Source organism: Lactuca serriola, chromosome 5 (assembly GCF_051521515.1).
Source record: "Lactuca serriola cultivar US96UC23 chromosome 5, Lser_US96UC23_V15, whole genome shotgun sequence".
Taxonomy (NCBI): Eukaryota; Viridiplantae; Streptophyta; class Magnoliopsida; order Asterales; family Asteraceae; genus Lactuca; species Lactuca serriola.
Window position 1 is genome coordinate 233479257 of NC_136412.1, and position 144179 is coordinate 233623435.

Genomic DNA, 144179 nt, shown 5'->3' on the forward strand with positions numbered 1-144179 from the left:
AAATTTAAACTATAAAACCTAAAGGACAAAATATGAAACTTTTCAAAGCACAAGGATCAAATAACAAATAATCTAAATTAACATTTAATTACATAATTATCCATATTTGATTTATTTAATGATTTCTTGCAAAACAATTTATCAATTTAATCAAAATAATTTAAACAATTATCACATAAGGAAACAATTATCTTATTAATTGATAAATATCTTCAATTAGATCAAAAATATAGTCAAATATATCATATAATCGGATTAATATTGATCTAACATGATAAGGTAACTATCCATAAGCAAAAACAGCAAGAAATCGCGAAGATATCCCCATCTGACGAGTTGACTCGTCGAGTCAGGCTTGGACTCGTCGAGTCTGCATGGACTCGGCGAGTCCAGCCTCCAGAAACCCAAAAAACGAATTTTCCAGTTATACAATGCATCAATACAATTGAAACCAAGCTAGTCTCTGATACCACTGATGGGTTTTGGTCATAAGACATCCTATGTGCTCATACAAACCCTAATGCTTGGATCTAGGTTTCTCTATTGTACATGCTTTGAATCCAAGACTATAAACCCTAATTCTAGCATATGGAAATCGATATTAACATATAATTAGGTTTATGATATTACCTTGATTGTTATGTAGTAATAACAATCCCAATTCCTCCTTGAATTGACTTTGGAAGGCTTAGAGTCACAAGTGTCACTCCTCTAATGGCTCACAAACACCATAAGCAAGAGGATGAAGAGGAGAGAGGATGGAGGCTGCCAAAATCGTGTTCTAACCCTAGAAAAGAAGTTCCCCACGTTTTTGAGCCTTAAGGGTTCTATATATAGTGAGGCTATTAGGGTTATCTAACAAGGAAACCCTAATTTGGTTGCTTAAGCCCTAAGCAACCCATAGACTCCTTTAATCAAGCCCTTGGACGATTTCCTTATGGGCTTCCCATAAGAATTCGTCCACCTCTTGACTTAAGACAATCCATGGCCCAAACTGCAATTATCTTATAATTACAATTCCGGTCCCTTAAGTTTAATTAATCTCTTTTAGTCACAAAACTAATTACCAATTAATTATTGACTAATATTAATTAAACAATATGATTTCTCCTTTAATATATTATTCCCATAATATATTAATAAATCATATTTAATCCTTTCTCTCCATAATTCATCCTATCAAGTTGCTTTGGTGAAGGCAACCCAAAAGGACCATGCATCATCGGGTCAAGTACATACCAAAATAGTTATGGACTTAGACACTAATCCAACATTAGAGACATCCGCCCATATCGTGAATATTGTTCCAATAAAGAAGGTTGTCAAAACACCTCATGAGATGTGGATAAGGAAAGCTCCCTCACTCGCACATATCAAGGTCTGGGGTTGTGAAGTGCTCGTAAGATGAGAGATTCATGATAAACTTAAACCCAGAGCCAAGAAGTGTTATTTTATTGGCTACCCACAGAAGTCCTTTGGATACTTATTCTACATACCTAGTGAGAACATGGTCTTTGTAGGAGCTATTCCAAATAACGAAACCCTAGGGGTTGTGACTTCCCTGCTACGCGTACGAGTCCTGTACTTCCAGCAGTACATGCCGATACTACCTTCCGCACATACCCATATTTGTCTCAGAAGATCATCACAACGACCCTAATAGCACACACTATGATATGCATACATCCTATTCTCACTTCCTAGAGAAAGGCTAGATATTCCTTAACCGGACCACTGCTTACATATAACCCCTCCATGGGACTTCCAACAAAACTGTATCATGAGCACTACATACTCCTTAGGCTATCCTAGAATCCACATCTCAACCTACCATCAACTGCTAAACAACCCCCCATTAGTGCCAGTTAACTAATGTATGAATACAATCACATTCAACATAACTTAAATAATCTTAGATTAAAAGATTCAACCCTACAACAGTTGGACTCAAACTAGATCTGTGTAGTAGGGCCGAATACTTTACCCTAAAATTATTTAACCCATGCAACATGTGACTTAATGTATTCAATTAATAGTTATTTCACACCCGAAAGATTCATACAACAATCAACAAGAAAACTCTATTAGAAATAAGGCATCATGTATCAGGCATTTCTATCATGCAATTCATGTAGATCCCTATCCTACAACTAGCATGTTGTTCTAACATAACATAACATCAAATAACCGTATGGGTAACTTGGGGTACACTTTATTGCTCCGGCTGATCGTACACATCGCATCCTTCCTTGTTTACTTTTGAAAACAATTTTTGAAAAATATTTTAAAAACTTTTGCAGTTCCCTAGTTTGAGTCTGGATTCACACGAATGCTCATCCAATTCTCTCAAACCAAGGCTCTAATACCAAATTGTAGCACTCTAAAAATCACAATAAATTTAAATTTTTTAAAACCAACCATGAATCAATATTGTTTACAAAAAAGAGTCATTGTTTCAAAAGCATTATTTCAAATCAGAGTTTTCCCAAGACCCGAAGACATAAAAACTAGAAGTTGTGTACGATCACGCCTTTGCCTTCCCACGATCCTCAGAAATACCTGAAACCACAAACAGAAACTGTAAGCCAAAACTTAGTGAGTTCCCCCAAAGTACTAGCAGACCACAACAAACAAGCATACAGTATAAACAACCACCCTGACTGGACTGCCTCGTAGGGCCTACAACCTATCTGGACCGCTCTACGAGCCTTCAACATGACTGGACCACCTCGCAATGCCTACAGCCTATCTGCACCGCTCCACGGGCCTCCGACCTGACTGGACTGCCTCTTAGGGCCTACAGCCTATCTGGTCCTCCCCGAGTGTCGTGACCAATAACACAAAACATGACCGCCTCAACCCAACTCAACGTGTCAACATATGCAACGAACAAATATAAACATAGAGCCAACAAATAACAGTTACCACTATCATATCACTATCCTGATCATGATAAATAATCTAGTTGGCCAGCCTTAGTGTCTTCGACCCATGGGTACAGTGAGGAAAACTCATCTCACAGTCTAAATGCAGTCTAAATAACTCCCAGCTCCGACAACTGGCTCAACCCAAATCCTAAATGTCAAAACATTTCTCATTCTAAATTAATAACATTTCCTAAAATACCCTTGGTCAAAACTGGTCGAAATCAACAAGTCAACCGAGTCAACCCAGCCGAGTCAACTTAGGGCTCGTATGTGGGGCTTACTCCGGAGGTACGCATGGCGTACTCGGGCTTTGACCGGAGTCGGGAGGTTGACCACGTACGCGCGGCGTACACTAGGCTACGCACGACATACACACAAAATTTCCTTTCCTCAATAAGAGCTTAATGCATTAAGCTCTCATGTCTAAATTCCATATCCAAGACCAAAATACCACTAAGAGTCATAAAGCATCCAACTTTATGACTTTGCATGCCCATTAAGTGCTTAATACATAAAATCCCAACTTCTTAACACCTTAAGACCTTGTAGAGCATGCATGGGGAAAAACTAAGCATCAAGGCCACATTTTTATGACTCAAGACCCCTCATTAGGTCTGAAAGGACGACTTATTCAATTAAGCGCAAGCCATGCTCAAGAATCACCATTTTTGGGACCAAAAATGCCTTAAATGAAGAAATTGCTAGATCTACAAGATAAGATGATCAATTTATGAGCTTTTTACCTCCTGTAGGTTGCTAGCAAGGAGAGAATATCAGATCTAAGTTGCTTCCAAGCTCTAAAGTCCTTGTACCCACTTCTTCTTCTTCTTCTTCAACAACACCACCAAAAGCACATAAATGAGCTCAAAAATGCACTCTTCTCACTTAGGGTTTGCTAGAGTGACATTTTATTAGATGGAGGCTGATGAGGGAATGAGAAATGAGGTGATAATGATGCTTATATATGGACCAAACCCTAAAATTTAGGGTTTGGGGTTTCTTTACGTACGCCTTGCGTACACGGTGTACACTTAGCGTACTAAGGTCCGCTCTAGTATGCTTTGCGTATACAACGTACGACCAGCGTACTAGGCCTTTGGCCAAAATCACCAAAATGTCACTATGGGCCATCCTTGAAACTTTCTCAAGCCCAAGGGTCAAAATGCAATATTCTTTCATACATAGGGCTAAAATTGATATTACCTCAACGTCAGGATGTTACATGGAATGATCCTGTTTTCTCTTCTTAGTTTGAGTTTCCCTAGTTTCGCTGCTTGACCTAGTCCATAATATATATATATATATATATATATATATATATATATATATATATATATATATATATATATATATATAAACAGTTTAATAAATAACAGTATTTTTTTACATATCACGTTCATTTTGTCACGTGTTATTTTATCGTTATTTTAAATTAATTTTTTTACATGTCATTTTATGTTTTTTTTTATTTTATTAAAGTACATATAGTATCTAAATGTAATAAATGTAATAATTATTTCTTTTGTTCATTTATTTACATTATTTCTTTATATTTAAAAAAAATCACTTCAATTTCAATAATTATATATTTTTCTCAGTTTTTTATAAATACAAGCCCTTAAATCTTTAAATCTTTATATTTAATATTTTTTAATAAACTCCCTTAGAATTAGTATATATATTATAGATATGGTTAGTGTAGTTAATTTTCCTTTTAATTATTCAAAAGTACATAAGTGAGAGAAAATAAAAGGGAATATGACTTATTAAGGTAATTAACTTTTCGGTATGTTCAGATCTGGGTAACTATCTTTTTTTTTGTACATATCTAGGTAACAAACTTGTTGGAAGTGTTCACATATGACCATTATGACCTGCTATGGCAGGTTAAATCCTAGATGTGAACGCTTTCAACAAGTTTGTTACCTAGATGTGTACAAAAAAATAGTTACCAAAATATGAACAAAACGAAAAGTACAAATTAAATTACACGAATGGTCCCTATGGTTTGGGGGAATTTGTGTTTTTGGTCGCTAACTTATTTTTTTAACTTAGTCCCTACTGTTTATTTTTGTTGCGCGTTTGGTCCATGTCTTACCTAAAAAGACTATTGTGCCCTTATTAATTTATTTTTTAATTAATTTTCTTATTTCTATATTTATTTTTTACATATTTAAAAAAATTAATAGACCACACATATTTGTATCTCCTCGGATGATTGCTGTTTATTTTTAATTAACTAATTTTTTTAACTCGGATGATCCCTACTGTTTATTTTTATTACGTGTTTGGTCTCTATCTTACCTAAAAATACTATTTTTCCCTTATTAATTTTTTTTAATTAATTTTCTTATTTATGTATTTATTTTTTATAAAAAAAATTAATATACCCCACATATATGTATCTCCTCACCGTAAACTTGAAACTACATTTGAGAAATCTAATTTGGGTCTTACTGGTCACCATCTCATCCCCCATCCTCCCTATCTTCTATTTCTTTTCCATCTTTAGTAACATCGACGTCTTCACCATCCTTCTTTTTTTGGTACGTCAACTCTGGCGAACTAACACCATAACCTACTGTCTCTTCATCTTTAGTGGGTTGTGGTATTGATTCGACGGAGTTGAAGGACCGAAAAAAGAAGTGATGATGAAGACGTCGATATCACTAAAGATGAAAAATAAATAGAAAGTTGAGAAGGATGAAAGATGGGATGGTGAGGAGATCCAGATATGTAGGGTCTACTAATTTTTCTTAAATATATAAAGCATAAGTACATAAACAAGAAAATTAATTAAAAAAATTAATAAGGGCACAATAATCTTTTTAGGTAAGACAGAGACCAAGTTCGTAACAAAATTAAACAGTAGGGACCATCCGAGTTAAAAAATTAAATTAATTAAAAAATAAACAGTATGGATCATCCGAGGAGATACAAATATGTGTGGTTTATTAATTTTTTTAAATATGTAAAAAATAAATACATAAATAAGAAAATTAATTAAAAAATAAATTAATAAGGGCACAATACTCTTTTTATGTAAGACAGGTAGACCTAAAAATGGGGTGGGTTTGGAGCGAATCGACCTTGATCTCTAAACCCTTTTAACAAATTTCAAAATCCGATCAAAACCCGCTCCGTAACCCATAGGGTTTTGAATAATCAAATCCATACCTTTATCCACCGAATCAACGGATATCCAAACCCGAACCTTAACCCATAGGCTTTTTCAATTATCAAACCCATTTTAATTAATTCATAAAATAATATTTCTTAAATAAAACAAATGTTGATTTAGAAAACACATTACGTACTCGAGGACTTCCGATTGGAATTAAAATTCACTATTGTAGTAACTTATGATTCATTTTTTACTGTCAATTGTAGTGATAGAAAATAGCAATGATAAACTTTTTTTTTTTTCAGTTGATGAATGAATTTATTGATTTATGAATGAAATATGATGATTGCTTGATGAAATATAAATAAAATGACATTATAATTCTTAGTAGAAGTCTGAAAGTCTAGAAGTCGACTCCTTGATTCTTATGTATAAACAGTTTGGGCTTTGGCATTTTCTCTTTGGAGTTTTGATTGGAATTAAAATTAAACTTTAAGCAATATAAAATATAAACCAATAATTCAAAAATTATATGGGGCGGATTATAAATGGAGCGGATCAGTGATGATCCATACCCGACCCTTTTAATAAAAGGGTTAGCTGGTTGGGTCGTTAACGGGTAAACAAAACAAAAATATGCTCCAAACCAATATAATTCTTAAGGGTTTGGATCGAATCATGGTCAAAACCCGCTCCATTGCCAGGCCTAAAGACAGGGACCAAACGCGCAACAAAAATAAACAGTCGGGACCATCCAAGTTAAAAAAAAGTTAGGGACCAAAAACACAAATTCCCCCAAACCATAGGGACCATTCATGTAATTTAATTTTTAGTTTTCGTTTTGTTAATATTTGGATAACTATTTTTTTTGTACATCTAGGTAACCAACTTGTTGAAAGCGTTCACATCTAGGATTTAGTATGATATAATAGGTCATAATAACCATATGTGAACGATTCTAACAAGTTTGTTAATATATATGTAAAAAAAAAATAATAATAACCATACTGAAAAGTTAATTATAAGTCATATTCCCGAAAATAAAACCAAATGCCAAAAGAGTTTTGAGTTTCAGCCAAATATGTGATGCGACTCTTTCGGATTCCTGTGGAGAGTATGAAGGTATGATTACCATTCTTTATCCGTTCACTTTGATTTATTTTCATCAAAGCATTCTCCTTTAGCATGGCTTGTCTCCGATTTCCAGTAATCCCTTTAAATCATACTTCTCCTGTCAGCAAATCCCCCAGACCACAAACCCATTTGATAAAGCCTCAAGATAACGAAAAACATCATCAAATTCTTTACAATTCTTACTTTAAACACATTTCATCTGTTTGTAAAGAGGGGAAACTACAAGACGCTGTCAACATTCTTTTTGAATTGGAATCTCAGGACTTCGAAATTGGAGCAAATGTTTATGGCGATTTACTTCAAGGGTGTGTTTACGAGAGGAATCTCTCTCTGGGTAAGCAAATTCACTCAAGAGTCATTAAAAAAGGCGAATCCTTGGTTAAAAATGAGTACATTGAAACAAAATTGGTTGTTTTCTATGCGAAATGTGATTGTTTGGATGTTGCTTCAAGTCTATTCCGTAGATTAGACCAGAAAAACGTGTTCTCTTGGGCTGCCATCGTCGGACTATATTGTAGAATGGGTTATCTTCAAAATACGTTGTTGGGATTTTGTGCAATGATAGAAAACGGGTTTGAGGCTGACAATTTTGTTGTTCCGAATGTGTTAAAAGCTTGTGGTGGTCTTTCGTTCATAGAGTTTGGGAAAGGTGTTCATGGGCACGTTGTGAAAAAGGGATTTGAAGGATGTGTTTTTGTAGCCAGCAGTCTTGTAGACATGTATGGCAAGTGTGGGGCTCTTGAAGATGCACGAAAGGTGTTCGACAATATGCCCGAAAGAAACGTAGTCACTTGGAACTCAATGATGGTGGCTTATGCTCAAAACGGGATGCACGAGGAAGCAATCCGTGTCTTCCATGACATGAGAACAGAAGGGATTCAACCCACTGTGGTCACCATGGTAACCTTTCTTTCAGCTTCAGCTAATTTGTATGCTCTTGAAGAAGGTAAACAAGGTCACGCCATTGCAATTTCAACAGGTTTAGACTCAGGTAACATCATGGGTACTTCTTTAATCAATCTCTATTCCAAATCTGGTTTAATCGAGGATGCCGAGAAAATCTTTAACAAGATCCTTAACAAAGATACAGTAGCATGGAATTTGATGATATCTTGTTATCTACACAACAACCAAATCCAAAAAACTATAAATTTATGCCACAAGATGTTATCACAACGATTAAAATTCGATTCTGTCACAATGACATCAATCACAACAAGTGCAGGAAATACCCAGAATTTAAAACTTGGAAAATCAGCACATTGTCAAATTATAAGAACCCACCTCATGTCTGACGTGGCAGTTTCAAGCAGCCTTGTGGACATGTATGCAAAATGTAACAAAATTCATGATGCAAGAACGGTTTTTTCCTTAACGGGTACTAAAGATCTTGTGTTATGGAACACATTATTGGCTGCTTATGCTGAAATCGGTTCAAGTGGTGAAGCATTAAATTTATTCTATAAAATGCAACTAGAAGGAGTGCCACCAAATACCGAATCTTGGAATTCGATAATTCTCGCGTTCTTGAAAAATGGTCAAGTCAAAGAAGCCATGGATTCTTTTTCGGAAATGAAATCCTCGGGGCTCGAGGGTAGTTTAGTCACTTACACTATTTTGATCTTCGGGTTAGTCCAAAACGGATTTGTTGATGAATCAATCTCAATATTTCAAGAAATGCAAGAAAACGGGATCAAACCGAATAATATAAGCATTGTTGGTGTACTTTCGGCTTGTAAAACTCGTGCTTCTTTGCAACTCGGAAGAGCAATACACGGATATGTATTACGTCATGAGATGGGTATAAACGTAATTTTGGCGACTTCATTGGTCGATATGTATGCAAAATGTGGGAGTATAGATTATGCAAGAAAAGTTTTTGATATGATCGTTGTCAAGGGTTTACCGTTGTATAACGCGATGATTTCTGGTTACGCATTACACGGTTGTGCCGCGGAAGTGATCACGGTATTCCGGGAGTTGCAAAATGACGGTTTTGACCCTGATGAGATAACGTTCACGAGTGTTTTGTCGGTATGTCGACATTGTGGGCTTGTGAAGGAAGGTTTGGGGATTTTTGTTGATATGATTAGAAAGTATGGTGTGAAGCCGAGTATGGAGCATTTCAGTTGTGTGGCGAGTCTTCTTTCTAAATGTGGAAACGATGAAGTTTTTCAGTTTGTTGAATGTATGCGATTTGAGCCCGATTCGCATATTTTGGGATCGTTGCTCGAGTCTTGCAGAGGGACCGGGACTGATGATACTGGGACTGAGACTGATATTGATAGTGTAAAGTATTTAATGGAGAATTTGATGAAGATTGACCCGGGGAATTCGGGGAATTATGTGGCGGTTTCGAATGCGTATGCGGGAAAGGGAATGTGGAATGAAGTGTCGGAATTGAGGAATTTGATGAGAGAGAAAGGAATTAAGAAGAGTCCGGGGTGTAGTTGGATTCAAATCGGGAAAGAAGTTCATGTTTTTGTGGCTAATGATCGATCGCATTCACGAACGGATGAGATATATTCGACTTTGGCGTTACTAAGAAAGGAAATGCTAGTGAATAGGGATCCATGATTGGTGGAAATGGAATTTGTATCAAGTTCATGGTTTCTATAATTAGAAGCAAAATGCGAGGTGAAGGTGAGGATGTTTTTTAACATGAGAAGATTTGTACAGTTTGGTTTTATGTGTAAAGAGCTTTTTGAAGCATTATACTACGAGGTGCATAGATATTCCAAGCATTATATAATGAAACAAAAGATTGTAAATTTTGTTTCACCCAAAAAATGGAAAAGACTTGCTTTCATCTCTAATTTATATTTTATACAAAAGACAAATACCCTTGTTTTCGTTATTGCAAAGGGTCTTAAAAGATTGTTTCCAGTTCGGTTCAGCATATTCCTATCTTGTGTAATAGAGTTTGACAACCTTATGAGCAGATTGATCCATTGTGATTTGTAACACCGGACAAATAACAACTATACTAAATTTTTTGTAAAAAAATATGTACTTCATACAAGTCATTATCGTTTACATCAAAACATAATTATATACGATCGGATTAGCGTTGGGTTTACAATTTAGAAAACATTCCGAAGGTTAATTATCAAAAGAAACACATTATGGCTACTCCATTAAGCTTTTTCTCTTATCCATAATGCGTGTACATATAATCATAAGACAATTAACAAAGGTAAGCTTAAGGCTTAGTGCATAACTTCTTCCTATGCCTTTAATATATTATATCACATGTTCGTCTTTTGTATCAAACAACTCATATACCCCTCATGGGTATGATACATATTTCTCATATATTATTCATGACTCCATTTAGTAACACTATCTCATATCAAGAATTAGTTATCTCATTTAATCTCATCTTATATATCATCAATATTACATCAAGATCATCTCAATGAAATTCTCATACATAACACCACCCAATCACCTTTCATGGGTTTACTAGTATCGACTTACATTCTCTATCAATCATTCTCTTTCAGAAATCATATATATTTTAAACATGACATTGCAATTATAAATTCTTGAAATCTAATTAAGAAAACCAATAATCACGAAATCAATATATGAGGAAATCAAAGTTTACTCACCTTGTCTCTTATGGTTTATTTGGATGATATCCCAACCTTAGAACTTCTTTGCTCGACATTTCCTCTTGATTTCCTAATCACAATTATCACATAAATATCATTAACAAGATCAATTACATATTTCAACTCATAAACATAAATTCTCATTTGTGAAACCATATCATTTATTCACCATGAACAAAATCTATAAGTATATCAATCAATAAATACTCATACCATGTTTAATTTACATGCTATATTATGACATACATCAAAAACTAACATTTAAAGACTTAATTCATTAATAAGTCATATTTCTTTACTCATGAACCCTAATCCTCATGAATCAAATTTAACATAAAAGGTTCAATAACATGGTATTAAACTGGAATTAAGCCATAATATATCATATAACATCATAGTTTTATCAATTGAATCAAACCCTTCATCTAGGGTTTCAACCAATCTTTCAAACTTTGCCATAAATTCTTAACAATAGTGTTATAAATGATTATCCATACCTTGATTTAGCAAATGGAACTCTATGTCTTTAATCTCTTCAAATCAGACTTAGGAGGGTTAACTAGGTGTAAATCACACCTTAGTATGTGTTTTTAGAGATTTGAAATCGAAACACTCTGTTTAAGGACGTAACTCATTTTAACGTCCAATGCGTCATCATGTCATGACGCTTTATCAGTCACGTCGTGAGCATCATTCGTGACATTTCTTTTATACAACAAAACGAAATCCGCCGCTAATAATATAAGGTAACATACTTTTTCATGTTGTGACTTATCTCCTCTCACATCGTGACACTCCCAAAGTAGAATGCCCTCACTATTCATTTCCATAACTCATTTTACCATTCTCTCTTACACCGTGACATCTTCTTGTCACGTCGTGTGAATCATTCATCATGTTTTTCTTATTCAGATGCATTACACAACATTCATACTAATCATAATGTTATAATGTCTAAACTTTCATACATTAATACTCAATTTTAAACAATTATATCTCTACTTAAACATAATCATAGATTAAGTCAAAATGCACAAAAAACATGTATTACATGATTCTAGAAGTTTATTCTAAGTTTTGACAAACTTATTTGAGTTTTGTAAAGACTAATGCTTAGAGCACCCGTTTTAGCGACTTTACTTGATTGAACCAAGTACTAGCGACATGCCCAGTCAAAATCAACGTAGATGTGTTATTTTGTGTTTCTGAAAACTTTTCATCGGGTTATATTATATTGTAAGAAAGATGGTTTATAGGAAACTTAAATTCAATTTCAAGTTTTCTGCAATTTTTAGCTTTATTAGTAGCCGAGTCACATAAATTAACAAATCCATCTAAAATTTTCAGTATAAGATGAAGCATTTGAAAATTAATTCTTACTTATCAAATTGATCATTTTATATAAAATTGCTGGCATGAAATCAAATATAGAATAAATAAATGTTTGAGAGTACACGATTTACAAAAGATTCAACACCTTTATAGTTTTCTCTGTTATCGCTTACTTCAATTAATTTTATCAAAACTTTTTTTATTTGAAAAAAACTTGAGTTTTATATAGTTTTAGCACTTTCGTTATAACTGTTCCAATGAATTGCACATAAATCCATCAATATATTATTTCACATGTCCAAAGAAAGTATTTGCTTTGTGACGAGAATGTACCATATATATCCGACAAAACTAATTAAGACATTAATAACAACCACATGGCATAAATAGATCTAGTCATCTAGAGATTATACTAAGTATATGTTTTTCACATCTTAAAGATTCCAATTCAAATTAGATCCATTGTCATACACATCTTCTCGTATACAATTAATTTATAAGTCAAAAGTTTCCAAAAGATTTAATAACATATTGCAAAATACCTAAACCATACGCATCTTCTACAAATAGAAAGCCTTTATAAAATGCCTTAATTGTGTCTCTTGATATCCTGGGCCTGGCGGGGTGGCGCTTAGCCCATGGTTTGGGCCGGCCTTGTGCCCTTTTTTTTTTAATTAATAATAAAATAATATATTTGATTTCTTCAACTATGCTCTACGTCAGAAGTCACAACCATATGCGACAACGAAAATTTGCATACGCAATGTTTGATTAAACAAATCAAAAAGCATGATACGGGATATTATAACTAAAGTTTAAAATGATCAATAAAGAAAGCCATGTAGTGGAGCCACGTGGCATGTTATGAAAAAGGAAGATTTTATGATTTAGTTCAACGAATGTTGACGTTAGCAGCATCGCTTTGCCTTTTAATGTGGGACTCTTTCTTCCCTTTTGGCTGGCAACACTCGACAACAAGAGGATGATCCTTTTGCCATTTGCAACATTACATATAAATAAGATAATACTAGATTACCTTCAAAACAAATGAACTTTTTTGTATTTATTTTGAAATGAAATGAAAATAAATTAGCTTCTTATCTAGCTTTATTTATTATTCATTTAGTGGTTATTCAAGATCTATTGGTTTTATATATTTGGATCATATGTTTTTTTGTCTTTTTATTATAGTGTATCTTCTCATTAACTCTCATTACTTTATGATGTCACGTAAAACGTCTTCTCAACATAAACGCGGTGAAAATATTTCCTTTTAAAAGACGGGTGTATTCCGTTTGACTAGGAAGTTTACATTTGTTTTCAAATATAGGTTATCTTTAAATCCTTATATATAATGATGACATTTTTTTATTATCAAAGTGTTTGTCAAATAATAACAGTAAATCCATTAAGTAAACAACAAATAAAATATTTTTCTTATAAATGACATCTACACTAAACTAAGGTGCTTTTGTTTTTTTGAAAAAAAAAAAAAACTTTTCAGACCTCTTATTGTTGCACGGTACAGCACATACGTATCATTTTTCATCTCGCAACTATTTGTTTTTCAGAAGTCTTCGGATTAAAAAACCTATGTATGTGTTCTTCTTGGCGCAGCATTTGTTTTGTCTCTTCCTACCTCTTCCAACCTCTTCTTCTTTTTTTCTTGCTAAAATATTGATTATATATTGCTGAAATCTTATTTCACATTTTTTTTCGTTTTTTTTTTGTTTATTCTTGTTGAATTTTTTTATATTGAATAATAATAATTTGTTGATGAAATATCATTATTTTATGCTAAAATATATTTATTTTTTTGTTAAAATATTATTATTTTTTGCTGAAATATCATAAATTATTGCCGAAATGTCATACATTATTAAATTTTCGGATTATAAAATTAGTTTATTTTAATTTTTTTAATATCTGCAGCAGCATGCAGATGTTAAAAAAACAAGCACGCTTCTTATTACAGTCTGCAGCCGTTTAGTCCACCTCTTCTACTGCAGAGGGTTGCAGAGGTGACTTTATGGATATTTGCTTAAAAAAACAAACATCACCTAAATGTTTGGGAAACCAAGTTCAAAAAAAGAAAAGTAACTTTACGCAAAGAACATCCTTAATAGTTTGGGTTTTGGTATCACTACACGCACAAATTTAAGACTCATTATGAATCATGTTCTTGTAAAAAAAAACTTTTAAACTCTTTATTGAAACTTTACAGATAAGGTCGGTCGTTGCACCCTTTACCGCACATTGCGGTAGCTGATTTGGCACCGTAGTTTGCGGTTAACACAACTCCAATCTTCCCCCCCCCCCCTACCGCACTTGAGATCGTTACCGTAGGAGGTGATCTTACCGCGTGTGATTTCGACCATTTGAACATTTCACCGTTGACATCAGTCATTTTTTCAACTTTTTTTAAGATATATCAACAATAAATTAAAATCATCTCGCTCACATATATCACACACAACACTCTCAATTCCACTAGTTTTCAAACCTATTTCTTCCAAAAAATGAATCCAAACAATCTTCAATTTACCGTTCGAGGCAAATTGCATCCAAATGTTTGACCGTTGAATACGTCGGTATACTGACCCTAACTTAATCCATCCATGATTTCGCCCCAACCACAACCCCGTCCCCAACAAGTTTACTATTACCCCAAGCAACCTCTAAGTCTAACCATGTTTCAAAAAAAAATCCTGATTCCCAAATATATCTCGGATGTTGAATTTGTTCGGGAAACACAACCCGATCCTAAATCGGTAATCGAACCCGAACCGGTAACCAAAAACTAATCGATGTTGTTTGCGAAACACAACTCGAACCATCCAACCGCAAAAAAAACATAGGAAAGGGAGAGCATCGGTTTTGGTAAAAGAGAAGGCCCCGATTCAACAATGACAACCGGATGAAGAGATGACATTAGCCGAGTCATGAGTCGACATTTCTAAGGATACACAAACCGGAAATCCACAAAAAAAATACGAGCACTTTTGGCGACGCATTATGGAGCAATTTCTTAGTGTCATGGATCGTGGAGAATACCGTACAAAACAACAACGGTGTATCAAGTTTTGAGAGATGAAAAAGTCGGGTTACTAAATTCAATGACATTTACAAGAACTTGCTTACTCAACAAAAAAGAATGGAAAACGATCAACAAATTTTTGAGGCGACACTTAAAATATATTTTGTTGATATTAAAAAGTCTTTCAATTTTGTTGATGTTTGGAGATTTTTATCCACTTCCCCGAAGTGGATAAAAGAGTACGGGGAAGAAGAAGAAGGTGGTGAGAAAAGAACAAAAGTTTCGAAGACAAGTTACACTACTTATTCGGATGCATATTTTGGGGTTGATTTGAATAGTGTGGATGAGCTCGAACTTGAAGAAGTACTTCGACCGATGTGGCGAGTTAGAGCGAAAAAGAAAGGGTCTTCATCAAATACATCGGGTATTGGAAGTGGGTATTGGAAGTGGCTCTGACTTTAAAAGGTGGCATCTAGTTTTGAAGCTCATAATTTGAATTTCGAGCGTCGCTTGAATTTTGAGAAAGAAATGATGGAAGAGATGTAACATCCGGAATTTCAGGTATTATATTTATTCATTTTATTTTGAGTTTTGTGAAAGAACTCGGCGAGTTGGTGCGAAGACTCGCCGAGTAGAGACGCGATTTCTCACCCGGATTAATGACCGGACTCGACGAGTCACATTGGTGGACTCAGCGAGTCTGCGCTGTTTAATGAAACCCTAATTTCTCGGGTTTGGGGCCTATTTAAAGGGCCTTATGGTCGTCATTTGTGCTCACCAGTCCCCAGAGTGAAACCTTAGTGAGCTTGAGCGTTTGGAGTGAGATAAGGAGCCATTGTTGACCTTGGAGGTGTTATCTAGCAAGGGAAAGGAAGAAATAGCCAAGGGGAAACAAGAGGATCAACTTCCTGAAGATCTGAGGTCCAGAACATCACGTTTGAGGTACTATTTTTCGAACCATTCTCTGTTATGGTGATGTTCATGTTGATTTAGGGCTTATTGAGCCCTTTTGTGGCTAGATCTAGTGCTTCCTTGGTCCCTTAAGCGAGTTAGGTTCTGGATCTGGACCCTTGGAGGTCCAGAGTGTCCCTTTGTCCAAGCTTTTTATGAATCCATGGAGGTTTGGATTGGGGTCTTTGTGCTTGAGGTCAAAACACCATTTATGAGTCATTAGGTGTGTTATGAGCGCCAAGACATGAACTTTACGTGATGAATAAGCTTAGAAGGACTGGATCTATGAGTTAGTGAAGCAGATCTGACTTCAGAAGGTCGTTTGGGGTTGTGCATGGAATGCACTCGCCGAGTCCATTTCCAGACTCGACGAGTTTGTGCGAGTTGTTCAGTGATTTCGAACCATGGTTTGAGTAACCGAGTCGGGTGAGTAACTCGGTGAGTCGGAAGGGACTCAGAGGAATCGGGTCCCCGTAGAGACTCGACGAGTCCACGCCAGACTCGGCGAGTTGAGTTGACCGTTGACCAGAGTTGACCAGTGTTGACTTGATAGGGTTAGTCAACCTTAGTTGGGAAAGTGTTAATTAGAGATGTATTGTGTTATAGGAGGACTATAGCTCGGGAGATCGAGCACTAGTAATTTCAGGGATTTGCGAGTTATCGAGATACGCGAGGTGAGTCTTCTCACTATACTTTACCTTGAGTAGGTAATCAAAGTTATGTGACAGAGTATTTGTATGCTATATGTATGTTATGTGTTGTACTGCATTATTTCTATGTGATTTATGGTGTGCATGTTTATAGAGTTGGAATCGGAAAGTTCACAGAGTAGGGTCCACGGACCCACAGAGTTATAGCCTCGAGTGGCTAATATGTGCTATGTGTGGTATTTTGAGGAACTCACTAAGCTTTGTGCTTACAGTGTTTGGTGTTATTTGTTTCAGGTACTAGTGATGACCGCGGGAAGGCGCCGGCCTGATCAATACACACACGGGATTTTTATGTTATGAGATCTTGGGATTTTTATATGTTATGGATTTCAGTTTCAAACACTGATGTTTTTATGAATACTAAATGAATTATGCTTTTATAAAATGCGAAAAATTATTTTGAAATTTATGGTGTTACAAGTTGGTATCAGAGCCTTGGTTTGAGGGATTCGAGTACACCTTCGGGCGTATTTGAACTCAAACTGAGGATTTGAGAAATATTTTCAAAAAGAGTAAAAGATTTTTGGAAAACGCAGAGCAGAGTCGTGTGTACGATCAGTCCGCGCCCGAACGGTGATTTCCCAAGATACCCTCATATTATGTGTTACGATATTGATATGATGTATTCCCATGCTAGAGTAGGCTAGGTACTCCTATTAGGACTAGAGTGGCCTGATTTGTGATGCCTTAGCCTAGGGAGAGGTGAGCTGCTATGAGATGCTTGAGAGTGAGTAGGTAGCAGCGAGGAGCTTATGAGAGATCTGTTAGAGAGTGGATTATGCATAATAGAGTACTTGGAACTTGGGATCCGGAGAGGAGGACTTGGGGTGTATTTTGACACGGTGCGGACAGTAGTATTGGGCCCGTACTACTGAAAGCACCGGGGCGGTGTACAACCCAAGTAAGGTTCTTTGGAATGCCAAGGATCAAGGAGGGATGAGTTGTCGAGTGTGAGTATGCTCAAATGGATTCTAATTTATCATATGTTGTATTTCAGAGGTAGATCATGGTGAGGACACGTCTTATGCCTGAGAGCAGTGGGGCCAGTGATGAGGAGATCCGCCGGATAATCCATGAGGAGGTGGCTGCGGCCATCAGGGCAGAGATACCAGAGATGTTCGGGTCTATTAAGACCACGTTGATTGAGACTTTCGACGAGCGTTATGCTGCTCTTTCTGAGGCTGTTGTTGCAGCGGCCACCGCAGCTATTGCTGCCGCGAGGCCGCAGGGTGGTGATGCGTTGCTGTTCTGAGAGTTCAGCAACACAAAACCGTCGGAGTTTGACGGGACCCAGGACTCGGTGGCGGCTATGAGATGGATTTCAGACATAGAGGGGTGTTTCTTTACTTGCTCGTCTCCTGAGCATTTGAGAGTCCGGTTTGCGCTGAACCAGCTGCGCTTGGGATCGAAGGACTGGTGGAAGTTTGTGACGACGCACTTTACGCCTACTGAGCTTGCGGCAGTGACCTGGGAGAGGTTCACTACCATGTTCCGAGATGAGTACGTTCCCCAGGTGGAGAGGGAGCGTTTGGCCCAGAAGTTTCTGACCCTCAAGCAGGGTACTGAGTTTGTTACGGTGATTACCAGGATGTTCCACAAGAGGGCGATGTTCTGCCCTGAGCACGTGTCCACTGAGCAGGCACGTATGAGCCGATATTTGAGTATCTTGAGGAGATACATTCGGGAGTTCGTGGCGAACTCCTCGTACCGGACATTTGCCGAGCTTCAGGAAAATGCCTGGAAGAGGGAGATTGAGCTAGAGACTCAGGCTAGGGAGGAGCCGGAGTCTCACGGGAGGGATCGGTGACCGACACAGTCCTAGCCGGCAGCCAAGCGGGCCAAGCCCGCTGATCCCAAATTAGGGAGCCAGAAGGGCCGCACTTGTGGAAAGTGCGGCAAGGTTCATGATGGAGTTTGTAGAGCTGGATCTTGCTACAAGTGTGGCAAGGAGGGGCATATGGTCAAGGACTGCCCCAAGGGGTTTGCAGTGTGTTTTCACTGCAACCAGACCGGACACCAGAAGGCAGAGTGTCCGCAGTTGCGGGGATCAGCTCAGGGAGCACCTCAGGGATCTGCCCTTGCCGCCATCAGAGCTACCGAGAGTCGTCCAGTGAAGGACGAGATGCCGATGGCACGAGGGAGAGCCTTTCAGTTGACCGCGGAGGAGGTCCGCGCAACGCCCGATGTCGTGGCTGGTATGTATTCTTTCGTGTATTTATTTTGATGTTGAGATATTATGCTTATATTATGTTATGCGTAGGTACTTTTCTTGTGAATTATGTACCTGCCTTGGTGTTATTTGACTCGGGTGCGAGTCGGTCTTTTGTATCTTTGGCTTTTATTCAGCATATCAGTATTAGTCGTGAGACGTTGAGTCGGCCTCTGAGAGTTTCCATAGCTGACGAGAGAGTGATATATGTGTTGGATTAGTGTCTAAGTCCATAACTATTTTGGTATGTATTTGACCCGATGATGCATGGTCCTTTTGGGTTGCCTTCACCAAAGCAACTTCATAGAATGAATTATGGAGAGAAAGGATTAAATATGATTTATTAATATATTATGAGAATAATATATTAAAGGAGAAATCATATTGTTTAATTAATATTAGTCAATAATTAATTGGTAATTAGTTTTGTGACTAAAAGAGATTAATTAAACTTAAGGGATTGGAATTGTAATTATAAGATAATTGCAATTTGGGCCATGGATTGCCTTTTATTATAAGGTGGACAAATTCTATGGGGGAAGCCTATATGAAATCATCCAAGGCCTTAAGAAAAGGGCTCCATGGGTTGCTTAGGGCTTAAGCATCCAAATTAGGGTTTCCATGTTAGATAACCCTGATTGCCTCACTATATAAAGATCCCTTAAGGACCAAAAACGTGGACAAGCAACCTTCTAGGGTTTCACACGTTTTTAGGCAACCTCCATCCTCTCTCCTCTTCATCCTCTTGCTTATAGTGTTTGTGAACCATTAGAGGAGTGACACTTGTGACTCTAAGCCTTCCAAAGTCAATACAAGGAGATTTGGGATTGTTATTGCTACATAACAATCAAGGTAATATTATAAACCTATTCTTATATTAATATGATTACTTGTATGCTAGAATTAGGGTTTATAGTCTTGGATAACTTGCATGTACAATAGAGAAACCTAGATCCAAGCATTAGGGTTTGTATGAGCACATATGATGTCTTATGACCAAAACCCATCAATATGCCATGGAGGTGATCCGTGGGTGCGTATTCGAGATTTTCAGTGTTGAGTTCCCGATTGATTTGGTTCCTACTGCGATGAGTGATGTCTGTGTCATTGTGGGCATGGACTGATTGAGCAGATTCGGTGCGGTTATCGACTGCGAGCGACAACTGGTGACCATACGAGACCCCAGTGGGGGAGTTCTTACGGTGTACGGTGAGGGTACACGTTCTGGGTCAGCATTTTGTTCGGCCGCTAGGGCGAGGCAGTGTCTACAGCAGGGTTGTAAGGGCTTTGTGGCGTATGTGATGGATACGCGGGTTGATTCAGAGAGGCCGAGGTCAGTTGAGGAGGTTCCGATAGTGCGTGAGTTCCCGGATGTATTTCTAGAGGAGTTGCCGGGTGTGCCTCCCGTAAGGCAGGTGGAGTTCAATATCGATTTGGTTCTGGGGGCCGCGCCTATTGCCAAGGTGCCTTATCGCCTTGCACCTCTAGAGATGCAAGAGTTATCCTCGCAGCTTCAGGAGCTGCTGGGAAAGGGATTTATTCGGCCGAGCAGCTCGCCGTGGGGAGCGCCTATCCTTTTTGTCAAGAAGAAGGATGGTTCACATCGGATGTGTATTGATTACCGGGAGTTGAACAAGCTGACGGTCAAGAACCGTTACCCGTTGCCGAGGATCGACGATTTGTTCGATCAGTTGCAGGGAGCATCTTGGTTCTCGAAGATCGATTTGAGGTCTGGATATCATCAGGTGAGGGTGCGAGATGAGGACATCCAGAAGACAGCGTTCAGGACGCGATATGGGCATTACGAGTTTGTGGTGATGCCTTTCGGGCTCACTAATGCCCCGACAGTGTTCATGGATCTCATGAACCGAGTGTGCAGGCCAATGTTGGATCGGTCGGTGATTGTATTCATCGACGACATTTTGGTATATTCGAGATCTAGAGAGCAGCATGAGGAGCATCTGAGGGAGATCCTCGGAGTTCTAAGATCGGAGAGGCTTTATACCAAATTCTCCAAGTGTGATTTCTGGTTGCGAGAGGTCCAGTTCCTAGGGCATCTCGTTAACCAGAAAGGGATATTGGTCGACCCGGCCAAAGTTGAGGCAGTGATGAGTTGGGAGGTGCCGAGGTCACCCTCCGAGATCAGGAGTTTCTTAGGGTTGGCAGGTTATTATCGGAGATTTATCAGGGATTTCTCTAAGATCGCAGTGCCACTCACCAGGTTGACCCGGAATGGTGTCGCTTTTTCATGGGGCCCCGAGCAGCAGGCCTCCTTTGAGACGCTTCGCCAAAGGTTATGCGAAGCCCCGGTGTTAGCCCTCCCGGAGGGGATTGAAGACTTTGTGGTATACTATGATGCATCGATCTTGGGGTTGGGAGCGGTGCTGATGCAGAGAGGGCATGTGATAGCATACGCATCGAGGCAGCTGAAGCCTCATGAGACGAGGTATCCCACCCATGATCTAGAGTTGGGGCCAGTGGTGTTCGCCCTCAAATTTTGGCATCACTATCTGTATGGGGTTCGGTGTACGATATACACGGACCATAAGAGCCTGAAGTATTTGATGGATCAGCCTAACCTAAATATGCGGCAGAGGAGGTGGTTGGATGTGGTCAAGGATTATGATTGTGAGATCCTGTACCATCCGGGCAAGGCTAATGTGGTGTGACAACCGTCAAATTCTGGTCAATTCAAAGTCAAATAAAGTCAACAAGTCAAACCGGTCAACTTAACTAACCCTTATGTGCTAGGGCTTACGTTCTGTATTTACTAAACAACTCGCTAGAATGAGAGATCATAAATCGAAAAGTACGTACATTTGGATCTCCTTAACCTAAAACTGTGGTGAGTAACGAGCCAAACCGATAAAACAATGTTGCATACTCATCGGGAGTGTGTAAGATCCTTAAACAAGGCTTAACGGGGTTTACGGACCTTGCATTGCGAAGCCAGACACTAAAAAAGGTCACAAATGAAACCTCTCTCAATCGTTTTCACTCTATCTCTCTCTCTCTATTTGAAATCTCTCCAAGAATGTCAAATCTCTCCCAAATCTCTCTAAGTATGTGAAATCTCTCCCAAATATCTCTTTGTATGAGAAATCTCTCCAAGAATGTGAAATATCTCCCAAATCTCTCTAAGTATGTTAAATCTCTCCCATATCTCTCTTTGTATGAGAAATTCCTCCAAGTATGTGAAATCTCTCCCAAATCTCTCTAAGTATGCCAAATCTCTCCAAGTATGACAAATCTCTCCCAAATCTCTCTCAACTTTCTATAATCACTCGGGGCATCCCGACCCTCGAATTTGGCGAAAACAGCCCAAAAACGAAAGTCTACGCGAAAAACGGACTTAAGGAGCCGAAACTCCTCTTAGGAACCGAAACCTCTCTTAGGGGCCGAAAGTCCTCTTAAGGGACCGAACCCTTCTGAGCCGAAGGCTGCTAAACCGAACCCGAAAGGTCCTATCGGGCCCGAACCTCGCCTACACATCCGAACCCGAACCTTCGGTCCATTTCAGATCCTGATGCCTTGACCGAGCCCTCGCTTCTGAGCCTTTGACCGAGCCTTCGCCTTCGCTTCACACTTCTGGTTCGCCCATCTCGCCTCCGGCTCGGCATCATTAGGGACCGAACCTCGGCCTAGGACCGAGAGGTCTCGCTAGAAGTCCTTTTTCTCCCGGTTTTCGACTACGACTTCATTTTAACTTCGTTTTTCATCATTTTAACGCGGGATTTTCACCCAAAACTTTATTTTAACATATAAGGATTCATAATTATTAAATTATCACATTTTTAAGGATAAAACCTTATCCAAAAGAGTGGATGATGTACAATAGGTGGAGTGTTGGCTTTCCTTTATTTTATGACACAAGCAACCTCTCATACCCACTCCATGTCACTATTCCCCATCAGCCCTTACCTAGTCACTTCATTGTACTTTTCCCATCTTTTTCCAACCACACAATTGGTCAAAGGCTAGAAAAGTCTCCTCTCTCCTCACTTCTCTCATTTTCTCTCTTTTCACCAAAAAGATCAAACTCTTTTCTCTCTCACTTCCTCTCTCTAGAATTCGAGATTCAAGGGCTGATCTTGGGTTTTCCTCCACATTTGGTAAGAAAAATCCATTCTCCTTATGATTATTTCACTTCTTTCTACTCAAATCATGGATATCTTACACAAACTCCATCATAATTGTGTTAGATCTTCGAATCTTCAAGTGATTCTTCAAGTGTTCTTGGGTTGAACACTTCTCTTCTTCAACACTCATCTTCTGAAATCACTCAAGGTGAGTTCATACCCCTACATTTTAATGTTTTCTCAAGTTTTTAGGGGGGGGGGGGGGGGGAATACAAGTTAAAACACCAAGAACATAACTAAACTTTTCTAACAGCCTTCATCAGAAAAGTTCAACTCCATTCACGGACTGTTTTGGACAACTTAAACATTTTAGTTTTCAAAACTGTTTTAGGTGCTAGTAGTTCCACTTCTTAGCTTCAAAATGACTACTTGCAAATCTCCATATGATTTTTCTACAATTTATGGTGATTTTTACAAAACTGACTATCATTTCAAACATCAATCCGGACCAGTCTGTGATTATGGACTTTTTCACACAAGTAAGAGGTCATTAAAATTTATAATAAAAATTATGAACAAACTAGACTCATTTTCCAAACTCTCAGAATTTACGGATCCTGATTTGCACCTTTAGTTATTTTTCTATGAATTTTCTAAAAACAGAATAGAAATGGCAATACTAGAAAAATGTTTTCAATTTCATATACACCTTGTAACTTGTTGAGCAAGGTGTGTACCTTCATGTGATGATATGTTATTACCATATATGTCATCTTGTCTTATTATATAGACATACATCAGAAAACAATTGGATTCTTACCTCCATAAGTCTGGTAAATATATAAATGATATTACAAGGTTATATCCATTAAAATACAAACATTGGTAAACTATGACAAGTAAGGCTTATGCTCACTACCCAAATAAATATTTGATAAACTATAATAGGTATAGTTTAGGGTTCTTTTACATAACAAACACATTATTAAAGGTGTTACACATACAAAAAAGTTATTACCACTATGAATAATTATGATAAACTATAATAAGTATAGTTAAGCCATTATACCCCCACAAACGAACACGCTAGTTATAATCGGTATAGTTATGGCATTTATATAATACAAACAAAGTGATAAACTATAATAGGTATAGTTTATGTTTCATCTACACTACGAACTTAATTACAAGAAAGGGATTCACTATCACAACCACTTTTGATAAGCTATAATATGCATAGTTCATGTTCACTACCACTATCACTATTTGATGAACTATGATATGTATAGGTTATATTCACCATCACCACCACTTTTGATAAGCTATAATATGCATATTTCATGTTCACTACCACTATCATTATTTGATGAACTATGATATGTATAGGTTATATTCACCATCACCACCACTTTTGGTAAACTATAATATGCATAGTTCATGTTCACTAGTCACTATCACTATCCGATGAACTATGATATGTATAGTTTATGTCCACAATCACTATTACTATTTCGTACACTACACTAGGGTTTGGTTCCGGTTTTTGGATTTAAGTCCACATTCCATTTTCGCATTATTAGACTTCAACTATAATCGTTGAGCATATATGCTTGAGTCATATAAGAATTTAGTCTTGATTGGCTTAGCATTGGTGGTGCCCGCCTCATCTCCTGTTCCTCGTTGGGTTGTGGACCTAGGGCAGACCCACTATATTCAACGTTTTATCTAACCTAAATCTTATATAACTTATATACGCTGGACGATTTTAGGGGAAATCTACGGGTCATTCTAGGGTTCATTAACGCATCATATAGAAATATTCTGTTCATACTTAACTAAGAAAATATTGGATTTTCTGGAAATCAAACTCTATTGATTTTACAAGGAAAATGGTTTCTACTTCAAACAAAACTCTTATGAACTCACCAACTTAATTGTTGACACTTTTTCAAAACTACTTGTATTCTCAGGAAATCAGTGAAACAGGAAAACTTCAGCGCTTTGAGGATGAGACGTTAAACCGTCAACAATTTATTTTTGTCATCATAATGTAATTGATTTTGAAACATGTAAACATATACTTTGGTGTAACCTTTTTCGATTATATTTATGATGGTTGTATCTACTTTGAGCACTATTATACACGTTGTTGTGATACTGTACATGAAGTCCTCCACCCCCGGACGTTTTCGCCATCCTTGGTTTGGGGGTGTGACATGTGGTAGCCGACGCCCTGAGTCGCAGGGCGGAGAGCGCCCCATTGCGAGATGTATGTTTGCGGTTGACCGTGATGGCTCCGGTGTTGGATGCCATTCGTGGAGCACAGGCTGAGGCCGTGAGATCAGAGAACCAGAAGAGAGAGCGAGTTGTTGGATTGGTATCGGAGTCCGTTACCGATGGTCGGGGGCTTATGACATTTCAGGGGCGTATATGGGTACCGTTTGTGGGAGGGACGCGTACCATTTTGATGGAAGAGGCTCATCGGTCAAAATTCTCGATCCATCCTGGGGCCACTAAGATGTATTTAGATCTGAGGAGAGAGTATTGGTGGCCCTGTATGAAGCGGGATGTTGCGTGGTTTGTGGAGAGGTGCATAACCTACCGTAGGGTTAAGGCTGAGCACTAGAGACCGCATGGTAAGTTGCAGCCGTTAGAGGTTCCCGAATGGAAGTGGGAACAGATTACTATGGATTTTATCACCAAATTGCCAAGGACTGCTAGGGGAGTCGATGCAATTTGGGTGATTGTGGACAGGTTGACAAAGAGCGCCCACTTCCTTGCTATCAATGAGAGTTCTTCCGCAGAGAAATTAGCAGAGATGTATGTGAGGGAAGTGGTATCTCGGCATGGAGTGCCGATCTCGATTGTTTCAGATCGGGATGTGCATTTTACTTCCAGATTCTGGAAGAAGTTTCACGAGGAGTTGGGTACTAGGCTGCATTTTAGTACCGCATATCACCTCGAGACTGACGGACAGAGTGAGCGGACGATTCAGACGCTCGAGGACATGCTCCAGGCATGTGTGTTGGACTTCGGGGGGAGTTGGGACACGTATTTGTTGGATTAGTGTCTAAGTCCATAACTATTTTGGTATGTACTTGACCCGATGGTGCATGGTCCTTTTGGGTTGCCTTCACCAAAGCAACTTGATTGGAGAAATAAATAGAGAGAGTAGTTATTATGATTTATTAATATGTTATAAGAATAATATATTAAAAGAGAAATCATATTTGTTTAATTAATATTGGTCAATAATTAATTAAGAATTAATTTTGTGATCAAGTGTAATTAATTAAACTAGAGGGGTTGAATTGTAATTATGTGATAGTTACAAAATAAGGTAAGGATTATCTTATATATATGGTGAACGAATTTGAGGTGTAAATCCCTTAGAATTCAACTAGGATAAGGATTTCTAGGACTTATCTTATGGTTGCTTGGTGGACAAGCAACTAGATAAGGATAAGGACTAAAACCCTAATCTTTACACCTATATAAACCCCCTAAGTCACATGAATTCGTCTAACCCTTCCCAAGAGGTCCTAAGGACGAATTCTAACCTCCCTCCTCTCTCTTTATACCTTCTCCACTTGCTTATGGTGTTTGTAAGCCATTAGAGGAGTGACACTTGTGACTCTCAGCTTTCCAAGGTCAATTCAAGGAGGAATTGGATTGCTATTGCTATATAACAATCAAGGTATGTTCTTAAACCTATTTACATGTGAATTCTGATTTCCATATGCTAGAATTAGGGTTCAAAGTCTTGGATTCAAAGTATGTACAATAGAGAAACCTAGATCCGAGCTTTAGGGTTTGTATGAGCACATAGGATGTCTTATGACCAAAACCCATCAGTATTTGCCCTTGGTAGAGTTTTCCTACAACAACAGCCATCATTCGAGCATTGGTATGCCGCCCTTTGAGCTGTTGTATGGGAGGAGGTGTCGGACCCCCATTTGCTGGGGAGAGGTCGGGCAGCGTGTTATGGGTAGCACAGAGATTGTGCTTCAGACGACAGAGCAGATACAACGGGTCAGACAGAGATTGTTGACCGCTCAGAGCCGCCAGAAGAGTTATGCGGATAGACGTCGATCCGAGCTCGAGTTCCAGGTCGATGATTATGTTCTCCTGAAGGTATCTCCTTGGAAAAGAGTGATCCGATTCAGGAAGAGGGGCAAGCTAGGGCCTCGGTATATTGGGCCATTCAGAGTGGTCGCGAGGGTGGGCAGGGTAGCATATCGTTTGGAGCTACCTGCGGAATTGGAGCGGATTCATAATACCTTCCATGTGTCTGATACCAATCTGTCACACCCCAAAACCAAGAACGGCGGAAACGTTCTGGGGCGGAGGACGTCATGTACAGTATCACAACAATGAAAAGTAGTAAACAAGCAACAACATCATCCATTGCATTAATAATATAATTATTATACAAGTGTTTTGTCAAATTTTGATAAACACTAAAGCATAAATCAAAATGAAAGATGAGTCTTGAACAAGCTCCATCTTCCTTTCTCCTTGCATCGGTACCTGTCTATGATGACTTGAGGATACAAGTAATTTTGAAAGCGAGTATCAGCTTTGAAGTTGGTGAGATCATAAGTATTTTAGTGTCTTAATTTGTATGTCAGAATTTGTAAGTAAATGAATTGTAAGTATTGTAAATGTATATGAACTGTAAGTATAAAAATGTTTGTAAAACAATTGTAAACGTTTGAAAAACTCTAGAAATCCCTATGATTCCTACTATTATATAAGGGTGTCTTCTACCAAGACCTAACTGTTCTCAATGTAGTCTTCTACCAAGACTTAACTGTTCTAAATGTTCGTGTCATGTAAAAGTGTGTAATTTTCCCAAGTGTAACTATTATTAACAAAATATAGTTTTTACATTTATAGTTTAAGTGAAAAGATCACTAAATATGTGTACAGGGAAAATTAATGTAGTACTAAAACGTAGCGCTATAAGAACTACTGCTATACTAATTACCTTAAACCGGATTTATATTAAGGCATCATGTGATTAATTGTACCATACTATTGACTAGTAACAACGACATAAGAATGGTCGTAATAACGGAATGACGTTTGGCACCCACAGACCTGCAAGTCCGGCTGTAGCTAGTAGCAAGGTGTAGGATAGTCAATCCAGTATAGATCTATACGCAAACTCACGCTCTCCCTTCAAGAGACTCTGGCTACAACTCGGGTCATGTCATTTAAGGCATGCTCCAATACAGTGGATCACAATTTTATTAACGTATTAATGTAAGTGTAATGTACGGAAATGTTCTACGTGTGCTAGCTGTAATGTGTGTTCTGTCTCTATCTAGCAAGTATAGTAATGTACTGTAATGTTCTAAAAAGTATTGACTCATGAATGAACTGACTCATTGTATGATATTACGTCCTAGTAATAGTTCTAGTATCTTCCTAAACTACCCATATGGTAGTTTACTAGTAATCTAACTGGTATGTATGAACATGGATGTATACCCTTGCTACCCAAGGGCATGGGATGAACTGGAAGACCTTTTATGACTATATGTGTACACATGATATATAACTAATATTTAAATGACCTTCGGACGAGTACCCGATATCCTATCAGACCACATCCAAATCGAGGAAAAGGAAACTAGGTGGATAGCCTTCCTAAGTCTTTTAAACATTACTTATATAACTATACATATAGAGGCATGCAATTTATAATATAAAAGCATAGAATAAGATTTTTAAAACCTTTGAACATAAATATTTTCTAAGAAAAGATCGACTTGATGTCGATCTATAAAATGGTTTCGAAGGCATGGGTTTGATAAAACAGTTTAGTATAAAGAACATTTGTTTGAAACACAATTGTAAATAAGTTTGAAATGTAATATACAGAATAAAATGTACAGTGTAATAAGGAGTTTAAAACATATAAAATGTTTATAAAAATCATTTGAAGGAAACTGTTTGGTAAAACGGCTAATGTGTAGTAAATCATTTGAATGCTGCATATTAATCACATGTGATTGATATAATAACTAGCATAATTCTACTTATTAATCACATGTGATTGATATAATAACTAGCATAAATCTACTTGTATCCCCCCCATAAAACATTTAAAAATAGTTTAAAACATTATTTAAGGGGTATGAACTCACCTGCAGTAAGTGACTGGAATTGAACGGACTGTTATCGTAAGGAAGGATCGAACAAGTGCTTGGTGTCGAGTGAAGACTTTAGACACACACGATGATCCTAATTACATATGAAGACACATGTATATAAATAATTAGTGATTAAAACACTAATTATACAAGTATAAACATTTTAACGTGAGGAAAACACTTTTGGTCAAGTACTAGGAGGCTAATGGGTTGCAACAAAGGAGTGAAAGGCCTCTAATGGGAGTTTAAGGTCTAATGACCATATGTTTTGGAGTTTACGGCCCAGGGGAGTAAACTCCTGGCCGTAAACTCTCTTTAGGGTCACTAAATGAAGCTTAGAATTACTACAACTCTAGTGGTGAATTGTTTCAAGGCTAAATCAAGTGTTTGGGCTTCCTCTTAACTCCTTTAAGGAGTTTACGGCCCTGGGACCATATTCCCTTGGAGTTTACGGCCGTAAACTCCCTTGGGAGGGTGTTTATGGTGTTTTCAAGTCTCTACATTTCAAGGTTATGATCTATGTTGGGTTCTAGGCATAAGGAAGGAGTTAGGGTGTCATTTGACCCCTTTATAGGGGTTTACGGCCCAAGAACTTGTCTTGGCCGTAAACTCCTTAATACTTGTGATTCCTTATGTTTTCTAGGCTTTAAACACTTTAGGGTAGATGTCTAAAATCAAGTCTAAGCCTTAGGTGCCTTAAAAGCACCATTTTAAGCATGCTTTTTGGAGTTTACGGCCTAAGATACTCTTGGGCCGTGAACTCCCAAACTTGGGTGATTATTGCTTGATTTCATGTCCTTAATACACTCCTATACAAGTCCAAGGAAGTAGTATATCATGGGGGACAATCTAGGCTTGGTTTCGAGAGTTTACCGCCCAAGAACACCTTGGGGAGTAAACTCCTAAATCGAGTGATTTAGCTATGTAATCTATGTTATGAACACATTTAAAGCTTTCTAACACTACTAGAAAGAGTTACTCACAATTTGGGATAAAAACCCGAAGATCCGTGAGAGAGAATTTTGACTTTTCCTTAAATGGAATTCAACTAATGAACCAATTTGGTCAAGAATTCTATTTATAGTCCTGAGATATTTTTGGCAGAAAATATTTTTATTCCTTAAACGAATTCTAATTTCCTAGAGTATTGGAATAACAGTGTTGCACAAAACCCTAGTGCATCCACTCTCCTAATATCTCCTTAAGTGTAAATCCTGAAAACTGCCAAACTTATTCTCGGAGTTTGAATTTTTACTGTAACTGTTCTACTTCTATTGGCTTGATATGGTTTGTTCAGAATGGAAATTTCGGGTTGTCACATTTTGTGGCTAGATCTAGTGCTTCCTTGGTCCCTTAAGCGAGTTAGGTTCTAGATCTGGACCCTTGGAGGTCCAGAGTGTCCCTTTGTCCAAGCTTTTTATGAATCCATGGAGGTTTTGGATTGGGGTCTTTGTGCTTGAGGTCAAAACACCATTTATGAGTCATTAGGTGTGTTATGAGCGCCTAGACATGAACTTTACATGATGAATAAGCTTGGAAGGACTGGATCTATGAGTTAGTGAAGCAGATCTGACCTCGGAAGGTCGTTTGGGGTTGTGCATGGAATGCACTCGCCGAGTCCATTTCCAGACTCGACGAGTTTGTGCGGGTTGTTCAGTGATTTTGAACCAGGGTTTGAGTAACCGAGTCGGGTGAGTGACTCGGTGAGTCGGAAGGGACTCAGAGGCATCGGGTCCCCGTAGAGACTCGGCGAGTCCACGCCAAACTCGGTGAGTTGAGTTGACCGTTGACCAGAGTTGACCAGTGTTGAATTGATAGGGTTAGTCAACCTTAGTTGGGAAAGTGTTAATTAGAGATGTATTGTGTTATAGGAGGACTATAGCTCGGGAGATCGAGCACTAGTGATTTCAGGGATTTGCGAGTTATCGAGATACGCGAGGTGAATCTTCTCACTATACTTTACCTTGAGTAGGTAATCAGAGTTATGTGACAGAGTATGTGTATGCTATATGTATGTTATGTGTTGTACTGCATTATTTCTATGTGATTTATGTTGTGCATGTTTATAGAGTTGGAACCGGAAGGTTCACAGAGTTAGAACCAGAGGGTTCACAGAGTAGGGTCCACGAACCCACAAAGTTATAGACTCGAGTGGCTAATATGTGCTATGTGTGGTATTTTGGGGAACCCACTAAGCTTTGTGCTTACAGTGTTTGGTGTTATTTGTTTCAGGTACTAGTGATGACCGCGGGAAGGCGCCGGCCTGATCAGTACACACACAGGATTTTTATATGTTATGGATTTGAGTTTCAAACACTGATGTTTTTATGAATACTAAATGAATTATGCTTTTATAAAATGCGAAAAATTGTTTTGAAATTTATGGTGTTACAAGAGAAAAAGAAAGTGTGAGAGGCGAAACAAAAAACTCGTGAGGAGAAACAAAAAAAACACATGATTTGGAATTTTTAGCAAAACTAATCGATCATCTCACCAACAACGAGCTCGATATGGTTTTGAGGGCTAGAGCGGAAATCATGAAAAAATATTACAACTAGTCGTATTTTGTAGTCGTTTTATCATAATCATCGTATTATCTATGTATCGTTTTATTTAAATTGTCGTTTTAGCATTGTAATTAAATTAATGAATAATTTACCTTTACTTAATTTTATGAAATTTCATTTTTATTAAATTACATTCAATTTAAAAAAGAAAAATAAAAAAATAAACGTGTGGTAAGGTGTGGTATAACATCCACCGGTTTGTGGGGTGAGTGGAAAAGTGATGTGACGATGACGTGACAATATAGTAGTGCGGTGAGTGTGGTATGACATCCACCAGTCTAAAAAATCTCCCTATATTTACGCTCTATCTCTCACAATGTTTACTAAACGAACACACCAAACAAGAACTCATGAAATAATACTTGAAAATGTATAAGAAACCCTAACTAGCGAAGAAGACAAGAGAGTGTAATTATAAAAGTGAGAAACGAGTAAACACACACATAATAATAGTTTATCACAATCTCTTTGGGTATATTAAGTATAAAAGAGAGAAACAAGTACACACACGCACACATAATAACATCTCATTGTCTCTATGGCTATATATACATCATGTAATATTCAGGTCAAAACGGCCCCTATGTTTCTGTACTTTGAGAGAAACGAGCTACAATCCAGTTGTATCCGTCTTTTGCACTTTAATTCCCTCTTATTCATTTCCTTACATATGTTCATCTTACAAGCACGACGTATAACACCTTAGCGCTACACCTCTCATACAAAAACTATTCAAGTTAGAGAAACCTTTACTATAACCAATGTTAATCTTGAAGTAGTTATCCATTTTAACTATTCTTTTACTCATGGCATCCACCATATGTGTTGTTGATATGAATAACCATCTCTCCTTCTCCTAAAGTAACATTGTTATCCTTCCCCGCTATGATCTCTCACCCTTTGTTTCTTTTTATTTTTTTTAAGATGTTTTGTTTGTTTTAGCATTTTGGAGACCAAAAGTGAACTTGAACAACACTTACACCTAGTTTGAAGGTTCGAGTAAAGGAAATAAAAGAAGGGGAAGGAAGATATGGAGAGAAAAAAACGGATAGGAAAAAGAAAGGAATTTATATTGGCATTCTTGCATAAGAAATAAATGAAATGGCGTATTACATTTTAATGGTGTGATTAAACCTATTTTCCACTAAACCCCTCCAATTTGGGAGGAAGATTAAAAGAGAAGATCACACCTTATCTTATCTTGTCTTCTCTTCTCTCTAATTCCTTCCAAAAAGTAATCTTAGGAACACGATCATTTCTCTTACCTTTTCAGCTCTCTTAACTTCCCTTATCTTCTTTTCTTAAGTTGGACTTGTGAACAAGGTCTTCACAAATAGTTATCTTTAGCATAACATTTTAAAGGATTTGATGGGTGATCGGCCAAGGAATGGCTATCGAGGGAATCATGTTGACGGGATTAATGCGTCCAAGGAAACTTAGGTTCAAAAGTTTTCTCATAATTTATACGTCATGAATTTCTTGTCCCTCTTCTCTGTAAGGGAATTATGGAATACTTGTGCTAGATTCGGTACTATCGTTGATGTTTTCATAGCAAACAAAAAGTCGAATGTGGGAAAACTTTTTGCATTTGTCAGGTTCATTAAGGTAGATGATGTGGAGGTTTTTATTTTGAATTTATGTATGATTTGTATTAGAAGGGTGATATTATATGTGTATGTGACTCAATTTGAGAAAAATTATATAGCATAAGGGCTTTCAATATCTTTTGTGGATTCACCATTGGTGGGTGGAAATAATGAACGTAACCTTAATAATTCTTTTATGCAGATGTAGTGAAAGGTGTACATGCCAATACATGTCATGTGAGTGAGAGTGATCAGGTGGCTATTTTACATGCCAATACATGTCATGTGAGTGAGAGTTATCAAGTGACTATTTTGATTTACTCTAGATATATTAGTGACAAGGATTATGCTAGCACTTTGGTTGGTTTTGTTAATGACTTCCGCTCGGTGCCTATCCTTCATATGATTTGTAACAACAAGGTCTTTAATGAAGTTGGGTAGAAGTACCTGGGTGGTGTAACATCCTCTTTTGGGGGCTAAAGGTTTTAGGCTTTTTGGTAAAAAAAAATCTTTCTTTAATTTGAAACAAAAATTAATTAGGAATGAGCATTAATTTGGACCAGGGAACCGGCCGGAACTAGTACCAGAATCGGAACCCGATGGAACCGGTCAACCCGGGACCGGGACGATATTCTTGTGGATTTTTGGAACCGAGAACCTATAGAACCGGACCCGGTACAACCGGCAAAAATCGGAACCATATGTTTCTATTTCTCGATGTCCGATTCGGTGCTTAATTTCGGCCGACTTCGGTTCCCGGGTCGGGTCCGGTTCAGGCTGCTTCCAGCCAGGTCGGTTCCTTTGCTTATCCCTAAAATTAATCAAAGAGAAATAAATTAAATAATGCAAATGTGAGGAAATGACCATATTAATAATAAAAATCTTTTCATTAGTTGGTTTTTTAAAGTAATAAAATTTTAATGTCTAGCAAAGTATTTTTGTTAGAAGGGTTATTTGCGTCAAACAGATGAAACTTATATTCGAATTGAGAGTTGACCAACTATGGTGGTGTTTGTTTTTTTAGAGGCAAAATGTATGCAGTTTGTGGACTACATCTGTAGACATCTACAGTAGAAGAGTGAACAAAACATCTGTAATCTGCAAGAAGAAGACTGTTTGTTTTTTTAAAATCTGCAGGCTGCTAAAATAAATTGAAACCTAACTAAACTGATTTATTTTAAAAAAAGTTAAAAGTCTTTTTTAATAATTCTAATATAAAAACATTGTAATTTAATAATACAACCACCTTATTTTCAATATATATAACAAATTAATTGTCCATTTTATGAAGAAAAAAAAAATACTTTAGTAAAATACTTTGATAAGTTTTGTAATATATATTTAACCTTTTTAGTTATTGTTATAAAAAGTCAGATGGTTAAATATACGTACAGTTTTTTAAAATAAGAATACCAGAAAATTATGTGGAAAAATAAAAAGTTTATTAAGCTAAAATCATTAAAATAATATAATTGCAAAGCGTTCACATGATAAAATGAATAAAAAAAATAATTGTTGCACGCATGAAGTTTGATTGGTTTTTTTAATTCTTTTTGCTGACAATTAATTGAAGTGGTTGCTTTTTTTCTTTAGGATTAATGGAAGAGTTAAGAAGAGGCTAGAAGACATGGGTCCACATCTGCGCCAAGAAGATGACATGCATATTTTTTTAGGTCTATGGTCTTCTAAAAAACAAACATGATGCAGGTCAGTGCGCCGTCTGCAAGGCGCAAACATAAGAGGTCTAGAAAAGCTTTTGCAAAAAAAAAAAAAACAAAAACAAAAAAACAAAACAAACAAACAAACACCACCTAAGTGATTTGGACAAAGTTTATAGAGGTTATGATGGAAATAGACCATTTTGGAAAGCATTATACGCTCCTTAGTTAGTTTGGAGTAATTTTGAAAAAACTTTTGCAAGGAGGGACCATAGTTGACTTAGTGACCAAAGTTGGATCTATTTAAGTCATATTCTTCCCTCATTCTCTCTTCATGTCAAATGGGCCTCTCCTCTCATAGAAATTATAACATCCTAAATCCATGATAAAAAATTTCATTTTTATAAAAACATTTCTACTAGAAACCAAAGATAATCAACCAATGTTTTCAAATCATATCCAAGAAAATCAAAGTATCAAGTCAATCTCTCAAAACATAGAACAATAAAAGGATGCGTACGATCATGCCTTCACCTTACCCCTATCATTAGAATTACCTGAAAACATTGAAACCAATAAGTATAAGCAAAAGCTTAGTGAGTTTTCCCCAAAATACCTCATACAAGAATACATAAACAATGCATGCACATTGGGCCCATAATATAAAACTAGATTGACCCTAGGCCCAATGTCTCCCAATTGGATTACTCTTGGGCCCACAGTCTCTCGACTGGATTGCCCTTGGGCCCACAGTCTCCCAATTGGATTGTCCCGGGTTTGTTGGCCTACAGCACAAAGTCGTACAGCCTCAACCCAACAACACTATGTCGACATATGCAAACAGGAAATAAATGACTAGCAAGTACAAGAAATCATACAGATTTACCAATTCTGGTAGACCACTATAGCATAACAACATCTTATACACAAGGATGCTTAACATAAGTTAGTGGGTCAATATTGGTGCCTTCAACCAACGAGTATAGTAAAAAACTCAACTCACAGTCTAGAAGATAACAATAATGATCACCGATCTGATAACCTGCTCTACAGATCACCTATACAGCAAATAATGACAATTTCTTAAACTAAAGCCTAATACCCTAAGGTTGACCTAAAGTCAAACTTGGTAAAAAGTCAACGATCCAGTCAAAGTCAACACTAAAAAATTATTCAGTTAGCCGCCACGTTGTGACCACACTTTGGTCATGTCGTGGCACAATAACGACAAAATAGTCACAGATTAGCCTTCGTCACAACACGACGACCAAAGTGTTACGTCGTGGGAAACACTGTGGGCGGCTTAATGCATTAAGTTCTTAATCCCCTTTCCCTTTTATCCATACTTTCCAAAACACTTTCATACTCCTAAAAGATAATAAAATCGGTGCTTTATAGACATGCATGTCCAATTCATGTCTTGAACTCAAGCTACATCAAAAATGGTGTCAAATAGGGTCAAGATTATGTAAGAGTTCAAAACTCTATCAAATTTCAGATCCATCACTTCAAACCACAAAGGGACTCTAAGGATCCATAAAGTTGCCAACTTTATGGAACCCCAACACTCTGACTAGCCAAAAACATGAAGAAAACACATGAAAATTCTATATCTAAGCACTTAGGATCATAAAGCATAGAAATTTGAACACTCACAAAGGTCCTGAGTGTGATAGAAGATGATGGTGATGCTTGCAAGCTGAGGTGATGCACAAAAATTCTTCAATTTTTTTCTTCTTTGCTAGAAATCACCAAAAATGGAGATCAAGGTTCAACTTATGGGAGATTAGGGTTTTGGAGGTTGAAGGGAGGCTGTGAAGGCTGAGGGTGAGCAAACACTAACCCTCACTTCCCTTAAATAGGGGACAACCCCCAAAAATTGGGTTTTGGCTTGCAAGGCCGTAACGTCATGACGAATATGTGGTTAAATCATGACAACCCAAATGGAATGCATGTTCATCGGGCACGATCATGACGTGACACACAATTGCTCATACTGACTAGGGCTCAAAGCTTAAATGTTGACTGAGAACTCAACAGACGTGCATACCTGAAATTGGGTGTTATAGTTCTCCCTAACTTGTACTAGATTTCCTCTTCAAAATCCTCGGCTGTGTCATCTCCGACTCGGCCTCCCAAGTCCACTTGAAACCCTTACGATGTTGCCACTGAACCTTTACTAGGAGAACCACCTCGTTGTGCAAGGTCTTCTTTTTTCTATCCAAAATAGCCATCAACAGCTCCACATAATTCAGGCGCTCATCGATTTGAATTTCGTTTAACGGAAACAAAGCCGCATCATCAACCAAGCACTTAAGAAGTTGAAAAACATAGAAGGTTCTATAAATTTGACTAAACTCCTCCGGAAAATTCAACCAATATATCACCTTACCATCTATGGCCACCACTCTAAAAGGTCTGATAAATTGGGGGCCCAACTTGCACCACTTCCTGAAGCGTATTACACTCCTCCAAGGTGATACCTTTAGCAAAACCATGTCCCAAACCTGAAACTCCAACTCAGATCAGCTTCTATCAATGTAACTCTTATGTCGGCTCTATGTTATCTACAACATCTACCTGATCTGTTGAATAATCTTTGTCGTCTGGAGAACCATCTTTGTCCTCCACATGACCCTATGGTCTACCTCTCCCCAACAAACTAGAGTACGACACTTCTTCCCATAAAGAAGCTCATACGGAGGTGCACCAATGTTGGAATATAGATGTTTTTATAAGAAAACTTATCTAAAGGAAGGTAAGAATCCCAACTCCCACAAAAATCAATGACACTGGCCCTCAGCATATCCTTGAGTTTCTGAATTGTCCGCTCACTCTAACCATCAGTATGTGGGTGATAAGCAATGCTAAAGTGTAGTATCATACCTAACTCCTCATGAAATCTCTACTGGAACCGAGAAGTAAACCGTAGATCACTATCAGATACGATAGAAACCAGTACACCTTAGCGACCTAGTATGTCGGGCATACTAGGGGTATGCTTAATATACGTGACTTGGTCTTGGGCTTTTAATGTTGGGCCACCTTTGGAATTTAGGGTTTTGGGACCTTGTTGGGCCACAAGTCTTTTTGATTTTGGGCCAATTTTAGGTCTTGGGGATTCTTGGATTTAGGCCCATATTAGGCTTTGAGTGTCCTTTAGTAATTGGACCGTTATTGGGCTTCTATGCCATTGAGTTCGGGCCACGACTTTTGGGCCAATTGAGGAAAGGGTAAAATGGTCTTTTACCTTGGAAGTCGGGATTAGTCAATTTATGTCCGGATTATGGTTATGACCCAATTATGAATTAAGGTTCTATTTGATTAGTTAATGCGGGGATTCTCCTATTCAACAACTCGAGGATCTATTTGACTTTCAGCAGACTGAGGTGAGTTTGCTCACTATATTGTACAATATTAGGGTTGGATATGCTTGTTGTCTTTATGACTCTTGATGTATGCATGTATACATGTTTGTTGTATGTATGTGGGGTGAAATAGAACCCATAATGAAATAGACCCATACGGTTGAAAAATACCGATTGAGTTGAAATAGACTCGGGGTGAAATAGAACTGGTACAACCTTGAGCTAACATATAGTTGAAATAGAATCAGGGGTGAAATAGACCCGGTACAACCTTGAGTTGACATATATGTATGGTATGTGGTATTTTAGGGGAACTCACTAAGCTTTGTGCTTACGCTTTTCAGTTTGTGTTTCAGGTACTTCTGGTTCGAAGGGGAAGAGCTCGGGATGATCGCATTGCACACACCATGATTTTCCGCTTATTTGAATTTGATTTACTTTGGGATGTTTTTGGATACACTATGACTACTTTATGGTTCTTGACAAATATGTTTGGTTGATGGTTTAATTAATATAAAAACAAAAAATTTTGGTTCCGTGTTTTAGGACGTTATAAGTTGGTATCAGTGCCTTGGTTTGAGGGATTCGGGCATACTCTCGGGTGTGACATAACTCAAATTGAGGATTTGATAGATTTTTCATAAGAAGAAATGTTTTATAAAAGAAAGGGGTTTGTTCATGCAATCGACCAAGCTCAAGTAAGTTTTCCAAAATACCCATACATGCTCTTATGATATGCTTTAAATTGTGAATCTGCGAATAGTATACTAGACCAGGGCTAAGGATCTGCTTAGGATTTGCATGATAGAATTCTAGGAGAGATGTTGTTATATGCCTATTGTATGAGCTTGTAGACTTGCACACTAGTATTGGATCAGACAGTGATAGCATGGCCTATTTAGGTTATACTTTGATTCAAATTACTCAATGATCAAATGATGCTTGATTTATCCTTTTAGGGAGTTTCCATTAACATTAACTAACTAGTAAGATAATACACTAAGTTACATATTTCTGAGATTATATAATTTCATAAAGTTAGGTTTAACCCTATTGCACGACTCTTGTTTGAGTCCAACCGTTGTAGTGTGAGACCTTTCATTCAAAGAATTATATGGTGTAGGTGATATATAGTTTTGTTTGTGAGCTATTTAGAGTATGTTAGAGGGAGTTCCTTCTACAACTGATAATAGAGAGTGGTGTGGTGGTAGCCCTAGGAAAACCTAGGAGGTGATTCGGTGCCAACAGCTTTGCTTTGATAGAGGTTGTATGGATTGATAGGACAGTAACTTAGGGGATTCAAGGTGATCCTAGAGGAAAGTATGGATAGATGTGGAAGGTAGTATGGGCCCATACTACTGGAAGCAGAGGATCTGTACTCGAGTCAAACAAAGTCACAATGATACCAAGAAGCTTGTAGAATGTGGGATTCTTCGAGTATATATTTTCTAGTGGTTTGAATGGTTTATTCTCAGAATGGTTGAAACTCGAGGAGGTTTTGGCAGTAGTTCGGGCTCTGGCTCTAGGGTTGGGCATATGGATGATCAGATGCGGGAGTTCATTTCATCAGAGATTACCCGTAATATCTTGAGCAGACCCATGTGATCTTCGGTATGATCAAGGAGGGTATTATGGTGATTCTGGGTGGGCACTTGGGCGCTTTTTGTTTCGAGATGGAGGCGATAGTGGGAGTCCGCTCTTTGACTTTCCAAGAGTTTTGGTCATCTGGGGCTCCAGAGTTCTTCGGGAACAAGGCATCAGTTAGAGGATGTCACGAATGCCTTTCGTAATATTTGTTGCCCCGACAGGGAAAAGGTCAGACTTGCATCTTGTCTTCTAAAAGATAGAGCTCCAGATTGGTAGGAGGAGGTTAGACACGCCTTGGAAGGCGAGGCGGTTGATTTGATGACTTTGGAGGATTTCATGATGAGGTTTTGGTCTAATTTTGCACCTGTGATTGAGGTCCAACAGCTAGCGAAGGAGTTTCAGGACCTTCTCTAGACTTCTAAGATGGTGGCGGTGATCACCGTATGTTTCATGAGACAACTTTTTTTGTTCCGCAGTATATGGCAGACGAGGAGATCAAGAAGGCGAGATATCATGATCTATTGAGGAGTGATATCAGGCAATTTAGGAGTATATTTAGTTGTAGGACATTGGAGGATAAGGCGCCGAGGGCCAAAGAGAGAGAGAGAGAGAGAGAGAGAGAGAGATTGACTTGGAGATGGAGAAGAATAGGAAGGCTGATCAAGTTCAGGGTTCAGAGGGTTCGGGCAAGAGGCCCAAGGTATTTGATTCGAGATCAAAGGGCCAGTAGGGTCGAGGCCGTTGTGGCAAGTGCGGAAAGTCTCACAATGGATCTTGCAGGGGAGGTGGTTCAGGCTGCTACAAGAGAGACAAGACTGGGCATTTTACTCAATATTGCACAACCATCACCCAGGGATCAATCCTAGTTTGCTTTCATTGCAACTAGAGGGGCCAAAAAAGGCCGATTGTTTGAGTTTAGCAATGGCAGGACCCGTTGCAGTACTCGCTCCAATGACCTTGAGAATTACAGATGGCCGTTAGGGCAAGGCGGAGGCACCTATTGTGAGGAGCAGGGGATTTGAGCTAACAGCCAAGGAGGCTCACGCAGCACTCGATATGTTGATGGGTATATATCTTCTCCTTATCCCTTTTATTTATGTTGATTTTCATGCTTTTATATGTGCTTTGCTTTTAGGGTCGTTCCTTGTGAACGGTATCCCTGCTTTGGTTTTGTTCGATATAGGGACTACCCGATCCTTTGTATCTCTCACTCTCAGCAAGAGATTTGCTGATGCTCTAGGCAAGCTGGATTATCCATTAGAGGTCGAGATTGCTGATGATTGACCTATTCAAGTACCGAGGATTCATCGGGGCTGTATATTAGAGTTGTTTAGTGAGATGTACCCGATTGATTTGGTTCATATCCCTCTGCATAAGAGCAAGGTTATTGTGGGGATGGATTAGTTGAGCCCTAATGGGTCAATGATTGATTGTGAGCATTAGTTGGTACATATTTGGACCTCAAGTGGGGGAGATTTAGTGGTTCAAGGATAGGGTGTTTAGCGTGGGCCAGTTCTATGCTCAACAGCTAGATCCAGATGCTATTTTCAGCAGGGTTGTTTTGGATTTGTGGCATATGTGATGGATACCTAATAGAAGAGTAATATAATGGGAAGTGATGTACCGATTTTTCGGGAGTATACGGATGTAGTCCTAGAGGATTTAGCTGGAGTGCCTCCAGAAACGTAAGTGGAGTTTTAGATTGACGTGGTTCTCGGTGCAACTCCGATAACCAAGGCACCTTATCAGTTAGCACCTCCATAGATGCATGAGTTGTCTACACAGCTATACGAGCTGCTAGACAAGGGATTTATTTGGCCGAGTATTTTACCATAAGGAGCACCGATCTTGTTTGTGAAGAATAAGGATGGTTGGCATCGGATGTGTATAGACTACCGGGATCTGAATAAGATAATGGTGAAAAAACATTATCCACTCCCAAGGATTGATGATTTATTTGACCATCTCCAAGGAGCATCTTTGTTTTCCAAGATTAATCTGCATTCGGTATATCATCATATGAGGTTCAGAGAGGAGGATACACTGAAAACAACCTTCCAAACTCGTTATGGTCATTATGAGTTCGTGGTGATGCCCTTTGGGCTCACCAATCCCCCAGCTGCATTCATGTATCTCTTGAATCGTGTATGCAGACCTATGTTGGAGCGGTATGTGATTGTGTTTATTGATGATGTCCTAGTCTATTCCAAGACCCAAGCATGAGTAGCATCTTAGGGAGGTATTGTAGACTCTGAAGAGAGAGAGAGGCTATATGCGAAGTTCTCCAAGTGTGAGTTATTGTTGTGGGAGATGCAGTTTTTGAGTCACCCTGTCAACCAGAATGATATTTTGGTCGATCCGACCAAAGTGGAGGCGATGATAAGGTGGGAGGTTCTGAGTTCTCCATTTAAGATTCTAAGTTTCCTCGGATTAGCAGGTTATTATCGGAGATTCATTTAGGATTTCTCCAAGATAACGGTTCCATTGACCGGATTGACGAAGAAGACCATCACGTTTCATTGGGGACCTGAACTGCAGGAAGCTTTTGAGACTCTAAGGCAGAGATTGTGTGAGGCGTCAATTCTAACCCCGCCGGAGAGCATTAAGGATTTTGTGGTGTACTGTGATGCATCAATCTCAGGTTTAGGTGCATTGCTGATGCAACGGGGTTATATGATTGCTTATGCTTCAAGGCAGCTGAAGCCTCATGAGGCGAATTATCCTACACGTGATTTAGAGTTGGGGGTTGTGGTGTTCATCCTCAAGATTTGGTGGCATTACCTCTGTGGGTTCTGTTATACTATCTACACAGATCATCACAAGATTCTGAGGTATCTGATGGACCAGTCGAATTTGAACATGGGGCGGCGTAGATGATTAGATGTGGTGAAGGATTATGATTGTGAGATCCTTTATCACCTGGGGAAGACCAATGCGGTGGTCGATGCTCTCATCCACAAGGTGGTTGCTGCCCCGATCAGGGATGTGTGTTTGAGGATAATAGTGATTACCCCACTCTTAGAGCAGATTTGAGATACTCAGGTTAAGGCTACAAAGGAAGAGCACCAAAAGAGTGAGCGCAAAGCGGGTCAGGTGGCTTCATTCGATTAAAATAGTCGAGGATTATTGACCCTTCATCGGAGGGTGTGGGTTCCATATTGGGGTGGTACGCGTCAGGTTTTGATGGAGGAGGCGCACAAGTCTAGATTCTCTATTCATCTCGGAGCGACAAAGATGTATAGAGATATATGGCTTGATTATTGGTGGACATGTACGAAGCGAGACTTGGCCTGATATGTGGAGATGTGCTTGACTTGTAGCAAAGTCAAGGTCAAGCATCAGATACCCCACAACAAAATGGAACCGATGGAAGTTTCCGTTTGGAAATGGGAAGACATTACGATGGATTTTATCACAAAGTTTCCTCAGATGGTGCACATAGTGGATTCGATATGGGTCATCGTGGATCGATTGACGAAGAGAGAGCATTTTATTCCGATCCAGAAGAGTATTTCGGTGGAGAAGTTGGCTGATATTTACAATGGGGAGGTGGTAGCACGCCATGGGGTACCGTTTTTTGTGGTCTCTGATAGGGATGTTCGATTTACTTTCAGATTCTAGAAGAGATTCCACGAGGAGTTGGGTACTCATCTGCATTTCAGCATAACTTTCCACCCACAGCCTAATGGTCAGAGTAAGCGGACTATCCATACATTGGAGGACATGCTGCGGGCATGTGTACTGGATGTTGGCGTTAGTTGGGATACGTATCTTCCTTTGGCGGAATTTTCATATAACAACAATTATTGTGTCAGCATTGATCAACCTCCTTTTGAGATGCTCTATGGGAGGAAGTGTAGAACCCCGATAAGTTGGGGTGAGGTCGGTCAACGGGTCATGGGGAGTATGGAGGTGGTACTCAAAACGACGGAATTGATTCAGCAGGTTCGCGGTAGAATCAGACAACACAAAACCGACAGAAGAGTTACATAGATAGACAATGGTCAAACTTGGAGTTTCAAGTTGGGATATGGTACTCCTAAAGTTATCACCTTGGAAAGGTGTCATCCGATTCAGGAAGCAGGGGAAGCTAGCCCAGGTGGGCATGGTTGCATATCGTTTGGATCTACCGGAGGAGCTCAGTCAGATGCATAGCACCTTTCATGTTTCTCAGCTACGGAAATGTTTGGTCGATGATTATGCAGTGGGTCAATTGGAGGACATTCAGGTGGATGATCGCTTTAATTATATAGAGAGACCAGTGGCAATCCTTGACAAGAGTACGAAGGCTCAACGAAACAAGGTTATAAATCGCATGAAGGTGCAATGACATCATCGAAAGGGTTCAAAGTGGACGTAGGAGCCTGAGGACGAGATGAGGGAGCATTACCCAGAGTTATTTGCAGCATCGGACTTTGAGGACGAAGTCTAATTCAAGTGGGGGAGAATTGTAACACCCAATTCAAGGTATTTTTCATTTCGACTCTTGGTGTGTGATTAGTTTGCAATTTTGGTCCTTTGGGGCATTATTGTAATTTTTGGGAGGGGAGTGTGTATGTTGGGCGTACCTCCATTATGCTTAGTGTATGTAATCAGGGGACAAACCCTAATTTTAGGGTTTGGACCTTATTTAAGCAACCTTATGTCCGAAGGTTCTCTCATTTCCCAGCCTCCATTTCCCTTTTGAGTCCCATTTCGAAACCCTAGCTCATCTAGAGAGATTTAACCCTTTGTGTGTCTTTTAGTGGGTGTTTGGTGAGCCTTGAATAAGAAGAAACTTGGAGATGGAGCCTTGATCAAGTAGGAGCTTGTAGACTATAATCTACTTTTATTTCTCAACTTCATTAAGGTATAAAGCTTCTATCTTGATGACTCTATTGTTACATCTATTCTTAGGGTTTGTTTTGAGCACATTTTGGTCCCATGCATGCGTTCTAGGGGGAATTTTCACTCCATAAGTTATTAGTTACACCTCTTGATGTTTCTGAGTTCCCTAGTTCATAAAGTTAGCATCATAACGATTGAGGATCAACCATGCATGAGTATAAGTCCATTTGGAGAAAATAGGATGCTAAATCTAACGTTTAGGTCCATTCAAGCCATGAAAAGGGACCAAGTTAGTGACTTTATGTATTAAGACATTCCCCAAGGTCTTTGGACATTTAGTCTTAAGCAATAAGGACTTAATGGATTAAGTGGTTGAAGACGGGCGTATGTCGGGTATATGAATGCGTATGTTGCGTGTACGCATCTGGATCCCCCAACTCCGTGTAGCGACATAGTACGCCACGCATACTAAGGGTATGCTTAGTGTACACGACCTGGTCTTGGGCTTTTGATGTTGGGCCTCCTTTGGACTTTAGTATTTTGGGCCCTTGTTGGACCACAAGTCTTTCTTATTTTGGGCGACTATTAGATCTTGGGGCTTCTTGGATTTGGGCCCATATTGGGCTTTGAGTGTCCTTTAGGAATTGGACCACTATTGGACTCTTGTGCCATTGAGTTCGGGCCGCCGCTTTTAGGCCAATTGAGGGAAGGGTAAATTGGTCTTTTACCCTAGAAGTCGAGATTAGGAGATTTAAGTCCTTATTATGGTTATGAACCGATTATTAATTAGGGTTCTATTTGATTGTTTAGTGCGGGTATTCTCCAGTTCAGCAGCCCGAGCATCGAGCTATTTGAATTTCAGCAGATTAGGGTGAGTTTTCTCACTATATTGTTGGATACTAGGGTTCGATGTGCTTGTTGTCTTTGTGACTCTTGTGGTATGCATGTATGTCTGTTTGTTGTATGTATGTGAGGTAAAATAGACCTGGGGGTGAAATAGACTCGTATAGTTGAAAAATACCGATTGAGTTGAAATAGTCTCATGGTGAAATAGACCCGGTATAGCCTTGAGCTAACATATGAGTTGAAATAGACTCAAGAGTGAAATAGACCCGAGGTTAAATAGACTCGGTACTGCCTTGAGTTGACATATATGTATGGTATGTAGTATTTTGAGGAACTTACTAAGCTTTGTACTTATGGTTTTCAGTTTGTGTTTCTGGTACTTCCGGTTCGAAAGGGAAGAGCTCAGGATGATCACATTGCACACACCATGATTTTCCGCTTATTTGACTCTGATTTACTTTAGGATGTTTTTGGATACACTATGATTACTTTATGGTTTTTGATAAATATTTTTGGTTGATGGTTTAATTAATATAAAAATAAAAAATTTTGGTTATGAGTTTTGGGATGTTAAATTTTGGTTGAATATAAAGAGAAATGAGTTAAAACTTGTGTGAATTAATTAATGAGAATATGATGCAAAACCATCAGATACATAAGTATAGTTTAAGAGTTTTTGTAGTTATCTGTTACTTGATTTAACTGCATTATAGAGTTAATTAATTTTAATATTGTCTTTGATAAATAGACAATTACTTTAACAATCAATATGCTTTTTCATTGTAGACTAGTCTTTAATGACAAAAGTTTGGAAATTTATAAACATGTTTGAGATATGTGTAAATATTATACATTATAAAAAATGGTGAGATTTTCATATGCTACTGTAGTAGGAGTAAAATAATTGACATGATAAGAGTGTTATATGGTGTAAGAAAAGAGTAAGAGTGTTTAAGAGAAAACTAATGATAGAGATAAATGGCTAATGAGTTATTGGAGAAAGTTTAAGAGAAAACTAATTTAAAATACATACGAGTATTATATGGTGTAAGAAAAGAGTAAGAGTGTTTGAGAAACTTAAATAATTAGTTTCAATGAGAGAAAAGTCTTGTAAAAAAATGAGATTGTGACTTGAGAATCCGAAAAGAGACTTAGGTTGAGATATCCTTATTTACTTAGAGAGATTCTGAGGACGAAATCCTTTTAAGGAGGTGATAACTTGTGACACATGTTTTCATGAAAAGAACTATTATGAGACATATAATCACCCAAAAATCTCAAAACTATATGTTATAAGATGTATATGGAGTAAATACATCTATAGGTGAACTCAAGTAGTGCAACAACAATGTTTTTGGCAAGGAATATGTATACCATTGTAGATATTGCATTATAACGGTAAATATAAAATTGTTAAGCAAAAGAGTAGTGAAGGAAAGTTATAGTTCATTTGATATGGTCACGTGGACATAAAGATCGTTGAAAAGGGAGTCCATATGAGAAAGTTATGGTCGTTCGAAGTTGAGATGAAGTATGTTACTAATTCAAGAAAGTCAACGGAAGTCAAAGTCATTGGTCAGCTTTTGAGTCACCACAATGTGGTGGTACACTTACCACGACGTGGTATGAGGCGAGATACGGAGGCACATGTCAAACGATGAAGGACACATGGAAGAAGAGGGCGATATGTGGCATTCTTCAGAGAAATTTGTGACCATGACTTGGTCAATAGACGACCAAGACATGTCGGCGCACAACTATAGAAAGTTGGGTTTTGTTGTCGTTTAGAAGGTTTTGGCACACATGGCTCGGGAAGTATTCTTGGAGACTTGTAACGGAGGCATTATACTAGTGTACGAGAGATACAAGGTTAAATTACGAGACCCGTTGAGGTATCTTTTATCTTGTTAATATGTAATTACGATATATAATACTTTTTGAGAATTGTTAGACCTGAGTATGTGTTACGGGATTTCATGATTTGGTGCCATTACGGATTTGGTGAATTGTTAAATACTAATCTGGTCATTACGGGTTAAATACCCTAATTTGCTGAGGTTTTTCGAATGAGTTAACGACTTGCGAGGTTAAGTCGTTAATAAATTGTATTAAAAAATGTGACTAGTTTGGTGACATATAGTTACCGAGTATGGTTAGTGATCAGGTAACAGATCACCCGTGGTGGATATAGTGATGAGATAGAAAAGTTCTAATGAACTTGATATATTGTCCAAATAGGGTTGGAATAGGGCTGGACAAGTGATGAATTGCAAAGCAACACTAAGGTGAAGCCCGGATAATAGTTATTGTTCACTAACTAACCAAATGAGTAACCTTATCATTCTCTAGATTATTGTTATCTAGATATGTGATAATTATTATTCATATTCAGAGTTTAGTATAATATTTGAATTGTTATTTAATAATGTTGTATGAGTTAAGTCTTTGTGATAATTGAGAATGATGGTTGTCTAATGCTATACGAGACTTAAAATAGAGTAATTGGAAATTATAGTATTTAAATACTATTCAAGTAAACAAACAAGTGTAATTGAGATGCATAGTAAAGTATTACATTGTACAGTCGAGATATGAAATCGAGTATTAAATGATGCGTTAATGAGTGATTATTGTTGAGATGTATAGTTGTATATTACTATAGGAGTTAAGGAGCGAGAATTCTAAGATAAATAGTCGAGTACTGTTATACGAGTTAATGAGTTAGTATAGTTGTAATATAGAGATGCAGACAGGGAAAAAGCGAGATAGATAGATAGATAGATAGATAGATAGATAGAGAGAGAGAGAGAGACGCACAGAGAGAGAGAGAGAGGGAGATGGAGATGGAGACGGAGATAAAGATGCAGAGAATGAGAGAAATCCGAATTCCTTTTATTTAAAAGTATTTTAGTTTGGATTCCAATGATTTTTTAGTGTTCTAGAACACCATAAGGTCTTCATTTTCTTAATGGATGGTTGAATTTAACCTCTGTTGGTGGATTTAGGGTAACTCATTCCCTAATTTCATGAACAAGTTTTAATATTGATTTATGACCCGTACCTTGTGGTGTAGACATTATTTTAATCATACTTTATTGATTGGATGGTAAATTATATCTTTTGTCCCATTGTGGAAGTCAAAAGCATGATCTATGATGGAGTAGGGTTTGATACTTGGAATTGGACATTCTAAAGTGGATGATTGTCGATTTGAGTTCAAGTGACTATTATGGAGTGGTTTGATCTTATGAAAGTCATATAAACTTATTGGAATTATGGTTTTGGTTTATAAGTTATAGGACTCCATGAATCCAAGATTTTTCTATGGAGCATAGTTGAAATTAAGTGTGTTACAAAGTATGGAATGTGAATGAGTGATTCCATTGTTGGAAATATAGAATTACACTCACTTATAATGAAGTACAAGCATTGATTGAGTTACACTATAAGAGATTTTAGGCATTGTATGTGCTTTAAGGATGTTTTAAAGGACTCAATATATATGGTCATGAGTATAAAATCCTTATTACATGTTATACATGTTATTTGTCCATAAAAGTTGGTATAAGTTGATATACAAAAGACCTAAAACATCCAGGCAAAGTATAGTGACTTAATATGAAAATTTATACCTTTTAGGCTATGTTCATTGTGCACACATGCCATATGAATAATACAGGCATAAAACACATGTGCCAATTATGGTATGTCCCCTTCATGTCACCTGTAACTTTTGCATTTGAGGCCGAATTTGCTTCATGTCACCTATATTAGTCCTTATATGGTGAATATATGTTAGAAAAAGGATTCATTGACCTAGGATATGGTGTGACAATGTATTGTTATTTTTGTCTTTTAGTAAACCATGTTTGAAATCAATAAGTGTTGATTGGAAAGCACCAATCTTAGGATAATGAGTTTTTGCATTACTAATCTTTTAAGGTGATTTTAATAAGAGTGCACATCCCTATATTGATTTCTTGTCTTTTTCCTTATATTATTATTTATATGCAAACCTTGATTGCAATATGGATTATATGAGTATTATCTACATTCATGAAATCATATTTTGAAATGCTATTTGATTCATAAAAGCTAATTGTTTACTTTGAAATATATTTTTGAGCATCCTACTTGTTGCATACATGCTAGGATGGGTCGACTAAGAGATCCTAGGTATCCAAATTGAATGTTCTTCATGTTATTCATTTTTAATATATTCCTAGATAATCCTCATGTTGCACATGTTAGGCTCACTACCCCTTACGTGAGCTAGGGTCATGTTCCTTAGTCCTAGTTTAATAAGTAGACAAAATTTTGGTGGATTTCATATTTGAGTCTCAAATTAAACAATTAGGGAGTTTGAAATTTATAAGAGTGAAAATGGTTGGAAACAGATGTATGCATTTCATATTATTTTGTGTATCATTCCTCATTTACTTTGGAGCTTTGATGTGATTTGACAATCTTTCCAAACAAATGTTTAACTTTTAGATATGTTTAAAACAATGGATTATATAATACCTAGTCTAGTTTTCGTCCATAGAACCCTTATTTGATACGTGATGTTTTCTTAGATTTTGAAAGTTTGATTTGAGTGAGATAAATTACTCTTTTCTTACTGTAAATAGATCAACATCGGGTATTCTTAAATTGACGACTTTAGATACTAGAAGAAGTGTCGCATATATTTTAGAAGATAATCTTTATTTTGATACATGGTTGTTACCATCTTTCTCTTTCTTTAAACATTTTGACTTGTTTTTTTTTATAGAATTGGAACCATTATTTCTCACAAATATTATCATTAATACTTTTGAACTAAGAAAATGTTTTCTTTTATATATATATATATATATATATATATATATATATATATATATATATATATAAATAATACCCTAGTAGGTGTGTTTCAGTTTATTTTACCTTTTTGTTTAATAAAACCACCAACATTCTATAAAAATTACACTGCAATCTCAATTGCTATTTCTTTTTTCTTTTTTATTTTTGTAGCTTACTTCTATTGAAAAAAATTTAAAATATCCAAATTTATAATTTTTTTACATCTATAAATAGACATGTATATCGATATGTATCGATGCCAAAATGGAAAGTTCATTTTTTTGTTGAGAAACCATTCGGTTTCAATTTTTTATGATTTATTTCATTTTTTTGGGTTGAAAAATCGTTTGACTTTTTTTTTTTTTGAAAAATCAAACCGTTAAATTCGATTTCTATAATTTAGTGTGGATGTGCAATTTTTATACAAACATATTAACCATTTCCATAAGTTAGTTTAGAAGTATTATTCTTTTACTTGGATCGGATCCATTCAGTTTTTTAATTGTTTTTTTTTTCCAATAAAATCAACCTACCCATTAAAATTCGTTTTTCAAAAACCGAAATTTGTTCGCAAAAGTTCACCATAGTAGTATTTAGGTTATAAAAAATGTTTTTGTGATAACAAATGAGTCATTCATAACAAAAATAAAATAAAAATAAACCAACAAAATACTACTTCTAACAACTTTTCTAGTCTGAACAAAAATAAAAAATAAATATAAAAACACAATAACAATAACTTTTGACGACCGAATGGGAGTGAGATTGGTTCAAGACCGATTGTGACACGCAGGGCCGGCTCTATGTAGAGGATTTTTAAGGTAGCGCTTAGGGCCTCGAATTCTAAGAGGCCCCATATTCTTCAAAGCCCAAAGGTTTAGTCCATTAAAAAATCCAATCCGGTAACCACAAAATAAATGAAGCAGAAAAATAAATCAACAATCGTTGCACTTATGAAACTAAAACGACTTTGCGTTTTTCTACTGATTCTGATTTCTGTGAAATATTCATCTCATCCGTTTTTGATTTCCGAGTATAGTAAAGGACAAAGGGCCCCAAATTTTTGGTTCGCTTAGAGCCCCAAAATAATTGAGTCGCTCATGGTGACACGTATAAGTATCAATAGAGTTATGTAGATGCAAATCCTCTATTGTCTATTCCCATGTTTTTTTTTTGCTAACTGTCTTTTTTATTTTTTTGAAAATTTAGCCGTTTGAAAAAAAAAAAAAAACAATATAAAATCGATTAATTAAATTAGGAAAATTAAATAATTTTTTTTATGTTATTAACCCTAATAATATACGGCATTTTTTTTGCCAAACCAACCAAGGGTACTGTGTAAGATCAATGATTGATCACTTTTGTTCTAATTATATATTGTGAAAAGACATGGATGCAAATATGGTTCATAAAAGAAAGGGATGGGTATACCGACATCTAGTTTGACATTTGGCATGATGATGTGGAAGGCAAAATTTGGGATATAGGAATTAAAGGAAGGTTGTAACATGTAAATGTATATAAAAATGAAGGGGGTATTGAGGAACATAGTGGGCCGGCTTTTGTCTCGTACCATTTCTTTCTCATCTTTTGACGACCGACCGGTCCGATTCACAAGACAGAGTCTTGCAGTGTAAACAGTTGGACTCCACACACCAATGTACTGTCATTCTAACAATACGTACAACAGTTTACAGCGTCTTGATGTTGTCCATTTTCATTTTCATATTTCATGCTTTGGCCTCCGCATCTTCTTCACCCGGTCCAAAATAACTCTTTTCAATTTTCCTTTTCTGTACATCTATAAATTAGATAATATTAATAGTTATTAAACAAAATAACTATATTTTAAAGTAGTATGTTGCAACATAATTATATCTTTTTGGACTTTAAGAAAATAAGTATAATAAAGCTATGGGGAGTGGTCACTAGGGGTGTTCAAAACCGGATATCCGAAAATTCGGATATCCGGAAATTCGGATAGTTGATTTTTGATATCCGAATCCGTATCCGAAATTTCGGATATCCGAAATTTCGGATACGGATTTGGATATTAAACCGGATATCCGAATTCCATTCGTTTTAAACCGCAGCCGAACATCCGATCCGTAAAATCACCGCAACTCTTAAAATTAATAATAGCAACTATGTTTAAATCTTGCGACATAGATGGATATCGATAGCAACAAATAAATATATGTAGCATTTACTAAATAGTTTTTGATTATAAGCCAACGAACCTGGATTATAACAAACAAATATATAATGATTGTAAAAGGAAAAGTTTGCAATAAAAGTTTGGAAAGAATAGTCATGAAAAAGTTTAAAATGGTGGGGAACATTAGTCCATTAAACATGTCAATGTTTCTAATTTCTCATTTTAAAATATTAAAAAATAAAGAAAAATTATTTTTTTCGGATATCGGATATCCGAAATATCCGAAACTTTATAAATTCACTATTCGTATCCGAATCCGAAAAACCAGATATCCGAAATTCGGATATCCGAAAATTCGGATATCCGAAATTTCGGATAATTTCGGATCGGATTTTCATATTTTTGGATCGGATATTTCGGATGCGGATATTTTTGAACACCCCTAGTGATCACACCCACCCCACCGGAAAAGTGCTGCCACATTTGCGTCACGTCAGCTTCACATCCAATCCACCACCAACCCACTAAACATTGGAAATGGTTACCACTCCATAAATTTATGTTTTTTTTCAACATTAAATTAAATAAAAAAACAAAATACAAACCATAATTTTAATAAAAAACACACCAACATTAAAATTAAAACCACATTAAATTAATATAAAAAACACAAATTAAAATTCTTAAATTCTTAAAAAAAACATAAAAAAAATAAAATCCTAAATTACTTAAAACCATTGAGATTAGAACCTAAATTCCATATTTCTCCCGGACTTGTCGTTGAATTTTAAGAAAGGTCGCAAGATTTTCCGGGTCGAGATCCGGTTGGGGCTTTTAGCTTTGTGTTTATGATTTGAAGATCGATAAGAGCTATTTTTTGGCGATTAGCTGCCTCCGACGATTCGTACTTTTTTTCTAGAAAAACTAGAGCTTTATCTATGATTGTCGCAAGCTCGCTGTCGCTAGTTGTCAGTGCTTTTCCGCTTGAAGACGCTCCCTTTCTCGCTTTGTCCCGTCCCGGTGGTCAACGAAGTTGGACGTCCGGTGGGCCCTCCCCCTCGGTGGCGTCGAAGTCATCGTTGAGGTCGAGTCCAAAACCCACGTCCGACTCGGTCCGTTCTTGCCCTTTTGTTCGAACCGAATGTAGATCCCGAATGCGCCATTTCCAGATATAGAACCCATTTTGGACCATTACGACAAACTTTCCACGCTTTTTGGTGGCCGAACGGTTTACCGTTGGTGGTAATTTTGTATTCGTAGGTCGCGGTAGCTAAAATGTTGAAGTCGTTGCTACCACTTCTATGCATGTTTTTAAGTTTGTCAAATATGCCATTGAATTTGGTGCAAGCCGCTCGTAAGTCATGCCATTTTGCGTTGATCGAGTCGTACGTCCGTTCCATTTTCTTTCCTAATAACGCGTGGAAATGATCTAAAATACGACACCAAAAACTTTGACCCGATTGTGCGTGGGCGACATCCCCATCTTGGGATATGAAAATCCAAGCTTTCGCTAAAGCGTCCTCCTCGTCTTCGTTCCATGCGGTAGTTTTTTTCTTGGATCTTTGTTTTTTTTTTGCCTTCGACGAGTTGGTTGTTGTGTTTCTTGGACCCGTTCGTCGTCGTCGTCATTGTCGAGATTTATAGGTTGTGATTGAGATGGTTAAAATTGTTGAGGTGTAAAAGAAGTTTGTTGAAATTGTTGAGAAGGTTGTTCTTGAAAGGCTTGGAATTGGGGTTGATTGAATTGTTGTGGTTGTTGTTGGTAGAAGTTTTGGGGGTATGAAGTGGTAAATAGAGGTTGTTGTTGGATTGGGGAGGTTAACAATTGCATGTAGCTAACATTTGCATTTGGAGTGTTTGGGGTGTTTGGATTTGAATCCATGTAGAGAGAAAAAAAATATGAGAGATGAGGTATTTTTATAGAAGGTAATAAAATATAGAGATTGTTTTTTGAAGTGTAAATTGTAAGTAGAATAGTGGATAATTTATAGGTGTCGATGGTTGTGTTTAAATTGTGAAAAGTAAATTTTTTTTATTATGTTTAAACGGTTATATAGCCGTTTAGTTACAAAATTCTGAACGTTAGAAATGAAGAAATTTCTCTCGTCGCGTCTCCGGAGCCACATCACACGCAGCCCACCGACCTTGGGGGCAGTGTTCACGTGTGGGAGAGGCTGCCACCTCAGCCCAAGATGCGTGAAATACCTCCCATACTGGGTAGCCTAACTATGGCTAATAAATATGAATCAGTTGACGCACCGAAATCTTTTTTCTGACATAAAACACCATCGATAAGTTTTCATGGGTACATTTGATTATGTAAGAAAAACATTTATGATATATTCAACGGCATCTACCAAATATAAGTCGCTAAGAATGAGCAAACTTCCTTCTACCTTACGAGTAATTATGTTCTGCTTGTTCTCGGTGGACCATTTAACCATTCGCTAAAGATTTATTATCGCTAAAGAGTCGCAACTCGCAAGACAATGTATTTTAGTCTATATAGGAGCTTGGAGATCATTTCTTTAGGTATTTGTATTATATTTAAGAGATTGAGGAAAAATCTTCCGTCTGTTTTTCACTAATTAATCATTAATATGGTACATGTATTTATACAAAGGGAAACATAAACAACTACTCTATTTTACAACCCCTATTCTAGGAGATTGATAAGAGTACAACAACCTATAATTATCTTCTCTAACTTATGATTTTCCCCAACACTCCTCCTCAAGGTGGAGAATGGATATTCTTGTTTCCTAGTTTGCTAAGAGAGTCATGAAAAACTCTTTAGCATACTGCTTTTGTCAACATATCTGCTAGTTAAACTTTAGAGGCTATATGAGAGAGTTACACAGTCATCTTCACAAGATGGTCCTTAATGAAATGTCAATCAATCTATACATGTTTGGGCATGTCATGCTTAACTGGTTTGTTTGCTATTTTTACATCTGCTTCATTATCAAAATATAATTTCATGGATAACTCCAGTTCGAACCCTAAGTCTTGCAAAACTTGTTTTATCCACAACAGTTCACATATACCGTCTACCATGCCTCTAAACTCAGCTTCAGTACTTGATCTTGAGACCACTTTTTGTTCTTACTCCTTCATGTGACAAAATTTCCTCCCACGAAGGTGAAGTATCTTGAGGTGTACTTTCCATCCATTCGATCTCCACCCCAATCTGCATCTTTACACATACACATTTGGTGATCTTAATTTATTCCAAAGAACAAGCCTTTTCCTAGTAAGGATTTAAGGTATTTCAAAATTCAATATACTTCATTCATGTGTTCTTCATTTGGAGCTCGCATGAAACGACTAACCACACTCAAAACATACGTTATGTCGACATGTATATAAGCTTCCCTACCAGTCTTTGATACCTTTCTGTGTTTGCAGGAACAACACCCGGAATCTAGAAGGTTAATTGTGGAAGTATGTCAATTTCAAGTTGAACTCAGCGAGTTGGAGGAGCCAACTTGGCGAGTTGAAGATGAAGAATCATGGGATTTAATGGGTTTACTCTACGAGTTGAGGAGCCTCAACTCGGCGAGTAAAAGTTGGCTTGACCGCGAAGCTTAATGAGGAAACTCGACGAGTTAAGGAGCCTCAACTCGACAAGTTGGCCACTCAGAAGGAAACCCTAATTTTAGGGTATTGCATCCTATTTAAAGGCCTTACGTCTTTCTTTTAGCCTATTTGTGAGCCTCCTTGTCCTCCTGAAACCCTAAATCGAGTTGTGAGCCTCTTGTTGGGAATCTTACGGTTTTGAGTGGATTTTTGTGTGCTTTTTATGCTTGGTGAAGGTTTGGAAGAGCTTGAAGTTGTTTAGTTTGGAGGGAAGCTTTGGGATCCAAGATCTATCAAACTTTTGGCAACCATTTGAGGTAAAAAGTCTGCAACTTGGTGATTAATAGCTTAGATCTTATCATTTGGGTTTTATTGTGATTTTGGCCTCCTTTTGAGTTTATGGATAAGATTGGTGGTGTAAAGGTTCATCCTTTCAGATCGGAGTTTGTTTTGCTACCCTTGAGCTTAAAGGTGCAAACTTTAGGAGGATCTTGATGTTTGATTATTTTGTAATGCCTCCATTTTCGCGTTCATAGCTTCTTTCCATTTCTTGTCTTTTATAGCATCTTGCACACTTTTTTGGTATGGATACGGTGGTTAATTCTTCAACAAGGAGCACATGTTGACTTGCTAGGCAATGTTGTGATGCATAGTTACTTATGGGATATTTCGTTTTTCCTTTAAGGTTCGGTTGATATTTTTTCCTTTGTATTCCTCGATTACTTCTCTTTGGAAACCTTGGTTCACACATTTATTCAACCTCTTGTAAAACATAACCGGATTCTGTATATGGGATGTTAGATGTGTTACATATATTATCTACCTCCAAGTTTTTTATATTGGCAGATTCGGTGATTGTAGGGTTGGTTGTACTTTCTAGGTGATCCTCTTCTGATACATCGGTATCATACCAACCTTCGTCTAATAATTCTTGGTGATGGTGATTGAATTCAAAATCTTGTTCGAGTCTACGTGTCTCCTCGTCTCCTGGACCAGATACATCAAGGAACACATCATAGAGATCTATATCTTTCATCATTTGGTTGTAAGGATTCACTTCATCCCGTCTCTCGCCCTGAAGTGAACTCTCATTTCCAAAGTACTATATACTTTCATGAAATACTATGTCATGTGTTACGTACATCTTATCCATGATTGGACTGTAGCACATCTACCCTTTCTTTTGATAAGCGTAGCCCCATACGTCGCACCTGATCGATATTGGTTCTAGTTTTCCAATGTTTTAGGTCACGTATGTAGTGCATCCAAATATTCGTTGCTCAAGGCCAATGTTTTTGGGTAGATCAGTTAATTCGTGTGCTTTTTTGAGTGGAGTTTTAAACTTGATTTTGCTAGATAGGGTTCTATTCATCAGGTATGCAGCGGCATGGATGGTTTCACCCCAATACTTGCATGTCACATTCATGTCAAATAGTAAGGCCCGTATAATTTCGAGGATTTGTTAGTTTCAGCTCTCAACTAGCATATTTTGTTGGGATGATCTAGTACACTATGTTTGATGTTGGATTCCATTTGTCTTATAGAACACTTTCATTTCACTGTTGAAATACTCACCCCCATTATCGGATTGTAACACTTGGATTTCCTTATTGTATATGGTTTTTATAGTATGATGAAGTTCTTTGAAAGCAAAATATACTTCCCCTTTGTTTTACAGTAGGGAAATACATATCATTTGTTAATAAACGTAACAAAGAAACGTGCCCCGTTAGGAGTGGGGATCTGAAGAGGACCCCATACGCCATAGTGTATATTCATAAATAGAAGATAAGTTCTATTATTACTTGGAGCATATGAAATCTTCTTGCTTTTGGCTAACTCGCATGTTCCACGCTTGAAATCACTATTTATTACATTTTAAACAAATTCAGTTTAAGCTTCCTAAGATAAGTAAATGAAGGATGTCTAAGTCAGCAATGTCATAACCATACCAGACACTTATTTTCTTGACTTGTTCCTGCATGGTGAGCTTGACCTTGATGATGTTCTTCTAGATAGTACAGCCTCACACGCCTAGTACCATAACCAAGAATCCGATTTGTCATTAAATCTTGAAATATACATTCATTTTTCCAAAAAAAAATCACATACAATTCAAGGCTTCAGTAATTTGACTAACTGATAACAAGTTAGATAACAACGTGGGAACTACAAGGACCGAATCTAGATTCACTGAGTTTGAAACCTTCACAGGACCTTCACCTATTACAGGTGCTTCACTTCCATTGGTTGCATGCATTTTGTTTAATTTAGGTGTATAAGTTTTTAGTACTTTTGAGCGATCATTTTTCATATGATCGGAGGCACCTATATCAATTATCCAAGATTGATCATGATGAAACATATCAGAGTTGGTTTGTGCGTTTGTCACCATTATAGTAGTAACTTCTTCAGTTAGTGATGTGTTGGTGTTGGCCGCCTGATTAACCTTCTTCCTTGGTTTCTTTATGAAATCCCACCACTCTGGGTAGACAATAATTTCATAGCATCTTTGTTTCGAGTGTCTCTCCTCACCGTGGTGGGTACGTGTATATGAGTGTCCGATTTGAGTTCTTTCCTTTTGTATGGAGATTTCGAGTGGACATATGGACCATGCTATCTTGTTCCAATTTTGGTTCCTCCACAGTCTGCCTTTGATTATGATATTTGTGGATGTATGCATAACAAGACTCCAAGCTTAAGGGTGTATCTTTCCTCAAGATTTCACTTCGAGCCTGATTGAAATCGGAATCCAACCCTGCTAGGAAAATGAGTACCCAGAGACATGAAAACATCTTGTTCATAGATAGAGTGTAATGTCCCAAAATTTAAGACCAAAAATTTCACTTTTAAAATAATAAAACCATCACCCAAAATGTTTCCACAAAACCATAATGAAATATGAGTATGTCAATAATCATGCAAATACATCAGAGTCAAATAAAATGTGGAACAATATGGTATGTGCGATGTGATCATCCTGAGCTTTTCCCCTTCGATTCGTAATTACCTGAAACATAAAATAGAAACTGTAAACACGAATCTTTGTGATTTTCCCAAGTTACCTCATACCATACGTATCAAACATACAATGGGCCATGCCCAACAACCATCAGGCCCCGCCCGACATCAGGACCCCGCCTGGCATCAAGCCCCACTCGGAACAGATCTTTCAATAATATGAAATGGGCCCTTCCTCATCATATTCATCAAGCACTGCCCGAAATTCATACAAACACATAAAACACATCCACGAATCACTAAGATAAATAACATACAATACTCTCATCAGGCGCCACCTGGCATCGGACCTTGCCCAGTATACATATCACATAACATACATGCACGAGTCACACAGACAAATACCATCATAATCATAATAAACCATGGGCCAACATTGGTGACTTCAACCTGCCAAACATAGTGAGGAAACTCACCTCAAGCTGCTGAATATCTCATATAAAAGCTTAGACTGTTGATCCGGAAAACCACTGTGCTAACACCATCAAATAATACCCAATTAATAATTAGTCCAAAACCCGGAATTGAATCCTAGTCTAAGTGTCCAACACTCAGGGTAAAAGACCATTCACCCCTTTCTTTACATGGCCCAAAATCTAAGACCCACTTCAATAGCACCAAAAAGTTGAAACGGGCCAAATCCCTAAACGATACCCAAAACCCAATATGGGCCAAAATCCAAGAAGCACCAAAGCCTAGAAACGGCCCAAAGTTAGAAAGGTTAATTTCCCAACAAGGCCCAAAACTCCACTAGTCCAAATATAGCTCAAACCACAAAGTCAACAAAAGTCTATAGCAGTTAAGTACGCCCGACGTACTTAAAACAACGCCCTGTGTACTCCATCATTCTCCAGTACGCGGTGCGTACAAGCCGTGTACGCCCAACGTACTACGAAGCATGCATGACCAGGGACTCGGCATCGTATGCAATGTACGCTTACGTATGTGCATACTATGTGCCCATTAAGAATTTTTCCCATTAAGTGCTTAATACTTGCAACCAAACGCCCAAACTTCATATCCAAGTCCTATAAAACATCTTAATCCATAAATTCATGAACTCGGAGCCTTTGCATGGATCAAAAGGACCTAAACCTTACTTTTAGCATTCTATTTTCACCAAAAGGACCAAAACACATGCATGGTTGATCCACAACCATCAAGATGCTAACTTTATGGACTGAAAACCTCAAAAACATCAAGAGACGCAACTACTAACTTCTGGAGTGGAAGATTCCCACTAGATATCATCATAGGACCAAAAGGGACCAAAACTTCATAAAGACTAGATCTAAGCATCCAAGAAGCAAGTTCCAAGCTTTATACCTCAATGAAGTTGGAAATGATGTGAGATATATGGATCTACAAGTTCTCCTTAGATAAAAGCTCCTTCCTCCAAGCTCTTCTTCTTTAACTCTAACCAATACACACTAAAAACACACACAAGAAGTTCAAATCTCTTCAAGAGGGGCTAGGGTTTCGAAATGGGACTCAAAGGGTAATGGAGGCTGAGAAATGAGAGGATCAAGGTGATGGGTTTTATACAAACAATCCTATGTGTACATGCAACCCTAGCATTGGATCTATGTTTTCACTATTAGATACACAACATTATGAACACATAATAAAACCCTAATCAGGATTGCTATTTTTGAAATTAACCAAGAAGGTTAGATTACATACCTCTTGTTGTTATATTGTAATAACAACTTAAATCTTCAAACCTAAAGTCTTGAAAGCAAGCACCACAAGTGTAGTGCCTCTAATGGCTCACAAACACCAAGAGCAAATGGAGAAAGTATAAAGAGAGAGGAGAGGTATAAGAATTCGTCCCTAGGACCTCTTGGGAAGGCATGCACGAATAATGAGCCAAAGGGGTGCTTATATATAGATGTAGAGATAGGGTTTCAGGCCTTATCCTTATCTAGTTGCTTGCCCACCAAGTAACCATAAGATAAGCCTTGAAAACCCTTATCCTTTATCCTTTAGACGATTTCAAGGATCCTTATCTCCTTGAATTCATTCAACCCATATTTAGGATAACCATTACCATATTTTGTAACTATCACATAATTACAATTCAGCCCCTCTAGTTTAATTAATTACACTTGATCACAAAATGAATTCTTATTTAATTATTGACCAATATTAATTAAACAAATATGATTTCTCCTTTAATATATTATTCTTATAACATATTAATAAATCATAATAACCTCTTTCTCTATTATTTCACCAGTCAAGTTGCTTTGGTGAAGGCAACCCAAAAGGACCATGCACCATCGGGTCAAGTACATACCAAAATAGTTATGGACTTAGACACTAATCCAACAGTCTCCCACTTGGATAAGTCTAATAACTATTCTGCGTATGACTTCAGATCCTGATCTGCAATTGTAGCTTTCCAAAACCGCTGTCAACTCTGATCCTATCAGATACGCGTGTCCTTAGATAAGGGATCATATATTCCTCCATTCTAGATATCATATGAGATATGATTTTAAATCATTCTCTTTGTACTATATCTCGATTCCCGATTTATGACGACTGACTAATTGAACAAATCAAATTAGCCCTAGCCCGGCCGAGCATTTATGTTTGTCATCACTAAACCATCGAGGGGCCCAAAGATATCGCTTTTATCCTTCTTTGGATAAAAGGAACGGATAAACTTTGATACAATGCTCGCTTGCACTCACTCACCGAATCACACACAATAATATGTTTTATAACACCAAGTTACTAGTGCGTTTACATATTATCAATGTGCAACCGATTCGCAAGATACAACTCACACATCTCGGTTTCAAGAATATAAGATGTAATCGTCTCACCAATCACTCGTGATACAATCCATGGAGTGATCCAAGTGAGCGTGGGTTTAATCCAATGCTCAAATCATATTCATAAGCACTCATGAACATTGCAGCAAACATTTGCTTATGTCTAATACTCTTTCAGACAATCCACACACCAATTCACGACAGTCTTCATTCATATCTACTTCCAACATATGAACGACTGTGGCCCGTTCAAATAATTCGATTATTCTTAATAAACTCAATTATTCTGGAAGTCAAAACATGCAAATGTGAAACACAAGAATAATACTAATCCCATATGGCCTCAATCCTTTGAGCATAAATAAAACACCTTTCATTTATCACCATATCGATTACTCATTATTTGTCGTTTCGGGTAATCAACTTCTTACTTGAATTATTACACTTGTCCCATGCTCCTAGCATGCACACAATGTTTACCTATGGTTCTTACTTTGTTAAATAGATCACATTGAACACATTTCTAATCATTCTCATCTCACAGCTCCAAATCCTTTTCATAAGTGAAAGAATATAAAATTCTTGCTACTTATAGAATATGCTAGATTCTAAAATTTTTATGCAATGATCCTTTCGTGACTTCACTGCACCAAAGTCACAAAGACTATTGCCAATGATATTACAAAGTCCTCTATCGGAGATTTTTACAAGACAATTCCTTAGATATGATGTCTCTCACTCAAAGTACATTCCTTTGAACATCCTTTTGCATAAAAGTTTCTAATCTAGTCATAGATTATCGATATTCAATTCCCAATGTGGATACATTTCCATATTTTCCATATGACAACTTATTCTTAACAGAATCTTATCTATTCATAATAATGTCGATATGGTCCATTCAATACCATGCTTCCAACTACTCACAAGCAACCAATCCTCGTCGAACTTTGGATTGTACTTTGATAGTTGTTTAATTATTTTAGTCTAAACTGATTCTAGTCCTTTTTCCCTCTAAATGCGCTAGACATTTGGAAAATTTTAGAATGGTCAAACATTGAAGCATTTGCAATCGATCCTATACCCGAAGCGTATGGGACACGACGCATAATGTTTTATTTGCTATGTTCTCAAAATTCGAATTGTGAAGAGGAATGCCGTAATCATAATCGAAATTTTAAGAACACACTATGTACCCTTGACTAAATTTATTAACATTTCTCAACCTAAACCTTTAGATTTGAAATGAAGCATAATATTCTCTCCCTTAATTATAGCAAAACCACTATTCCTTCCTTACAACTTTGCAAAGAATGACTATTGTTTTCTATAATTAATATTGCCAACTTGCAATACGTGCCTTAATAATCATACAATCATAACTTTTATGCTCCCACTATCATGATGATTATTATAAACATAACACTTATGCTCCCACTAGCTTCAACATGTATTCAGAAACAGCTAACTTCCAGAAGAACAATACCTATTGAATTTCTTAAGTCCATGTTACTAATACTTAATGCTTTGATAATCTTTTATCAAGGCCTCTTAAACTTATACACCTTTGCCTTAGATAGTTCATATGTGTGTCTAAACAATTGCCAAACCTCACAATTCAAATTATGGAAAGAGATACCGTAACCATGATTGAATTCGAGAATGCAATTTTACAATTACCATCTTCTTAAAATCTTTCTTAGTGAAAGCATTTCCTCACAATCATTTTCATGAAGGAGGAAATCTTATGACACTTAGATTTAAACGGTGTATGTGTTCCTATCCATGTGAATTTGTTAAAACCAAGGTTTACGAAAAATTCAAACTTATATGGATCGAACTTTCTTAATCTTGATTTCTTGCCTTATGGTAGCACAACTGCCCACCACGTCTTCCAAGTAGTTAAGCAGCTCACCTATCAATGTACCTTTCATTGATTATGGTGCTTTGCCTTTTATGCATTCAAAATGAGAACTCATAGAACTCACATGCATAATTAACTCGATTGGATTGACACAGAAACAAAATAATGTCATCACGATAGGTTGTAAACCTCAACTCGTGTGCTAGTGATGATCGATAAGGTTTATTTGATTTGTTCTTGAAACCTTTCAAGACCATTAAGACTCCCACTAACTCCTTGACATATAAGATTCTCTTGTCAACAACCATTTCTTGACAAATATTCAAGAGTTAGTGTAGTTTTTATCAAAACACTTCATAAATTGGTCCTAGTTGGTCTTTGTCTTATTCAAGACATCACAACTTTCCACATTTGATGAATGTTATAAACCTTTAATACTTTTCACTCATTGTCACAATCTTAACTTTAAGACTTGTTATTTGAACGAAGCATGATTGACTTCTTGATTTAACCATTTCTTCAATTCTTGATTCCTCTTCTTAGACATACAATTGTACTAAGACTCATTTAGAGGATCAATTGAGATATGGTTCTTAATCATTAAGATCTATCATAAAGCATAAAAGGTACTCTCCCTTCTTCTTAGAATGGAGAAACTTTTATCTTTCTGCCTACTTGATTCTTCTTATTCGTTCTTCTATTGATTTAAACCTTTTTTAATCAATCTAGAATTACACTTAATCTTGTAAGTATAATCACATTTACTAAACCTTTAGTAAATCATGACGAATATCTTTGTTACTCTTATGGTGGACTTTGACCAACACACAACTTTGTGTGCTCGATCTCCTAGTCCTTCACTTGACACTTTGTCAATGAATTAGTCTAATTTCCAAATATGAAATTTCTCATTCATCATGCAACCAAGTTGCGTGATTCCAAATTTCTGTCCAATTGAAACTTGGGCGATGAGAAACTCTCCCTATTTGGTAAATTCTCGACTTTCCATAAATAACATAATAAGAACCAAATCCATTATTGCTAATAATAGAAACATTTTAACATCAAATTTTCATACACGCCATTGCAAGGATAATATAAAAATAAAAATTTATTTTATACGGAAAAATTTGTCCTTACAATGCAACTCATTGAAAAACTTATGCTAATATATCTTTCTTAGCTATCTAATTCTAACTCTAAGTAGTAGCTCAAGAATCTAATCTTTGAGAAATGCGATCGAAATTCATTCCTTCACGGTTAGATTCTGCTCACTTCTTCCTTTAAGCTCCCTTTCTTTTCTTCGATTCTTCAAAACATCAATTGTAATCTTATCACATTATGTATTAAGAATCTAGAATAGAAGCTTAAAAGAGTTAGTTAGTGGATTTTACCTATATTAGAGCCATATGTTTTGACTCTCCCATCTCTTAGATCTCTTAGGTAAATGGGGCAGCTTCTTCTCCAATGCCCTTTCTCTTGGCAATAAAAGCAAATTGACTCCTTTGGAACTTGACATGTAACTACTTCAGACATTTCCTTTCTCTTATGATCAAACTTTTCGATCATAGCATGTATTTCGTTGTCATTTTCTATATCCATAGAGGTCTTGAAGGAAGATTCACCAATCAACTTTGCTTTTCCATTGTGCCAAAACATTTCTGATTCAGCAGCAATGAGCATATAGGTGAGATCTATAAGGGTCACGTCGCGGTTCATCATATAGTACTCTCTTACGAACTCACTATATGAGTTAGGAAGTGACTGAAGAACCCAATCAACAACTATTTCCTCACAGACAACGGATCCCAACATTCTTAACCTATCAATGTGTGACTATCCCTATGACGTGTGCACACACTGACTTTCCTTCTTTATGTTTACTTGCCAAAAGGGCTTGAGTGATCTTGAACTTTTCAAGCCTTTGAACTTGTGGGTTAGGGAGAATGATTGGAGGAGGAGGAGGAAGTGAAGTATGATCTCTTGTTCCTCGATCGAATCGTGGAATATCATCTTCATGTGGAATGCTTGTTCCACGGGATTTGAGAAGACCATAGTTGTCAAAATTTGACATCTACAATACGGGAGAAAACGAATTCAAGTTAGTTGATTGAATGAGTCCTTATCAAATCACCCAAATGAGATACTAAGGCTAGGACCCAACACAATATTCTACAACTCGGGAGAGGGATGCCATAACCCTAATTGCAGAATATTTGAAGGTAAGTGAATGACGATTCACTAATTTTCACCACGAAAAACGAAAAAGAATTTAAGTTTTAAATCTATGAAAACTCCTAGATCCTTTGAGATTCATTGAACTTTCAATGGCATGTTTAAATCTCGATATGCCCCTCTTGTTTGTGACTGGGATGCCGAGGATCACAAAGCGGGTGTGAATAACCATGCAAACTTACATGGTGCCCTCACATGTTACAGTCATCTATTCGATGTGCCGGTAAACCCCACACGCTCCACCGAACTATGACAAACATTGAGTCACCCTTTGCTACCTTCACTTAGAACCATTTAGTGTGCCGGTTAACCACACACGCTCCACTAACGTCTTTGCAAGGGTAGAAAGTGTAATTTCGTGGAATTGCATCAATTCACTTTTGCCTAAGTAACTAAGATTGGGAATTTTATGAAAACATTTAGTTACTTTAATAATTCATTATACTTATAATGGAAGGTTTCGTCATATCCTACCCTTTCGGCTAACGACCCTCCACTAGTCAAGAGTGCGGTGGGTAAGAGTGGATACCCATTCAATCGCCATTTTATAGGCAATTTCCTTAAACACCCCTTATAGACTAGCTTCGTGAATGAGGCCTACTAACGGTAAGACTGACTTCTATTCATTCATATATATAATGTTAGACTTTTAATGTTATATATAGTATAGGGTGTGTTTTACACTTTAAAATACTAAGTGGTCAAATATAACAATTATATTTTTAATTGTAAACCAAAACTTTTATGGATTTATTAAACTTCTTTTAATTATACACCTTAATTAATTAATAAAACCATAAGGGTGTAATTTGAACCTTTTCAAAACAATACTAGGGTTTTAGAATTTAACATCCTAATTGAACTTTTAATCAACTTTTAAATTCCAAAACTTGAGGGCAAGTTTTGAAACTTTTCGAAACAATTTAGTTTTAATCTCTCTTAAAATTTTCGAATTTATGCCATATAAATTAATATTTTAAATATTAAAACTCTTGATTTAATAATTATCTTGAATTAGACTATTAATTTAATTATTAAATCATAAGGGATTATCTAAATCATGAGGATAATTGCCATTTATACATTTAAATTATCTCTCTAGATTTCGAAATTATGGTTAGGATAATGCAAAATCTATAATTACCATATATAACAACTAGAGGATAATTACAAGATATGGGATAATCCAAATCCCTAAAATTTAGGATCTTATCTTGGGGAGGAGGCTAATTTCGAAAATCATGGGGTTTTTCAAACCCTAGATTTCGAAATCTTGAGGCTTAAGTAAAGGATTTGAAACCCTTTCAAGTTTTAGCAAATTAGGGTATAGAAACCCTAATCTTGAAATTTCTAGCCTCCTAGGGTTTATTGGCTATAAACCCTAATATGTCAAGTTCATACAATTGTATAATACTAATTGAAAACAAGTTAACCAAAGGCTCTGATACCACTGATGGGTTTTATACAAACAATCCTATGTGTACATGCAACCCTAGCATTGGATCTATGTTTTCACTATTAGATACACAACATTATGAACACATAATAAAACCCTAATCAGGATTGCTATTTTCGAAATTAACCAAGAAGGTTAGATTACATACCTCTTGTTGTTATATTGTAATAACAACTTAAATCTTCAAACCTAAAGTCTTGAAAGCAAGCACCACAAGTGTAGTGCCTCTAATGGCTCACAAACACCAAGAGCAAATGGAGAAGGTATAAAGAGAGAGGAGAGGTGTAAGAATTCGTCTCTAGGACCTCTTGGGAAGGCATGCACGAATTATGAGCCAAAGGGGTGCTTATATATAGATGTAGAGATAGGGTTTCAGGCCTTATCCTTATCTAGTTGCTTGCCCACCAAGTAACCATAAGATAAGCCTTGAAAACCCTTATCCTTTATCCTTTGGACGATTTCAAGGATCCTTATCTCCTTGAATTCGTTCAACCCATATTTACGATAACCATTACCATATTTTGTAACTATCACATAATTACAATTCAACCCCTCTAGTTTAATTAATTACACTTGATCACAAAATGAATTCTTATTTAATTATTGACCAATATTAATTAAACAAATATGATTTCTCCTTTAATATATTATTCTTATAACATATTAATAAATCATAATAACCTCTTTCTCTATTATTTCACCAGTCAAGTTGCTTTGGTGAAGGCAACCCAAAAGGACCATGCACCATCGGGTCAAGTACATACCAAAATAATTATGGACTTAGACACTAATCCAACACAAGGTTCATTAAGTTGTTTAAATAGGGTCCAAACCCTAAATGTTAGAGTTTATCCCATGAATGCATACGCCTCGCGTACAAGTGGTATGCCCAGCATAGTCCAACTTTTCTGGAAATGCCAAGACTACCCCATAGGGACCAAATCTACAAAACATTTACATACCAAGGGGTCAAAAAATGAAAGTACCTTAAATCTGGTGTTACAACTCTCCCCCACTTGAATTGGACCCTTTCCGGTGCTGCCACTGCACTTTCACCAACTCCACAACCTTGTTCCTCAAGGTCTTCGTCTTCTTGTCAAGGATGGAAATCCATCCCTCAATATAATTCAGGTGATCATCCACCCGAATATCCTCCAATGGAACCACCTCAGAATCATCAAGCAAGCATTTATGCAGCTAAGAGATGTGAAAAGTGTTGTGGATCTGACTAAGCTTCTTGGGAAGATCCAAGCGATAAGCAACCCGGCCCACCCAAGACAAAACCCTGAAAGAACCAATGTACCTAGGGCCCAACTTGCCCTTATTCAGAAATCAGATAACACTTTTCCAAGGTGACACCTTCAGGAGATACCATATCCCTAACCTGGAACTCTAGATCTGATCGGCGCTTGTCGACATAGCTCTTTTGCCGACTATGTGTTGTCTGAAGTCTACTCTGAACTTGATGAATCAACTTAGTGGTCTTGAGTACCACTTCAATACTCCTCATGACCCGCTGACCGACCTCACCCCAACATATCGGGGTCATGCACTTCCTCCCATAGAACATCTCAAAAGGAGGTCAATCGATGCTGGCATGATAACTATTGCTATAAGAAAGCTCCACCAAAGGGAGATACGTATCCTGACTCCCACCGAAATCCAACACACATGCCCAAAGTATATCCTCCAAAGTCTGAATAGTCCACTCACTCTATCCGTCAGTTTGCAGGTGGAAAGTCATGCTGAAATACAGACGAGTACCCAACTCCTTGTGAAACCTCTTCCAAGACTTGGAAGTAAACTATACATCCCTGTCTGAAACCACTGAAACCGGCAACCCATGTCGTGCCCCAACCTCCCTGATGTAAATGTCAGCCAACTTCTCGGCAGAGATATTATCCTGAATCGGAATGAAATGCACGCTCTTGGTCAATCTATCCACGATGACCCATATCGAATCCATTATGCGCGTTGGCCGTGGCAATTTCATGATGAAATCCATGGTGATCTCTTCCCATTTCTAAATGGGAATGTCTAACGGCTGCATCTTTTCGTGAGGTCACTGATGCTTGGCCTTGACTTTCCTGCAAGTCAAGCACCTTTCCACATACCAAGCTATATCCCACTTCATACATGGCCTCCAATAATCGGGACAAAGATCTCTATACATCTTTGTCACTTCGGGAAGAATAGAGAATCTTGACTTGTACGCCCCTTCAATTAAAACCTACGGTGCACCACCCCAATAAGGAACCCACATCCTGCTATGGGGAGTCAATAACCCTCAGATATCATAATCAAAGGAAGCCACCTGACCCACACTGCGCTCACTCTTTCGGTGCTCTTCCTTTATAGACTCAACCTAAGCCTCTCGAATCTGCTCCAAGAGTGGAGTAATCACTATCATCCTCAAACACATATCACTGATTGTTGTCGTGACCGACTTGAGGCTAAAAGAAATGGCCACCACATTGGTCGTCCCCAGATGGTAAACGATCTCACAATCATAATCCTTCACCACATCCAACCACCTACGCTGCCTCATGTTTAGATTCGGTTGATCCATCAAATAACTCAGGCTCTTGTGATCCGTGTATATTTTACATCAGACCCCATATAGGTAATGCCACCAAATCTTGAGGGCGAACACCACAACCCCCAGCTCTAAATCATGCATAGGATAGTTCGCCTCATGAGGCTTTAGCTACCTCGAAGCATAAGCAATAACGCGGCCCCTCTACATCGGAACTGCACTCAGACCCGAGATCGATGCTACACAATAAACCACAAAATCCTCAACACCCTCAGGAAGGGTCAAAATCAGTGCCTTATACAATCTCTACCTCGGGGTCTCAAAAGTTGCATGCTTCTCAGGTCCCTAGCGAAACATGACAGTATTCTTCGTCAAAAGAGTAAGAGGAACCGCTATATTGGAGACACCCTGAATAAATCTCCGATAGTAACCTGCCAAACCAAGGAAAATCCAAATCTCAGATGGAGAGCTTGGAACCTCCCATCTCATCACCGCCTCGAACTTGGCCGGATTGACCAAAATACCATTCTGTTTGACAAGGTTCCCTAAAAACTACACCTTGCAGAACCATAACTCACACTTGGAGAACTTCGCATACAAACTCTCCCTCCTCAAGGTCTTTAATACCCACCCCCCACCTTAAATGCTCCTCGTGCACCTCCTGGGTCTTGGAATAGACCAGGATGTCATCAATAAACACAATCATAGACTGATCTAACATAGACCTGCATACGTGATTCATGTGGTCCATGAACGCGACTGGAGCATTAGTGAGCCCAAAGGGCATCATCGCGAACTCGTAACTACCATAATGAGTCCGGAAGGACGTCTTCTGCATATCATCCTCTCTGACCCTCATCTGATGATATCCTGAATGCAGATTGATCTTGGAAAACCAAGATGCACCCTGAAGCTGGTCAAACAAATCGTCAATCATCGGGAGTGGATAACGGTTCTTCACCGTTAGCTTTTTCAGCTCTCGGTAGTCGATAGACATTCGATATGACCTATCCTTCTTCATCATAAACAAGATCGTCGGTCCCCTCGGTGAACTACTCAACCGAATGAATCCTTTATCTAACAGCTCTTACAGCTGTGTAGACAACTCCTGCATCTCTGGAGGTGCTAACCAATAAGGTGCTTTTGCTATCGAAGCCGCACCGGGAACCAGGTCAATCTGAAACTCAACTTACCTCTCCGGAGGCAGTCCATGCAAGTCATCCGGGAACATATCCAGATATTCCCAAACAACCGGCACATCATACACAGTCGCCTTAACCTTCTCATGGGTATCCATAACATAGGCGACAAATCTAGAACAATCATGCTGAAGATAGCCGATTAATAATTAATGGTCCCCGTCTAATCCCCCGATTAATCCCCACCTAGCCGATTAATCCTTAGACGCCAGTTCACCGACTAGCTAATGTCAAAATTATATATATATATATATATATATATATATATATATATATATATATATACTCCCTCCGTCCCAAGTGAACTATCAATTTGGGACGGAGGTAGTATATATATATATATATATATATATATATATATATATATATATATATATATATATAAACAAATTATGTGTAAACATAATCTATGTTACTATACCCCTGCTAAAGTGATTGCACAATGTTTTTAATGCTTGAGATTGAATTACATAAAATATATCTTTTCTAATTGTTATGGAAAGTGTAGATAGAATAAGTTATGAAATAAGATGGATGATCAAGTTTTAAATGATTTTTTAGTTACTTTTAATTAAAATAATGTGTTTCCAAAAGTTCTTGATTATGATATCATTGATTGATTTCAAGACATCACGGTTAGGCTATTTCAATTGTAACATTTTCTTAAATTATATTTTTACGACTTTAGATATTAAGAAAATCTTTGCGTTTACTATTTTAAATATTGAGAATGTTTGTACCGCGTATCAAAATTCCTTGCCCCGCCACCAGTGATAGTCCAAATTTTACCGAGGTTGTCACCATTATGAAAATCTTTGCATTTACTATTATGGAGGTTGTCACCATTCGTGTGTTGGTTGGTTTACATGGTGATCAAATTGTTATCATTTTTTATTTGTATGGTTCTTCTTATGTAGTGGTTTTGTACGAAAAGTTGAAACTCAACAAATGCCCAACATGAACAATTTATTCACTGTAAACTAGTTTGTTTGAGCATCAATACTTACAAAAGAAAGCTCATTACAAGTTTCACTCACACTCTTTATGAATAACAGAAAACAAGATGAACGATCCTAAACAGAAGATCAAACCTAAACAGATGAGAAAACCCTACGCTATTCAGAGAGATACTTGTACTATCGGAGAGCAGGAAAAATGAGAGAATGAAACCCGATGGAATTCAGAAAAACAATAAATACCCAGGTCTAAGCTAGACCCACGAAGCTCCACGGCGCGACCCGAGATCCGCGTATAAACCCGAAACCTGTAGAATTTACACAACATACCCACAAGAACTACAAATACCAATAGCAAACCAAAACAAAAGATTAATGTTTTAGTTTTATATAAATATGTAATATTTCAAACCCCCCCCCCCCCCCCTCTTAAACTAAACATTAATTTGAAAGAAAAACTCAATCCTTTTTAAAAACATCAATTAAACCAAGATGACGAAAAATATAATCATGTTGAACGCTTCTTAGAGATTTACACCTTATTCCCGAGTTCTACTTAAGAGAGAAATGAGAGGATACAGAGGGAAAGTGAGGGGTGTTGAAGGAAAATCATGTTCCCGAGTTTCATTAATGGAAGGAAAGTGAGTGGAGGGAAAGGATTTCGAAGCCATATTTTCCTTCCAAATTTTCCTCTCAAATTGGGCAGATTTGGGAAGAAAGTGAGGGGAAAGAAAATTTTAAGATTTATTTTTCTATTTCCTCTAACTCGGGAACAAAAAAATTAAAAATTTTCCTTTCATTTTCTTCGAACTCAGGAACACGGAATAATGAATATTTTCCTTCACCTCCCTTTCTTTCTGTCAAAATTTTCCTACCTTCTCCTTTAATAAATGAAAAAAAAAAAAACTCAGGAACAAGGTGTTAGTTATAATATCAACATTTTGATGTAAACATTCAATTTTATTAACTTTTAACACACCGTTTTCAATTCTTTTTCCCAAAGTGAAATCAACATCAAAATTATTGGTTTTTTCATGAAAGACAAGATTCAAAGCCAACTTAATGGTAGACTCATGTTTATAGGAGTTAGATTATTAATGCATAAATTGAATAACAATTTAGTATGTAAATAACTTCACATGTAACAGTCCCTAAAGCCCTATATTCAGATTCAGTGGAAGAGCGAGAAAGAATACTCTGTTTTTTGCTTTTCTATGATACAAAAGAGCCACCCAGATAAACAAGATATCCAGTAACAGACCTTCGACTGAATATGCACTTTGCCTAGTAAGCATCCACAAAGACAATAAGATCAAATGAACTAGTCTTAATACCCTTACCAGGACTGTTCTTCAAATACCTCAATAGTCTGATAGCAATATTTATATGTGATTTATAAAGTTTATGCATATATTGACTCAAAATCTGAACAACATATGAAACGTCATGACGAGTAATAGTTAAGTATATCAATTTAGCTACTAATTTTTGAAATTCAGTTATATTTTATCAAAAAATCCAAACTGCCTAAATCACATTTCCTTTTAATAACCAAATTAGCTTCAAGAGGAGTTTTAACAAGTTTGCACCTAAGCATCCCCAACTCATGTAACGATTCTAAACAATATTTTATGTGACTAAGACAGATTCCACTATCAGTTCTAATAACTTCAATACCAAAAAAATATTTCAATTCACCTAAGTCTTTAATCAAAAACCGAGATTTAAGAAACCTTTTAACATTATCCAATTCAATATTACTGTTTCCTATAATAACAATATCATCTACATATACCAGTAAAACAATAATAGTATTTTTAAAATTCCTGAAAAATAAGAAATAATCATTAATACTTTGTTTAAAACCAAAAGCTGAAAGAAAAGAACACAATTTTTCGTTCCATTTTCTTGGGGCTTGTTTATGCCCATAAACTGAATTCATCAGTTTACAAACTCTGACATCATTCTTAAAATGATATCCTTTAAGTAAAATAAATAAAACACTTTCAAATAATTCACCATATAAAAAGGCATTGTTTTTGTCAAGTTGATATAAAGTGTGACATCCCCATTTTTACGGCCAGAAAAAACCGATTTGTTTATGCTTTATTTTGAAAATTAGAGTATCTTTTAAAGAAATATGTTGCGGAATTTGTTCCTAGAAAAACATGATAAATACGTTATCAAAGCACTGCCGAATAAATGTATTATATTCCTTTTAAAATGTGGGAATGTCATCGTCAATACAGAAACATAACCATAAAAAGACCTTACATTCATTTACACTAGTGATCTACATCTCCTTAATCTCTTAATGTAATGTAGCTTCATATCGACACATGTGATACAAATAAACTTAGTGGGTCAGGTTGGGAAGCCTGTTGAATACATAGGGATTTCAGTCCCACAATGTTATATATATATATATATATATATATATATATATATATATATATATATATGAACTCAAAAGTATACAATTTCACCATGTATAAACAACTTTTACCCCACCCCGTCAATCCTCTCAACGACATTACCCATACTCTCGGATCTAAAATTTACCTTTTTACTTAATCCAGACTCCCGAATCAAGTATGTCTAATCCTTGCTCTTGGATCAATAATTGTGTCCATTCTATACTCTCGGACGAGGGACAATTGACTATGCCTCAATCCATACTCTTAGATTAATGACAAATAACTATGTCCTATCCGTACTCTCGGACTAAGGACAATTGTCTATGTTTAAATCCATACTCCCGGATTAATGACAAATAACTATGTCCTATCCATACTTTCGGACTAAGGACAAATGACCATGTCTAATCCATGCTCTCGGATCAATGACATATTTTAAAGTTCTATTCTTCGTGTATATCTCACTCGTACTCATAAGAAGATACTACCCAATATGCCTCACAATTAATTTAGGTTTACTCTTTATCCTAAATCATCGTATATTATCAGGTTTGTTCTTTAACACGTATTTCATGCAACATCAAATAATTCGCTCATAAGCATATATTTAATACTTTAATAAATATTTGTATTAAAATCATGTTCACGAAAGGGACTATCTATAACATACGAGATTTATTATCAATGTTATTTATATCCACGCGTAGGTATTGACGAGTACTACAACTTTAACTTTCATTTAGGCCTGGTCGGCTAATTCTCATTCTATCTCAGATTTACAAAACAGTATTGAATTCGCCGTGCTCGAAGAGTATGGACTAAGTTTCGTCCATATCTTTCGCATACGAGCTCCGTTTTCGTCTGTCTTTTTACTGTTGAACTCTTATTATTGATATATTCATTTCTTGTTTAGATTATTTTTTCTAAAAATTGACCGATCTAAAATTCGAATTTCGGGCTGCACACTGTTATGCCAAATATTAGAAAATTCATAACTTCCTCATACGAAGTCAGATTTGGACTATCTTTTTATGCAGCTCTCGGTTTAACGTATACTACAACTTTCATTTAGATCTATAAGGCTAAAAAGTAATTTATCAAAAAAATCACTTTTTATGTTACGCGGTGTCGTGCCGGTTTAGCCGTAAAACTTCGACAGATCATAACTTTTTCGTTATAACTCGGATTGTGGCGTTCTTTATATGTACATAACCCTTGTTACATATACTATAACTTGGTTGAGATTATTTATTATAAATAATCTTCCATCAAAAATTCATTTTTGACGTTCATTGTCTCTAAATTGACTAGCCCGAATCTGTGGGCGTTACAATTATCTCCCACTTAGAATGATTACGTCCCGGAATCGTCAACGAAACATGGCTGTATAATGACTCCATATTTTATCTCTTCATCCTAGGTAAAAATTGTAATTATATGTTCCTTCGAATGAGTATCCAACTCTTGGTCCTCTTTACTGCAAGCGGTGCTCGATCTTGCACCCGCTCTCTGTGTCATGTTAGACTCTTAATCATGAGCTTTATGTCACAATATTCTTCTTACAAACTTAGGATAAGTTCTTTGATTACCACTATAGACCGATGGGTCACGTTCTAATGACCTCTCACCGTATGATACAACGCTTAGACTCAAGTCTTTTAGAGTCAAATTCGAGAATGAAATATAGCTTCCTTCATATTCTAATGCGATATAATCACATTCTATCATGTAGCACTTCTAGCTACGAGCTTCTAACTTTAACGGCGATTCGCGATATTTCTATTGATCGCTTCGATTATCTTTCACATCAATCTTTTGTATTAAGTCAGATGCTACATCGATCTTAGTTCTCGGAACCATGTAACATACTCATCTTAGTCGGACTCGACATGATATGACCACTAGGTTCGAAATAACAATCATCTTCTTAGTCATCACCGAAACGATGGTAATGACATACATGAACAAAATGAAATCAATTACTAGTGCCTTGGTAACCTTGTGACTTTCCCTGATCCAGGTGCGAGTCGTGTGCTTCCGATAGTATAGGTCTCTACTACCTTTCACACCTACTCATACTCGTCCCAAGTATTCTCTCGCAGTTTTCCTAGTTATTATCACAAAAACAATTTTAACACATACAGATGTCTCCAAATAATCATATAATTTTCCTTAGACTCTACTAGGACTCCTTCCATGCGTATCTTCAATCATCAATTCTTCTTCAACTCGGTTGGTGGTGGAAACGCCAGACGATGGGATAACTTCATGGATTATACCAAAAATTATTTCTCTCCGCCAATCGAAAGTGTACTTCTCCCGTACCAGAGGCATTACCTATGTAGACATATTTTAATGGCAAGATACTGTACTCATGATATCTTCTGATAGGTATCATTCACTATCTTAATCCTTCTCATTTCCTCCATTTTCTCAGTCTGCTACGAGTCCTTATCATGACATTCTATATGCCAAATGAGGTGTTAGGTGTATCGAGACGAGAATATGGATAGAGGAAGGTTTAGACGCGTATTCCTCCTTATTACTCCGAAAAGTTACATGTCAGTTCTAATATCGTAATTTAACGTTTAGAAATCTGAACACATAAAATGTCCAGATCCGATCGGCAACAGGCCATAGATCCGATAATAACATCATAAATCATTTAGCACATAAAATCAATTTAGGCATCTTTCCTAAAATACGCTAGTGCTCGTGTCTATTTAGGCATACTTCCTAAATATAGAAGACACTCATATCACAATCATCGCTTACCATTTTTAAGTTTAAGTCAAGAAATTTCCTACAAATTCCTACTTTGCTTTAACTAATGCTCTGATACCAACTGTGACATCCCCATTTTTACGGCCAGAAAATACCGATTTGTTTATGCTTTATTTTGAAAATTACAGTATCTTTTAAGGAAATATGTTGCGGGATTCGTTCCCAGAAAAACGTGATAAATACATTATTAAATCATTTACGAAGAAATGTATTTTATTCTTTTTAAAACGTTAGAATGTCATCGTCTATACAGAAACATAAGCATAAAGAGACCTTACATTCATTTACACTAGTGATCTCTTAGTGTAATGTAGCTTCATATTGACAGGTGTGATTCAAATAAACTTAGTGGGTCGGGTTAGGAAGCCTGGTGAGTACATAGGGATTTCAATCCCACAATTTTATATCATATATATATTTTAGAACTCACAAGTATATAATTTCACCATGTATAAACAACTCTTACCCCACCCCGTCAATCCTCTCAACGATAGTCTACATACTCTCGGATCTAAAATTTACCTTTTTACTTAATCCATACTCCCGGATCAAGTATGTCTAATCCATGCTCTCGGATCAATAATTGTGCCCATTCTATACTCTTGGACTAGGGACAATTGACTATGCCTCAATCCATACTCCCAGATTAATGACAAATAACTATGTCCTATCCATACTCTCGGACTAAGGACAATTGTCTATGTCAAAATCCATACTCCCGGATTAATGACAAATAACTATGTCCTATCCATACTCTCGGACTAAGGACAAATCACCATGTCTAATCCATGCTCACGGATCAATGACATATTTTAAAGTTCTATTCTTCGTGTATAACTCACTCGTACTCATAATAAGATAATGTTGGATAACGTGTCTAAGTCCATAACTATATTTAATATGTACTTGACCTGGTTTGGCATGGTCCATTTGGGTTGCATGGCATCTCAACAATTGGATAGATAAAATGAGAAAATGACACTTACGATTTGTTAATATATTATAAGTTATAATATATTAATATGAAATCATATTATTTAATTAGTATTGATCAAGAATTAATTTTGAATTAATTTTGTTATAAAAAGATACTAATTAAATATGTGAGGATTGATTATGTAAATCTTTCATTCATGTATGGTGGGCTTATGGTTCATGATTCACTAGATTGGGCTAGGACCTATTAGGTACTCCATGGATGCTCCATGGAGGTTAAAACGCATGGATCATGAGGAAATGAAAAGCCATGCACAATTAGGGTTTACATGGTGTAACCCTACATGTGACACACTATATAAAGAACCTCACATGGAGTAAAATCGGCACTGAGACTAAAAGGGTGAGGGCTAGCCGATTTTGTGATCAAGTGTTCTTCTCTCAAGTTATTCCAAGAGTTGTGGTGTTGTGTGAAACATTTGAGACATCACATTTAGGGTGTTAGGCTCACAAGGTCTTAAGAAATCCAAGCTACAAGAAAGGTATGTCTTTCTACTAGTTTTTTATATTACAAGTACCCCATGCCATGCTAGTTAGGATGAAAACCTTGGAAAACAAATTTGCATGAATATTAGAGAAAACATAGATCCAAGGATTCTAGGGTTGCATGTACACCATAAGAGTGTTAGTATGCTCAAAACCCAATATGCCTCATAATTAATTTAGGTTTACTCTTTATCCTAAATCATCATATATTATCAGGTATGTTCTTTAACACGTATTTCAGGCAACATCAAATAATTCGCACATAAACATATATTTAATACTTCAATAAATACTTGTATTAAAATCATTGTAACACCCGAAATCAGAAAGGTCAAGAAAGGAAAGGAAAATTCCTAAGTTAAAGAGGGTTGACTCGTCGAGTCCAGGGAGGAACTCGGCGAGTCGGAGCGGGATCCGGGTGTAAAGTAAGTGACCGACTCGGCGAGTCGGCAAGTGGACTCGGCGAGTCTGGTCTGGGTTGGGAAACCCTAATTTCGGGACTTGGTACCCTATTTAAGCATCTTATTCTCTTCCCTAGGGCTCAGTTGCGGCCCCTATAGTCCAGAACCAGAAACCCTAAGCCTCCATTGTTGCTCATTCAAGCTTTCTTGCCATTTTGGGTGATTTGAAGGAAGAAGGAAGAAGGCACCCATTGGGGATTCAAGGATTGGTAGTAGATCCAGAGTTTGTGAGGTCTACCAGAACATTTGAAGGTAATGAGTCGCTACCTTCCCTCTTTTGCATATAGATCAACCTTTATCATGGGATTTGGGGCTTTTAGGGAAAGTTTAAGAACCATTTCGAGTTAGAAGCCCAGATCTGAAGTTGCTACTTCAGATCTAAGTGTATCTTGGCCTAGAGAATCATAAAGCATTAGTCTTTGGGTTGATTGTTAAGCCCCTTTGTCTTAAACCCTAGTTTATAGTGTTTTGAGCCTAGATCTCCTTAGCCACACGTAAAGTTTGCCACTTTACGTAAGGAATAAACTTTAGAAGAGTGGATCTACAGTTTGGAGTCCATGCATGACTCAAAAGTCCTCTACATGTATGTAGATCTGAATGGACTCGGCGAGTTCTTCGAGTGGACTCGGCGAGTAGCATGAAGATGAGGAGGAACTCGACGAGTGGGATGAACAACTCGTCGAGTCGGATGAAGTTGGGCATGAAATCGGCGAGTTGGAAGAGCAACTCGACAAGTTGGTTGAAGATTGCCTTGGGCTCGGCGAGTCTATTCGTGGAATCGGCGAGTCAGGTCGCGAAACCCCAAACCCTTCGAGTTGAGACTCGAATCAGTGAGTCGGGTGGAGACTCAGCGAGTTGGACAGGACAGGACTCCGAAATCGTTGGACTCGGTGAGTCATGGACTGACTCGGCGAGTCGAGTCACAAATAGAAGGACCCTGAGCATATGCACTCGGCAAGTCAGTACGTGGACTCGGCGAGTAGGGTTGACCTGGAAGGTTGACTTTGACCAGGATTTTGACTTTGACCAGAGTTGACTTAGTTGACTTTTAGAGGACTGTCAGACTAAGTGTCATATTGTTGATAGCTCGGAGAGCTAGAGGAGCAGCGGCTCAGGGGATTGTCGATTAGGAGCCAGAGGATTATCGGCAGAGCTCAGCAGTTCAGGTGAGTTTCCTTCCAGTAGGAACGGGTCTAAGGCCACAATGCCGACCCGTTTAGCTAGCAATAGTTTCCGGACTTCGGTCCGATGCAGTAGTTAGTATGTTTGATGCCTTCGTGGCTCATACAGGATTTATGTGTTATGTGTTCCGGGTCACGGTGTAACGCCCGTAGATCCGGACTAGTCAATTTAGAGACGACAGGCGTCAAAAATGAATTTTTGATGAAATATTATTTAGAATGAATAATCTTAACTAAGTTATAGTATATGTTACAAGGTTTCCGTGCATATAAAGAACGCCGAAATCCGAGTTATAACGAAGAAGTTATGACCTGTCGAAGTTTCACGGCAGAACCGGCACGACGCTGAATTACTTAAAAAGTGAATTTACATTAGAGTGATATTTAGCCTTAGCAATCTAAACGAAAGTCATAGATTTCATTAAACCATGAGCGTGCTTAAAAAGAACATCAAAATCTGACTTCGTATGAGGAAGTTATGATTTTTCGAAGTTTCGACTTAGCAGTATGCAGCCCGAATACTTGCTTTGAGATCGAGCGGTTTTTAGTCGAATCAATCTAAACAAGAATCGAAGATCTCGTTGTTGGTATCGAAGCGATGAAAAGTTAGGCGGGAACGGACGTCAAACGAAGAAGTTATGAATTAATAACGAAGTTTTTCTGTCCCGGCCTACTAAAAATAATTAATCAAAAATAAATCAAAATTAGCCGACGGAGTCTAAACGAAAGTTGTAGAGCGTAGTCTCACCTACGCGTGGATATAAATAATGTCGAAAACGGAGTTCGTATGAAGAAGATATGAATTTCCGAAGTTTATTAAATATTTAATATTTAAATTTAATTCCAAATTTTGGTATTATCCGAAGAGGAGTCATCGGACTCATCCGAAGTACGCCCAGCGTACAGCGAAGCGTGACGTCCCTCGCACTCGAGTTCTTCGGATGACGCATGTCATGACGATTCGGATGCGTACGCCCCGCGTACTGCTGTACGCCCAGCGTACTCCGAGGCTCCAGCCTCCTATAAATAGGATGCGAGGGCAGCCGGCTCATTTGCTCTTTTTCTCTCTTCTCTCTCCCTTTTTGCATCGTTTTTCATGCAAGAATTATCCCGAAGCCCCGGTATCATTCCCGAGCCCCGAAGCAAGTCCCGAAGCCCCGAAGATCCCGAGAAGTGCGATTCCCGAGCCGAAGCTCTGCCCGCGAGGAGTCCGGTTTTTGTGAAGATCTTCCAGATCTGCCGAAGAATACTACTTCTACAAGCCGTAGTGCTGTCTGATCATCTTCTGATCAAGTGAGTGTGTAGTTACTTTCTTCTAACACATAAATATGAAGTATTTGTTATAAAATACGTGCTATGTGTTTATATATTGTTGTTTATTTGAGATGAGTGTGGAATAGATGTTTTATATAGTTTTTAAATGAGTTAAACTGTATATGTGTTTTATATATACAAATATGTTGGGTAGAACATGGGTAGATGAGATAGTTGGTATGTGATAAAATGATGAGGTATGAAAGATGATTGAGAATTATATTGGCAGATGCACCAATTAGAGAATATCATAATACTAGCAGATGCGCTTAGAACAATAACGGTGGATGCACCAAGTAGTGAATGTTGTAATCCTGACAGATGCGCTTATAGGATAATCCTGGCAGATGCGCTTATAGGATAATCCTGGCAGATGCGTTTATAGGATAATGTCGGCAGATGCGCCTAAAAGAGAATGTCATAAACCTGGCAGTTGCCCCTCATAGTGTATGACGTAATCCTGGCAGAGGTGCTTAAAGGATAATGTTGGCAGATACGCCTTATGTAGAAATGGAAGTTTGTGCTAATTCCTTAGGTCAATCCTTAGGAATGAATGAAGGAAGGATAGTTGATTAATAGGGTAAAACCTTAAGAAATAAAGAAGATAATGGTGATGGGTAATTGGGTTGATTGTTTAATGGTTGAATATAATAATTATATTATTGTGGGTCGAAAATCGTATATGCTCACCAGGCTCCCAAGCCTGACCCACTCAGTTTTCTTTGCATTACAGGTAATGGCACAAGAGTATAAGTTGGTGGACTTGACGAGAGATTTTGGATTATAGGACAGTAGTTATGAATAACTGTTGTAAGGTTTATTCTGTTATGTTTATGCTTTTGGTCTGTATTGAACATGACATCCCGAGATTTTGTTATATAATGAAAATACATTTCTTTAAATAAATGCTTTGATAATTTTTATCATATTTTGTTTTGGGAACAAATTCCGCAACTGTTTTCTTTAAAAGATTTCTCTGATTTTATAAAACAAAGCATAAACAAATCGGTCTTTTCTGGCCGTGAAAATGGGGATGTCACAGTTGGTATCAGAGCATTAGTTTAAGCGAACAAGGAATTTGTAGGATTTCTAGACTTAAACTTAGAATGCTAAGTGAAATTTTGAGATGTGTGTCTGTGATATTTTAGACACGAGCACTAGTTTATTTTAGGAAACTTGCCTAAAATGCTTTATGTGCTAAATGTTATATGTTTCCATATATGATATTATTTGTTCAGATCTATGGTCTGTTGCCGACCGGATCTAGAAACTTTATGTGTGTAGGATTCTAAGCGTACGTCTACTATATTAGGACTAGCATGTAAACGTTTCGGAGTGATAAGGATGATTTGAATATCTATCGTGAATGAGGATCTAATTTCACCTTATTCGTTGTATAGATCAAAAATGGTAAGAACAAGAAGTAGAGTTGGAAATGCTGATGAAAACAGGAATCGACCACCAGTGATTGAGCAAATACCTGTCGTAGCAGCAGCACCTGAGCCGATAACAATGGCTGGTGTACAATTGATGATTCAGACGATGTTGGATCGTCAGATGGATGAAACCAGGCGGTTGCTTCAACGGAATCGTGAAGAACTGTCAATTCAAGTGGAAGAGCCTGAATTAAATGAAGGGCACTCGGAAGGAGGAAACTTCAGTGGATCTGTTGGTCAAGCCAACCCACCGATAGTTAGGCAAAACAACCAGAATGGAAGGAATGATGGAATGGGATGCAAGTATAAGGATTTTCTTACTTGCAAACCATCAACCTTCATTGGAAAGGAGGATCCGATCGGAGTTATGGATTGGATATCAGAAATGGAGCTAGCCTTCATAACGTGTGGTTGCAGAGGCAAGTTGCAGACCACTTTCGCAGTACGTCAGTTCAAGGGTTTGGCTGTTCGTTGGTGGAACACCTTGGGGAAGATCCTAAGTCCTAATGAGCCACTGCAACTGACCTGGGCAGAGTTCTTGGTGCAATTCAAGCGCAAGTTCTACTCGGCCCAAAACCTGCTAGAGTTGGAGAACAAATTTCTGATATTGAAGAAAGGCAGCATGTCAGTGGATGAATACACTAATGCCTTCACAGACAAGATGGAGTTTGCTTTGTGCATCGTCCCAGACGAACTGACAAAAGTCGACCGGTACGCAAAGGGACTCCCTTGGGAGTATGCGGTGCCAGTGTGTCAGGCACCTACTCTAGAGGCAGCTATTTGGGCTGCCAAGTCTGTTGAGAATATGATCAAGGGGAGGACTGACAGTAAGGTTGAAGTTGGCGAGAAGAGAAAGTTAGAAAGAACTTCAGGTTCTAATGAGAAAAGAAAATTCTCGAAGTCTGGAGGAGGAGGAAGGGATGAGGCAAGGTGGTGCGATAAGTGCAAGAAGAAGCTCTCAGGAAAATGTGGTGCGGAGGTGACATGTTTCAAGTGTGGAAAGCATGGGCACTACGCCGATGAATGTATTTTCAAGGAATTAATATAAACCCTAGTTTTGCTAACTGATGTGTTGAATGATTGTCTGACTTTATTGTATGGTGACTTGGTCGACTGCGAGACAATACTTGGGACGAGTATGAGTAGGTGTGAAAGGTAGTAGATGCATATACTACCGGAAGCACAGGACTCGCACTTGGATCAGGGAAAGTCACAAGGTTACCAAGAAGCTAGTAATTGATTCCGTTTTGTTCAAGTGTGTCATTACCTTTGTTTCGGTAGTGACTAGTAGGATGGTTCTTGTTCCGACCCTAGTGGTCATGTTTAAATTTGAGTTCAACTATGAGGAGTATGTTACGTGGTCTAGAGGACCAAGTTAGATGTAACACCTGACTTAAGTCAGAAGGTTGAAGTTAATGCGATTGATAGTGTCGCGCTCGTTGTTAAAAGAAGTTTGCAGGTAGAAATGCTACATGCTGAAATGTGATTATATCACATTAGAATATGAAGGAAGGTATAATTCCATTCTGGAATTTAACTTTACTAAAGACCGAGTCTAAGCGTCGCATCGTGCGATGAGAGGTCAATAGAGCACGACCCATCGGTTTGTTACAATAGATAAAGGAAAGCATTTATCCTAAGAAGAAGAAGGAGTCCACAATGAGGACTTATTTGGTAACTTGAAGGTTACGATTAAAAGTACAACATAGTATGATAAGCAGATGCAATATTGGGCATCTTCTGCGGTCAAGAAAGCCATAGAGTTAAATACTCTTTCGAGGAAGAATGGAAGTTACGGTTATTACCTAGGATGAAGAAATAATGTGTGGAATCATTATGCAAGTCCTATTTCATTGATGATTCCAGGACATAATCATCCTAAGGGGGAGATAATTGTAACGCCCGTAGATCCGGGCTAGTCAATTTAGAGACGATAGGCGTCAAAAATGAATTTTTGATGAAAGATTATTTAGAATGAATAATCTTAACTAAGTTATAGTATATGTTACAAGGTTTCCGTGCATATAAAGAACGCCGAAATCCGAGTTATAACGAAGAAGTTATGACATGTCAAAGTTTCACGGCAGAACCGGCACGACGCTGAATGACGTAAAAAGTGAATTTACGTTAGAGTGATATTTAGCCTTAGCAATCTAAACGAAAATCATAGAGTTCATTAAACCATGAGCGTGCTTAAAAAGAACATCCAAATCTGACTTCGTATGAGGAAGTTATGATTTTTCGAAGTTTCGACTTAGCAGTATGCAGCCCGAATACTTGCTTTGAGATCGAGCGGTTTTTAGTCGAATCAATCTAAACAAGAATCGAAGATCTCGTTGTTGGTATCGAAGCGATGAAAAGTTAGGCGGGAACGGACGTCAAACGAAGAAGTTATGAATTAATAACGAAGTTTTTCTGTCCCGGCCTACTAAAAATAATTAATCAAAAATAAATCAAAATTAGCCGACGGAGTCTAAACGAAAGTTGTAGAGCGTAGTCTCACCTACGCGTGGATATAAATAATGTCGAAAACGGAGTTCGTATGAAGAAGATATGAATTTCCGAAGTTTATTAAATATTTAATATTTAAATTTAATTCCAAATTTTGGTATTATCCGAAGAGGAGTCATCGGACTCATCCGAAGTACGCCCAGCGTACAGCGAAGCGTGACGTCCCTCGCACTCGAGTTCTTCGGATGACGCATGTCATGACGATTCGGATGCGTACGCCCCGCGTACTGCTGTACGCCCAGCGTACTCCGAGGCTCCAGCCTCCTATAAATAGGATGCGAGGGCAACCGGCTCATTTGCTCTTTTTCTCTCTTCTCTCTCCCTTTTTGCATCGTTTTTCATGCAAGAATTATCCCGAAGCCCCGGTATCATTCCCGAGCCCCGAAGCAAGTCCCGAAGCCCCGAAGATCCCGAGAAGTGCGATTCCCGAGCCGAAGCTCTGCCCGCGAGGAGTCCGGTTTTTGTGAAGATCTTCCAGATCTGCCGAAGAATACTACTTCTACAAGCCGTAGTGCTGTCTGATCATCTTCTGATCAAGTGAGTGTGTAGTTACTTTCTTCTAACACATAAATATGAAGTATTTGTTATAAAATACGTGCTATGTGTTTATATATTGTTGTTTATTTGAGATGAGTGTGGAATAGATGTTTTATATAGTTTTTAAATGAGTTAAACTGTATATGTGTTTTATATATACAAATATGTTGGGTAGAACATGGGTAGATGAGATAGTTGGTATGTGATAAAATGATGAGGTATGAAAGATGATTGAGAATGATATTGGCAGATGCACCAATTAGAGAATATCATAATACTAGCAGATGCGCTTAAGAACAATAACGGTGGATGCACCAAGTAGTAAATGTTGTAATCCTGACAGATGCGCTTATAGGATAATCCTGGCAGATGCGCTTATAGGATAATCCTGGCATATGCACTTATAGGATAATGTCGGCAGATGCGCCTAAAAGAGAATGTCATAAACCTGGCAGTCGCCCCTCATAGTGTATGACGTAATCCTGGCAGAGGTGCTTAAAGGATAATGTTGGCAGATACGCCTTATGTAGAAATGGAAGTTTGTGCTAATTCCTTAGGTCAATCCTTAGGAATGAATGAAGGAAGGATAGTTGATTAATAGGGTAAAACCTTAAAAAATAAAGAAGATAATGGTGATGGGTAATTGGGTTGATTGTTTAATGGTTGAATATAATAATTATATTATTGTGGGTCGAAAATCGTATATGCTCACCAGGCTCCCAAGCCTGACCTACTCAGTTTTCTTTGCATTACAGGTAATGGCACAAGAGTATAAGTTGGTGGACTTGACGAGAGATTTTGGATTATAGGCCAGTAGTTATGAATAACTGTTGTAAAGTCTATTCTGTTATGTTTATGCTTTTGGTCTGTATTGAACATGACATCTCGAGATTTTGTTATATAATGAAAATACATTTCTTTAAATAAATGCTTTGATAATTTTTATCATATTTTGTTTTGGGAACAAATTTCGTAACTGTTTTCTTTAAAAGATTTCTCTGATTTTATAAAACAAAGCATAAACAAATCGGTCTTTTCTGGCCGTGAAAATGGGGATGTCACACACGGACCGATGCATTATGCAGTATATGTGTGTCCATGTTAGTTGATATGTTTATGTTATGCTTTGTTCAGTTAGTTCCGGACTTCGGTCCGATGCAGTTAGTCCGGACATCGGTCCGATGCAGGGGACAAGGTCCCAGTCAGTTTCCGGATTTCGGTCCGAGGCAAGGGGCAAGGTCCCAGATAGTCCGGGCTTCGGCCCGATGCAGTTTCCGGACTTCGGTATGATGCAGGGGACATGGTCCCAGTTAGTCCGGGCTTCGGCCCGATGCAGTTTCCGGACTTCGGTCCAATGCAGGGGACATGGTCCCAGTTAGTCCGGGCTTCGGCCCGTTGCACTTTCCGGACTTCGGTCCGATGTAGGGGACATGGTCCCAGTTAGTCCGGGCTTCGGCCCGATGCAGTTTCCGGACTTCGGTCCGATGTAGGGGACATGGTCCCAGTTAGTCCGGGCTTCCGCCCGATGCAGTTTCCAGTCTTTGGTCCGATGCAGTGGGTAAGGCCCAGTATGTGCTTTATATGTTGTATGGTATGTGGTAGTTTGGGGGAGCTCACTAAGCTTCGTGCTTACGGTTTTCAGTTTTGGTTTCAGGTACTCAGTTTTCAAAAGAGGAGTTCGGGAAGATTGCAGTGCACACACCATTTGTTCAGCCTGGGATGTTTATACTCTGATAATGAGATTATGTTTTGGAATTTATACTCGAAAAATTATGTTATGACTTATGATACAGTTTTATAAATATGGTTTTAGTAATGTTTTAAAAGAAATTTTCAGACTGTGTTTTTGGGATGTTTCAAGTTGGTATCAGAGCCTTGGTTTGAGGGATTCGGACATACCCTCGGGCGTGTATGAACTCAAACTAAGGGATTGGTATAAAGGTTTACAAAAGGAAAAGAAAGTTTTGTAAAAAGAGTTGTGAGAAAGAAAACAGTTTTAGTAAAGCAAAAGAATTCAGAAAGAAAGGAGTTTTGGTAAGAGAAAAGGGTGTTGTGCATGCAATCAGCCGAGCTCAAGTAAGTACTCCCAAATTACCTATACAAGTTTATGTTATCAGTTTCAGTTTCAGATCAGTTCAGTTTCAGTTTCAGTAGAACAGCATGCTAGAATAGGACTAATGATCTAGGATGATGCCTTATGTGCCTGCTTTATGTGTTTCAGCTTGATACGAATTTCATCCTAGTATTGAGTAGACAGTAGTAGGATAGCCTGTGTAGGTTATGCCTGATAGTATGAGCTTAGCATTGTATGCTAGTACAGTTTCTCGTTATGAGAATAGATTTGCATGAGTAGTTTCCTGTGTCCGAATGCTGCTTGCTTTGTGCTTTGTGGGACTTTGAATGATGGGAGTTAGCCATTAGGTGAATACGTCACGTCGCATGTGAGCAGGGTTGAATAATCTCTGAGTGCTGGATTTGGCCCTATTGCGCAACTCTTGTCTGAGTCCAACCGTTGTAGGGACGAGTCTTTTACTCGAAGGATTATCAGAGCCTCGTCACATGTGATGGTATTTAGATGGTGGCTAATTGGCATTACAAGGAGGCCTTCAGCAGCTGAGGACTGTTTGGGTAGAGTCAGAGGTTCCCTAGGGCAAGCCTAGGATGAGAGTAGCAGAGATCGGTAGTAGAGAAAAGGGGACTTGGTGGAGTTGAGGTAACTCTTGAGGAAAGTACGGATAAATGTGGAAGGTAGTATGGGCCCGTACTACTAAAAGCAGAGGATTCGTACTCGATTCAAGAGGGGCTAAGGCAAAACCAGGGAACTAGTAGAGTGTGTGAGAGATCCCTCAGCAGTAGTGTGTAAATTGATCAGGATTTGTTATATTTTCAGCATGGTGACATTGCGCGAGTTACCAGTTAGCAGTTCGGGTATCGGGGAGGGATCTGGCTCAAGTTCTAGAGTCGGGCAGCTTGATGATCAGATGAGGGATGTCATTTCCGCAGAGATCATGCGCAACATCATTGATCAGACTCCAGTGATTTTTGGTTCGCTTAGAGAGGCCATCGTGGAGCTTATGGACAGTCATTTGGAGGCCTCTAGGGCCGGGATAGTTTCAGGACAGATTGGGGCTTGTATAGAGCCCGATGCTTATGGAGTTTAGGGATCCATCAAGGAGGGAGTTCCCATTTTTAGCTCTTATCATCAGGGGACAGGAGTGAGTGGGGCACCCTGTCTCCAAGAGAGACCTTTGCATGATTGGATAGCTGAGGAGGTTATGCGAGCCATTCACGAGGATCTGCCCGACATGGTTGTGAGGATCACTGATAGGTTGATTGCGAAGCTCCAGGATCAGACAGCTGTTGTTCAGTCGACAGGCGGTGTCGACAAGGTAACGCAGGAGCGAGAGACGGGCAGGGAATTGGAAGGGAAGAGGAAAACGGATGAGACTCAGGTAGCCACAGGTTTGGGTAAGAGGCCCAAGGGATCAGATTTGAGGACAAGGGATTATCAGAGCCGTAGTCGATGCAGGAAGTGCGGTAAGACGCACCTGGGTGCGTGCAGGCGTAGAAGTGGTGGCGATGCCGGATGTTTCAAGTGCGGCCAGATTGGCCATTTTAGCAGGGATTGTATTGTTACCATCGCCCATGGACTTGATCCGATATGTTTCCATTGCAGTCAGGGGGGCCACAAGAAGGCACACTGTCCGAGTTTGTATACAGCAGGGCAGGTGCCAGCTCCTGCCCTTGGGACTTCAAGTACCGCCAGTGGTTGCCGAGGCCGGGCAAGGGGGCCCACGGCTCGGAGCCAAGTTTTTCGGTTGATTTCAGCAAGGATTCGAGTAGCGCTGAGTGATGGAGGTATGTATCTTTTACCTCCCTGTCAAATATTATTCATGATATTATTGTTATGTTGCTGCATTGATGTCAATAAGCATATGTGTTAGGTATTATATTACCTGCTTGTGACGAAGTTTTATGCCATCTGCATACCTTGGAATTGAATGGTGAATTGGAGGTCGTCCCCTCTAGATCAGGTTACTTCGGATACAGTAACTGTAACATGTATGTGTAAGATTCAGTAGTGCCTTACTACTTGCGGAAGGCGTTAGTCGGGTAATGGTCAGTTATATTCTCAGTAGTGATAATCCAGAGTTTGTTAGTGGAGTAGCTAGCGGTCAGTAAGGAAGTGGGTTGGGGATGTGCACCCCAAACGCAGGTCCTCGGGATGTAGTCCCTAAAGCAAATACAGTTAAGGATCGAAGGGTGCTCAGTCAGATAGCAAGAAGGGTGCGGATCTGGTAAGAGTTAGTTGGAGCGCTGGCAGGGGTAAACGTTGGCGGACAACATATCACCCTTTTAATGGAAGGAAGGTTGGGGAATCCTTTCGACCAGTGAGCAGTAAGGAGTTAGCCGAATCCAAGTAGGGGAGAACCCTCCGAATATACAAGGATAAGAGCCACGTAGACCCAGAATGAGTGTGTGGCCTCTGAGAAGAAAAGATAGTAGCACAGTGATTGATGGATTGAGGAGTTCAGAATTGGGAGTTTGAGGACCTTCCCAGCATTTAGTTCATGTAGTTGAGATGGTTAGAAGCTGGTTGGGAATCCAGGATTGGAGGACCACCTGTAGGGCTCAAGTGAGTCGGAATAAGGATCCTGAGAATGGTTAGCAAGAGATGCTTTCGTATTAGTAGCCAGTGACAGAGTCAGCATGCAGAATTGTGTAGATTCAGGAGTTGGGAGTTTGGAAACTTCCCAACAATAGCTTCTTGTATCCGGATTAGTAGACGGTTGGTTTAGGAACCAAGCCGAAGAATTCCTCGACAAAGCGCTAAGTATATCAAGGATATAAGATGTCGAGGTTGATGCAGTATTCAAAGACAGAGGACTGGTTTTGAGAAATCAGGATGAGGAATCACTAGCAGGACTAGGGATAGTCAGGATGTCCTCGGAATAGTAGTAAAGTGTTGTAAGTCCGCGGGGGTAGCCGTAGCATTCACTAGCAGTTAGATAGTAGTAGAGTGTTGTAAGTCTGCGGGGGTAGCCGTAGCATTCACTAGCAGTTAGATAGTAGTAGAGTGTTGTAAGTCTGCGGTGGTAGCCGTAGCATTCACTAGCAGTTAGATAGTAGTAGAGTGTTGTAAGTCTGCGGGGGTAGCCGTAGCATTCACTAGCAGATAGATAAGAGTAGAGTGTTGTAAGTCTGCGGGGGTAGCCGTAGCATTCACTAGCAGTCAAATAGTAGTAGAGTGTTGTAAGTCTGCGGGGGTAGCCGTAGCATTCACTGGCAGCCAGATAGTATTAGAGAGTTGTAAGTCCACGGGTGTAGCCGTGGCCTTTATCAGGTTGGTAGGCAGCATGAGCGCGTTGTTGGGCGGGGGGGAAGTAGTAGTACCCACCCGTTCGGATGCAGTAGTGAGGATATGGGAATCCACGGGTTAGATTTTGGATTTCCCAAATGGTTCAGTTATGGTTAAGTCGGCGATTTTTCAGTAGATCGTCACCTCAGTTATGAGATCAGAGTAGCAGTGGACCGTTGGGGTTCGGGTATGTTAAGGGCTACCGTCAGTCTGGGAGCCATCATGTTGTTAGTCGTGGAATTGATGATGTCAGGATGTGACGTTTGGACCTGATCGGTGGATCAAAAGGTTGTTAGAGCCACAGTGACAGGATAACTAGTGGAAACTAGTTCCAGAGAAAGATTTCGTTCAAGAAGTCGTGGGAGCGACTAAGTGAGGAGTCCTTTGACTCCACAGTTGAGTTGGAACTCAGTATTGTAGATAACCAACGAATGATTGGAAACTAGGAAGGTCTCGAGATATTTGGGAAGCAGCCTTATGGCAGTTCAGTGTTTCAGGCAGTTCAGTGTTTCAGTCAGTTCAGAGTATCAGTCGGTTCAGTGTTTCAGGCAGTTCAGTGTTTCAGTCAGTTCAGTGTTTCAGGTAGTTCAGTGTTTCAGGCAGTTCAGTGTTTCAATTAGTTCAGTGTTTCAGGCAGTTCAGTGTTTCAGGCAGTTCAGTGTTTTAGGCAGTTCGGTGTTGCAGGCAGTTCAGTGTTTCGGATAGTTGCAGTGTGATGGTCAGTATTAGTATGTGTGTTGGAATGCAAGTGTTGACGGTATAGTTGGTTGATTTGGAAATGGCAAGTCCCTCTCAGCAGGATCAGTTGAGCCTTCGTCCAAGTATAAGTGATCTGTAAGGATAGCTAGGCAGGTGCCTTTTCTTTTAGGATGGAAGGCTCGAGTTAGTAGGAGTTGAGTAATCAGATGGGAGATAAGTAAGCTGGTTCCAGCAGCATCATTTCAGTATGAGCGGCAGAGTGGATAGAACAGTTATATATAATCGAAGTATCTTCAAAAGTCGTTGGAAGCAACTAGTAGGTTGCGATGGGGTATAGGGACCGATAGGAGTCCGGTAACTCAGATATCGACAGATTAGTTGGACCAGGGTGGTCTCAGTGCATCCGGTAGGCGGATGAGGGGTAACAGAAGTTTCAGTCGGACGAAGTAACGTTAAGGAAATAATGGAAAACAGAAGAATTTAGTATGTACCAACAGTAGTGACCAGCACTATGAGTGGCTGGAGTGATGGACAAAAGGGTTAAAGTCACCAGGCAGGGTGTTGAGGCGGATTGCAGGTCAGTTGATCATAGAGAACTTCGAGGATGAAGTTTAGTTTAAGTGGGGGAGAGTTGTAACACCCGAAATCAGAAAGGTCAAGAAAGGAAAGGAAAAACCCTAAGTTAAAGAGGGTTGAATCGTCGAGTCCTGGGAGGAACTCGGCGAGTCGGAGCGGGATCCGGGTGTAAAGTAAGTAACCGACTCGGCGAGTCGGCAAATGGACTCAGCGAGTCTGGTCTGGGTTGGGAAACCCTAATTTCGGGACTTGGTACCCTATTTAAGCATCTTATTCTTTTCCCTAGGGCTCAGTTGCGGCCCCTATAGTCTAGAACCAGAAACCCTAAGCCTCCATTGTTGCTCATTCAAGCTTTCTTGCCATTTTGGGTGATTTGAAGGAAGAAGGAAGAAGGCACCCATTGGGGATTCAAGGATTGGCAGTAGATCCAAAGTTTGTGAGGTCTTCCAGAACATTTGAAGGTAATGAGTCGCTACCTTCCCTCTTTTGCATATAGATCAACCTTTATCACGAGATTTGGGGCTTTTAGGGCAAGTTTAAGAACCATTTCGAGTTAGAAGCCCAGATCTGAAGTTGCTACTTCAGATCTAAATGTATCTTGGCCTAGAGAATCATAAAGCATCATTCTTTGGGTTGATTGTTAAGCCCCTTTGTCTTAAACCCTAGTTTATTGAGCCTAGATCTCCTTAGCCACACGTAAAGTTTGCCACTTTACGTAAGGAATAGAATTTAGAAGAGTGGATCTACAGTTTGGGGTCCATGCATGACTCAAAAGTCCTCTGCATGTATGTAGATCTGAATGGATTCGGCGAGTCCTTCGAGTGGACTTGGCGAGTAGCATGAAGATGCGGAGGAACTCGACGAGTGGGATGAACAACTCGTCGAGTCGGATGAAGTTGGGCATGAACTCTACGAGTTGGAAGAACAACTCGACGAGTTGGTTGAAGATTGCCTTGGGCTCGGCGAGTCTATTCGTGGACTCGGCGAGTCAGGTCGTGAAACCCCAAACCCTTCGAGTTGAGACTCGAATCAGTGAGTCGGGTGGAGACTCAGCGAGTTGGACAGGACAGGACTCGGAAATCGTTGGACTCGGCGAGTCATGGACTGACTCGGCGAGTCGAGTCGCGAATAGAAGGACCCTGAGCATATGAACTCGGCGAGTCAGTAGGTGGACTCAGCGAGTAGGGTTGACCTGGAAGGTTGACTTTGACCAGGATTTTGACTTTGACCAGAGTTGACTTAGTTGACTTTTAGAGGACTGTCAGACTAAGTGTCATATTGATATTGATAGCTCGGAGAGCTAGAGAAGCAGCGGATCAGGGGATTGTCGATTAGCAGCCAGAGGATTATCGGCAGAGCTCAGCAGTTCAGGTGAGTTTCCTTCCAGTAGGAACGGGTCTAAGGCCACAATGCCGGCCTGTTTAGCTAGCAGTAGTTTCCGTACTTCGGTTCGATGCAGTAGTTAGTATGTTTGATGCCTTCGTGGCTCAGACAGGATTTATGTGTTATGTGTTCCGGGTCACGGCCCGATGCAGTATGCAGTATATGTGTGTCCATGTTAGTTGATATGTTTGTGTTATGCTTTGTTCAGTTAGTTCTGGACTTTGGTCCGATGCAGTTAGTCCGGACTTTGGTCCGATGCAGGGGACAAGGTCCCAGTCAGTTTCCGGATTTCGGTCCGATGCAGGGGGCAAGGCCCCAGTTAGTCCGGCCTTCGGCCCGATGCAGTTTCCAGACTTCGGTCCGATGCAGGGGACATGGTCCCAGTTAGTCCGGGCTTCGGCTCGATGCAGTTTTCGGACTTTGGTCTGATGCAGGGGACATGGTCCCAGTTAGTCCGGGCTTCGACCCGTTGTAGTTTCTGGACTTCGGTCCGATGCAGGGGACATGGTCCCAGTTAGTCCGGGCTTCGGCCCGATGCAGTTTCCGGACTTCGGTCCGATGCAGGGGACATGGTCCCAGTTAGTCCGGGCTTCGGCCCGATGCAGTTTCCGGACTTTAGTCCGATGCAGTGGGCAAGGCCCAGTATGTGCGTTATATGTTGTATGGTATGTGGTAGTTTGGGGGAGCTCACTAAGCTTCGTGCTTACGGTTTGCAGTTTTGGTTTCAGGTACTCAGTTTTCAAAAGAGGAGCTCGGGAAGATTGCAGTGCACACACCATTTGTTCATCCTGGGATGTTTATACCTTGATAATGAGATTATATTTTGGAATTTATACTCGAAAAATTATGTTATGACTTATGATACAGTTTTATAAATATGGTTTTAGTAATGTTTTAAAAGAAATTTTCAGACTGTGTTTTTGGGATGTTTCAATCATGTTCACGAAAGGGACTACACACTCACTTGTCAAAGTGATGATTCCAAACTCGGGCAACGCTTCGCTTCTAACGATTCTATTTTCCTTTACGAAACCTAGCATTATTATCGCTAAGTTTTAGTCTAATCTTTCTTGCAACTAATTATTAGTTTAGCTTCATCATTAAATCAAAGTCTACTTTCATGATGTATCAAGTAAGGAACAACCAGGTATGATCATATCGGAGGTAGGGTCCGTTTGGTATACGAAGTATACTGTTTGGAAATCCCACTTTAAATACCTCACTAAATCACATCCTATATATCATCCCCGTAAGTAGATCTATCAGTATAAAGACTTGGAATCACTGATAAATCTTGTTTATAAGTTCAGAATAACAATGCTATATTTAAATATAAGCTAGATTTAAAGTAGGGTAGACGTATCTCTCTTACAGCGGGTTTTGCTAAAAAACCGGGCTCCGCTGGAGTAGAGCTTCTGAGCCGAAAAGCTCTTTTTCTCGGAGCCTTTGGGCGCTCCGAGGCTTTCCTCTAGCACGTTAAGGTTACTAGGGATTTAGAGGGGTTTTAGGAGTCTATAGAGAAGTTATAGAGAGTAAGAAAGGCTTATGGTGTGAAGAAAATATAAAAAATTCATCCTTTATTTATAGGGGTTTGATCACAGAGTAGGACCTAAGTTTCATCCGTATCTTCTGCGTACGAGATCCGTTTTCTAAGTTCTTTATATCAATGCTTTGGTATTTATGAGTACTACAACTTTCATTTAGACCCTGTCGGCTAATTCTCATTCTATCTCCGATTTACAAAATTATATCGAATTTATCGCGCTCGAAAAGTAGGGACTAAGTTTCATCCATATCTTTAACATACGAGCTCTATTATCGACATTCTTTATATCCACGCGTTGGTATTTACGAGTACTACAACTTTCATTTAGACCCCATTGGCTAATTCTCATTCTATCTCAGATTTACAAAACTGTATCGAATTCATCGCGCTCGAAGAGTAAGGACTAAGTTTCGTCCATATCTTTCGCATATGAGCTCTGTTTTTGTCTGTCTTTTTATCACTAAACTCCTATTAACGATATCTTCATTTCTCTTTTAGATTATTTTGGATAAAAGTCGACCGATCCAAAATTCAAATTCTGGGCTGCACACTGCTATGCCAAATCTTAGAAAATTCATAACTTCCTTTTACAAAGTCAGATTTGGACGTTCTTTATATGCATGCTCTCTGTTTAATGTATAATACAACTTTCATGTAGATCTCTAAGGCTAAAAAGTAGTTTATCAAAAATTCACTTTTTATGTTACGCGGTGTCGTGTTGTTTAGCCTTAAAACTTCGACAGGTCATAACTTTTTCGTTATAATTCGGATTTTGGTGTTCTTTATATGTAAGGAACCCTTGTGACATATACTATAACTTGGTTGAGATTATTTATTATTTTGACATTCATTGTCTCTAAATTAACTAGCCCAAATTTGTAGGCGTTACATAAAGGCCAAGAATTATGAACAACAAAAGATATAACAATTCGGGCTGATAATAATTTTGGCTACAAGAGAAAAAGTCTCCTCACAGTCAATTCCTTCCTTCTGATTATACCCTTTTTTAACATCTGGTTCCAAGTACGCATTTAAATTATAATTTATTCATTTTTGTAGAGCAACTCGACGAGTTGGGAGCTCCAAACTCGTCGAGTAGAAAGCAGAATGGACACGGGTTTTAAGTAACCTAATCGATGAGTTGAGAGCCCTCAACTCAACGAGTAGTGCTGCCAGAATGAAAACCTAACTTCGAGGTTTTGCACCCTATTTAAGCATCCTAATCCCCACTTGCTGGCCTCATTTCCAACCTCCAAGTCCCAAGCTTGTGATCCATTTGTGAGTGAAACTTTGTGTGTTTTGAAGCTTGTGAAGGAAAGAGAAGCTTGAGGATTCAAGAAGAAGCTAGTAGATCCAGAGACTCCGGTTCTTCCTCATCATTTTCTGGTAAACAAGTCTCAAATTTTCTTAGTAGCTTCTTAGATCTATTTATCAATTGTTTATTGGATTTTGGTCCCAGAAGCTTGATCTTTGGGATATGGACGTCCCGAGTGAGTATACCTTCAAATATGGAGCCATGGAGGGCTTTCATGGCATAGAGGTGCAAACTTTATGGCCATTGAATCCCTATGCAAGCCGTAGGATGTCATTTTGGCCTTTTAAGCTCCAAAAAGCCATGAATGGAGTGAAAGGTGGAAGCTTTACGAGTTCATGAAGATTTTAGGGTCTAGATCTCTGCTTGTATGCTTTAGTTTGGAGTATGGATGGCTTGTGGACCAAGATCTAGGTCCTAAAGAGTTAGGGCTTGAGCTAAACCCGTTAAGTAAAGGTATTAATGGGTGAAGTTGGAAACTTTACCCTTAAAAGGACATTTTCAGTGTATATGAGAAGTATGAAGCTTGGATCTGAAGAGTGGGGGCTTAATCCATTTAGATGGCCCAAAACCACATACCTATCAGATTTATTATAAGTTTCAAAAATATTTTTCCAAATGTCCTCAAACACTTCTAAGTAGGTATGACTAGCATAAACGGAATCAAAAATGGAAGAAAGAATCCAAGAACAGACAACGGCTTTAGCCCTGTGCCATTTTAGTTATTTAACTTTATCAAAAGTATTCTTTTTTAGAGTTCCATCAACATAACCTAACTTGTTTCTCTCCTTAATAGCTCTAGACATAGAACTTCTCAGCAACCAAAAGTTTTCATTTCTAATTAACTTTATAGTTACAATGGTTGTGATAGCATTATCTGGAGGATGAATCACTACTAGAAAAGTCCCCTTTAATGACACGCAAACAATGACATGCAGCGATTTACGATACGCATTTTCCGTGTGTCCTAAAAGTAACGCCCGTTTAAAAAAAGATGAAGGATAGAAGATACGCATTTTTGCGTGCCCTAAAATTAGTGTCTAATATAAAAAAACTAAAAACACGCAGGGCACCTATGTTAAAATGAGCGCCATGTAGGGATGTCGCTTTATATTTTATTTAATGAAACGCGCGTTTAGCCTGGGGCAAATGAAAATCCCAAAATTTGAAAGGCCGCCATTTTATTTCCATCCTTCTTCTCTCTGATCAATACCCCAAAAAAACCCAAATATCAACACCACTCCTCTTTTCTCACACAACAAGAAACTACGACTCTGATCATGAAATTCTCAAAGCGTTCAAAGGATTAGGAATCGAGATCATTATCGGGCTAGGAAATAAATTCCTGAGAGATATAAGCATAGGGACCTGTATTCGTGGAATTGTAGTTGGAAACGAGGTTCTAGGCGGTGGTGATCATGAAATATGGGAGGTTCTGCTACCGTCGGTGAAAAACATCCACACCGCTCTCAACCCCCTCCACCTAGCCGACGATGTTGAGGTTTCAAGCCCACATTTCGCCCGTGCGTTCACTAGTTCGTTCCCTCCGTCAGCCGGCGCGTTTAAGGAAACCCCAGTTCCCTACATGAAACCTCTCCTCAAGTTTTTTCCCAAATCAAGTGCCATTTCTACATAAACACGTATCCATTTCTCACATACATCAGTGATCCCGAACACATCGATTACGCAATCTTCAAAAATAACGCAGGAATAGAAGACGCGAAAACGAAATTACATTATGATAACATGTTCGAAGCACAAATCGATGCCACTTACGCTGCTTTGGAAAAAGTTGGATTTGAGAAGATGGAGGTTATAGTATCGGAAACCGACTGGGCTTCAAAAGGTGATGCGAATGAAGCCGAAGCTATGTTGAGTAATGCGAGAACGTATAATCTCAACTTACCTAAAAGACTATTGAAGAAGAAAGGTACACCTTACATACCAAATTCAGAAAGAGACTCGCCTTTCTCTACATCTGCAATTTATGAAATCCCTAATCACCTAATCGTATTTGATTAATCTGTCATATCTTATTGATTGTAATTGTTAATGGATACTCTAATTAATCTCGTCTACAAACTACATAAAGCATACACAACCCTAGGCGACTTCAGTGAAGAATCCTCTCTTCCTACTCTCTGGGACGCCTTGCCTACAATTGAAGGCATCGGTGGTCAGGTATAAATATGCAGATATTAATCGCCAATCATAATTTCTTTTCTTTTCAGCGTTCTTTCATCCGATCAATGACTTAATTCACTTAATCTTCTTGCAAGCATTTAGGTTCTCAATTTTAATTTATGGTGTTTGTGTGTCTTTGATCTTTATTTCATATTTCAACACGATGATTTGTAATTCTAACCCCTGATAATGGCTGTTCATATCTATTAACATAACTACATTTAACTTCTTGATTTAGATGAAAGTGTAAAACTGTTTGTGTAAGCTGTTTTTATTCTTGCACATGTACTTCACAGTTCACTCTAATCACTTTCCATAAATTGTTTTTAGAGCTCTGGAAAATCATCTGTTCTGGAGAGTGTAGTTGGCAATGATTTTTTGCCTCGTGGTTCTGGTAATTGTTGTCTTCAAAGTTTTCTGATTCAATTTGTTGGATATAAAATATGATTAACATCTATTTGCAGGAGTTGTCACTCGGCGTCCTCTTGTTCTACAAATTCATTAGATTGAAGAAGGAAAAGAATATGCAGAGTTTGCTCACCTTCCACGAAAGTGGTTCACTGATTTCCACAAACATCAAGTCAGAAAACAAGAAGCATTAGTTTTACAGTTGAGAGAATGATATCTGTTCTAGTCAATAATATTCACAGTTAATGTTGTGTCTTTAGTGTTGACTGATCCACCATGTTTTTCTGATCATGGAGTTGGTGATAAGTGTTGTGTAGATCAATCTTTAAGAATTGTTGTGGCCCATGCATATCAAAATGGCGATGATAGGCCGGATGGGGGATTGGAAACTTATATTTGATCGTGACTTTTTAATTGAATCTACATACTCCATGTTTGGTTTTGTTGTCAATTACCTTACTTTCCTATTTAAAACATTTAGCTTTTCCATGTCCCTAAATCCTAAATTCCTAATCGATTACTCAAGTCAAGTTCCCAAATGATGTCGACAAATTGATAGTTTTGTGTTTAATGATTAATGATTACTTTGATATGTATTATTCTTCTTCTTTACATAGTGTTGTATTATAAAGTATGAACTTACTTATTTATTAATTTTTATATTATTAACTTTCTTTTTAGATTTAGGTTATAAACTTGTTTGTGTAAGCACTAAGCAATGTTGGTTAGCTTAGTTTTCTACATAAATATTCTTATTTTTGAACTCTATTGGATACACATTTTTGTATGTTAGAAAATGCTTGTGTTGATACCCATTAACCTCCTTAATAGTGATTGTTTTTGTGGTATTGAAAATATTGAAAATGGTGATTGTTTATGGTTCAGCTGGCACAGGCAAAACTGCTCTCATTAGCAGGTTAGCCCAGGGGCATGGGAGTCAAGGTATGTTATTTTTGTCTATACTATTTGAATTTCTTAATTCTTTCACAACTTTAAATATTTCCTTTTATATGAATATATCTGATGTTTTTCTTCTTTTAGTTCTTTCTATTCATATGGATGAACAAATTGATAGAAAAACACTAATTGGGAGTTATGTATATGCTGAGCAACCTGGTGAGTTTAGGTGGCAGCTTGGTTCCCTTACTCAGGTTAGTTACTTCATTTTTTTATACTTAATTAGTTATTTGTAGTGTAATTCTAATATGGATGTTTTTTTGGCTACTTATAGGCTATCATTAATGGACTTAGGGTTGTTTTTTAGGACATTGATAAAGCTCCTGCAGATATACAATCCATCTTCTTTTCATCATCATTTTACTTTCACAAAACCATTTATTTAATTCTCTCATTTTCATTTCATCCACTCACTAGGTGTCCAAATTGCAAGAAGGTACGAGCAAGGATCATCAGGCTCTCGCGTGTCCATCTGTAGTTTATGACACATTTGTTAAGAAACAGAAATCAAATCAAGAGCATTTCATATTCTTCATAAGGTATAGTATGCTACTACATTACTACACTTACCCCTTCCAAAAGAGGATGTGAATCTGGAAGCTCATATCTGCAAAATTGATATAAAAAACGCCAATTAGAATTCACAAACCACAATACTGATAAAAAAATAACATCATCTTTTCACAATTACTTACACTTGGTGTTTTGTTCTTAGTTGGCTGACATTTTTAAGTTTAGGTACAGGGATTGCTGCAGCTTCTGAAGTTAAGGAAATTAGTGCTTTTGACAGGTCACTTTCTCCAAGTTCCACGTGTCTTTCCATGTAAGTCTTCAAATTCTGAGTAAACTCTTCCATTTTTAGTTTAATCATAGGAATTTCTTCACCATCTTCTTCACAAAAATCCTCCATATCAAGTTCTTGTTGCATCTGTTATGGCTCTGGTGTTGTGGGAACCTCAATTATAGGCTCTGGTGACAAAGGCACCTCCACTATAGGCCTTGATGTTGATGGAGCTTCAATTATTGTCCCTGGTGTTGATGATTCTTCAACAACAGGGTTACAAATTTGGACTTCAGTTACTGTTTTCTAGTCTTTGATTATATGGTTTGCTATTTCAGGTGGCCAATATGTGATTGTTTGATTGCTTTCCATTCCTCCGGATATCCTCTTAAAAAAGTTGAAGCTTATGTTGCACTAAGGAAGTATGTGTTTCTCTTACCTTCATACTAAGATTAGTATTCTCAGTTTGAAGGTGACATTTGTTTTCTTATACTAGTTTTTCATTAACATACATTTTTTATAGCTACCAACAATCCAACAAAAAAAGATGGTTACTCATGTTACCTTTTAAATATTCTTTGTTTCAGACCTTTCCTTGTAAATGAATTGGGACCACAACACCTTCTTCATGACCGGAGGAAAGTATATGAGGTATAGCGTTTAAATTTTTTTAATAAATACATGTTTTGCTAATATCTATATCGTTAGTTCTAGTCTTCCCCAGTTACTAATGGTGATTCTCTCTCTCTCTCTCTCTCTCTCTCTCTCTCTCTTTTTTCTGTTTTCATTTTAAACATCATCAAGTGCCTAGAAATGTATGGAATTCCAGTTCCAAGATATGCATTAGTAAATAGGGACAAACCATATCAAGATTTGGAGTATTTTGTTGAGGAAGAAGATTTTGTTGAGGTTCATGGGCAGCGATTTTGGAAGCCTTTTGTAGAGAAGCCTGTTCATGGTATGCATATCTCACAATCCTTTTCATACACCTGCTCCAACTTTCCCTGTTTGCTAGTAATGTAGTTATAAATTATAATTAAAACTTTGACTGTGGAGGAAAAGACATAAATGCCCTTTCCAAATGTAATCATCTTGTAATGTAATTCATAGCTGTGAATAAATAGAGAGTTTTAACTAATTAATTTTTTAATGTTTATATGCATGGTATTAGCTATTAAATATTAATGCATGAAAACAGTTGGCATACAAAGTTCTTTGGTCAAACTTGCAAAGTCGTGGCTATTAAATATTAATGCATGAAAACAGTTGGCATACATTTTTTTCTAATAAATTATTAAGATAAAAAAAAATTAAGCGATTGGACTTGCAACGGGACCATAACTGATTACAGTAAGACAAGGTTTGAAACTCATTTCTTGAATTTTATAAAATTTTAAATGTGGTGCAAGGGTAGTTCTAAATATTTGCATCTGGTTTCAGCGGTTACTCAAGGAAAATGAAAATGGTAGCAAATACTGGGCATATGGAGGTGACTTTGGAGATACACCAAATGAATTAAATTTCTACTTAAATGGTTTCATATGGCCTGATCGGACTCCTCATCCTGCTCTAAATGGTGATTACTATAATTTTTTTGCTTAGTATTTAGGTTTTTGTTTAGTTATTTCCTACAAAAATGTTTCCATGATGAATCTTTTGGTATAGACAATGTATAAGAATTACTCCATTGAGCTAATTATGATGCGATCCTTTGTTTATTTGTTTTCAGAGGTCAAGTATTGCTATCAACCAATTAAAATTTCGTTCACCAATGGCGTAATTAAGGTATCAATATCATCACTCTTACTTATTTGTCTATATCATTTCATGAAAATGTTTATGTTGCGTATTATATATTCATATGTCCAGTTGTGCTTTCTATATAGAAAATGTTAACCTTGGCCTTCGCATTTTTTGTTCATAGATCACAAACACCAATTTCTTTCAAACAACAGAAGATCTAGAGTTTAATTGGGTGATTGAAGGTGATGGATGTAAACTTGATTCTGGAACTCTCAGTCTACCAACATTAGAGTTTAATTGGGTGATTGAAGGTGATTTTGGTTCTTGAAACGAGACTCAAGATATCATATTTTGGTATGGCTAGAAGCTTTGGAGGAAACAAGACTCAAGCAAAAGTAAACACACAGAGAGTTGTTGGCACATAGTAAGCTAGATGATGCAATTGTATATAAATGAGTTCATTTTTTTATAACATTTACTCACTTTTAGAATAATTATTTGTATTTGACATATTAGTGAAATGAATTATCTTTGTTATTTATGGTATTTTATTTTGTATTATGAGATTTTTAATGTATTATTTAATTTGAAAATTAGTAAATCTATAAATAATATCTTTTTAAAACATATAAAATTATGATACGCAAAAATGTGTGTCATCTTCATTTATGACATGGCCTTTCTTGACAGGGGCTTTCTTGATGCGCATTGCGTGTCATTAACACGTGCGTCGTAAGGTTACGACACGCGAAAGCGTGTCATCTTCCTTTATGACAGTGCCTTCCTTGATACGCATTGCGTGTCGTAAAGGCGCGTAGTAATTGCGTGTCGTAAATGAGCGTCGTAAATGCGTGTCGTCTATATACGACGCGCAAAAGCGCGTCGTCTCTCTTTATGACAGGGCCTTCCTTGACGCGCATTTGCGCGTCGTCTGAGCCTTTTACGACGCGCAAATGAGCGTCGTAAAAGGATGTTTTTCTAGTAGTGAATGTAGAGAGGATCGTCAAAGTTAGTTTGATAATCATTTCCACTTCCTCCAGGAGGATCAGTAGGACCAGCCATAGACACAGATTAAGATACACAATTAACAAGCAAGATTCACAACACAAATAAAGAAATCAATAAAGAAAACAAACAATTGTATTGATTTAGTGTCCAAATGGTCACCACGTTATGTTGGGGCCCAAGACAACCAATACAAAGTCGAGAAAACCACAAGAAATAAGCAAGAAAATGCAAGTAATAACTGGTGTATGCAAGAAACCAGGATCTCCCACAACTACAGCTAAAAAGAGAGAAAAAGCAACAAGAAATCATCACAACAGTCCAATAGACACTTTTGAAGTGCAGAATCGAACACTTGCCTATCCTAGGGTTCGTTCCCTGTAGAGTTGTTTCAGATTCGAAACCATTCTCACAAGGAGTTATTTCATATTCGAAATGCGTTCCCTAACAAAGTTACTTAAACCCTAGATCGAGATTGAGCAAGGAGAAGAGGAACACAGAGGTTGAAACAACTTCACGTGGAAGACACCAACCAGACACAGATCCTTCATGATCAACAAGATTCACCAGCAAATCTACAAGGGAAACCAAAAAAACTTCACGGTAACGGAGAATTTTCAAACAAATCAGATCTAAAAATGAATGATCTGACGATCACACAATGAAACCCTAGATTCGACACACTAGGTTTCAAACAAGCAACCACTCTGAAAGCCGCCATCTGGGCTGCTAAGTATATGGAGACCCAAATAAGAGAAAAGAGTCTGGAGAAAGCTGAAGTTGGCGAGAAAAGGAAGCATGAGGGATCTGCAAAGTCCAATAAAGAAAGAAAATTCTCAAAGTCTGAAGGAGGAGGAGGGGGTGAAGCTAAGTGATGCGAGAAGTGTAAAAAGAAACACTTCGAGAAATGTAGCAAAGAAGTGACTTGCTACAAATATGGAAAAACTAGGCATTACGACAGCAAGTGTGCATCCAAAAAGAGGGTGTGTTACAGATAACAAAGAAGGGCATGTTTCCAAAGACTGCCAGAAGAAAAACGAGGTAGCGATGCCAGATACACCACCAAGGCCAAGGGCATTCCACATGATCCTCGATGAAGCAAAAAACAACACGAGGAATCGAGGATGAGGAATTCATACCCGAACATCGAGTTACGAAGTAGCCAAGAGAATAGTTCATATGACGTAGCCTATTAGAGGCATAGTTTAGGGTGAACTTGAACACCTATGTAATCGTTTCAAGAAATAATATCAAGCTTAGTTATTTTATCCGTTGTGTTAAATGATTATGTGAAATACGTGCATGGTGACTTGGAAAACTGCGAGACAATACTTGGGACGAGTATGAGTAGGTGTGAATGGTAGTAGAGGCCTATACTACCGGAAGCACAGGACTCACACTTGGATCAGGGAAAGTCACAAAGTTACCAAGAAGCTAGTAATTGATTTCGTTTTATTCGAGTATGTCGTTACCATCGTTTCGGTAATGACTAAGAAGATGATTGTTATTCCAACCCTAGTGGTCATATCAAATTGAGTCCGACTACGATGAGTATGTTACGTGGTTCAGAGAACCAAGTTCGATGTAACATCTGACTTAAGCCATAGGATTGAAGTGAAAGACAATCAAAGCAATCAGTAGAGGTATTGCGATAGTTGCTTGTAGCTAGGAATGCTACCTTTTAAGATGTGATTAGAACATGAAGAAATTTATAGTCTGTTCTGGAAGACTCTAAGAGACATGAGTCTAAGCGTGGGAACATACGATGATGGGTCATTAGAATATGACACATCGGCCCATTGTAGTAATAAAGTAACTTATCTTAAGTTTGTTAAGAATAAGAAGCAGTCTCCAGTAAGGATCAAGATTTTGACTTGAAGGTCATAATTTGGAGTCTAACGTGAGATAGGGAGCAAGTGCAAGATCGAGCACCGCCTGCAGTCAGGAAGTCTTAGAGTTAGATACTCGCTCGAAGAAACATCAAAGTTACGATTATTACTTAGGATGAAGAGATAACGTATGGAATCATTATGCAAGCCCTGTTTCGTTGATGATTCCGAGACGTAATCATCCTAAGGGGGAGATAATTGTAACGCCCGCAGATCCGGGCTAGTCAATTTAGAGACAATGAGCGTCAAAATTAAATTTTGAGATAAGCCCTATATCTTTACATAAAGTTTTAGTGGTCGGAACAAGGATTTCGGGGATATAAAGAACGCCGAAATCCGAGTTATAACGAAGAGGTTACGACCCGTCGAAGTTTCGCGACGGAACCGGCACAATACTGGGAAGAGTAAATAGTAAATTTACGATAGAGCGACTTTTAGCCTTATCGAGCTAAATGAAAGTCGTAGAATACGTTAAACCGAGAGCGTCCATAAAAAGAACGCCCAAATCTGACTTCGTATGAGGAAGTTATGATTTTTCGAAGTTTCGGTTTAGCGGTATACAACCCGAAGTTCGAATATTAGATTGAGTAGTTTTTAGCCGACACAACCTAAACGAGAATCAAATATCTCGTTAAAAGTAGCGTAACGATAAAAAAGATAGACGAAAACGGACGTCGGATGAAGAAGTTATGAGATTTTAACGGACCAATCCTATCACGACCTGTTAATAATATTACTTTTAAAATAAAGTCAAAATTAGCAGACGAAATCTAAACGAAAGTTGTAGAGTGCGTTCCCGCCTACATGTGGATATAAAAAACGTCAAAAACGGCGCTCGTACGCAAGAGTTACGAATTTTTAAAGATTGCACTTGAATTTGCGAAGCTGGTGATAGAAGTGTTGACGTGGCGCATTTCCAGCAGTCGATTGCTAATCGTAGATAGCCTTCGGATAAAGACACGTCGTCTTCGCTACACCCCGCGTCCGAGGCCAAGTACGCCCGACGTACTTCGGTTCTTATCTGATTCTGTAACATCCCAAAAGTCAAGGCCAAAAATTTCATTTTTAAATAAGTTATTATATAAAACCATCAGTATAAAAACATTCATATTAATATCTCATGTGAAAACCAAAGTGTCAATATCAAAACATATTATCATAAAACCATATCAGAGTGTAATCCCAAAGATCTCATGTGCGGAAAACATAGTGTGATGCGTTGCGATCAAGCCGGCTCCTTTCCTTTGAAAACGAGTACCTGAAACCAAAACTGTAAACCGTAAGCACAAAGCTTAGTGAGTTCCCCTATCATACCACATACCATACGATCATATAACATACATATACTGTCAGGCATATCTGGGTGCCCGACCTACCCCTTCGGTCCTCTCGACCGGATATTGCCTAACATATCTGGGTGCTAGCCTCCCTTTCGGTCCTCTCAACCGGATACTGCCTAGCATGCCTGGGTGCTGGGCTCCCCTTCGGTCCTCTCGACCGGATACGACCTAGCATATATGGGTGCTGGCCTACCCCTTCGGTCTGTCGACCGGTAAATGGGGACTATTTCACCCCTACTACTACTGTTGGGTTTTGAGCATTCTAACACTCCTAAGTGTACATGCAACCCTAAATACCTTGGATCTATGTTTTCTCTATTATACATGCAAATAAGAATATCCAAGGTATTATCCTAATCTAGCATACAAACACAATGACTATAGCAAGATAGAATACATACCTCTTTGGAGAAGAAAGTCTTCATGAAGCTTGAGTGTCTAGTGCCCCAAGTGTGACACCTCAAATGGAATCACAATCATCAAAACACTTGGAATGACTTGAGAGAATTCTACACTCATCAAAATCGGCTAGCCCTTTCTTCACACACACTAGTGTGATTCTAGTCACCCATTTTGCCAAGAATAATATCTTTATATAGTGTTACAATTAGGGCAAACCCTAATTGTCATGACTTTCCATTTCCTTGGATCCATGGGTTCAAATACACCATGGAGCATCCATGGACCATCCTATGGGTTTTAGCCCAACTTGATTATCCATGGAGCATTAGCCCACTATACAAGTATGGATGATTTACACAATCAACCCATATATTTAATTAGTCTTCTTTTGATCACTTAATTAATCCTAGATTAATTCTTGATCAATACTAATTAAATAATCTTATTATTCTTATTACTAATATACTAGAACTTATAATATATTAATAACCATAAGTGTCTTATTTCTCTCATCCAAGTGCATGATGGTATGCAACCCAAATGGACCATGCCGGGTCGGGTCAAGTCTTACCAAATATAGTTATGGACTTACACATTAATCCAACAACTACCACATAATATCATATCACATATATCATAATCTGTCTAGCATAGTTGGGTACTAATCTACCCCTTCAGCCCTATCGACCGGTAACCGGGGACTATTTCACCCCTGCTACCACTACCACATAACATCATATCATGCTAGCACATAAACATAACAGATAGTAGCAAACATAGACAATTATCACAAAGACAATCATCTAACAACAACTCCTACTGGTGGGACGGCATTGTGGCCGTAGACCCACCGCTACTGGAAGGTAACTTACCTCACACTGCTGAAGTCCCGTAGACACAATCCCACACTTGTTGAAGTCCCGCAGACTCAACCCCAGCTGTTGGATGACAGATTCCCGAACTGCCAACACCAAAACAACACCCAATTAATAATTGGGTCCCAACAAATAACCATAATACATACTTGGATAATTACTTCATCACCCCAGGCTTGGCTTATATAAGCCCAAGGCCCAAAGCCAACTAGAAATCAAAGCCCAGCATATGGCCCAATTTTCCAAATTGGGCCCAGGCCTATATGTGGTCTTATTCTAAGGCCCAACATTATACAATCATTAAGGCCCAACTATGGCCCATCTATGGCCTAATTTTCCAAATTGGGCCCAACCCCTTACATGAGACTTACCCTAGGCCCATTAAATTATTTTAGTCCATATAATTATCCTTGGATGGCCCATTAATAATCCAACCATCAAGGCCCAATAAAGAGGCCCAATAATAAACTCAGGTGAAATTAGGGTTTCCCATAAAATGATGATTAGGGTTAAGTTTCCTACTTAACCCATTAATGACTTAATCCTATAAGGACTTAATCCATTAAGTCCAAAAATGCTTAGATTAATCCTTGCCAATGATTATTATTTAATTTCTCAAGTTATTAAATAATTCCCGATTAATTTCCCAAATTAAGGTTTTACTGGCATTAGGGTTTTCCAATCCAAATATTAGCCCATTTATCAATCTGTTGGGCTTTTGGGTTAATTAGGGTTTATTGGGTCAATTAGGGTCCATTAGACCTATTAGGGTTTCCTTAATCCCATTAGGGTTTTAGCCTCTTGTCCAAACATCCCCAAACTAGCAATCCCAACACAATTAAGCACACCGCCACCCGACACGGTGGCCGGTGGCGGCAGGAGGCGGCAGCCACCACCTAACGGTGGTGGTGATGGATTTTCTTCACTACTCAGATTTGTTACAATTAAAATACCCAACCGATTAACACACACACACCCTAGTCTAATTAAAAAACAGATACACATAAAAGTACACCCACCTGCGGTGGTACACGGCGGCATGAGGCGGCAGCCACCACCTCACGGTGGTGGCAGCGGTTCCTATGGCTTCCAACACGCAGCAACACGACACACACCCATGAATACGTCCACAGCCACCTCCCACGGTGGCTGGTGGTGGCGGAATGAAACAAGAACGGTAGTCAATGCTATTCCGGCGGCACCCTTGTCCTCGTCGGAGGCAGCAGCGTCCAGCAACATCGTTGGCGACACAGCCACATGGCGGCGATTGAAGCGAGTGGAACGATCGCTTGAGTACACAAATGGCGATGGTATCTCGAACGGAAGCGAGAGGGCAGCGGAGGAGATGCAACAATGGTGACTAGAGAAGGCATGAGGTCGGCGAAGCAACGACGACCGGCGGCTTGGGCGCAGTACTAGGGAAACGACATTGAGATGGCGGAAAGGAGGTGGTGGCTACGATTGTGGAGCGATCTAGCAAGCACACGGTGGCAGCAACCCACCTATCTTCGTTTCCTGGTAGCCCTCATGGTCGTCGGCAGCAAGAGCCTCAGTAAGGTGTTGCGACTTCGACGACAACGAGCAGCGGCATCGGAGATGAAGAAATGGGTGGTTCGACGACTGGAAGAGGGAGGCATAAGGGTGGAGGTTGTAAGAGTGTTTAGGGTTAGGGTTTAGTGAGGGTAATGCAACAGTTAAATACCGTGTCTCATCAAACTTCCCTTCATAATGGCAGGAATGGCCCCTCTCCATAACATTTCCTTTCAAAATGAATCCAATAATTACCATTTAAACCCTTAGCATTAAAATTCTTTACAACTTAGGTACAAGATTTACCAAACAGCCCCCAAAACCTTAATTATGACATATTCAGCTCCTTTCACCTCATTTCCTTTAAATTAAATCCAAATAATTACCACGGAGCCACTGCCTTCATAAATATTTATAAAATGAGTCCCTAACTCACACTTTTAACCCCGACTTCCAAAAATATGGCAATTAACTCCTCGAACCTAACACCCTGCATATATAATTATTTATTTTAGGCCACCATTTGTTCATTAATTTATTTATTTATCTTAATAAATAAACGGGTGTTACAACTCTCCCCCACTTAAATTAGATTTCGTCCTCGAAATCAATTCTTACCATTCCTTACTCGCTCAACCCCTCTAGTATCATGGTCACCATTCTGGGCACACCCTAGTCCTACAGGGGTAGCTGTGACCATATCTTCGCAAAGCCCTAATATCCTCATATGAATGAATTCCTCGTAACAGGATCACATCTATTTCGTTCGAATCTACTATCTCGAGGTGGTCTGATTCCCTGGCAGACCACTCATACTGAATCATTATCGATGAGTCCAGTCTGTTTATCCCTCAACTGTCTACTCAACTTCTGATAGTTCAAGGTTCCCATTATAAAACAGGTTCACAGACCTTATTATCCCCGCAGATCACTCAGTATAACCGAAGCAATCTAATATTTCGTCCGTATTTGCAACCCAAAACACAAATACTAATACTGCCCAAACACTGTCATTGCCCAAGCACTGAACTGCCTGAGGCAGTATACACAGCTACATAGCTGCTTACCAAAAGCTACCGAGACCTCCTGGGTCTCAATTCGCTTGCCAATCCTCTGAAATACTGGGTTTCCACCCGGTTGCGGAGCCAAAGGACTCCCTACTTAGTCGCCTCACACGACTTCTGAACGATCCTTCTCTGGAACTAGTTGCCACTAGTTATCATGCTAGTGTGACTCTACTACTTTCTGATCTAACCGATCGGGTCCATGCGTCGAATCTTGTCATCATCAAATCCAAGACTAAAAGTGATTGCTACCTGACCAATGGTAGCCTTATCTCACACGTCCTGAAGCAGTCCATTGCTTCTCTGATCTCATAACTGTAGTGACGTCCCTACAGTCTCATTACTGGCTCAACCAGATCTAATCTATTTGGGTAAATCCGAAATCCAATCCGTGGATTTCCATATCCTCACTGCTGCACCTGAACTGGTGGGTACTTCTGTTCCTTCCGCGTTCCAACAACATGCTCATGCCATCTACCAACCTAGTGAATGCTACGGCTACACCCGCAGACTTACAACACTCTATCACTATCTAGTTGCTAGTGAATGCTACGGCTACACCCGCAGACTTACAACACTCTAACACTAACTGCCAACCTGGTGAATGCTACGGCTAGACCCGCAGACTTACAACACCCTAACACTATCTTCCAACCTGGTGAATGCTACGGCTACACCCGCAGACTTACAACACCCCTCACACTATCTGCTGCTAGTGAATGCTACGGCTACTCCCGTAGTCTTACAACACTTTCCAAACCGGGTCGAACACGCACTCGACCTAACCCTCAACTGAACTTGAGTCCTAACCGGAACTCTAACCTGGTTCCCGAAACCTACAATCACGTGACCCCATTGTATCAATATCGTACCCATGCCGTGATCAAAGCGTCACGGTAAACCACGAAATCGTCTACATCCTCTGGCAGGGTGAGAATCGGTGCCTCGCATGAGAGTCTCGAAGGCTGCCTGCTGCTCAGGCCCCCAACAAAAGGTCACCGACTTCTTGGTCAGTCTGGTTAAAGGAACCTCAATCTCGGAGAAGTCCCGTATAAATCTTCGGTAATAACCCGCTAAACCCAGGGAATTCCAAATCCAAGATGGAGACCTCGGAATCTCCCACTGCATCACGACCTCTATCTTGGCCGAATCAACTAGAATACCCTTATGGTTGACAAGTTGGCCAAGAGATTGCACCTTGCGCAACCAGAACTCACAGTTAGAGAACTTTATAAAATGTCTCTCCCCCACTTAGACTCGACTTCACATTACATGAGAATTGAAGAATTTCCAATCCTTCTCACTTTCTAATATCCCACTGATGACAACCTGTGCCTGCCAATGCTAGCTGTTAATCGCCGATTAAACCTTGAGATCTCCCATCCTCGGAAATCTCGATGAGTACTCTTGGAATCTGATCCAGTCTGACACCTCCGTCCATCTAACATGCTGTCAATTTAAGACCTTAATCTTCACTCTAGCTGACGAATCCTCGTCCCCACTCTCAATTTTGCAGTACCACTGAACTCCAACCGAACACAGCCCATGCAAAAACACAATTCTATTGAACATCCAATGACCAACCACTTATGCATCTAACACTCGCGACTGACACTACCCTCTTCCTGTCACCAATTTTGTCCTAGCAACGGTAGTGCCTTGAACTCCAAATTTCATCCATAACCAAATTACCGACCATGCCTGAACAATGATAGAGCCCCTGAACGCCGACTTCACTGGAGAGCTATAACTCTACTCCTGACCGAGTATCCTCTAACTAATTCTTCTTCACAGATCCCGACAAAGATCCGGAATAATAACGGTACACGCGAAATGCATTCCGCAAGATGCGTCCCTCTGTGGGTTCATCAAGGACCTTTCGGCATGCAGGATGGCATATATGATCCTTGATAACCCAAACACTACCAGAAACCGACTCGAGATCCGACTTATCCAAACTCACTCGCAATCCCAAAGCGATACGTATTCCCAATATCCATCTAATAAGATGACATACCCGCAACATATGGAGGATTACTGATCCCCTTCTGCTAACATGACCAATCCTGCTACCCTGTAGCAGCCTGAACCCTTGGAGTGACAAACTCCCTCGTGTACTTTCTCGTACGCGCTGCACCGACTCAGGCCCTGCTGGCCTTTCACCCGATGATCAGAAGTCATGGGTCTCTTCCCGGGACCCTCTACTATACGCACCTGGTGTTGTGAACGATGTGTTCACCTGGTGTACTCTAAACCTTGGCGATCATGCAGACTTGATGCGTAAACCCTGGTAACTATGCAGACTTAGTGCCTAAACCTTTGCGATCATGCAGACTTGATGCCTAAACCCTAGTGACCATGCAGACTTGGTGCCTAAACCTTGGCAGCTATGTAGACTTAGTGCTTGTTGTGTAAACCGTGGCAACGATGGACTTCGTGCCAATTCCTTAGGATGATCCTTAGGAATAACTGAACGAGGAATAGTTGATTCTTAGGGTAGATCCTTAAGAGTAAAGAAGATAATTGGGATGGGTAATTAGGTTGATTGTTTGATGTTTAAACATAATAATTATTATTGTGGGTTGAAACCCCTATGTACTCACCAAGTTTCCCAACCTAACCCACTCAGTTTATTTATATCACAAGTGTTGATATGAAGTCACATTACACTGAGAGGTTAAGGAGATATAAATCACTAGTGATAATGAATGTAAGTTTTGTTTATGCTTATGTTTCTGTATTGACAATGACTTCCCAAATGTTTTAAAATGAATAAAAATACTTTTCTTCGGAAACGCTTTGATAACATATTTATCATGTTTTACTGGGAACAAATTCCGCAACATTTTTATTAAAAGAGGTACTCTGATTTTTATAAAGTATAAACAAAATCGGTCTTTTCTGGCCGTGAAAATGGGGATGTCACAATAGGATTCTGATTCCTACCCATCTTCTCCAACCTCTCCTTCACAACTATCCTCCTTACAGAAAGTCTCCAATAAATATGTTATGCTTTTTCGGAATCCATTTGCACCATCTGTTAATACCTATCCTCTGTTGAGTTTTTTTTATTCAATTTTTTTTCTGAGCCAACTCATCGAAAAACTCACTTTAGGACCATTTGTATTTATTATGAATATGTGTGTGTTATTTAGACTGGTTTAGAATATATTGGTTCGATTTTGTTTGAATTTGGTCCAAATTGATTCGATTTAGACTGAACTAAATTGCGGTTTTATTGACAAAATTTAATAAAATTGATGTAACTGGGTTACCCGCTCTAACCAGTTCTGCCGGTCCCCGCACTAGTTCCAAAAATTTAAGAACTGTCTAGATCGGTTTCTGGTTCTGACTTTTTAGGAACCGCCGGTCCCGGTTCTCGTTAAATGAGGTGGGTATCCGCCTATGTTCATCCCTAAATAAGAGAATGAAACCTGATGGAGCTCAGAAACACAATAAATACCCGGGTCTAAGCAAGACCCACGAAGCTCCATGGAGCGACCCGAGACCCGTACATAAACCCGAAACTTGTAGAATGCCAGAATCTACACAACACGCCCACAAGAACAACAAATAGCAATAACAACCAAAAAATTAAATTAATGTTTACGTTTCATAGAAATATGTAATATTTCATCAAGTTTTAAGAAGACAACAACTTAAAATTTAAAAAGAACCTAAAATGGGCAACAAACCATGTGGATGAATCGGAAGTTTTAATTAATCCTTATTGTTGTATGAGAAGTTAGAACGTTCAATTTATGATGATTAATTTCTATATAGCTAAAACATGATATAACATTTATAATTTGCAGAATGTCTTAGCAATGATTATAAAGAATTTTCAATAACCACAATTTTCTCTCGTAAGAAAAGATTATCTATATTATTTTTTTGGAGTTTATATATGGTCAGTTGGTCACCTGTACTATAGACTTATTAGGCCATCGCGTATAGCGATCACGAAGCCGTTTGTGGTCTACGTAGCCACGAAAAAAAATTGTGCACTTCATTCCGGTAATTCATGGTCGGGTATGGTCGTGCTGATTCGTGTTGCCAACGACGAAGCCAAACGACTAATGATGTATCCAATTTATTTCTTGACCGTTCAACGGTAAATTTTTTTTAACTTTTTTAAAAAAAAAAATCTAAAAACACTACTTATATATAAACACATCAATTAAAAAACTTATACACTCAAACCATTCTCTTTCACACATTTTCTTTCTACCTTTATTTACCTTCAAAAACCATGTCTCCCAAAATGCAGAGTTTGTTGGAAAAGGAAGAAAAGAAGTTAGTACTGACATGAGTGACGGTTACGGAAGAGCCATATAGTTGAACTTTAATGGGCTGTCGCAATCGTAATCTAGATGCAATATGTTGTAAGTTTCGCGAGTTCAACGGATTTTATAACCATGTTATAAGCAACACACACAAAGACAATCTGGTTGCTGTGACCATGCATCAGTATAAAGAAATAAACCACGGACTATTTAAACACCTCAAAGTTTGACAAAAATTTGAAGAGACCCCGTGGTGGAATAATTAAAAAAAAATAGGGTTTCGAAACTAGTTTAAGTTGTTTTTGTGCTTGCATTTTAATGTTTATTCTATTTTATTTTAGTTGTTTTTTTTTTTAAATTATGTAATTTCTTTTAAAATTTTGTAAGGTTTTTTAATTGAATAAAAACTAGTTTAAAAAAATATGTTTATATTGTATTTGAATTTTCTATGTATTTATGAATTAAATTTAATTTAAAAAAAATAAGGTGATATTGTGTGGTAATGGTATGTATCCCATAGGTTTAGTAGTAGTTAGTAGTAATCATGTGGCGTCCACCATTATACTAGTTAATGATGAGTATAACGATGGTTTTACAAGAATAATCTATTTTTTTTTCAAAATAACATTATTTAGAAAATTGAAAACAACTGATATACAAATAATTCTGTTACAAGAATAATCTATTTTTTTTTCAAAATAACATTGTTTAGAAAATTGAAAACAACTAAATCATTTTAGGCCACTTTAAATCCCTGTTTCATTCTAGCTTGGTTTTTTTGTTTTATCCATGTGGCCGGTAAAAAAAATAATAAGAGGCAACAAAAATTCTAACGAAATACTGTAGTTTGAAGTTATAGCATCTAAATCTTTTTTAACAACAAACATTATATTTTCACATTCCAAATTATTTTACTAGAATTTAGATAAACGTTACTTAATTTTTTAAGATATTTATGACCATCTACTATTCTCCAAACCAACCTTATAAATTATCTTAACATGGAGATGACTATTTTGACCTCTACCCACATGATAGCAAACATCATCTACAAGATTGAGAAGCTTGTTGTTCTTATAAGTAAAGGACCACCGGCAATGATTTTACAATGTTGATGATGGTAGATTGGTAGATATGATTATTTCCTTTGGGTGCACTAGGGTTCTTCATAAAATTATTATATTTGAAGTGTATGCTTTACGGCTTTGACTATTTCTACTAGGGAGATTTATCATTAATGTCAAATTTTCATCACAAGAGTGTTTATATGGTATTTAGAAAAAAAAAAAGATGGGTAGGATTTGGGGATATTGTAAATACATTTGGATTGACACATAAATTACAATAAATTACAAAATTGGTGTGAGCATGTTGACTAAATGGATATGACAAACACAAGAAAGGACAATTCTGATTTTGAAAAGACCTACATTTGATAAAGTTACGAAAATCACAATTATGCCACACTCCACATAAACATCACGTCGGGCTATACTCTATGATGTGGATCGATCAATCCTGCAGCCATTTAATTATTGTAAATACACAATAGGGGTACATATGGAAATTGCCTTATTTAAAGGCATATTTTTACTTCCTTTTGTTATTATAAGATTTTATTACGCTTTTAATTATTCATATTTTATGTACTGCATCATTTTTATCATTCTCATGAGACAGAAATGCAGATTTTGTCCATATGGTTTGTCAAAATTGGACATTGGTCCAAATTGTTTTGGAGGTGAATCATTGGTCCAAAACATTTATTTTGTTGTAAATTTGGACCAAAATATTTTAAAAATATCTAAAATGACGGATTTTCCTTATTATTTTATTTTTCTATTTATTTTCATTTTTTTGGGTGGAAAAACGATTTGATTTTAGTTCTTCGTCTTCTTTGTTGGATTTGTTGGATTGATTTGCCGCCTTCACCGGATCAGTTCACCACCTTCAATGAAGCTAATATCATGGTTGTTGTATGTTCACACCTTACTTCGTCATTCAACCACCACCAGAGTCTAAATCCAACTAATAAAGACAAAGATGACGTCACCACCAGAGTCTAAATCCAACTAATAAAGACAAAGATGACGTCGCCACTAACATATTTCCGTTGAAAGCCCTAACCCTAACGTTTCGATTAGGTAATGTTGGGGTTCGTCGGGTTACAGATGATAGAACCTTCCGTTTTTGTTTTCTTCGCCCTTCTCCGATCTCAGGCCTTGGTCCCCAAAACCCTCATTCATTTGTGTGTGTGATAGAAACACGCACACAAACACATACACACACACACACAAATATATATATATATATATATATATATATATATATATATATATATATATATATATATATATATTGGACTAGTAGTGCATTTCCAAAAGATTTTGAACTAAAGTCTGAATTTTTGACAAACCACATAGACCAAATTTACTATGTTGTCTTATATGAACACTTAAAAAGTATCATCAAGTATTAAAAATAATGTTTATTTCAAAAAATAAAATATAAATGGGAGATCATTTTATTATGATAGAAAGTAAATTAGTTGAATCTTCTTTAAAGGTTTTCTTTTTAAATGGTTAATGATTACAATTTTTTTAAGTTAATAGGTTCTTGTATATAAAATAAGTTGAAATATGATTTAGCAAAACAAAAAAGTTATAATTTATGTTGGTTCTAAAAGTTTATGTCTTAAGTTTAAGTGTCTAAGTTATTACACAAAATTTTGACATAGTATAACTATTGTATATAGTTTATAATTAGATTTTGGCAGCATAACGGTTGTAAATGTTTATAATAAGTTTTTACCAATAGCATAAATATCATATCAGTTACATAAACAAAACTTCAACAATTATACATATCAGTTTTAGATAAACACTAGTTTATAAAAGCAAATAAGTAAGGACTTAAACTTATATAAACAATAAATAACTATTTTACTTTTATAAAAGTATTAAATAACAGTTAAGCAAGTATTCTGCCTCAAAAACATTAAAAGGTTTGAAAATGGGGTCATGAATACTCACCCTCAAAGCTTACTTTATCGTTTTGGAAAAGTCGCAATGTGTCGAAAATCAACCGGACGGAGTTACGTTTATGAGAGGACTAGAATAATAATGTGATAATACTTGTTGCTTAAAAACTATTATGAAACATAATGGACATGCCTTAAATGCATAGACAAATCCATGAACAGTATATGTATGTCTAATGTTAAGTCTTGGCTTGATGGGGTTCCAATGACCCTTAATCTTATCAAAGACAATACACAACTATTTGTAAGTGAAATCCTATATCACTCTGCCGCATGGGTATATGTGTCAATAATTGTGCTTAATAAGTATATGTATCACTTGATATAATATAAATAAGTGTATACTTGTTAAACTTATCTAAATTAGAGACGAGTGCAAGAATTACCTCGGTAACTGTTTGTCAAGGGTATTTCCCACAAATCCCTGCTCTAGCATGAACAGCAGGGAAACTCTCACAATGTATGCATCATCTAATTGATAAGTAAGTTACTAAACACATGCATAATGTCAACCATTATCACAAACGTGAAGGCAACACAAATGGAAATACACGTTCCCTGAATTACGCCGAAGATGAAGTAGGGCGGAAATTGTCGTCGAACCGCAAGCCGATAATAAGGCAGAAAGATTTCCTGTCAAAGCAAACCAAGTAGTCATATACCGAAAATAGAAGCTCATGGAGGTCAACTCAAGGAAAAGTAGTATATTCCTATCACATAAGATAGTAACAGAGTAAAGGGTGACATTCGACACCCATCGACATGTTTACATAAGCACCAAAACAAGATGCCCTAAACATGGTCGCATGATGAGGTGTGTTGTGAACTAGCCATGATTTCCTGCCCGATTCAGGCCTACAGGTTGTAGTCACAACCACTTTGTATGTTATGTCATGTTGCAATCAAAAGAATTCTAATTAGGCATTTGTTGCATGTTCCAGACTTAAGTATATGTTATGGAGGACATTCAGATCAACATTCCACATAACATTATGGATCAATATTTAGGAATGCCAATTGTATTATGAAGTCGTTCTACGCATTCTGGATAAACTTTCGGATCTTTTCTATGCATTTCGGACGTGTTCCACATATTTTGGACATAATCTTTGTATTCCGGAGTCGTTCTGAAATACGTTGAATTGGCATTTTTTAAGATCTGTTGATCTAGTTCACACATATACCCACATGTAATCCTACAATAGCCTAAAAACCACTAAAAATCAAAGGATAACAAATAAAACCTATATAATTACATTAACTCACACAAAATAAAGAAAATTATCTACTTTTAACATAAAGCATAAACATATAATTATAAAGATAATGGAAACGTACATTTAAAAAATGCATCTCCTTGTTGCTAAAAGAAGACATTCTTGTAGTTGGATTGGTGTCCAAAATGTTGTCTGGAATGAAGTCTGAAATGGGTTCAAAATATTATTTATAGAGGGATCACATTACCGGGTCAGATCACTATACTCATTTACCCATTTCAAAATACGGATATGCAATGGGTCATTCCAGACCTAGATGTCATTTTTCAAAAAAAAATATTATGGTTTTCTTTTTAAATAACATTAAAAAATGTTTGGATTACTCAATTTCCTTATATTGATTTGACAAGGAATGTGAATGAACTTCAAAAGTATGAAGCATTTGGTTGTAAATTCTTTTAATTAGCTTGTAATTATGTGTTATTTCATCTTAGGTTGGGTTTTTTAGACACTACTTACCATAAATATGATAGATGTTATATCATTACAATCTAATGTCACATAAAATCATATTAAGTTAGTATATGTATTATTACACATCATATATCCTTCTTATTTTATGTTTATTTAAATAAAAACTTAATTTAATTAAATGTAGAAAGATAGAGAGAAAAAAATATATGATTGAGTATTTGGTCAATTATTATAATGACCATATTTCTTATTGGGAAACGACACAAATGCCCGACAAAGTTTTTAGGGTTGGTCGATTCAGTCTCTAAAGTTTTTGTCGGGCTTTATGGGTCCTTAAACTAAGATACAACCTGCCCTTTAACCTATAATAGCCGGTTCACCATGAAACAGTGACCATTTAGACCAAAAAAACTCACATTGTTCCCCTATAAAGCCAAAAAAAGAGTTCGAGGATCAAATGCTTATGTCACAAGATCAAAGTGATTTGGAAGACGAATGAAAGATAGCAATCCATTCGATTTCTTGTGTGTCTTCGTATATACCAGCATCCAGCAACAAAAATTGACTTTATTAGCTCTCCTTCTTTTCTTCTAAAGCCGATTCACACTCAATCCATGCCCTCCCAATAAATCGGTCGCTGCTCTTCTTTCCGTCTTCACCCTTGATCGTCACACACATTCACCGAAGATCATAGCCCTCTTCTCCTTCTAATCGATTCTCGATCACAACCCCCTTCCACTCATTTCTTTGATTCGATTTCATCTCTTCAAGGAATTGACCCCCTCCTTCCTTCTTCTCTATTCAAAATCGCACAAGCTACCTCTCCTTTTCCCTCCGAGTTGTAGGTTTAATGGATGTGTGGGTTTGATGAGGTTCACAAAGAAAATGAGAGTTTTTTTTAATTTGTAGGTGATTGGTTATAGTGGCTAACTGGTGGTTTTTGTAGGTTACGGGTGCTCCGGTGGTGGCTTATTTCACAAGACAAAGGGGAGGAATAAGGTTGGTTGGATTTAGCTGTTGTGGTATCGATTCGATGGTGATTAAGGTGGGTTATGGTAGCTGTAATGGCTGAAGAAAATGTTGATGAGCATTTGGTTCAGGTAGGGTGACGGGTTGACGGAGGAGGTTGTGAGGAAGGTGGCATAATGTAACAACCAAAATTTTCAAACCTTTTTTTTCATTTTTAAATCACCAAAATATAGTTCATAGCACATTTTCAAATACAAATATTAGGAAACATAGTCAAATATCCCAGAATCCTCTAGAACTCTAAACATCAGGCTAGTGTGTACAATCATGTCGGTGCCTTCCCGCTGTCGTGTGATGTACTTAAAACACATTTAATCAACACTGTAAGCACAAAGCTTAGTAAGTTCCTCAAAATACCATATGTACAAAATAATTAGCCTCTCATGGTTGATCACGATAAGTACCCTCTGGTCATGTGTCTCGGTGAGGACCCTCCGGTCTCACGTCTCGGTATGGACCCTCCGTTCATAGCTCAACAGATACACAAAGTAATATAATAACGTAAGTCACAAATACACTTAAAAGGACAGGATTTATGCTCTGGAGTTCATCAAACTCACAAAGCTTCGAGCTTGGGACATAAAACCCTAGAAATGGACCCAAACATGAACCAATCAAAACAATGAGCAAGTTTCGAGCTTGATACCTCTGGATGATGCACCAACAACAGAAGAACTCAGATCCAAGAGCTTGAACACCAGCTATCCTTCCTTCAAGGCTCCTCCTTCACAAAAGAACTCCACAAGAACACTCAATAAGCTACAAGCACTCACACAAGCTATGGAAACGAGATTTAGGGTTTGAGGGAAGTTGGAGGCTGGAAATGGTGGCTGGAAATAAGGCCATCATGTTCCTTAAATAGAAGCACACAAGGCAGGTTTACACTTTGAGCCTAGTACGCCCAGTGTACCCTCTGGTACGCCTAACGTACTAGGTGGCCTCCGCGTCCATGCAAGCACATGAGTACGCTGAGCGTACACACGCGTACGCCCTGCGTACTCAACTGCCACCCTTCCTCAAATAAGGACTAGCCTTGACAAAAGCATAAAAGGTTAGGGTCATCGATGCATACCTTATTTCGAGATGTTACAGTGGTATTGGGTAGAGATGAAGGTGAGACTAGCATTTGATCCCCAAACTTATTTTTTTGGATTTATAGGGGCACAATATGAGTTTTTTTGTCTAAGTGGTCACTGTCGTATGGTTAACCGACTATTACAGGTTGACAGTGACTAAAAGACATGTCATATCCTAGTTTAGAGGCCCATAAAGTCCAACAAAAATTTTATGGACTGAATCGACCACCCCTAAAAATTTTGTTGGACATCTGTGTCATTTCTCCTATTTCTTAGTGGGTGTTTGGGATAGCTTTTAAAAAAAGTTTATTAGCTTTTTAGCTTTTTAAAAAGCTAATAAGCTAAAAAAAGTGTTTGTCTATTTAAAAAGTGTTTTTTAAAACAGTTTTTTGGATGTGAAAAAGTAAAGTTTTCAAAAAGCTGGAAAATCCTAGCTTTTTAGCTTTTTAACCATTTTACTCCTGAAAAAACAGCTTTTCGCATCCAAACACTTTTTAAAACCAGCTTTTCCTAAAAGTCATAAGCTGATAAACATTTTTCTTAAAAATCACTTTTGACATAAAAAAAACTAACCTAAACATACCCTTATATATTTCACAGCATTATCATGATGTTCACATTCCCTTTGTGGTTACCATTTTTGCCATTCTAGCAATATATTTTACTTTCATTTGATGTGAAGTTTTATTTTATTTTTGTTGGCTATGTTCACTTTATTTTCATGTTTCTTACCTATTTGACAAAAAGTTTGTTTATCATAATTTATTAATTTATGTTTAACAGTTATGAATGAATATTAACTTTTAAACTAAATATAATATCCGGTTATATACTTGTTTTTAATTTTTAAATGTGTACGCGGGAATCTTAATTGTATTTTTTATATAAAGTTACATTGACTTTTTATAAGTCCGAAATAGATTATAGATAATAGAAAATTAATATTCGAATATTCTAATGGTGTTTCTTTATATTTGTATTAAAACTATATATATCTTAAATTTACCAAATTATCAAGGACTGATAAGGATAGTCAAAGAAGTCATTGTATTCCAAACTCCAAATATAAAGTAAAATATGTTTTTCCTTTAAATTTAACTTTTTAACAAGCGTCGTAAATTGCATCAGCTAACTACTATTCTGCGGAATATCTTGACCAAAAGTTTCACACTACAGGTTGTCAATTACCTTTTAAAATAATTTTATATTCTTTTGTAACCTACATAAATGCTAAATTTGAGATAATACAACGGACTTACGTACAATCATTGGACAAAATTATATATATATTTTTAATAAAACTAGTCTTTCATTGTTGTAGCTTGTACGTAATTACCTAAAACATATATTAATAAAAAGCATAATCAAAAAAATGTATAATATTTTACATAAAGTTATTATTTTAAATTCCAATTAAATTAAATACTGAAATTATCAAATTACCTAAAATAAATATGTACTTTTTTCCTGAGCAACAGCTGAAACACGTTGCTTTATCCAAAGAATAGGGTGTGAGGCTGGAGGGAGTGGTGTCACACTCTCTCATAAAACCGCAGTACCACATAGGTGACACGTCAACATTTACCACAAAAGTGTGGTTTCATCTCACAGTCACGAAGTGATGACACATTCAATTTAAAAGGTTTAAAAGGAAAAAAAAATATGATCATTCAACTGTCAATTAGAATAACAATAGGAAGAGATGAGCACTCCCTTGAAATACCACAGTGCAGCTTTCACTGCACCCAAACCGCGGTAGAGGGGCGGTGTTTGTAATGATGTGGCAAGGGAGGTGTGGCCTCTGTCGTAGCAACACCCCATGGCTTGACGGGTTCTGAATTGTGATGCTCAATTTGATAAAGTGTTTTATGAAAAAGTTTTTGTTTAAATTATAAAATATTAGATCATTCGTTATACCTATTACTAAGTACTAATTATTATAATGATGGGTGTTACATACTAACTACCACTAAATTTATGGGATATACACCACTAACACTCCATTTCGCATTATTTTCTTTATTTTTTCTTTAATTCAAAAATACAATAAAAATACAATTTTAAAATAATAAGAAAAAAAAACAAAACATAGATTTTTAAATTAGTTTTTCATTCAATAATAAAGAAACATTACATTAATATTAAAAACTTCATTACTTAAATAAAGTAGAATTAAAAACAAAAAAACAAAAAAACAAAAAAACAAAAAACAAAAAACAAACATAAAAAAACTAATCTTCGTTCATATTAAGTTGGTACAAATGCTCCGCAACATCTTCTCGAAGTTGTTATGAATTTCAACAACTCATGCTAAAATCCGGTTGTTTCGGGTACAAACTCTTCAATCGGGATGACGACGTCGTCCGAATCGTACGTGCAAATCGCTCGACATTCATCTTCAATAATCATATTATGCATTATAATACATGTTTCAACCATTCGTTTAGTTATATCTTTATCCTAGAGTCGTGTAGCGTATTTCACTATATAACATTTATGCTTGAGGACTCCAAATGTGTAACACCTTGTTTCGAGCCCAATCATAATTCGGGGCCGTGCCCCGAAGATTAACTATCGTCATAAGGCTTCGGGCCTTGGGGAAAGAGATCTTTAGACTCATTTGAATGTAGGTAATGTAGATTATGTAATCCAAGAGTTTGGTTTGTGCTTTGGATCCCAAGGGTATAACGGTAAAATGGTGATGGCTTGGGCCTTTCATGAATTTAGGATTTAATTTAGGAAGGTTTTAAGGTGAATAAGATTTGATAGGAGTTTAGGGCTTCTCATTATCTTCCCGATCATATAAAGAACATCGAAAACATATTAGGGACGCGAAAGTTATGACCGTTTGCAGTTATTAGAATTTTGGGCTTAGCCGAGTACGTTGGGCGTACTAGGCAGGGAAGATCACAAAGTGCAATCCAGTACGTTGGGCGTACTATAGTCAGATGGAACCCCTATTTTAGGGTCTTAGACCCTATTTAAAGTTGTTAACTCATTTCCAACCATTCTTATCTTCAGCCTTCATCCCCTCTAATCCAAAATTCGAAACTCTAGCCCCATTTGGAAGGATTTTGAGCCTTTGAGTGATTGTGGTGGATTTTTTGTGCTTTTGGAAGAAGAAGAACTCCATGGAGAAATGTTGGTTGTCTTGGATCTTGTAGATTTCAGATAGATGCAAGTGTGAGTCTTTTGATTTCAGAAGATTTCAGATAGATGCAAGTGTGAGTCTTTTGATTTCAGGATGTGAGTTATGTTTCGGGTTGACACAAGGGATGAGACTCACGTTAGGAGTTGCCTTTGTTTATATGAAAGATCTTTTCATCAACAAGTTAAGGGCAAGGATTCTACCTGCCAAGGGTATCCGTTGGATAATTTAGGTTCGAAAGGATGTCTTTCAATACAAATTGTAGACAGAGCCCCGTTGATTGTGTTTTGGAATGGTTTTGCATGTAAGGAGGTCAGGTAAAGTTTTAGGTTCCAGACTTATAGTTGAGGAATGTTTGTTTCCCATACGATGTAAGTTAGTGGATCAATAACTTGATCTCCATCAGGGCATATGGGTCCTGCTATGATTGGGTTTCGATGGTAGCGTTAGAAGGTCATCGTGAGTATGAGTCAACCTTTTCGTCGAAGCGAGGTTCGAGAGGTATTGGTCGAATTCTTTGGTTACCTAGAAGCTATTAAGGAGTGATTTCGAGGACGAAATCTAATTTAAGTGGGGGAGAGTTGTAACACTCAATTTAGAGTCGAATCATAATTCAGGGTTGTGAACCGAAGATCAACTATCATAAGGCTTCAGGCCATGAGGAAAGAGATTTTTATACCTATTTAGATGTAGGTAATGTAGATTATGTGATCCAGGAGTTTGGTTTATGCTATGGATCCTAAGGGTATAATGGTAAAAAGGCGATGTCTCGGGCCTTTCATGAATTTAGTATTTAAGTTAGGAAGGTTTTAAGGTGAAGGAAAGTTGATATGAGTGTAGGGCTTCTCATTACCTTTTTGAGCATATAAAGAACGTCGGAAACAGATTAGGGACGCGAAAGTTATGACCATTTAAAGTTAAGAGGATTTTGGGCTTAGCCGAGTACGTTAGGCGTACGGGGTGTACGTTGGGCGTACTGGGCAGGAAAGATCATAGAGTGCAATCCAATATGTTGGGCGTACTCCAGTTAGATGAAAACCCTAATTTAAGGTCTTGGACCGTATTTAAAGTTGTTAACTCATTTCCAACCCCTTCTTATCTTCAGCCTTCATTCCCTCTAACCCAAAATTCAAAACTCTAGCCCCATTTGGAAGGATTTTGAGCCTTTGAGTGATTTTGGTGGATTTTTTGTGCTTTTGGAAGAAGAAGAACTCCTTGGAGAAGTGTTGGTTGCATTTTTCATCTTGATCTAGCTTCTAGAGGTATAAAGTTTTAATCTTGATGGCTTTCTCATGTAGATCTAGTTTGGGTCATGAATTGTCGTGTTTTGGTCCCATGGTTGTGGTTCTTATGAGTAGAAGCTACTCCAGAACCTTTGAGACTCATATTTGGTCTTTGTTGAGGTCATTAAGTCATAAAAATCGGATCTTTATGAGTATAATATTTCCATGCATGAGTTGGTGGTCTTTTGATGAAGTTTGAGACTTAGGGTTTTGGTCTGGACCTCATTAAGCTATACAAAGTCATAAATTCAGGAACTTTATGACTTAAGACATCCTTTGGAGGTTAGATATGTGTTATGGAAGTTTTGGTCTTAAGCATTAAGTGTTAAAAGTGAGATTTGGTCGCTAAGGGAGTACATTGGGCGTACATATGCATACGCTCGGTGTTAAAAGTGAGATTTGGTCGCTAAGGGAGTAAGTCATTAACTCATTTTTCTACCCTTCTTATCTTCAGCCTCAATCCCCTCTGACCCTAAATTCAAAACCCTAACCCCATTTTGAAGGTTTTTGAGCCTTTGAGTGATTGTGGTGCTTTTGGAAGAAGAAGAACTCCTTAGAGAAGTGTTGGTTGTCTTGGAGCTTGTTGATCCAAGCCTTGTTCATCTTGATCTAGCTTCTGGAGGTATAAAGTTTTGATCTTGGTGGCTTTCTCATGTAGATCTAGTTTGGGTCATGAATTGTCATGTTTCGGTCCCATGGTTGTGGTTATTTTGAGTAGAAGCTACTACAAAAACTTTAAGCCTCGTATTTGGTCTTTATTGAGGTCGTTAAGTCATAAAAATCGAATCTTGATGAGTATAATCTTTCCTTGCATGATTTGGTAGTATTTTAATGAAGTTTGTGACTTGGGGCTTTGGTTTGGACCCCATTAAGCCATGCAAAGTCATAAAGTCAGGAACTTTATGACTTAAGACATCCCTTAGAGGTTTGATATGTGTTATGGACGTTTTGGTCTTAAGCATTAAGTGCTAAAAGTGAGATTTGGTCACCAAGGGAGTATGTTGGCCGTACATATGCATATGTTCAACCCAATGCATGGTTTCCCTAATTCCTCGTTGTGACGGGTTGTAAAATAGGCTTTAGCATGCAGTACATTAGGCATACTAGTCTCGTACGTTGGGCATACTCATAAGATACCCTTATTGGGCCTTTTGGTCCTTGGGTCTTTTGGGAGTTTGGGCCATGAGTTGTTGGGTCGGATATAGGAAGGGCAAAATGGTCTTTTACCCATTGGAATGATAGAATATGAATTGAACCTTGGAATATGGAAATTGCCTTAATTATTAGTTAGGGATATTTTGGATGTGGTCAACGTGAGAAGCCCGGTAGCAGCAATGCATTTGTGTTTTGGCTATCTTGTATTGAGGTGAGTATCCTCACTGTACCTATGGGTCGAAGAAACCAATGTCGACCCACTAGGATCTGTTATATGCTAGTTGTCTGTGTAACTCCGGCATGGCTTGTTGGGCTAAGCCCATTGTATCACGGACTATCCCCATTTGTATGCTAGGTTGGGCCCATGGATTAGGAAGGGCTAGGCCCAATGTATGTTATGTTGAATGTTAGCTATCTTTATAACTGTTGCATTTTATTTTGGGCTATGTTAATTGGTTAGGAAGGGATAGGCCCATTATTGAGGGTTTGGCCCAATGTGAGGACTAGGCCCAAGGATATGTATGGTATGTGGTATTTTTGTGAACTTACTAAGCTTTGTGCTTACAGTTTTATGGTTATGGTTTCAGGTACTTCTAGTTCGAAAAGGAAGGGCCCAGCTTGATCGCGGGGCATCCACCTATGTTTCCGCACTTTATGATTTTCAGAATTGTACTCTCATAATTATTTTACTTTAACATACTTTTGAATGGTTGATAAGAGCAAATGTTGTTTTGTGTTGAATTAAAATGAAATTTTTACCTTATGATTTTTGGAATGTTACAAAATGCCCTCTCGATATTCTTTCTCACTGATTCTTGTCTTTTTTTATACAACTTTGCCTTTTGACTTCGAGGATTCGAGTATGCCTTCATAAATGTAGAATAATCAGGCTGTATCCCATCACATATGTAGTAACCATAGTTTTACGAATGCCCTTTCACCGTGAACGATATATCGGGTGTTTTGTCGATCCAAATATCGTTGAAAATAGGAGACTGACCAACAACATCAATGTCGTTGTTAGACCCCCGCCACTCCAAAAAAAAAGAACATCAAAAAAACGACCATTGAAGAGTCGAATTTGCAGCCTCATTTCTATAGGTCATGCACCATCGTCGTAGCCATCACGAATCACTACAACCACGACTCACGACGACACCCCGGAAAGGTGTGCACGATCGTGGTTCATAGTCACGTATACCACGAACGATCTCGTACAATGTATACCATTTGGTCTTATAGAACTACCTACTTGAAAAAACCTTTTGCAGACCAAATGTGTTAATTCGAACTGTAGTCTTACTAAGGGAAAATGTCTTGATAGGGTAAGATACTTTTTGAAATGTACACATCTAGTCCTTATTTTTTTTGTAAAATAAACCCTTATATTTTATTAATATGTACACATTAGGTCCTTTTCACCGGATTCTACAGGTTTTGCTGACATGGAAGGGTTTATTTTACAAAAAAAAAAAAAAAAGAATAAGGACTAAATGTGTACATTTCAAAAAGTATCGTACCCTATCAAGTCATTTTCCCTTTTTTATTTTGTTGAAATGAAATACCCAGGTGACATCCACATATCCACAACGAGATTTTTCCAACTTTTATTCATCATGAAAATGAGGGAGAACCCCGATCTCCGACGACTCCTTTGTGTGTTCCTACACATCACTGGTAGCAAGGAGGAATGATGGCAAAAACAACAAGGTCGAAGGGGGAGGCAGGAGGAAGTAGAGACGTAGTTGGCGGCGAGGAGCTGCTCTGGTAGCCCCCTCGTCGATTCTTTCTTCTTTTTCTGACAGCATATCTCAAAGATGGAGGCAAAGAGAGACAGATCGGAGAAACACAACAGGTAAAGGGTGTTTGGCTGTTACTGTTCGACCGGAAGGAAGAGAGACAAGAAAGGGAAGGGTCGCCACCCTTTTCTTGTTGCTGGAGGATCACCCACCTCTGGTGACTAAGCTAATTAATTGCTATTTAGTGTCACTTGTGCTTCCACATCAACAAACCTGTAGAATCCGGTGAAAATGACTTAATGTGTACATATTAATAAAGTATAAGTATTTATTTTACAAAAAAAAAAATAAGGACTAAATGTGTACAATTCAAAAAGTATCTTACCCTATCAAGTCATTTTCCTTAAAAGAAAATTCGTATATAACCGGTATACCTGGTATAGCCGGTCACAAGAATTGCATTGTTACAAAAAAATAAAGTATAAGGGTTTAGTTTATAAAAAGAAAAAATAATGACTAATTATGTACATTTCAAAAAATATCTTATCCTATCAAGTCATTTTCCCTCTTACTAAAGATAAAAATGTTGCATTGTGTAAAGAAAAAAGAAAAAGATCAATATAAAATTTTTACAATAAAAATTACTGTGTTTATTTTAAAAAAGTAACTCAAATAATTTTGAGATGACTACTATTAAATTTGAAATATATTGTGAGTTGCTTTTGACTCTTTCAATTTTATTGTGTATAGCTAATTTGCTTTTTTATAATCATTTGACTTTTCAAATATAACATTCAAATTAAGTCGACTTATTCCAAAGAAATACAGAAATTATAACCATTAATTTAAGCATGTTTGCAAAAAATAACAATAAATTTTAAATACGGATTTATTATATACTATCATTTAACCCGTTAAAATAACAAAACAAACCAAAACTAAAAAGCCGTTATAATAATTTATAGATGCCCCCGGCGAGTGACATTAATCATATTAAATGTAAACTTTAAAAAAATCTCAATATTCCATGAAAAAGACGTTATATTTGGAGAATAAAAATTAATACAATCCATATAAAGTATTAAAAAAACAAACTTAAGATATGAACTAAAAACACGACCATATGCAACAATTTCTTCTTGAGATTTACCAAAGAATAACACATAATGACATAAACACCGATGAAGTGATGAAGTATTGCCCATGAAACCCAACCCGACCCGACCCATAAAAATCAATTCAAAATAAACATAAAAACACCAAAAACAAAAATATTTAAAAAAAAAAAATCTCTACTCTATTTTCATTCAAATTATCCGGATCACGGTGTGACAGTATTTGGCGAGTTTCGGGTCTCCGTTGGCGGCGTATGCACATCCGACCCTTTGGACGGGTCATCAGACGACTGTCTCAACCCATCATCCGTTTCACCGCGATTCATATCCTCCATCATCCTAACAACCTCCTGCATCGCGGGTCGCTGATCTGGCACAGTCGATACACACGCCATTGCTATTTGCAACAATTGAACCATTTCCTCTTCAATATTTTGATACCTCATTAATTCCACATCAAAAACCTCAGCAGTCCATTCCTCACGCACCACCGATTGGACCCACCGTGGCAAATCTATCCCTTCTTCCCCCAATGACGCTTGGTTTGGAGCTTTTCCTGTTAAAAGCTCCAATAAGAGTACCCCGAAGCTATACACATCCGATTTGAATGTGACTTTTCGGGTCTCGAGCACCTCTGGTGCTCGATACCCTGTGACACGTGTGTTCGGGGAGCTTGACCCCCCGAACAGCGTGTTGAGACCGAAATCGGAAACAGACGCGTCGCGGTTGGTTTCTTGCCGGAGGAGGATGTTTGATGCTTTGATGTTGCCGTGCACGACTTTTCCGGCGACGTGGAGGTATGCCACCCCTCTGGCGGCACTTAGTGCGATTCTCATCCGGTGGTCCCAATCTAGCGGCGTCCGCCCCGATCCTCTACTTCCTGCAAAATAATCATGTTTTGTTAGTAACAACTAACACCGTGCAGTATACTATACAACAACCCCTGTGCTGACCCACACCGGACATTCAGATATAAAAATTGATCAATTAATTAGTTGTATCCATTTGTGATATATCCCAATAAAGGGTTCAACTAAGCAACTCATCAATGAATTAGTTGGTTGTTGGGTAGGGTACAGCTAGTCAATGCATCAACCGGTTGTACTCACGAATGAATATCCAAATTTCCAAAAAGGGAAATACATGTGTAATTAGCGGAAGGAGCGTGAGATTGAAGGAAAACAAAACAAAAGGACAATAAGGGGCAAAAATGGAAAAACATTCTTTCATCATGATTGCAAAGGGTGGAAAAGCATGTTGGTGGGGAAACATGGGGGGGCGTGTAGCAATTATTAGTTTATTAAAGGAGTTGATGTGTAACATTTACTACTCCTCACTTGCGTAAAAGAAAGACGGGTAGCCCACACAGATATCATGCGCCGGGATGCACATTTCACACCACATGGATGTCATTATTAAAAGGGAAAAAAACATACTTCCGACAATTACGTATATTTGTGCTTTTAAACTTTAAAATAACGGAATATTTAACATCAAACAAACATCTTAAGATATTTACCTTCTGACTAAAAAAATTATTTATATTTTAAAACGAGCATTTTCACATACGAATTTTGTTTATTTATTCCTACGATCATATAATTTTTAAACAAATGTCTCAAATCTTATAAGGTAAAACCAGTTGCGTGATGAACAACTATTTATGCATAAGGTACAAGTCTTTATACCATTAACCATAAGGTCCCAAAATTCCAAGCAACGTGACTCAAAAAAAACTCTAAAAAGACCAACTGTTTTTAGGTGAAAGATAAGTCTATTAATGCATAAAGTACAAGTCTTTATAGCATGATTTGAGTTGGAAAATACACAACAAGTTAAGAATTTCATTCAAGGGATAAAAAATGGTCCCAAAAATAAAGCATTTTGCACCCAATGGCTACTTTTATGAAATCCTTTAGACAGGTGTGCAAAATACAACTACTGATGCAGAAAGTACAAGTCTTTGTTGCATAATGAAAAATGGATAGTGACTTGTGACCATTGCCACCCCACTAATGTACCATATAAACTACCTAATTCTATCATTGGCTTTTACTCATAGACCCTAGTCAATGTTCAGAGGTTTAAGCTTGTACACAATGCAACAAGACTTGTACACTGGAACATATCCTAAAATCAACATTCATGTGATTCAAGAACTTCCATTGAAATCTTTAAAAATGAAGATGATAAAGATTCAAACCCGTGAATACCCACAATTTGAATGCAATAAATCAATCAAAAATGGAATAAATAATGCGAAATGTGGTGAGAAAGATGAAGAAATTATTACCATGGAGAAGAGCAGATAAGCTACCAGCAGGCATGTAATCAGAAACAAGCAATTTTTCATCCTTTGAGAAATAGAAAGCTCTCAATGGAACTACATTTTCGTTCTTCATCTTCCCCAAAATCTCCATTTGTGATTCGAATTCCTTCTTTGTCACCACCACATCTTTCAGTCTCTTAACAACCACAGTCGTTCCTTCCTCCAACACCGCCTTGTACGACGTCCCAACACTCCCTTTCCCCAAAACCTCAGCTGATGCTCTCAACAGATCTTCCAAATCAAAACTGTAAATCCCGCCATCGAAGAACACTAACTTGTTTCTCTCACCTTCCGTCGACGCGCCTGTAATGTCGTCTTTAGATGAAGAAGTCCCGGCTTCGGCAACACCTCTGGAAGCAGCTGTTGAAGCAGGCAACGGAGGTTTTGGAGATTGTTTGCTCCGCTGAGTTCTCTTTTTTCGTAAAAAGAGGAGTAGGATTAGCAACAATAAAGCTAGAACAAGCGCCGATCCGACTGCAATAGCGACAATTGCCCCGGTTGAGAGCTTCTTCTTTGATTTTTTGTGTAATGCCGGTGGTTCATCCGAAGATGGAGATGGCGCCGGGGAAGGGAAGAATGAGCTATTACAAGCGGGTAAAGGATCACCGCAGAGATTAATGTTCCCGGAGAATGCAGATAGCGGAAACGAGGCCAACGACGTAGGAATCGAACCATTTAGATTATTATTTGAGAGGTTCAGAGCGACTAAACTCGCCGGGCTTATACTCGGAAGTTGGCCGGAAAAAGCGTTGTTCTCTAAGAAAAGCCCAGTGAGTTCCGTTAAATTGTTGATGGAAAACGGAAGCGGGCCGGAAAAGTTGTTGCGGGAGAGATCTAAACGGGTTAAACGAGTCAACTCGGATAGACTCGGTGGGAACCCACCGGAAAACCTGTTATCCTGCAAGTAAACGCTGCGAAGGAAGGCGAGATTGGAGAAATCAGAAGGGAGGCCGCCTGTGAGGCCATTGGAGTGGAGTGACAGAACACGGAGCTGAGATAAGCTTCCAATGGTTTTCGGTGGTATGCTCCCAACAAGGTCGACGCCAGGTAGACGGAGGTAGATGACGGAGGAGTTAGTTGGGTCACAGGTAACGCCGATCCATGAGCAAGCGGATTCCGACGCGTTCCATGAGATACGAGAAGCGTGAGGAACTTGAGAGATGAATGAAAGGAGCGCTTGCTTGTCCTGAGTCGGCTCGGATGTGAGTCGGTGGCTCAGAAGGAAAAGTGAAAAGAGTAAAATGGCAAAACGAGCCATGGAAGAAATGCACTGTGATTTTGTTTCTAGTTGAGGAAAGGGAGATGAGTAGGTGGTGGGTGGTGGTTATTTTGGAGGTTTCCGGCGACAGGCGGCCATTAGAGGGGGAGGGAGGTTATAGAGAGAGAAAGAATGTCTGGTCAGAGAGAGAGAGAGAGAGAGAGTAATAAATCACGAGAGGTGGATGGATGGATGAAGGAATATTGTTAAAAGGAAAAGGAGAAAAAGTAGTGTCGTTTTGCTGGCAGCCAACAATTAAAAAGAACTTTTTTTTTTATAATAAAACATTGTAATCTGAATCTATCTTATACTATATACTCCTATTTCAGTTAACTAAAAAAATTATACTATAAAGTTAAGTTTCAACAGAAAGTTGATAACAATAAATTCCAAAATAAAAAGAATCAAAATTGGTAGCAACATTATTTCAAATAAAGATAGTTGTGTAACAAATTGAAAATTTCACTAGTATAATACAATAAGATAAAAATAATAATATATATTGTAAATCAGTTTAAACGAATAAATATTTAAAATCGTATGTAATAACTAAATTTTCAATAAATTTATCAATGTGATGAAAAAATTGATAAAATAGTAATTGTTATAATAAATAACAATTTTCAAATATGTGTGCATAACGTGTGTTTGGCGCGTTATAGCTAGCTTATTTTTTAAGCTTTTCTATGTTATAGTGTTTGGTAAACCAAAAAGTAGCTTATAAGCTAGCTTTTTGAAAAACTACTTAGATTAACTTTTAAGGAGTTTCTTTTAAATTTTCCACATACACCTTAATTAATTATAGAAACACATACTTCTACATGTCCTTTTATGTAATTTTAAATATTTCAGCTAATTTTACCAAATTTTATTTTTTATCAGTTAGTTTTTCAGCTATCAGTTAGCTTTTTATTTAACAGCTAGTTTTTCACCTATCAGCTAGCTTTTCAGCTAACAACTAACTTTTCAGCTAGCACGCCAAACATAGCCTAAATCGAGTTTATCAAGATTTATTTATTTTTATTTTTAGAACGATATCAATTCTTATTAACTAATATTTATACTATATTATATTTGTATTTTATTGTTATATTTTTAATAATTATTCAATATAATAAATAGTTATAATTATATTTATATACTATTGAGTAATTATTAATTATAAATATTTTAATATATTTGCAAAAAAAATATAAAATACTTGTTAGTGTGTTGGTAGAAACCATTTTTTAAATGGTGTTATTGCATTTGTTTAGTTGTAATTATAAACAAAATTGTAGTGAATATTATAAAAAATTTTAGTTATTTTATTTAATAATAATTTATTGTTAGTTATTTAAAGTAATTAAGGTTGAACGTTGAGAGTATGTATATTTGTAATTCTAGAATTCTAGAATATATATATATATATATATATATATATATATATATATATATATATATATATATATATATATATATATAGAACGGTATCAATATTTATTAACTAATATATATACTATATTATATTTGTATTTTATTGTTATATTTTTAATAATTATTCAATATAATAAATAATTTTAATTATATTTATATACTATTGAGTAATTATTAATTATAAATATTTTAACATATTTGTAAAAAAAATGTAAAATACTTGTTAGTATGTTGGTAGAAACCATTTTTTAAATGTTGTTATTGTATTTGTTTAGTTGTAATTAAAAAAATGGTATGACAAAACTGAATATTATAAAAATGTGAATGATGTAATAACATATCAAATCTATATGTTTTTTAGTTATTTTATTTAATAATAAATTATTGTTATTATTTAAAGTAATTAAGGTTGAACGTTGAGAGTATGTATATTTGTAATTCTAGAATATATATATATATATATATATATATATATATATATATATATATATATATATATATATATATATATATATAGGTAGAGGTTCATTTGAGACCACCTATATTTTGTGAGACATGGGGACCAAATCTTAGCCTTTGATCAAATTTGATCTTGTAGCTCATAAAAAAAAAGGATTAACATTAATTAATCTAGCTGATTAGTTAATTAGGGGTAGATTAGTCACTAGGTTAAATTTAAGATGATTAGGTTAGCTTAATTTTCACGTCGCCCAGAAATCATCTCACCTGTTCCTGTTTTCTACCAATTTATTCGATGAAACAACATTCCTTGTTCTTTAATTCAATTTGATCGATATTCTATCTCTAATCTTATATTCTTTCAACCGATAATCAATTTGATTTGGACATTGATCGAACGATGCTAAATCATAGCTTTTAAATTCACGATGTTTGTGTTCTTCGAGTTCATGTTCTTGATTCTTCTTCATCTGCAATTGATAAGCTGAGTGATTTTGATCAATTTTAACTTTGTGATCATTGATTTTGGTAGAGGTTCAAGTGTTCAACGATTTCTGCTAATCTTCATCTTCAACAATTGTTTACGATCTTTCAAGCCGTGAATTTTACTCAACATCATGAAATCGTCAATTGATCAAGGTTTGAGTTTTCATCGATTTCACTGTTAGTTGCATATAACGTATTCAATTTTTAACCTAGTTCATGAATTGAATCATCAAGCTATTATCGATTTCTCCAATTTTATATTTGTATGATTTGTGATTTCAGCAATCAAACATCATCTATTGTTGAGACATCCAATTCATCAATCAAAGATCATTTGTTGTTGAATTTGTTTGATCTAGAAAACAATTTAATCTATAATATGTTATTTGACAATGCATCATCTATTTCATTGTTTGTTTTTTAACTTTCATTCAATCATTATGTTTTTCAGCAATATGTCATCTGTTTTCTTTTGATTAACATCACCTATTTGCTTTTCATTAACATCATCTTAGTGATAAGTTCATGATAAGTTCATGAGACTGCATGTTATTCTTATAGAATATTGTACATACATTGATATTTCAATAATGATAACAATTATGGATGATTTGGATACGCATGACATCGAAAACAATCATCTCGATGAAGAAAATCATCAGTTCGGTTCTACTGATTCAGAGAGTCTTCATAACGAGGAAAATCAATCGGAAACCCAAGGTAATCATTGCTTTCATTGTTAGTTGCATATAACATATTCAATTTTTAATGTAGTAACAGTTATTTATGATTTTAGGTATGAATGACATCGAAAATGATCATTACGATGAAGAAAATCATCAATTCAGCTATGGTGATTCAGAGATTCTGCATAATGATGGAAATTAATCGGAAATCCAAGGTAATTCTGTTACTGATATCGGTTATTCTTTATAGAATGATGTTGGTGATAAGTTCATGTTACTACATATTATGCTTATAGAATAATGCACATATAACATTGTGGTTTTTTATGATTACAGTCATATGAATGCAAATTATTCTGATTATATGTTAACATGGTGGTATATTCTTTTTTGTAGTTCAAAGTGACAATGTTGCAGCACAATATGGCTCTTGCAAACAATTCATTGGAGCTGATGGTTCTTTATTTTGGATTCCAGAGGTTGAAGCTAGTTGGATGCCTACTTTGGGTTCAATTTTTAAAGATATCAAAGATGCTATTAAGTGGTATAAAGGATATGCATTAAGATCTGGTTTTGATATTAGAAAATCAACAGAGAGGAAAAAGAGTGGAATCACAACTTCAAAATATTTTATATACAATAGAGGGGGATTGCCAAACACTTCTACCTTAGACATAATTAGTGATGATCATAACAAGCAATTGAGAAATAGTAATTGTAAACACACAAATTGCAAAGCTTTTGTTGCATTCAAAGTTATACCACATTCTTCAGAAGTTTACCTATGGCGCTTTGAACAACAACACAACCACAAATTGATCAATCAAGATTGTATGCATCTTTCAAGAGCTAAACGTCAGTTGAATGTTGTTGATCAAGCTTTTATACATAAGCTTTCGAGTGCAAAGGTGGGGGCAACTACAGCATATAGGCTAATGTGCGTTATAAAAGGAGGATGTGAATTTGTTGATGGACTAGAGATAGATTGGAAAATTTTTACAAGGGATATAAATTGTCACATCGGGGGCATTGATGCACATTTGTTGATTACAAAGCTTCAGAATTGTAAAGAGAATGTTACAAATTTTACGTATGAATACAGATGTGACAAGAAGCAATTAAATGCTCTCTTTTGGGCTGATGACACTTTAAAACAAAACTTTGAGTTATTTGGGGACGTTGTTTCGTTTGACGCAACATATCGTACAAACAGGTATTTATTCTAGAATTATAAACATTTTTAGTTATATATTCTAATGGTATTTTTTTTGTGTTTTTTTAGGTATTGTATGGTATTGGTACCTTTTACTGGCATTGATAATCACAAAAGGTGCGTCACTTTTGGAGCTGGTTTGTTGTGTAGAGAAGATACAAATTCCTATATTTGGTTACTTCGGTCATTCTTGAAGTGTTTTGGAAAAGCATCAATCATGGTCGTGACCGATCAAGATCCAGCAATGAAAAAAGCTATTGAGATAGTATTGCCATACACAAAACATAGATTTTGTATGTGGCATATCACAAGTAAACTTCCATTAAAGGTACTAACATTATTGTTATATTCTTATCAGTATAAATATGACATTATTTTCAATATAAATATGACATTATTGTTCTTTTCTTATCAGAATATTAAATGAAATATTTTTTGTAATTAGGATAATAGATTAAATTAAATGCCTTTTTATACTATATTATATTTGAACAATTATATTCTAACAGAATAATATATGAATTGTTTTTGAAGGTAAGCTGGGAAACAATGAATGCATCGGATTTTAAGGCGGACTTCAATAGTATAGTATGGGACTCCAAAATTGTTGTCAATGATTTTGAAATGAGATGGGATGCATTAATGGTAAAATATAAGTTGCAAGACAATAAATGGATGAAAGATATGTTTGATTTGAGAAGCAGTTGGATTCCAGCCTATTTTAAAGATGTACCGATGTCAGGTCTAATGAGAACAACTTCTCGGTCGGAAAGTGAGAATTCAACATTCAATAGGGTATCGCATCATGGTTATACGTTAAACAATTTCATGAATGCTTTTGAGTCTGTTATGGAAAGGCAAAGGAATAATCAGATCAAATTTGATTTTGATACATCTACTATAATTCCAATCATCAAAACACCTCTTGAATATATGGAGAAACATGCATCTATGGTATACACCAGGACTATTTTTCTCATGGTACAGAGGGAGATTCTTCATTCACTTGTTTCTTGTTCACAGAAGAGTGTTACATCAGGCGTTGTTTCTGACATATGCATTGTCAAACATAAAAGGACAAATATATCAAAGAAGAAGGTAGTAGTTGAGAAAAAAGAAAAAGTTGACATCGATTCTGAATGGAATTTTAACACAAGTGAAGGTGATTTTGAGGTAATGTTGACATTTTAGAATATACTTAATATTCTAATAATTTTGAAAAAATATTCTAATTTTTCTTTTTTGAATATACTTATTATCCTAATACTTTTGAAACAGGTTGAATTCAACAGAGAAGATCTAACGGTGAAATGTTCATGCATGCTTTCTGAGCGGTTTGGAATTTTTTGTAGACACATATTCTGTATTCTAAAGATTTATGACATACAAGAGATCCTGTCAAGATACATTCTTAAGAGATGGAGAAGAGATATTATCCCCACCACAGTTTTGAAAAGGACGTTTAGATATGGTTATTCGTCTGGAAATGTTGAGAAGGTTGCATATAAAGCTTTTTCCATGCTTGATCAATGCTTGTCTTCATTAAGTAATGATGACAAGAAGTTAGAAGATTTCATGCAGAAGCTTGAAGTTTTTATGACTGATATTGGTGAACAAGGTTCAGACAAATTACCGGTTACAAAAGAAGCTCATATTGATAAACTTTACGGAGCTACTATGAATCCTGAAGTTGTTGATGTTGAAAATCCACCTATGGTGAAGAATAAAGGTTCTGGTACAGGAAAATGATAGTTTCGTTTTTATTACTTCTTTTCATAGTTTATTTTTAGTTAAAACCACCTCATTTTAGTTAATCTTCACGCATATTTTCTCTTTTTGTTATTTTTCTCTTTTACCGGGTGCTTTCTAGTCTTTTGAGCTTATTTGCAGGATTTGCCGAAGACTATTTGTTATTGGAGGTTTGGAAGGAGTGCGGGACTATTAGAGGCTTGCAATTTGTTCATGGAATTGAAGTGGTGCAATTGGGCTTGGTGTCAATATAAGCAAGAAGCGCGTCATACTTAAATTTCGGGCGGGACGACGAGAATTCGAGCTATAGAAGATTAAAGCAGCATTGGAGCATCTTGGAAGAGTTTGGAAGACATAATTGGGCTATCAAGAACTTACACAAACGAGCTGGACCATAGATGAGAAGAGTAATCTAGAAGTGCCAATTAAATGGGCCAAAAAGCCAATTCAGCAGAATCCACGCGGTCCGCGTGGATTTACAAATGGTCAGCATGGATCGCACTGTGAAGAACCCGAATTTTAGCCTTTTGTCTCTATATAGGGAAAGTTGGTGGAATACTTTTGGGCAACTTTTGGATCCGATTTTTGACCACTTTTACTGAAGTTTTGAGAGGATTTTTCATTATGAAGACTTGAAGAAACAAACACTTTTTCTCTCTAGAAGATTAGAAGATTTGTGGATTTCTTTCATCTTTCATCTTGAACAATGTTTGGTATCTCTAATCTCTCTTGTTTTTGTTTAATTTTGGCCATGCTTGGCTAGATTTTCATTTGGTTGACTTGGATATAATTGCTTGAATGTTTTGGTTATTTTGAAGAATTCCATGAACTTGTGTTGAATATCTATGATTATATTTTTTATGAAAACTTCCTTCATGATTATATATCTCTAGTCATGAATATTGATATGTGAATGTTATTTTTGTTGGTTAAATTCTTGGCTAAGTATTGGATCTTCAATTTAACAAGCAACAATTAGTTTAAATGTTTGTTTTCATTTCATTTAGACTAAGAAAATGTTTTCTCCACAGTGGTAATGAAAGCAATAAATTACTCTTTGGATTTGGTGACTCTTAAAACCTAATGCTAATTGATTTTCACAAAATTACATGCTTTATTAGTTTTGTGACTTTGATTTAGGAAATGTGTTATGAGCTTCTCTAGTCATTTTAATACAAAAGAAGAGTTGAGGCAAGTTATGCTTATAAATTGCTATAGCCAAGTTAGATTTTAAACACAAGTATTGCACCTTGGTATTCTCATGATTATTTAACCAAATGTTCAAGTGATGAAAGTCCAAAGTCAACCATCTTTCTTTTATTGATTTTACATCAAACTTTTCTTTTGTTGATTTGTGTTTTTAAATCTTAGTGCAATTCTAGTTTTCTTTTAAACATCTCAAAAGATCAAAATCCCCCATTTTACTTTTACTTTTGTTTTACGAGTACTTAAACAAGTGATTTACATTGAGATTTAAATTGAACCAATCTTCGTGGATACGATCCCTTTACCACTATACACTATTTTAGTGTGTAATATTTAGGGTATTTATTTTGTTGGCCTCGACAACCACCAAAAAACGTTTAAAAAGTGCTTTGGAGAAGGCTACTATTCAAGGTAACAAACAATCAAGATCATGCAAAACATGTGGGGTTAAAGGGCATAATTCAAGGAAATGTTTGACATTGTTGAATAACTCCAAGGTACAAAGTGCATAGTTGTGTCTAGAAATATATTTTGATTTTTTTCGTATTTCAATAAAGTTCAATAATACCATACAAATAAAAGTTTGAATTTTTTAGTTTGGACATTTTTCTGTTGTTTTGGTTTGTGATGATGTATGAGACATTTGGGTTATGATGATGTGTTATACATTTGAGAACATATTGATTCTTCTAATATTTTCAATCTTTAATTTTTCGAAGTATATACGAATGATTGCAGTATAATGCTTTGTTATCAAAATATTATAATACAAGATTATGCATGTAAGAATGTTATATAGGTATATGCAACATCTAATATTATTCTAATAGAATACTGATGCCATTATACATTATTCTATTAGAATATTCTACCATGGTCATTAAGAAGTGATCATAATACCTACTATACATAAAGCATTAATCACCTAATAAACCATATCAAGTTTCTTACATAATACTAGGCATCGTTTTTTTTGTCTAATTTGTTCAAAATAATATAGATATTAGAAAAGGAATTGTTGTTAAGTCACCATAACCACATTTATAAAATTCCAAACTTCTATCAATTTATATTTACTACCCATTTCCAATTCATCCATTCTTTTAATACCTTCCTCTAACATCTTTTTTCTAGTCGCATGATCAAATTTTCCAAATTCGATTGCCTCTTTGATAACTCTCTCCTTGTGGTTGTTGATTTCATGTGTAGCAATCTTAACAGAATATAAGGCACGTAATTTTACAAATTGAACATCTTGCACATCACTGCCTTTTTCCATTTCCACATTCCATTTTCCTTGCTTTTCTCCACAATATTTTTCCATATGTCTCATTAAAAGTGCTCCATTATCTGTTGTCAACTTCTTTGTGTTCCAGTCAATTTTCATCATCTTCACTGTTGTTGATCGCAAACCTTCGACTTTATTGACGATAAATGTAGTTTTCTCAAGATATCGTATAAAGTACAATTTCTGCAATGTATATTAACAAAATTACATTATTCAATCTATTATATTGTAACTTTAATACATTTAATAAAAGTAAATGAAAACTTACTAATGATGTAGGTGTCATGTGACATCCCCATTTTCACGGCCAGAAAAGACCGATTTGTTTATGCTTTGTTTTATAAAATCAGAGTAATCTTTTAAAGAAAACGGTTGCGGAATTTGTTCCCAAAACAAGATATGATAATAACTTATCAAAACATTTATCAAAGAAAATGTATTTTCATTTAATAATAAAACCTCGGGATGTCATGTTCCGATACAGACATATAAGCATAAACAGAACTTACATTCAATTACACTAATGATTTACATCTCCTTTAATCTCTCAGTGCAAAGCAGCTTCGTATCGATACCTGGGATACAATTAAACTGAGTGGGTCAGGCTTGGGAGCCTGGTGAGCATATAGGGTTTTCAACTAGGGATGTTATTCGGGTCGGAATCGAACCAAACTGACCCGAACCCGAATAAACCGAAAACCAAATAAGGGTAATTGTATGAACCGAAAACCGAACCAAATAAGCAATACGGGTTCGGTTCGGTTCGGTTCGGGTATTATTCGGTTCGGTTCGGTTCCGACCCAAATAACCCAAATAACATGTAGAAGATGATTAAGGAGCCAAATAACCCGAATAAACCGAATAACATTTACAATGTGATTATAAATATAGTATTTTGTATGACTTGAATGGAGTTTGATCATAGTAGAAACTATAAAACAACGATGATGAGACGATTATTTTTTCCAGATGCAAGGGTCAACTTTTTTTTTCTTATCG

At 37.5% G+C, this 144179-nt stretch overlaps 3 protein-coding genes and 1 pseudogene across 3 annotated transcripts; 3 read left to right on the forward strand and 1 right to left on the reverse strand.

Moving 5' to 3' along the window:
* Positions 1-7114: 7114 nt before the first annotated feature.
* CRR21 (Tetratricopeptide repeat (TPR)-like superfamily protein) lies at positions 7115-10001 on the forward strand. The gene has a single exon (XM_079001820.1). It carries the CDS (start codon positions 7237-7239, stop codon positions 9760-9762), a length of 2526 nt encoding a protein of 841 aa, XP_078857946.1. The 5' UTR covers positions 7115-7236; the 3' UTR covers positions 9763-10001.
* A 5287-nt stretch (positions 10002-15288) lies between these two features.
* Positions 15289-99372, forward strand: LOC145050270 (glucan endo-1,3-beta-glucosidase 14-like; annotated as a pseudogene).
* A 31727-nt stretch (positions 99373-131099) lies between these two features.
* On the reverse strand, positions 131100-134895 carry LOC145053731 (Leucine-rich repeat protein kinase family protein). Its single transcript, XM_079001821.1, has 2 exons — positions 133384-134895; positions 131100-131970 (listed from the first exon to the last, which is right to left on the reverse strand). Exons 1-2 carry the CDS (start codon positions 134675-134677, stop codon positions 131297-131299), a joined length of 1968 nt encoding a protein of 655 aa, XP_078857947.1. The 5' UTR covers positions 134678-134895; the 3' UTR covers positions 131100-131296.
* Positions 134896-137640: 2745 nt separating this feature from the next.
* LOC145050271 (protein FAR1-RELATED SEQUENCE 5-like) lies at positions 137641-140686 on the forward strand. The gene is made up of 6 exons (XM_078998548.1): positions 137641-137758; positions 137835-137891; positions 138121-138937; positions 139007-139202; positions 139472-140110; positions 140216-140686. Exons 1-6 carry the CDS (start codon positions 137641-137643, stop codon positions 140684-140686), a joined length of 2298 nt encoding a protein of 765 aa, XP_078854674.1.
* The last annotated feature ends 3493 nt before the right edge of the window (positions 140687-144179 follow it).

Bases quoted from the DNA above. Each gene is read 5' to 3' on its own strand.
- CRR21 (XM_079001820.1), top strand. From the start codon at position 7,237: ATGGCTTGTCTCCGATTTCCAGTAATCCCTTTAAATCATACTTCTCCT.
- LOC145050271 (XM_078998548.1), top strand. From the start codon at position 137,641: ATGGATGATTTGGATACGCATGACATCGAAAACAATCATCTCGATGAA. The intron at 137,892-138,120 runs GTGATTCAGAGA...TCTTTTTTGTAG, and splicing joins AAATCATCAATTCAGCTATG to TTCAAAGTGACAATGTTGCA. The intron at 140,111-140,215 runs GTAATGTTGACA...CTTTTGAAACAG, and splicing joins CAAGTGAAGGTGATTTTGAG to GTTGAATTCAACAGAGAAGA.
- LOC145053731 (XM_079001821.1), bottom strand. From the start codon at position 134,677: ATGGCTCGTTTTGCCATTTTACTCTTTTCACTTTTCCTTCTGAGCCAC. The intron at 131,971-133,383 runs GTAATAATTTCT...ATTATTTTGCAG, and splicing joins CTTATCTGCTCTTCTCCATG to GAAGTAGAGGATCGGGGCGG.